This window comes from Pseudophryne corroboree, chromosome 7 (genome assembly GCF_028390025.1).
Source record: "Pseudophryne corroboree isolate aPseCor3 chromosome 7, aPseCor3.hap2, whole genome shotgun sequence".
NCBI classification, from domain to species: Eukaryota; Metazoa; Chordata; class Amphibia; order Anura; family Myobatrachidae; genus Pseudophryne; species Pseudophryne corroboree.
In genome coordinates this window covers 440,950,245-441,094,423 of record NC_086450.1, presented here as the reverse complement: position 1 = coordinate 441,094,423, position 144,179 = coordinate 440,950,245, and the positions used below count along the sequence as shown (strand labels likewise).

Sequence of the window (144,179 nt, the reverse complement as noted above, 5' to 3'; positions counted from 1 at the left end):
TTTGGATACAATGGATAGAGGGGATGTTGAATTGTTTTTGCGTAACATTCATGATTCAGCAGGTTTTATGGTAGAATCCATGAAAGTCCTGGGTTCCATTGCTGTGGGGATCTCTTCCATGTCTTTCAGCTCATCTGGGACTGTGGCTGCGCCAGTGGTCTGCCGACACGGAATCCAGGAAAAGTATTGAGTCCATACCCTACACAGGTCAGGCTTTCTTTGGGGAAGCTTTGGATGCATGGATATCCACAGCTACAGCAAGTAAGTCTGTTTCTTCCCTCAGCTGTTCCTGCTCCGAAGAAATACTTCTCTTCATCAGCATCTCAGTCCTTTCAGCCAGACAAGCCTAGAAAGGCCAAACCGTCCAATACCTTCTTTAGGGGAGGTCGAGTTAAATCCAAGAAACCTGCTGCTGCAGGTTCCCAGGAACAAAAACCTGCTTCAGGTACGCCAAAGTCCTCCGCATGGCGGTGGACTGCATGGCCTGGAGGTGGGGCCGGTGGAGGCGAGACTCAGACAGTTCAGTCACGTCTCGGTATCGTCCGGCCTGGATCCCTGGGTAATAGATATTGTGTCCCAGGGATACAGGCTGGAATTTCACAATTTCCCTCCTCACCGATTTTTCAAATCAGGCTTGCCAGTTCTACTGGCAGATAGAACTGTACTACAGGAAGTAGTCCAGAAGTTGGTGGAGGCACAGGTCATTGTACCAGTTCCTCCTCATTTACAAACCACAGGTTACTATTCAAACCTTTCGTGGTACCGAAACCAGATGATTTGGTCAGGCCTATTCTGAACCTAAAAATCACTGCACCCCTTTCTAAAAGAGTTCAAGTTCAAGATGGAGTCTCTCAGGGCAGTGATATCAGGTCTGGAAGAGGGGGAATTCCTGGTATCAGGACGATCTGCTGATAAAGGCTTCATCCAAGGAGAAGCTGTTGCAGTCCATTGTTCTCACAACGCACCTACTCAGAGTCCACGGTTGGATTCTGAATCTCCCAAAGTCACATTTGGAACCGACCCAGAGATTGTCTTTTCTGGGGATGATCCTCGACACAGAAGTGCAGAGGGTGTTTCTTCCGCAGGAAAAGGTGTTGGTGATACAAACAATGGTCCGGGATGTCCTGAAGCCAGCCCGGGTGTCAGTTCATCACTGCATTTGCCTTTTGGGAAAGATGGTGGCCTCTTACGAGGCTCTCCAATACAGGAGGTTCCATGCTCGGGCCTTCCAACTGGATCTCCTGGACAAGTGGTCAGGATCTCATCTCCACATGCACCAGAGGATTCGTCTGTCGCCAAAGGCCAGGATTTCACTCCTGTGGTGACTCCAATTGCCTCACCTTCTGGAGGGCCGCAGGTTCGGGATTCAGGACTGGGTCCTTCTAACCTCGGATGCGAGCCTTCGGGGCTGGGGCACAGTCACTCAGGGGGAAACATTCCAAGGATGGTGGTCAAGTCTGGAAGCCAGCTTGTCCATCAACATCCTGGAACTAAGAGCCATCTACAACGGTCTTCTTCAGGCAGCCCATCTTCTAAGAAATCGGGCCATTCAAGTGCAGTCGGACAATGTAACGACAGTGGTCTACATAAACTGACAGGACGGAACGAAGAGCAGAGATGCAATGTCAGAGGTGACAAGAATCATCCTCTGGGCAGAAAGACATGCGTTGGCGCTCTCAGCAATATTCATTCTAGGAGTAGACAACTGGGAAGCAGACTTCCTCAGCAGACACGATCACCATCCAGGAGAATGAGTTCTCCATCCGGAGGTGTTCAAGGATATTACAGACCTTTGGGGGTTACCCCAGGTAGACATGATGTCCTCTCATCTCAACAAGAAGCTTCAACGCTATTGTTCCAGGTCGAGGGACCCACAAGCAGTGGCAGTGGACGCCCTGGTGTCTCCGTGGGTGTTCCGGTCGGTGTATGTGTTTCCACCTCTTCCGCTCATTCCAAGAGCTCTAAAGCTCGTAAGGAGATCAAGGGTTCAGGCGATCCTCATTGCTCCAGACTGGCCAAGGCAGGCTTGGTACACGGACCTTCTGAATCTCTTGCAGGAAGAGCCAAGGCCTCTTCCTCTTTGGTAGGATCTGCTGTAGCAGGGACCGTTCGCTTATCAAGACTTACCGCGGCTACGCTTGACGGCATGGAGGTTAAACGCCAGATACTAGCTTGGAAGGGCATTCCGAAGAAGGTCATTCCTACCCTGATACAGGCTAGGAAAGGGGTAATGTCTAAACATTACCATCGTATTTGGAAGAAATATGTTTCTTGGTGTGAATCCAAGAAGTTCCCTAACGTGGAGTTTCAACTCGGACGGTTTCTCCTCTTCCTGCAAGCACGTGTGGATATGGGCCTGAGGTTGGGATCTGTGAAGATCCAGATTTTGGCCCTCTCCATCTTCTTCCAGAAACAATTGGCTGCCCTCCCTGAGGTTCAGACTTTTTTGAAGGAAGTTCTGCACATCCAACATCCCTTTGTACCGCCTACGGCGCCTTGGGACCTTAACGTGGTGTTGCAGTTTCTCCAGTCGGATTAGTTTGAACCTCTGCAGGAGGTTGAGGTCAAATTTCTTACTTGGAAGGAGGTCACGTTGTTGGCCTTAGCTTCTGCTAGACGTGTGTCGGAATTAGGGGCTTTGTCCTGTAAAAGTCCTTACTTGATCTTCTACGAAGATAGAGCTGAACTCCGGACACGTCAGCAGTTTCTTCCGAAGGTTGAGTCGGTATTTCAGATCAACCAACCAACCTATTGTGGTGCCAGTAGCTACTGACTCCTCAATTACATCAAAGTCCTTGGATGTTGTAAGGGCTCTGAAGATATATGTGAAGAGAACTTCTCGTCACAGAAAGTTGGACTGTCTGTTTGTCCTATCTGATCCCAAGAAGATTGGGTGTCCTGCTTCTAAGCAGACTATTTCTCGCTGGATTCGGTTCACTATCCAGCAAGCTTATTCTACGGCAGGACTGCCGTGTCCAAAATCTGTTAAGGCCCACTCTACTCGTAAGGTGGGGTCTTCCTGGGCGGCTGCCCGGGGTGTCTCGTCATTACAACTTTGCCGGACTGCAACTTGGTCTGGGTCGAACACGTTTGCAAAGTTTTACAAGTTCCATACTTTGGCCTCTGATGATCTGAAGTTCAGTCAGTCAGTTCTGCAGGAGCCTCCGCGCTCTTCCTCCCGTTCTGGGAGCTTTGGTACATCCCCATGGTACTAATGTGGACCCCAGAATCCTCTAGGACGTAGGAAAAAATAGGATTTTAATTACTTACCGGTATATCCTTTTCTCGTAGTCCGTAGAGGATGCTGGGCGCCTGCCCAGCGCTTCGTTTTCCTGCAATTGTTATCTGGTTCAGTACAACTTTATTTAGTTATGTACTGTATTGTTACTTGGTAAGTAATGTTTCAGCAGTTGCTGAGTTTTCAAGCTTAGCTAGCTTGATGTGCCTTGTATGTGTGAGCTGGTGTGAATCTCGCCACTATCCGTGTTAAATCCTTCTCTCGAAGATGTCCGGCTCCTTGGGCACAGTTTCTAGACTGAGTCTGGTAGGAGGGGCATAGAGGGAGGAGCCAGCCCACACTCTCGAACGCTTAAAGTGCCAATGGCTCCTAGTGGACCCGTCTATATCCCATGGTACTAATGTGGACTCCAGCATCATCTACAGACTACGAGAAAAGGATTTACCGGTAGGTAATTAAAATCCTATTATCGGCCATTCAATTGATTGGCAAGTGTGTACCCAGCATAAGTGAAACCTTATATAAGGAATACGCCACAATCTCCACCTGTATTAAAATAAATTGCTATAAGCTACTGTACCATTGTATTAGATTTTGGTGCTTCTGAACAAATGCTTTCCAATTGTACCTAGTGCCTGTTGGAGAGGTTGTCATACGGACAGTGGGGTCTATTCATGAAGCAGGGAAAAGTGTGGAGAAGTGAGTCGGTGGAGAAGTTGCCCATGGCAACTAATTAGCTGCTGCGTATAATTTTATAGAATGCATTTTATAAATGTTACCTCAACACTGATTGGTTGCCATGGGCAACTTCTCCACTGGCTCACTTCTCCACTCTTTCTACTGCTTCATGAATAGATCCCCATATATTTCTTCACATATGGTGGCAATATCCTAAACTCTCCTCTCTATGGCAGGATATCAGGAGCTTGCAGATTTAAACATCATATCCCTCTTTCTTCCAAACACTTCATCCTCTCGTTAAATATTCCCCCTGCTACTAGTCACCAAAACCAAATCCGCACATTCTCTCTACTGTCCCCTAAATGTGGCTTCTTGGAAACAACTCCAACTCCCCCTCGCAAAATGCAGTTAAATCTGAACTATGGCATAACCAGTTCATGACCAGCATAATCAACAATTCTAAATCCTTCAGGAAAATCTGGGACCTGTGCGCCATACAGAATAGCATTCAGATTACTCTTTTGTTTTTAAAACTGTGCCTCAGTTCACCCCTTGCATCAGATGTAATTTCTTTATCCGCTTTACCTGTGATAAGACCTCCTAGATTATTTTCTTCCCCGCAGTATGCCTCCCTGCTTCTTGCCCCCTTGTACTCCCCTCCTTCTCTCATTTTATTGAGAAATTCCATTATTTTTCTTCTGTTTGAACTTGTTTTTGTGTATTTTGTGACGGATCGCATACACTGCATGTAATACTTGCAGTGCTGAATCTTGAATAAATGTAAACAAGTGTCGTCGTCCCCCCTCCAAAAAATGACAAGTTAATCTTGGCCTTTTTAACAGCGATAAATCTATCTACACACACATGAAAACAATTGTTGGGAGGGGGGGCGTGGCATAGCACTGACTAAGAGCCGTCGCAGCTTTCCCTGGCTCCTGCTTCTGCCCCATAAAGTGCACCTTTCTAGCCCTTCTAATCCCTATCCTGCACTCCGAGGCTCTTGCCTGCTCCCTCCCTTACACCCTGCTGTCGCAGATCCGACTGAGAGGGGCTGTGTCTGCTCCCACGGCGTGCGGCCTGTTCTACAGCCTGAAGCCGGGACCTCGATTTTCGGGAAGGCCCGAGGGACCTCCGGACACATCGTACGGCGACGGATGGACCTACCCGGCCCCCTCCCCGGAGATCTGGCTCTGTCATCACCCGCGGGGGACCCCGGATGTCCCGCGGTCAGCTTTCTGGAGCATCTCCGTCCGGCAGCCCGTACTTGAAACACCACTCACAGCAGCCACCTCGGCCTGGCGGTCATCTTGATTCTACTGATGCGGCCCCCTGCTCGGAGAAGTGACCCGCACTAACTCCCCGCCAGTCTGGTAAGAAGCTCTCCCCTGCCTCTCTACGGCCTGATCGTTGCCTCCTCCTGCCGGCGGGCGCACGGGATCCCCCACGACGTGACCGCTGCTTGGGGCCCACTATCACCTCTGAAGCCGCGGCATTGCTTGCATTTCTCTAAGTGAAGGGGATTCCCACAGCAGACTGAGAACAGTCTTTGATTGTATCAGTGGCAGGGCAAGCAGAGTCTTCAGTCACTTCTTATACTTACTTACTGCAGTGGACGTGCAGACGGGAGCAGGGAGAAATGTAATAAAATCATACATTTACTGAAGAGAAACCCTCCCTAGTAGCATATAATCTTCGTTTACAACAGATGGCCGGAAGGGTTCCCGACTACTAGCCGTTAACTGCTCTGGATATCACTCCATCTTAGATTGCTAGTCACTAGAATGTGGGGTCGCTGCTGGTCAGGACCGTACGATTTCTTAGAGACTCTCGCAACAACAGATATTATTGGAGCTGTAGTCTTCTTCTGGTTCATGTGAAGATTGGTCCATGTTATTCTTCTGAATTAAAGGCGCCTGGGTTCCCTCTCTACCGCTTTACCTCTTTAAAAGCCACTCTTCATGATCATATCTCTCAACGGCCTAGTTTAATATGGCTAACCGAAATCGTCGACCCCCCCCCCCCCAGGGAACTCTACAGCATTTTTCGGGCCTAAATGGGGCAAAAACACGACACAACAGCCTGTCTCACCGGGGGTAGCGTCTGATATCATGCTATCTTCCCCTAGATCAGACGCTCCAGTCTCAACAGACTCAGATTAATATGATTCTTTGGTCCAACGCATTGCCACTACATTTAGAGTCGAATTGAGGGCTGCAATTCAAGATCTGAAATCCGAGATTTCTTCGCTGGGCACCCGCACTGATACATTAGAACATAAAACAGACGATCTCTGTAACTATCAAGATGTAGTTATACAAGAGATTTCGGAACTACGTTCAGAGGTGGACTTCTTGCGGGACCACGTAGACGACTTGGAAAAATCGATCTTTGCGGAACAGTTTGAGGATCATGAATGTTCCAGAATCGATTGACAACTCAGCCTCACAAGATTACCTAGCTGGCCTATTCTGTCAACTTCTCCCGGATCTCACAGATGACCAATTTTTGCTGCTTAGGGCCCACAGAGCCTTACGTGCAAAGTCTCCCTCGGATCAACCTCCAAGACATATTATTTTAAGAATGGCTCCAATTTATTGGTGTTTCAAGATCTTGCTCCATCCACTCTGAGAAAGAGAAATGTTGCCAGTCACGAAAACTCTACGGAATCGGAAAATTCTATACAGATGGGGGTTTCCGTTCTAGCTGCAATTCTCATTCAATGGTCGGAATCATATGGTTAAAAACCCTGATGAGGGCATGGACTCCCTCAAGAGAGTGGGCCTCTTCTCGACCTCTTCGGACTCCCCATCTCACGGGCAGGCCAACAGTCCGATTCCAAAATCCCCTCCGCAGACTGATTGGTCGACTTCATAAACTGTTGTAGACTAACCTTTTCAGATGTTCATGTTGATTGGTTTTATTCTTCCCGTCAGTTTTTTTCCTTCCTTAGACATTAGAGGTTTTTGTTATATATGTCACCTATCCTCTCCCTGATGTTTACTATATCTTGCTTGAAGCCATAGAGCTGCAGTCTTTCGCCAGTTCGGAGGCAAGGGAAATCGACTTATTGTAAGTATTTGATATTCCGCTTTAGTGTTATTCATCAAAGTGATTTATTAAGCTCACGCGGGCAGTTATGTTATTATATTTTTGAGCAGCCAGTGGCCTGTGTTCCTCGTGCCTCCGATCGGGTAGGGTTTAATTTTATTTTATCTACTGCAGTCATTCATTGTGAGATCTTGATGAGTTAAGTAGCGCTGCTATGTTCTATGCTATAACATAAATTTCTAGTTTTTTCTAGGGGACAGTACTGAATAACTATATTACTACTGGTATGATGTGTCCCTCTAATGTAGGAATATCTAGTTTAACATAGACTGAAGAATTTTTGGTTTAATATTTGTTTATGTTCAAGGGTACTACCCAGCCCCGCCTTTTCGTTTTCACTTTTGATATGATTGGACCTTTCCTTATTGTATTAGGAGGTTCGATTCTTTTTTGGCTAGTTTTTTCCACCACGCTAGCCCACCCCCACACCACAATGGGACCTATCTCTGTAGATGGGTTTTGACAGTTGTGTTTGTCGTGTCCCCGGGACTGCGACCATACTCGGTTCTACTGTTGGTCCTCGGACCACTTTCCCCTTTTTCCACCTCATAAATCTTCCTTTTTTTTTTTATTAGTTCAGTCCCACTTAGCAATATAGTTTCTTAGATTTGTAGCTAGCCACTCCTTTTTTTGGTTTCCACCATGAGTCTAAACATTGTAACGTTAAATGTGAACGGCCTAAACTCTCCACATAAGAGGACTATGGCTATACAATTTTTAAAAAAAGCAGATATTATTCTTTTGCAGGAGACTCATTTCAAAACCTCGCATCCATCTCTAACTTCTCGCTCCTACCCTCTATAGATAGAAAACAAAAGGACACGGCTATATTACTCCGTAACACTCTAACTTGTACAATAGAACATTCTTATTCAGATTCTAAGGGTCGATTCAATATCCTCGTCCTGTTTTTGAGACAGTCATATCTGACGGTTGCCTCAGTGTATGTACCTAACATGGAGCAGGGTGCCTTTCATAAAGATTTTTTCCCCCGGTTGGAGGAGTTGGCCAAGGGACGTGTCATTATAGGAGGTGACTTTAATGCTGTTCTGGATCTTCACTGGGACCGCTCCTAATCTGGAAAACCGAGTTCCTCCATGATCAGAGAATCCAAACGATTAGCTGATACTATAACCTCCCAGGGCTTATTTGATGCTTGGCGAGTGCTTCACCCCGCTGAACGTACGTACACTCATTATTCAATTCCCCATGTTTTGCACTCTAGAATTCATCTCTTTTTGGTCGATATTACCTCTGTTCATGGACTGGCTAAGGCCTGGGTTTCCCCAGTAGTCTGGTCAGATCATTTGGCAGTCTCTCTATCACTTTCACACAACCCCCACCTTCCAGTGGAGACTGAATTCCTCTCTCCTCCTGAAACAGGAACATATAGTTCAAACGGAAAAAGCTTTGGTTGAATTTTTCGCTTTTAACACAACTGAGGAAATAGCTCCAGCCATTGTTTGGGAAGCCCACAAAGCCTCTATTCGGGGCAATTTTATCTCCCTAGCGAAAGCCCAAAAATTAAAAGACAAGCTATTAAAGAGCTAGAAACACAGATTGAGGCCCTGACAATTAAACATCAACGGAATAACAGACGCACAATTTATAGTAAACTTTTAGCTCTTAAAGGTCAGTTATATCAAATCCTCTCAGCTAAAGCAGCCAAAACCATGAGATGGCTACAATATAAATTTTACGCGAAGGGCGATAAAGCTGATTCCCTTCTGGCAGCCCGTCTACGCTCCCGTAAACAAAGAAATAGAATTCTTTATCTGAAGGACTCTCAAAATAAACCGATTTATGACCCACAAAAAATAGCTCAATGTTTCATGGAGTTCTATCAGACATTATATAATATTCCTAACTCAGCTGATATCAGTACCTTGCAAAATGGTATTGACTCATTTCTCTCTGGTTGCTCGCTTCCAAGATTATCTGACATACAACTTCAGTCTCTCAACAAGGCAATCTCTTCTGAGGAAAAAAATTTAAAGGGATTCTGGTACCCTTTTTAAAAAACTTTTTTAATGATATTCTGTCAGGTTCGCCTTTTGATACAGCTACTACCACTGCTGAGATAGTCGTTATCCCAAAACCTGATCGAGACCCTACTTTGTGTAGTAATTACCGGCCTATTTCGCTCTTAAACGCTGACTTAAAATTATTCACAAAATTTTTAGCTGGTCGTCTTACCGGGGTGATTTCTCACTTGGTCCATCCGGATCAGGTGGGATTCATCCCGGGCAGACAGACTTACGATAATATTAGAAGGGCTGTAGATACTATTCAATTTGCGGATTGCTCCAAAATTCCCTCATTGATCATGGGTTTGGACGCGGAAAAGGCTTTCGACAGAGTCTCATGGCTCTATATGAATAGGACACTTCATCACTTCGGTTTCAAAGATGACTTCCTGACAAGGGTTAACCCTTTGTATAATTCCCCCTCCGCTTGTATTTTGGTCAACGGTCTCATTTCACAGCCTTTTATAATAAAAAAAATGGTACCAGACAGGGCTGCCCCCTTTCCCCTCTTATTTTTGCCTTTAGCTTCCAAAATTCAAGGTAGTCTAGATGTATCGGGTATTACCAATGGATCAGCGGAATATAAAATATCTCTTTAGGCTGATGATATCCTCACGCTATCTAATCCACTCATATCTTTACCCAACCTATTTCAGATACTACAGGACTTTGGTGATATCTAAAATTTCAAAATTAATGCTTCAAAGACGGAGGTTTTAGAGTTACACCTTTCTAGCTCCCTAAAACAGTCTTTAGCCTCTAGTTTCTCTTTTGATTGGAAACAATCTCATATGAAATACATAGGCATCCATCTCACTAAAAAGTATTCCCAGTTATTTGCCTCTAACTACCCTAGGCTGATTAATTCTATAGCGTCTGATCTCACAAAGTGGACAGGGCAATTTATTTCATGGACAGGCAGAGCGAACGCCTTGAAAATGAATATTTGACCCTGTCTTTTATATCTCTTCCAAGCTCTCCCAATCACGATACCCTCACACATTTTCACGACTTAGCAGAAAAAACTGTCTTTGTTCTTGTGGTCTGGCAAACGACCCCGCGGTCGCCTTAAAACTCGTTATAGTAGATCTAAGAAGGGGGGACTGGGGGGTTCCAAATCTGAAATTATATTTTTATGCGGCACACCTTTCTCAAGCTATCCAACGGCATGCCGACGCATCCACACGTAGATGGGTACAAATAGAATCTACATTGGCACAGATGGGCTCAGTCTCCTCTTTGCTATGGATTCCCCGCTCTCAATGACCCGCTATACTCTCACGATTCCCAAGTATAACATTTACTCTTAATCTTTGGGATAGACTATGCAAAGTCTACTTGCTGCTCTCTTTCCCCCCCCCCCCCCCCCCCCTTCATTGTATCCAATTTGGGATAACCTGGCCTTCCCAGAAGGTATAAATAATTATGCTTTCAAATGCTGGCATAGGCATAATCTACTCTTCATAAACGATATATAGCTCCCTCACGTTCATTCCCATTGTTTGCCATGTTACAAGACAAGTACAATTTGCCCCACCACTGCTTTTATCAATATTTACAACTGTGGAGCTTCCACGCTTCCAAGATGCATTCCTGTAGGACAGTAGTCAAGTCTACCCTTGAATCGCTGTTTCCTTCGCTCTCCCTCAAAAGGTCTTATTTCTACTATGTATCAGCAGCTGCTTAAACATAACCTACCCCCCCTCGCTGTACACGAGAAGGCCTGGGAGACAGACTTACATGAACAGTTAGGCCCTGACACATGGAAATAAGGCAAACTTTAGTGGCCTCCTCTACTGCAATCAGACATAGGGAAAACTAATTTAAAATTTATGTGCGGTGGTACTTAGTCCCGACACGACTGAATCGCATTTTTCCGTCGACTTCAGGTCTATGTTGGAGGGGATGTGGATCGGAAGGCATCTTGCTCCATATTTTCTGGGATTGTCCCAAAATCTCCCCTTTGTGGTTGACTATACGTAAGCTGATTCTTAGTATCACAGAAGTGGAAATCCCTTTCTCTCCATCCTTTTTCCTATTCCCTCGCTCAAATTGTGATGTCGCTAAATCAGACCAGAAGCTCATTTGGCATATAACTAGCGCGGTGAAATCCCATACTATCCCTTCTATAGCAGCTATATTAATGGCTATTTGGGATACATACCATATGGAATTCCTGGCCAGCATTGTAGAAAATAAGAATTTACTTACCGATAATTCTATTTCTCGGAGTCCGTAGTGGATGCTGGGGTTCCTGAAAGGACCATGGGGAATAGCGGCTCCGCAGGAGAAAGGGCACAAAAAGTAAAGCTTTAGGATCAGGTGGTGTGCACTGGCTCCTCCCCCTATGACCCTCCTCCAAGCCTCAGTTAGGATACTGTGCCCGGACGAGCGTACACAATAAGGAAGGATTTTGAATCCCGGGTAAGACTCATACCAGCCACACCAATCACACTGTACAACCTGTGATCTGAACCCAGTTAACAGTATGATAACAGCGGAGCCTCTGAAAAGATGGCTCACAACAATAATAACCCGATTTTTGTAACTATGTACAAGTATTGCAGATAATCCGCACTTGGGATGGGCGCCCAGCATCCACTACGGACTCCGAGAAATAGAATTATCGGTAAGTAAATTCTTATTTTCTCTATCGTCCTAGTGGATGCTGGGGTTCCTGAAAGGACCATGGGGATTATACCAAAGCTCCCAAACGGGCGGGAGAGTGCGGATGACTCTGCAGCACCGAATGAGAGAACTCCAGGTTCTCCTTAGCCAGGGTATCAAATTTGTAGGATTTTACAAACGTGTTTGCCCCTGACTAAGTAGCCGCTCGGCAAAGTTGTAAAGCCGAGACCCCTCGGGCAGCCGCCCAAGATGAGCCCACCTTCCTTGTGGAATGGGCATTTACATATTTTGGCTGTGGCAGGCCTGCCACAGAATGTGCAAGCTGAATTGTATTACACATCCAACTAGCAATAGTCTGCTTAGAAGCAAGAGCACCCAGTTTGTTGGGTGCATACAGGATAACAGCAAGTCAGTTTTCCTGACTCCAGCCGTCCTGGAACCTATATTTTCAGGGCCCTGACAACATCTAGCAACTTGGAGTCCTCCAAGTCCCTAGTAGGCGCAAGGCACCACAATAAGCTGGTTCAGGTGAAACACTGACACCACCTTAGGGAGAGAACTGGGGACGAGTCCGCAGCTCTGCCCTGTCCGAATGGACAAACAGATATGGGCTTTTTTGAGAAAAAAAAAAAAAAAAAACACCAATTTGACACTCGCCTGGCCCAGGCCAGGGCCAAGAGCATGGTCACTTTTCATGTGAGATGCTTCAAATCCACAGATTTGACTGGTTTTAAACCAATGTGATTTGAGGAATCCCAGAACTACGTTGAGATCCCACAGTGCCACTGGAGGCACAAAAGGGGGTTGTATATGCAATACTCCCTTGACAAACTTCTGGACTTCAGGAACTGAAGCCAATTCTTTCTGGAAGAAAATCGACAGGGCCGAAATTTGAACCTTAATGGACCCCAATTTGAGGCCCATAGACACTCCTGTTTGCAGGAAATGCAGGAATCGACCGAGTTGAAATTTCTTCGTGGGGCCTTCCTGGCCTCACACCACGCAACATATTTTCGCCCCATGTGGTGATAATGTTGTGCGGTCACCTCCTTCCTGGCTTTGACCAGGGTAGGAATGACCTCTTCCGGAATGCCTTTTTCCCTTAGGATCCGGCGTTCCACCGCCATGCCGTCAAACGCAGCTGCGGTAAGTCTTGGAACAGACATGGTACTTGCTGAAGCAAGTCCCTTCTTAGCGGCAGAGGCCATAAGTCCTCTGTGAGCATCTCTTGAAGTTCCGGGTACCAAGTCCTTCTTGGCCAATCCGGAGCCATGAGTATAGTTCTTACTCCTCTACGTCTTATAATTCTCAGTACCTTAGGTATGAGAAGCAGAGGAGGGAACACATACACCGACTGGTACACCCACGGTGTTACCAGAACGTCCACAGCTATTGCCTGAGGGTCTCTTGACCTGGCGCAATACCTGTCCCGTTTTTTGTTCAGACGGGACGCCATCATGTCCACCTTTGGTATTTCCCAACGGTTCACAATCATGTGGAAAAACTTCCCGATGAAGTTTCCACTCTCCTGGGTGGAGGTCGTGCCTGCTGAGGAAGTCTGCTTCCCAGTTTCCATTCCCGGAATGAAACACTGCTGACAGTGCTATCACATGATTTTCCGCCCAGCGAAAAGTCCTTGCAGTTTTTGCCATTGCCCTCCTGCTTCTTGTGCCGCCCTGTCTGTTTACGTGGGCGACTGCCGTGATGTTTTTCCCACTGGATCAATACCGGCTGACCTTGAAGCAGAGGTCTTGCTAAGCTTAGAGCATTATAAAATTACCCTTAGCTCCAGTATATTTATGTGGAGAAAAGTCTCCAGACTTGATCACACTCCCTGGAATTTTTTTCCTTGTGTGACTGCTCCCCAGCCTCTCGGGCTGGCCTCCGTGGTCACCAGCATCCAATCCTGAATGCCGAATCTGCGGCCCTCTAGAAGATGAGCACTCTGTAACCACCACAGGAGAGACACCCTTGTCCTTGGATATAGGGTTATCCGCTGATGCATCTGAAGATGCGATCCGGACCATTTGTCCAGCAGATCCCACTGAAAAGTTCTTGCGTGAAATCTGCCGAATGGAATTGCTTCGTAGGAAGCCTCTTTCCCTGGTTTTAGGAGGTTCCTGACTAGCTCGGATAACTCCCTGGCTTTCTCTTCCGGGAGAAACACCTTTTTCTGGACTGTGTCCAGAATCATCCCTAGGCACAGCAGACGTGTCGTCGGGAACAGCTGCGATTTTGGAATATTTAGAATCCACCCGTGCTGTTGTAGCAGTATCCGAGATAGTGCTACTCCGACCTCCAACTGTTCCCTGGACTTTGCCCTTATCAGGAGATCGTCCAAGTAAGGGATAATTAAGACGCCTTTTCTTTGAAGAAGAATCATCATTTCGGCCATTACCTTGGTAAAGACCCGGGGTGCCGTGGACAATCCAAACGGCAGCGTCTGAAACTGATAGTGACAGTTCTGTACCACGAACCTGAAGTACCCTTAGTGAGAAGGGCAAATTTGGGACATGGAGGTAAGCATCCCTGATGTCCCGGGACACTATATAGTCCCCTTCTTCCTGGTTCGTTATCACTGCTCTGAGTGACTCCATCTTGATTTGAACCTTTGTAAGTGTTCAAATTTTTTTAGATTTAGAATAGGTCTCACCTAGCCTTCTGGCTTCAGTACCACAATATAGTGTGGAATAATACCCCTTTCCTTGTTGTAGGAGGGGTAATTTGATTATCACCTGCTGGGAATACAGCTTGTGAATTGTTTCCCATACTGCCTCCTTGTCGGAGGGAGACCTTGGTAAAGCAGACTTCAGGAGCCTGCGAGGGGGAAACGTCTCGACATTCCAATCTGTACCCCTGGGATACTACTTGTAGGATCCAGGGGTCCTGTACGGTCCCAGCGTCATGCTGAGAGCTTGGCAGAAGCGGTGGAAGGCTTCTGTTCCTGGGAATGGGCTGCCTGCTGCAGTCTTCTTCCCTTTCCTCTATCCCTGGGCAGATATGACTCTTATAGGGACGAAAGGACTGAGGCTGAAAAGACGGTGTCTTTTTCTGCAGAGATGTGACTTAGGGTAAAAACGGTGGATTTTCCAGCAGTTGCCGTGGCCACCAGGTCCGATGGACCGACCCCAAATAACTCCTCTTCCTTTATACGGCAATACACCTTTGTGCCGTTTGGAATCTGCATCACCTGACCACTGTCGTGTCCATAAACATCTTGTGGCAGATATGGACATCGCACTTACTCTTGATGCCAGAGTGCAAATATCCCTCTGTGCATCTCGTATATATAGAAATGCATCCTTTAAATGCTCTATAGTCCATAAAATACTGTCCCTGTCAAGGGTATCAATATTTTTAGTCAGGGAATCCGACCAAGCCACCCCAGCTCTGCACATCCAGGCTGAGGCGATCGCTGGTCGCAGTATAACACCAGTATGTGTGTATATACTTTTTATGATATTTTCCAGCCTCCTGTCAGCTGGCTCCTTGAGGACGGCCCTATCTATAGACGGTACCGCCACTTGTTTTGATAAGCGTGTGAGCGCCTTATCCACCCTAAGGGGTGTTTCCCAACGCGCCCTAACTTCTGGCGGGAAAGAGTATACCGCCAATAATTTTCTATCGGGGGGAACCCACGCATCATCACACACTTCCTTTAATTTATCTGATTCAGGAAAAACTACAGGTAGTTTTTTCACATCCCACATAATACCCTCTTTTGTGGTACTTGTAGTATCAGAAATATGTAACACCTCCTTCATTGCCCTTAACATGTAACGTGTGGCCCTAAAGGGAAATACGTTTGTTTCTTCACCGTCGACACTGAAATCAGTGTCCGTGTCTGTGTCTGTCGACCGACTGAGGTAAAAGGACGTTTTAACGCCCCTGACGGTGTTTGAGACGCCTGGACAGGTACTAATTTGTTTGCCAGCCGTCTCATGTCGCCAACCGACCTTGCAGCGTGTTGACATTATCACGTAATTCCATAAATAAGCCATCCATTCCGGTGTCGACTCCCTAGAGAGTGACATCACCATTACAGGCAATTTGCTCCGCCTCCTCACCAACATCGTCCTCATACATGTCGACACACACGTACCGACATATAGCACACACACACAGGGAATGCTCTGATAGAGGACAGGACCCCACTAGCCCCTTGGGGAGACAGAGGGAGAGTTTGCCAGCACACACCAAAGCGCTATATTTTACAGGGATAGCCTTATAATAAGTGCTCCCTTATAGCTGCTTTTATAAAATCACAATTTCGCCAAATTTTGCCCCCCCTCTCTTGATTTAACCCTGTTTCTGTAGTGCAGTGCAGGGGAGAGCCTGGGAGCCTTCCTGACCAGCGGAACTGTGTGAGGAAATGGCGCTGTGTGCTGAGGAGATAGGCCCCGCCCCCTTTTCGGCGGGCTCGTCTCCCGCTTAAAAATGGATTCTGGCAGGGGTTAAATATCTCCATATAGCCCCGGAGGCTATATGTGAGGTATTTTTTGCCAAAAAAAAGATTTTCATTGCTGCCCAGGGCACCCCCCCCCAGCGCCCTGCACCCTCAGTGACTGCCGTGTGAAGTGTGCTGAGAGCAATGGCGCACAGCTGCATTGCTGTGCGCTACCTTAAGAAGACTGAGGAGTCTTCTGCCGCCGATTCTGGACCTTCTTCTCTTTTCAGCATCTGCAAGGGGGCCGGCGGCGAGGCTCCGGTGACCATCCAGGCTGTACCTGTGATCGTCCCTCTGGAGCTAATGTCCAGTAGCCAAAGAAGCCAATCCATCCTGCACGCAGGTGAGTTCACTTCTTCTCCCCTAAGTCCCTCGATGCAGTGATCCTGTTGCCAGCAGGACTCACTGTAAAATAAAAAACCTAAGCTAAACTTTTCTAAGCAGCTCTTTAGGAGAGCCACCTAGATTGCACCCTTCTCGGCCGGGCACAAAAACCTAACTGAGGCTTGGAGGAGGGTCATAGGGGGAGGAGCCAGTGCACACCACCTGATCCTAAAGCTTTACTTTTTGTGCCCTGTCTCCTGCGGAGCCGCTATTCCCCATGGTCCTTTCAGGAACCCCAGCATCCACTAGGACGATAGAGAAAGCAGTTCGATATCTTTCTCGAAAACGTGGGCCCCCTGGTTGGCGTATCATAAAGCACCTCCCCCTCTTACCTATGGACTTTGAAGTAATATGTCTCCGGGTTACTGAGTCCTTTTGTTATCTGTTTATCTCTGTATGTACAGTATGTCAGAATACCTTATACTGAAACTGTACTGTGAACCAATGATTAGGGTAAAGTGTCGATTTATATCTACAAATTCTTTGACTGTGTCTGGAGTGATATTGCACTTTTTTTCCCCTTCTTCCCCCCCCCCCCCTTTTTTTTCCTCCATCTTTATTGTTTTTATTGTTTTCCCTGGTTCCTTTAAATTTCTTTATATGTTTTCAATGTATATTGACAAAACTTTTCAATAAACAGTGCTTTAAAAAAACAAACAAACAAACCAACCAACCAACCAACCATTGTTGGTACCCTTTTCACTGAAATAACTTGAAAGTGGCAAGTGTTCTTGGCATCCAGCATGGTTTAGTCCATATGTAATAGAAATCAGACTGTGGGGGAAATTTACTAAGGTGGGAGATTTTTAGAACTAGTGATGTTGCCCATAGCAACCAATCAGATTATATCTATTATCTGCTAGAAGCAGCTAGATAAATGGTAAGTAGAATCTGATTGGTTGCCATGGGCAACATCACCAGTTCTAAAAATCTCCCACCTTAGTAAATTTACCCCTATGTATTACATTTTTGATGCAACAGAGTATTTAAAATAATGAAACAAATGAATATGGCACAGACCTAAATGATGGGACCCGTAACTAACATTGTTCGCGCAACCTATAGAGGCAATTGCTGCAATTTCTGTAGCTGTCAAGACCTCTGAATCTGGTACCAGGTAGTTTGGCCTGTCTCAGGTGTGATGGGTGCCTTCTGCGGACTGCATGTGTCAGCTCTTTCCATAGATCTATGGCAGGATTCAGATCAGGACTCCATAGAGGCCACTTCAGAACAGTCCATTGCTCTGTTCTTATCCATGCTGGGTGCTTTTAGTCATTATCCTATTGGAGGACCCATGACCTGCGACTGAGACAGATTTCCTACACCGAGCAGCATGTTTCACTCCAAAATGCCTGGATAGTCTTGATATTTCATTGTGACCTGCACAGATTCAAGGCACTCCACGGCAGACACAGCAAAGCAGACCACAACATACTGTAAGAGGCTCCTCTATGTTTCACTGTAGGTGTGGTGTTCTTTCTTTTACAGCTTCATTTTTTCATCTGTGAACTTAGAGCTAATGTGACCAGGGCCGTAGAGAGTGGCGCCGGGCCTGTGGACTATAGGGGGCGTGGTCATGTCTACTATAAAAAAACCCTGCACATTTATATAAATTAATTGTACGCTCCACAGGGGGGTGCCACGCAGATACCTTGCTTGCTCCATGAAACTGCTCCCTCCTCAGCCAGCGCCATCTTCCTAGTGATATGGAGCCATGTGCTCTATAAAGCATAGACTCTGGCACAATGCCAGTCATTGCTTTCACTGTGTGGATCTCCTCAGACAACGCTCTCAGTTCTCTGGTCCATGTTCAGTGTGGTGCCCAGGATGACACCAAACAGCAGGACTACTTTGAACCATTGAAATCGGCGAAATGACCGATTAGAAGAATGAAAATGTGTGGTGCTAATTCAAGAAAGAAATGTAATTGAAAAATTCTATAATCCAATTATCTTTTCTAAGGGGTACCAACAAATCTGAACAGGCCATTTTCAATTACCTTTGGAGAATACACAATTTTTCTCTTACGTCCTAGAGGATACTGGGGTCCATTTAGTACCATGGGGTACAGACAGGTCCACTAGGAGCCATGTGCACTTTAAGAATTTGATAGTGTGGGCTGGCTCCTCTCTCTATGCCCCTCCTACCAGACTCAGTTTAGAAAATGTGCCCGTAGGAGCCGGTCACGCTGAAGGAAGCTCCTGGAGAGTTTTCTGCATTTATTTTATATGTTTGTTATTTTCAGGCAGGGCTGGTTGGCACCAACTTGCCTGCTTCGTGGGACTTAGGGGGAGGAAGGGGGAGTGGAACGGCCCAACCTCTTGAAGGGTTAATGGTCCCGTTCCCCGCTGACAGGACACTGAGCTCCTGAGGGAACTATTTGCAAGCCCCACCACGGCGAGCATACATTCCCGCAGCACGCCGCCACCCCTAACAGAACCAGAAGAATAAACAGTGGTGAGTACTGAGCCGGCATCCCGGTTAGCAGGGCACCGGGCATTATGGTGGCACGAAGTGTACGGAGACGCACGGCTTCTAAACGGGGCGGAATGTGTCTCCAAACACAGTACACAGCTGCGTCTCAGTACACTGTACACAGTACCCATACTGGCAACACAGCCTTAAAACAGTTTCTGTCCATTTTAAGCACCAAATTCCTCTGCCAGTATAAAAAAAAAAAGCGTGAAGACCGCGCGCCATTGAAGGGGAGGGCTTCACTATGAGAGGATCCAGCAGCTCACCAGCGCCATTTTCCCTCTGCAGTGGACGCAGACGCTGACTGACAGGGACGCGCAGCTCCTCCAGTGTGACTCCAAATTACCTCAGTGGTACCAGGGGGTCATAGCAGGGGGGAAAGGGGGGATTACTAGTTTACCAAGTCCCCTATCTGGGTACTTAGTTTGCGACCCGGCTAAGTTTGGCATTAGTGATAAGGGCGCGGTGGGGGCTGTCTCCAAACAACACTGTGTCTCCCTGAAGGGCTCTTTGTGGGTTGTGCTTAACCTTTTCCTGTGTTTGTGTGCTGTCACATTTACATTATGGGGGTCATTCCGAGTTGATCGCTCGCTAGCAGTTTTTAGCAGCCGTGCAAATGCGTAGTCGCCGCCCACGGGGGAGTGTATTTTCGCTTTGCAGAAGTGCAAACGCTTGTGCAGCAGAGCGCCTGCAATTTTTTTTTGTGCAAAACAAGACCAGCCCTGTAGTTACTCTTCGTGTGCTTTGATTCTAATGACGGAGGGACGGCTTTTGACGTCACCCACCCAGCGTTCGCCCAGCCACGCCTGCATTTTTCCTGGCACGCCTGCGTTTTTCCAAACACTCCCAGAAAACGGTCAGTTGCCACCCAGAAACGCCCTCTTCCTGTCAATCTCCTTGTGATCGGCTGTGCGACTGCAAGCTTCGCTAGAACCTGTGCAAAACCACAATGCTCTTTGTACCCGTACATCGCGCGTGCACATTGCAGTGCATGCGCAGATTAGCCGTTTTTTCCACTGACCGCTATGCATCGAACAACGGCAGCTAGCAATCAACTCGGAAGGACCCCCTATGTCAGGCAAAGAGTGTGTTTCTTGTACAGCAAAGTGTTCCTCTTCACCGGGGGGCTCACTACTGGGTACTCAGGGTTCACCGAGTAGTGGGGCTGAACCAGAGTGGGTTAATTCTCTGAAAGGAATGATCTCCACTTTTTCTACAAAATTGTCCCGCAATGAGAAAGAGACGCAATACTTAAAACAGACTCTGGATGAGTTTATGAGCAGAAACTCAGTTCCTAAAACAGCGTCTCAATTACCTCCCATTTGTTCGCAAAAGCAATCTCTAGCCCATATCCTGCGGTCTGACTCTGACGTTGAAGGGTCAGACTTGGAGGAGGGTGCGGTAGACTTGGAGGGGGGGGGGGGGGGGTGCGGCTCTATGACAGGGAATAGCGGCTCTTATAGAAGCTATGAGAGATGTTCTGCATATTCCTGATAAGGTGTCAGAGGAAAGTGAAGAATCTTATTTTAATGTAAAAAAGAAGTCCTCAGTCACTTTTCCTGTGTCAAAGGAATTGAATACCCTGTTTGAAGAACCATGGGTTAATCCTGATAAGATATTTCAGATCCCTAAAAGGTTTCTCTCCTCTTTTCCCTTTCCTCTGGAGGATAGAAAAAAAGGGGAAAATCCACCGATAGTGAACGCATCAGCCTCTAGGCTGTCACAAAAAATTGTATTGCCTGTCCCTGGTGCAACCTCCCTTAAAGACATGGCTGATCGTAAAATTGAGACTACACTCAAATCATTGTACACAGCAGCTGGGGTGGCCTAAAGACCCACTATTGCATGTGCGTGGATCACAAAAGCCATTGCAAAATAGTCAGGTAACCTAATTGAGGGGTTAGATTCTTTGCCTAGGGGGGAAGTTGTTTTACTCCTGCAGCATATACAGGACTCTGCGAACTTTATGGTGGAAACCACAAAAGAGATAGGCTTGCTTCATGCACGCACCACCGCTATGGCAGTGTCGGCATGCAGGGGCTTGTGGCTACGCCAGTGAACTACTCCAGGAAAGGCGTGGAAGGCCTACCATTCACAGGAGAGACCTTGTTTGGCAATGAACTAGACAAACGGATCTCTACAGCTACTGCGGGTAAGTCTACGTATCTTCCTTCCGCAGCCCCCCCAACCAAGAAGACTTGTTCAGCTTCTAAGTTACAGTCCTTTTGGACCACCAAGGTCAAGGGCAAATCCAGAGGTGCGTCTACATCCTCCAGCGGCACAGGAGGTAAACCACGCAAGCCAGCAACTGTAGGTGCTCAGGACCAGAGCCCAGGCTCTGATTCCTCAAAGACTTCAGCATGACGGTGGACTGCAATGCCTGGAAGGCTGTCAGGTGGGAGCCCGACTACAATTCTTTAATCAGATCTGGTCAAGTTCTTGACAGACTGGAGTTTCAAAAGCTCCCACCTCACAGATTCTTCAAATCAGGCTTGCCAGTTTCACAAAAGGCAAGTATACCTTTACAGTATGCCATCTAAAAACTGGTACAGACTCATGTCATTGTTCCAGTTCCACCTCATCTGCTCATCAAGGGGTACTATTCCAACTTGTTCATAGTACTGAAACCAGACGGTTCGGTAAGACCGATTGAACCCATACTTATGAGTGTTCAAATTCAAGATGGAGTCTCTGAGAGCGGTAATCTCAGGTCTGGAGGAGGGGTAATTCCTAGTATCTTTGGACATCAAGGATGCGTACCTTCACGTTCCGATCTGGTCACCCCATCAGACCTATCTACGGTTTGCACTGCAGGACTGTCACTACCAGTTCCAGGCACTGCCCTCTGGTCTCTCCCCGGCACCGAGGGTGTTCACCAAGGTGATGGCAGAGATGATGTTTATACTCTGCAAGCAGGGAGTGAACATAATTCCGTACCTGGACGATCTTCTGATAAAGGCGCTGTCCAGGGAGAGGTTGCTAGAAAACTGGGAAGCAGACTTCCTCAGCAGACACGACCTGCACCCAGGGGAACGGGGCCTTCACCCGGAGGTGTTTGACAAGTGGATGGAGATATCCACAGATCGACATAATGGCCTCTCGGCTTAACAAGAAGCTCAATCCCGACTATAATCCAAGCCGGGAAAGGGGTAACGTCTAAGCATTACCATCATATTTGGAAGAAATACATCTCTTGGTGTGAGAGCAGAAATTGTACTGCGGTGGAATTTCATCTGGGATGTTTCCTGCAGGCAGGTGTAGATGTGGGCCTATGTCTGGGCTCCATAAAAGTCCAGATATCGTCTTTTTCCATTTTCTTTAAAAAACAATTGGCTTCTCTCCCTGAGGTCCAGACGTTCTTGAAAGGTGTTCTGCACATCTAACCTCCCTTTGTGCCTCCCACGGCACCTTGGGATCTCAACGTGGTGCTGCAGTTCCTCCAATCGGACTGGTTTGAACCGTTACAGGAGGTGGATGTAAAATATCTTACGTGGAAGACCGTCACACTGTTGGTTTTGGCTTCAGCAAGACGTGTGTCGGAATTGGGGGCTTTGACTATTAACAGTCCCTATTTAATTTTCCATGAGGACAGAGCTGAACTCGGAACTCGTCAGCAATTTCTTCCTTAAGTGGTGTCTGCGTTTCACATCAACCAACCTATTGTGGTTCCGGTTGTCACCGACACCTCTGCTACTTCAAAGTCTTGTTGTGAGGGCTTTGAAGGTGTATGTGAAGAGAACAGCTCGTCACAGAAACTATTTGTTCTTTATGATCCCAATAAGATAGGGTGCCCTGCTTCAAAGCAGTCTATTGCACGCTGGATCGGCCTTACTATCCAGCATGTTTATTCCACGGCAGGTTTGCCATGTTCAAAATCTGTACAGGCCCACTCTACTAGGTCGGTGGGTTCTTCCTGGGATGCTGCCCGGGGTGTCTTGGCTTTACAGCTCTGCCAAGCAGCTACTTGGTAAGGTCCGAACACGTTTGCCAAGTTCTACAAGTTCGATACTTTGGCTTCTGAGGACCTTCAGTTTGGTCAATCAGTTCTGCAGGAACCTCAGCTCTCTCCCACCCGGTTTGGGAGCTTTGGTACATCCCCATGGTAGTAAATGGGCCCCAGTATCCTCTAGGACGTTAGAGAAAAGAGGATTTTAATTACCTACCGGTAAATCCTTTTCTCGTAGTCCGTAGAGGATACTGGGTGCCCGCCCAGTGCTTTGTTCTTCCTGCAATGTTACTTAGTTACAGAGTCAGATACCTCACTTCCGTTCGCGTCACATGTAGCTAGGCAACGTGGGTGATAACAATAGCGTTCTGCTCCCGTAGCCCGGAGTTATATTTCAAGCAAGGAAATTTTGTTTTCCTCATGCAGCGACCTCAAACAAAAGCAATAATTGTCAGCTTCATAGTTATCACAGGCTTCTCAATAAAAAAGTGATCATAATATTAAGGTGCAGTAATGATGATAAAACATTGAAAAGTGCCAAAGTGCATATATTACAAAAAAACATTTTCTCTCAAAATCTGAGTTGAGGGCCAAAGGGGCTCTGAACCCTCCAAAGAAGTAGTCGCCTGGACTACCTCCTCCTGTGTACATGCAGAACAAACGGTTGAACCATCAGAGGCCAGCGGCAACTTCTTGCATTTGATGCATACAAAGACCTTCTGAGAAGCCTTTGGCACTGTATTCCTCCCTAACATTGTGGTCCAGGCACAAGGATACAATATGCAGGCTCACAATCTCTTAGTAGCTAAACGCTGTATGTTCCTGTAGTGGGTAACTCCCTAATCTGTCCCTTGCACCTTCAGCCTCCAGTGAGATGAAGGATTGTCAGGGGTGTCCGGAATCTGCAGGTTGTCTCACTGCAAAACAAACAGAGGGATTTCACAGCGTACTTGCTGAGCTTGGCAAAGAAGCTCCACCCCCTTCCCATCGCCGTGTACCCGCTCAGCGCCATTATGAGCATGGCTGGGTACACTGCTGAAACTAATCCAGGCTGTTTTCCAGCCACAGCAGTCGATCAGCGCTAGGCACTGTTAGTCTTACCCCTCCCCTGTCAAGTGCTCTCACAGCGTGCTCCCGGGAACCTGCTGCCCGCTGCACTACTGTGGCGTCTGTTTGCCGCCTCCTTCAGAGCGCCTCACAGATCAGGATCACTGCTCTGCAGTCCGCCCGGCGGTCAGGCCGGTTAAGCAGCGCAGGTAGCGGGAGACTCCAGGCGTGCAGATAGGATGCTAGCAGGCACTTTCTGGAAGTGCTGACAGACCTCTCCTGACGTGTCAGGCTGCTCGAGGACCCGGACCCCACCTTTGCAGAGGTGGCTAAGGGCCTCCCTTGAGTCTTTTTTTTTTTAGTGTAGTGCTGGAGCACTAGAAGGGTGACTGGCTCCTTCAGCACATTAAAATAACTGGGGCTGCTGGGGGATAGAGGGGGAGGAGTCTGCATAAACTTTCAATAAATTTAAAGTGCCAGCTCGTCTACCCCCAGTGTTTTTAGCCTTCAGTGTCCCCTAGTGGATGCTTAGAGAAAAAATAAGAATTTACTTACCGATAATTCTATTTCTCGTAGTCCGTAGTAGATGCTGGGAACTCCGTAAGGACCATGGGGAATAGCGGCTCCGCAGGAGACTGGGCACAAAAGTAAAAGCTTTAGGACTACCTGGTGTGCACTGGCTCCTCCCCCTATGACCCTCCTCCAAGCCTCAGTTAAGATACTGTGCCCGGACGAGCGTACAATAAGGAAGGATTTTGAATCCCGGGTAAGACTCATACCAGCCACACCAATCACACCATATAACTTGTGATCTAAACCCAGTTAACAGTATGATAACATGAGGAGCCTCCAGAACAGATGGCTCACTACAACAAAAACCCGAATTTTTGGCAACAATAACTATGTACAAGTATTGCAGACAATCCGCACTTGGGATGGGCGCCCAGCATCCACTACGGACTACGAGAAATAGAATTATCGGTAAGTAAATTCTTATTTTCTCTGACGTCCTAGTGGATGCTGGGAACTCCGTAAGGACCATGGGGATTATACCAAAGCTCCCAAACGGGCGGGAGAGTGCGGATGACTCTGCAGCACCGAATGAGAGAACTCCAGGTCCTCCTCAGCCAGGGTATCAAATTTGTAGAATTTAGCAAACGTGTTTGCCCCTGACCAAGTAGCTGCTCGGCAAAGTTGTAAAGCCGAGACCCCTCGGGCAGCCGCCCAAGATGAGCCCACCTTCCTAGTGGAATGGGCTTTTACAGATTTTGGCTGTGGCAGGCCTGCCACAGAATGTGCAAGCTGAATTGTACTACAAATCCAACGAGCAATAGTCTGCTTAGAAGCAGGAGCACCCAGCTTGTTGGGTGCATACAATATAAACAGCGAGTCAGATTTCCTGACTCCAGCCGTCCTGGAAACATATATTTTCAGGGCCCCGACTACATCCAGTAACTTGGAATCCTCCAAGTCCCCAGTAGCCGCAGGCACCACAATAGGTTGGTTTAGGTGAAACGCTGAAACCACCTTAGGGAGAAATTGAGGGCGAGTCCTCAATTCCGCCCTATCCGAATGAAATATCAGGTAAGGGCTTTTATAGGATAAAGCCGCCAATTCTGATACGCGCCTGGCTGAAGCCAGGGCCAACAGCATTACCACTTTCCATGTGAGATATTTTAAATCCACTGTGGCAAGTGGTTCGAACCAATGAGATTTTAGGAATCCCAAAACCACATTGAGATCCCAGGGTGCCACTGGAGGCACAAAGGGCGGCTGTATATGCAGTACCCCCTTTACAAAAGTCTGGACTTCAGGAACTGAAGCCAATTCTTTCTGGAAGAAAATCGACAAGGCCGAAATTTGAACCTTAATGGATCCTAATTTTAGGCCCATGGACAGTCCTGTTTGCAGGAAATGCAGGAAACGACCTAGTTGAAATTCCTCTGTCGGGGCCTTCCTGGCCTCGCACCACGCAACATATTTCCTCCAAATACGGTGATAATGTTGTGCAGTTACATCCTTCCTGGCTTTGATCAGGGTAGGAATGACTTCATCTGGAATGCCTTTTTCCTTCAGGATCCGGCGTTCAACCGCCATGCCGTCAAACGCAGCCGCGGTAAGTCTTGGAACAGACAGGGTCCTTGCTGAAGCAGGTCCCTTCTTAGAGGTGGAGGCCACGGATCCTCCGTGAGCATCTCTTGAAGTTCCGGGTACCAAGTCCTTCTTGGCCAATCCGGAGCCACGAGTATAGTTCTTACTCCTCTCCGTCTTATAATCCTCAGTACCTTGGGTATGAGAGGCAGAGGAGGGAACACATACACTGACTGGTACACCCACGGTGTTACCAGAGCGTCCACCGCTATTGCCTGAGGGTCCCTTGACCTGGCGCAATACCTGTCTAGTTTTTTGTTGAGGCGGGACGCCATCATGTCCACCTTTGGTTTTTCCCAACGGTTTACAATCACTTGGAAGACTTCTGGATGAAGTCCCCACTCTCCCGGGTGGAGATCGTGTCTGCTGAGAAAATCTGCTTCCCAGTTGTCCACTCCGGGAATGAACACTGCTGACAGTGCTATCACATGATTTTCCGCCCAGCGAAGAATCCTTGCAGCTTCTGCCATCGCTCTCCTGCTTCTTGTGCCGCCCTGTCTGTTTACGTGGGCGACTGCCGTGATGTTGTCCGACTGGATCAACACCGGCTGACCCTGAAGCAGAGACCTTGCTTGACTTAGGGCATTGTAAATGGCCCTTAGTTCCAGGATATTTATGTGAAATGACGTTTCCATGCTTGACCACAAGCCCTGGAAATTTCTTCCCTGTGTGACTGCTCCCCAGCCTCTCAGGCTGGCATCCGTGGTCACCAGGACCCAGTCCTGAATGCCGAATCTGCGACCCTCTAGAAGATGAGTACTCTGCAACCACCACAGGAGAGACACCCTTGTCCTCGGAGACAGGGTTATCCGCTGATGCATCTGAAGATGCGATCCGGACCATTTGTCCAGCAGATCCCACTGGAAAGTTCTTGCGTGGAATCTGCCGAATGGAATCGCTTCGTACGAAGCCACCATTTTTCCCAGGACCCTTGTGCATTGATGCACTGACACTTGGCCTGGTTTTAGGAGGTTCCTGACTAGCTCGGATAACTCCCTGGCTTTCTCCTCCGGGAGAAACACCTTTTTCTGGACTGTGTCCAGAATCATCCCTAGGAACAGCAGACGTGTCGTCAGAATCAGCTGCGATTTTGGAATATTTAGAATCCACCCGTGCTGTCGTAGCACTACTTGAGATAGTGCTACTCCGACCTCTAACTGTTCCCTGGACCTTGCCCTTATCAGGAGATCGTCCAAGTAAGGGATAATTAAGACGCCTTTTCTTCGAAGAAGAATCATCATTTCGGCCATTACCTTGGTAAAGACCCGGGGTGCCGTGGACAATCCAAACGGCAGCGTCTGAAACTGATAATGACAGTTCTGTACCACAAACCTGAGGTACCCTTGGTGAGAAGGGCAAATTGGGACATGGAGGTAAGCATCCTTGATGTCCAGAGACACCATATAGTCCCCTTCTTCCAGGTTCGCTATCACTGCTCTGAGTGACTCCATCTTGAATTTGAACCTTTGTATGTAAGTGTTCAAGGATTTCAGATTTAGAATAGGTCTCACCGAGCCGTCCGGCTTCGGTACCACAAGCAGCGTGGAATAATACCCCTTTCCCTGTTGTAGGAGGGGTACCTTGATTATCACCTGCTGGGAATACAGCTTGTGAATGGCTTCCAATACCGCCTCCCTGTCGGAGGGAGACATTGGTAAAGCAGACTTCAGGAACCGGCGAGGGGGAGACGTCTCGAATTCCAATTTGTACCCCTGAGATACTACCTGCAGGATCCAGGGGTCCACTTGCGAGTGAGCCCACTGCACGCTGAAATTCTTGAGACGGCCCCCCACCGTACCTGAGTCCGCTTGTAAGGCCCCAGCGTCATGCTGAGGACTTGGCAGAAGCGGTGGAGGGCTTCTGTTCCTGGGAAGAGGCTGCCTGCTGCAGTCTTTTTCCTCTGCCCCGGGGCAGAAATGAGTGGCCTTTTGCCCGCTTGCCCTTATGGGGACGAAAGGACTGAGCCTGAAAAGACGGTGTCTTTTTCTGCTGAGAGGTGACCTGGGGTAAAAAGGTGGATTTCCCAGCCGTTGCCGTGGCCACCAGGTCCGATAGACCGACCCCAAATAACTCCTCCCCTTTATACGGCAATACTTCCATATGCCGTTTGGAATCCGCATCACCTGACCACTGTCGCGTCCATAACCCTCTTCTGGCAGAAATGGACAGCGCACTTACTCTTGATGCCAGAGTGCAAATATCCCTCTGTGCATCTCGCATATATAGAAATGCATCCTTTAAATGCTCTATAGTCAATAATATACTGTCCTTGTCCAGGGTATCAATATTTTCAGTCAGGGAATCCGACCAAGCCACCCCAGCACTGCACATCCAGGCTGAGGCGATTGCTGGTCGCAGTATAACACCAGTATGTGTGTATATACTTTTAAGGATATTTTCCAGCTTCCTATCAGCTGGCTCCTTGAGGGCGGCCGTATCAGGAGACGGTAACGCCACTTGTTTTGATAAGCGTGTGAGCGCCTTATCTACCCTAGGGGGTGTTTCCCAACGCGCCCTAACCTCTGGCGGGAAAGGGTATAATGCCAATAATTTTTTAGAAATTAGCAGTTTTTTATCGGGGGAAACCCACGCTTCATCACACACCTCATTTAATTCATCTGATTCAGGAAAAACTACGGGTAGTTTTTTCACACCCCACATAATACCCTTTTTTGTGGTACTTGTAGTATCAGAAATGTTCAAAACCTCCTTCATTGCCGTGATCATGTAACGTGTGGCCCTACTGGAAATCACGTTTGTTTCCTCACCGTCGACACTGGAGTCAGTGTCCGTGTCTACCATCTGAGGTAACGGGCGCTTTAGAGCCCCTGACGGTGTTTGAGACGCCTGGACAGGTACTAACTGATTTTCCGGCTGTCTCATGTCGTCAACAGTCTTTTGTAAAGTGCTGACGCTATCACGTAATTCCTTCCATAAGACCATCCAGTCAGGTGTCGACTCCCTAGGGGGTGACATCACTATTACAGGCAATTGCTCCGCCTCCATACCATTTTCCTCCTCATACATGTCGACACAAACGTACCGACACACAGCACACACACAGGGAATGCTCTGATAGAGGACAGGACCCCACTAGCCCTTTGGGGAGACAGAGGGAGAGTTTGCCAGCACACACCAGAGCGCTATATATATACAGGGATAACCTTATATAAGTGTATTTCCCTTATATAGCTGCTGTATTGATTAATTTGCCAAATTAGTGCCCCCCCTCTCTTGTTTTACCCTGTTTCTGTAGTGCAGGACTGCAGGGGAGAGTCAGGAAAACGTCCTTCCAGCGGAGCTGTGAGGGAAAATGGCGCTTGTGTGCTGAGGAGATAGGCTCCGCCCCCTTCTCGGCGGCCTTTCTCACGCTTTTTTTTAAGGAAAACTGGCAGGGGTTAAATGCATCCATATAGCCCAGGAGCTATATGTGATGTATTTTTCGCCATCTAAGGTGTTTTTATTGCGTCTCAGGGCGCCCCCCCCCAGCGCCCTGCACCCTCAGTGACCGGAGTGTAAAGGGTGCTGAGAGCAATGGCGCACAGCTGCGGTGCTGTGCGCTACCTTATTGAAGACAGGACGTCTTCTGAGGCCGATTTCCCGGACTCTTCTGTCTTCTGGCTCTGTAAGGGGGCCGGCGGCGCGGCTCTGGGACCCATCCATGGCTGGGCCTGTGATCGGTCCCTCTGGAGCTAATGTCCAGTAGCCTAAGAAGCCCAATCCACTCTGCACGCAGGTGAGTTCGCTTCTTCTCCTTAGTCCCTCGGTGCAGTGAGCCTGTTGCCAGCAGGACTCACTGAAAATAAAAAACCTAACTTAAACTTTTACTCTAAGCAGCTCAGGAGAGCCCCTAGTGTGCACCCTTCTCGTTCGGGCACAAAAATCTAACTGAGGCTTGGAGGAGGGTCATAGGGGGAGGAGCCAGTGCACACCAGGTAGTCCTAAAGCTTTTACTTTTGTGCCCAGTCTCCTGCGGAGCCGCTATTCCCCATGGTCCTTACGGAGTTCCCAGCATCCACTAGGACGTCAGAGAAACAATGAAAACAACCCCGTTTCTTCAGCCAGTGTGGATCACAGCGGGCGCTGCAGCTCGTGGCCCATGACCGCCACACCCTTATGCTGCCATTGTCACCGGGGACCCGCTAACTGGGATCCCGGTGTAACACCACACAATGTCTGTCTTCGGCATCTTTTAGGGGTGGCGGCATGCTGCTGGTGTGGGCTCATACTCTGGGAGTGTGAGAAACAGCACCTCAGGAGCTTAGTGTCCTGTTAGCGGGGATACGAACCATTAACCCTATATTAAGTTGGTTCGGTCCCCCCCCCCCCAAGTCCCACGAAGCAGGCAGACTGGTTGTCAACCAGTGCTGCCTGAAAAAAATAAACTAAATCAAATTCTGAAGAAAACTCTCTGGAGCTCCAGAGATATGCACCCGGCTCCTTGGGCACACTTTCTAAACTGAGTCTGCTAGGAGGGGCATAGAGTGGAGGAGCCAGCACACACTAATTAATTCTTAAAGTGCCAGGCTCCAATGGACCAATCTATACCCCATGGTACTAAAGAACATTTCCCAGTATCCACTAGGACGTTAGAGAAAACACTATTTTTAAACATGTTCTATACTAATAAAATTTGGCCTGCAATGGAGTTCATCATGCATTCTATGGCTGGAAAGCTCATAAGCTTCATACACACTCTGCAGAGAAGATAAAGACAACGATCCTTGGAGCAATTTGCCATTCAGTCTGCAACCTGTACACCCAGCATTATTATATATGTTCTTCTAGGGGATCAGACCATTGGAGGCTCATTTGAAGCCATTTATCGGTTAACGCTCCTGTATACACACACCTATGCAAATTATCAGGCCAATCAGCCGATATCAGGTCTGATAACTGCACAGTTGTGTTACAAGCTTTAAGCCAGTCAATTCTCACACCACTCTTTGTGAAGCCCCACAACGCTCAACAGATCAAACACTGCAGGAAGACGGGCATACACTGTTAAAAAAAAAGAAAAAAAGGATTTTGGTCCTTACCAGATAAATCCTTTTCTTTGAATCCACAGAGGGCACTGGAGTATTCTTGGGATATGGACGGGGCATCAGCAAGGACAGGCACATTTAAATAAGTAACCCTCCACCCCCTCCATACTCCCAAGGTACCTCAGTGTTTTTTATTGAGCCGAACAGGAGAAACCGAGAGGATGAACAATGGAGAATTACATATTACATAATGGACAACTAGAAAGTTGCCACAACAATAGATAACAATCACCTTAACATTTGAACAAGTCGGTGAGAATGTGTTACCATTAGATCTACTGAACTTACCACAAGCCAGGTGAAACTGCTCTGGGTGGGCGTCAAGTGCCCCCTGTGGATTCAAAGAAAATAAGATTTTAAACCTACCGGTAAATCTTTTTCTCCTAGTCCGTAGAGGATGCTGGGGACTCCGTAAGGACCATGGGGAATAGACGGGCGCCGCAGGAGACATGGGCACTAAAAAGAACTTTAGATATGGGTGTGCACTGGCTCCTCCCTCTATGCCCCTCCTCCAGACCTGTTAGAAAAACTGTGCTCAGAAGAGACGGACAGTACGAGGAAAGGATTTTTGTTAATCTAAGGGCAAGATTCATACCAGCCCACACCATCCACACCGTATAACATGGGTATACGAACCAGTCAACAGTATGAAACAAAACAGCATCAGCCCGAGACTGATCAAAACTGTAACATAACCCTTATGTAAGCAGAAACTATATACAAGTCTTGCAGAATGTAGTCCGCACTGGGACGGGCGCCCAGCATCCTCTACGGACTAGGAGAAAAAGATTTACCGGTAGGTTTAAAATCTTTTTTTCTCTTACGTCCTAGAGGATGCTGGGGACTCCGTAAGGACCATGGGGATTATACCAAAGCTTCAAAACGGGCGGGAGAGTGCGGATGACTCTGCAGCACCGATTGAGCAAACATGAGGTCCTCATCAGCCAGGGTATCAAACTTGTAGAACTTTGCAAAGGTGTTTGAACCCGACCAAGTCGCTGCTCAGCAAAGCTGTAATGCTGAGACACCTCGGGCAGCCGCCCAAGAAGAGCTCACCTTCCTAGTGGAATGGGCCTTTACAGAATTTGGTACCGGCAATCCAGCCGTAGAATGAGCCTGCTGAATCGTGTTACAGATCCAGCGAGCAATAGTCTGCTTAGAAGCAGGAGCACCATCATTTCCGCCATCACCTTAGTGAAAATCCTCGGGGCCGTGGAAAGCCCAAACGGCAACGTCTGAAATTGGTAATGACAATCCTGTACAGCAAATCTCAGGAACGTCTGATGAGGCGGATATATGGGGACATGAAGGTATGCATCCTTTATGTCCAGGGACACCATATAATCCCCCCTTTCCAGGCTGGCTATGACCGCCCTGAGCGATTCCATCTTGAACTTGAACCTTTTTAAGTATAGGTTTAAGGATTTTAAATTTAAAATGGGTCTGACCGAACCGTCCGGTTTCGGGACCACAAACAGGGTTGAGTAATACCCCATCCCCTGCTGAAGCAGGGGAACCTTGACCACCACTTGTTGAAGACACAATTTTTGAATTGCATTTAAAATTATCTCCCTCTCTGGGGGATAAGCCGGTAGGGCCGATTTGAAAAACCGGCGAGGAGGCACCTCTTCGAATTCCAGCTTGTAACCCTGGGAAACAATTTCTATTGCCCAGGGATCCACCTGTGAGTGAACCCAGACGTGGCTGAAAAGTCGAAGACGTGCCCCCCACTGGGGCGGACTCCCTCAGCGGAGCCCCAGCGTCATGCGGTGGATTTTGTAGAGGCCGGGGAGGACTTCTGCTCCTGGGAACTAGCTGTGGTTGGCAGCTTTTTCCCCCTGCCCTTACCTCTGGCAAGAAAGCAAGATCCCCGCACTCTCTTGCGACCAAAAGGACTGCATCTGATAATGTTGCGTTTTCTTAGGCTGTGAGGAAACATAAGGCAAAAAAGCTGATTTACCTGCCGTAGCTGTGGAAACTAGGTCCGTGAGACCTTCCCCAAACAATTCCTCACCCTTGTAAGGTAAAACCTCCATATGCCTCTTCGAGTCGGCATCACCCGTCCATTGTCGGGTCCATAGGGCTCGTCTAGCAGAAATCGCTATAGCGTTGGCTCTGGAACCCAGTAGGCCAACGTCTCTCTGAGCATCTCTCATATATAGGACAGTATCTTTAATATGACCCAGGGTCAATAAAATGGTTTCCTTATCCAGCGTATCTATATCAGCAGATAAGGTATCTGTCCACGCTGCTACAGCGATCCAAACCCAAGCCGACGCTATCGCCTGTCTGAGTAAGGTACCAGTATGTGTGTAAATTGACTTCAAGGTAGTCTCCTGTCTGCGATCAGCAGGATCCTTGAGGGTTGCCGTATCTTGAGATGGCAGCGCTACCTTTTTGGATAAGCGTGTCAACGCTTTGTCCACCCTTGGGGAGGATTTCCACCGTATCCTGTCCTTAGCCGGGAAATGATACGCCATAAGAATCCTTTTGGGAATCTGCAGTTTTTTGTCTGGAGATTCCCAAGCCTTTTCAAATAACTCGTTCAGCTCATGAGATGGGGGAAAGGTTACCTCAGGTTTCTTTTCCTTATACATGCGCACCCTCGTGTCAGGGACAGAGGGGTCATCTGTGATATGCAACACATTTTATTGCAATAATCATATAATGAATACTTTTAGACAATTTTGGCTGTAACTTTGCATCATCGTAGTCGACACTGGAGTCAGAATCCGTGTCGGTAACAGTGTCTACTACTTGGGATAGTGGGCGCTTTTGAGACCCAGAAGGTCCCTGCGACATAGTGAAAGGCAGGACTTGACTCCCTGTACATTCCCTGGACTCTGCTTTGTCCAACCTTGTGTGTAATAAATTCACATTTGCATTTAAAACATTCCACATATCCAACCAGTCAGGTGTCGGCGTTGCCGACGGAGACACCACACATTTGCTCCACCTCCTCCCTAGAAGAGCCTTCCGCTTCAGACATGCCGACACACGCGTACCGACACTCCACACACACAGGGAATTCTCTATCTGTAGACAGTTCCCCCACAAGGCCCTTAGGAGAGACAGAGAGAGAGTATGCCAGCACACACCCAGCGCCAATGACCCTGGAAAAAATACCCAGATAGCGCTTTTAATATATATATATATATATATATATATATATATATATATATATATATACACACACACACACACATATATATACACACCTTGACAAAGGGGCGGGTAAGCCCCGAAACGTCGGCTTATTTATTCATGTTTTGAATACATTTTTTGCACCTTTACAAAACCCTGAGTGCCGCTGTCTTCTTCATTGGGAAATTGCACATTTATTACCAGAAGGCACCGGGGACACAAGTGTTCATTAGGAGGAGTGCCGGTCCGCAACCAAGAACTATATATATATATATATATATATATATATATATATATATATATACACATATACACACTGCGCCAAATTATGTGCCCCCCCTTCTTTAAATCCCACTGTCATCGTGTTCAGCAGGGGAGAGTCCGGGGAGCCAGCTTCTCAGCGGTGTGCTGTGGAGAAAATGGCGCTGGTGAGTGCTAAGGGATCAAGCTCCATCCCCTCAGCGGCGGGCTTCGGTCCCGCTTGAGTTTTAAAAACTGGCGGTGGATCTCCAATATATAGTGCAGAGCCTATATATATATATATATATATATATATATATATATATATACTTGTTTTGCCAATCCCAGAGGTTTAAATTGCTGCCCAGGGCGCCCCCCCTGCGCCCTGCACCCTTACAGTGTCTGCCGTGTGTTTTTTTGTGTGGGAGCAATGCATTCAGTGAAGATCTGAAGTCTTCTGCCGCCTCTGAAGTCTTCTTATCTACTCATACTCACCCAGCTTCTATCTTCCGGCTCTGTGAGGAGGACGGCGGCGCGGCTCTGGGACGAACAGCTAGGAGAGACCTGCGTTCCGACTCCCTCTGGAGCTAATGGTGTCCAGTAGCCTAAGAAGCAGAGCCTAGCATTTAAGTAGGTCTGCTTCTCTCCCCTCAGTCCCTCGATGCAGGGAGCCTGTTGCCAGCAGGCTCCCTGAAAATAAAAAACCTAACAAAAATTCTCTTTCTTTCAGGAAACTCAGGAGAGCTCCCTGTAATGCATCCAGTCTCCTTTGGGCACAGTATCAAACTGAGGTCTGGAGGAGGGGCATAGAGGGAGGAGCCAGTGCACACCCATATCTAAAGTTCTTTTTAGTGCCCATGTCTCCTGCGGAGCCCGTCTATTCCCCATGGTCCTTACGGAGTCCCCAGCATCCTCTAGGACGTAAGAGAAAAGGATTTATCTGGTAAGTACCAAAATACTATTTTCTTTTTCATTCACTAGGAGTCACTGGAGTACTCTTGGGACGTACCAAAGTTTCCCCCTTGGGCGGGAGAGCCGTTTGGCACCTGTAATACTAGACGGCCAAAGCTAGATGCTGATGCCGCAAACGTATCAAACTTGTAAAAGCGCACAAACGTGTGCACTGATGACCATGTAGCTGCACGGCAAAGTTGCGTCGTAGAGGCTCCACGACCTGCTGCCCATGACGTTCCCACAGAACGTGTGGAATGTACTGAAACGGATGCAGTCGGTTGTAGACTAGCATGAAAGTACGCTTGACGAATGGTCAGCTTAATCCATCTAACCAAGGTCTATATGGAAGCTGGCCACCCTATCTTGACTGCATCATAGAGAACAAACAATGTATCCGTTTTACGTACTGTTGATGTTCGGGCTATATAAACGCAGAGTGCGTGTACCACACCTAAAGTAGCTGGAGTTCCTGAACCTTCTGAAAAACAGGAACTACGATTGGTTGATTGATGTGAAAGGAAGATACTACAGTTGGTTGAAAAGCGGGATTCATCCGAAGTTCCGCTCTGTCATCATGAAATACCAGATACAGTGGCTTGCATGACAAGGCACCCAATTCTGAAACACGCCTTGCTGAAGCTAAGGCTAGGAGAAACACAGTTTTCCAAGTTAGAAACTTAACATCCACTTGTTGTAATGGTTCAAAAAGTGAAGACTGCAAAAAAATCTAAAACTAGATTCAAGTCCCATGGCGCTATAGGTGGTATAAAACGAGTTTTATGGTAAGGACTTACCTTTGTTCAAACTCTTTCTGCAAGGTACACTGGGCTCCACAAGGATAGACATAGGGGTGTAGAGTAGGATCTTGACCCAAGGCACCAACAGGCTCAAAAGCTTTGACTGTTCCATAGCATTTGATGCATAGCACCGCCTCCTCTATAACCCCGCCTCCCTGCACAGGAGCTCAGTTTTTAGTTAACCAGCCCAATGCAGTAGCAGGAAAAGAGACGACAACAGTTAGTAGCCACATACACCACACTCTCACGACAGGAGAAGTGTCAGCGGCTAATGCCATACCAACCCAAAGAAGCTAAGTGCGTCATGTAATGTGAGCAGGAGCTGACAGACCAGCCCTCACATAAGCAATCACCATCCTAATCCATCTGGCCAAAGTCTGCTTGTGAGCAGGCCAGCCCCGTTTGTGAAACCCAAACTGAATAAAGAGAGAATCAGATTTCCTAATAGAAGCAGTTCTCTTCACATAGATACGGAGAGCCCGTACCACATTCAAAGACCGCTCTTTGGGAGACAGATCAGGAGAGACAAAGGCCGGGACCACAATCTCCTGATTAAGGTGGAACGAAGAAACCACCTTAGGCAAATAACCGGGACGAGTCCTAAGAACCTCCCGGTCACGGTGAAATATCAGATATGGGGAACTACAAGACAAGGCACCCAAATCCGACACTCTTCTAGCTGAGGCAATAGCCAGCAGAAATACCACCTTAAGGGAAAGCCACTTAAGATCAGCTGAACCAAGAGGTTCAAACGGAGACTCTTGTAACGCCTCCAAAACCACCGACAAGTCCCAAGGAGCCACAGGCGGGACATAGGGAGGTTGGATACGCAACACACCCAGAGTAAAGGTATGCACATCAGGTAAGGTCGCAATCTTTCTCTGAAACCACACAGACAAGGCAGATATTTGAACCTTGAGGGAGGCCAGACGCAGGCCTAAGTCCAGGCCCTGCTGAAGAAAAGCCAACAACTCGGCTGTACTAAACTTGGAAGCGTCATAATTGTTAGATGCGCACCAAACAAAGTAAGAATGCCAGACCCTATGGTAAATCCGAGCAGAAGCCGGTTTCCGCGCCCGCAACATAGTTTGAATGACCGCCTCAGAAAACCCTTTAGCCCCCAAGACGGAAGCTTCAAGAGCCACGCCCATCAAAGACAGCCGGGCTTGGTCCTGGTAGACACAGGGGCCCTGAACGAGGAGGTCTGGGCGTTGTGGAAGTAGGATTGGACACTCTGACAATAGGCCCTGCAGGTCTGAGAACCAGTGCCGTCTGGGCCACGCTGGAGCTATGAGAAGCAGGATTCCACTTTCTTGCTTGAACTTCCGAATTACCCTGGGCAGGAGTGACACCGGAGGGAACACGTACGGCAGCCGAAACCTCCACGGCACCGCCAGCGCATCCACGAATGCTGCTTGAGGATCCCTTGTCCTTGCTCCGAAGACCGGAACCTTGTGATTGTGTCGAGACGCCATCAGATCTACGTCTGGAAGGCCCCACTTTTCCACTAGGAGTTGAAACACTTCTGGATGGAGGCCCCACTCTCCGGCGTGTACGTCCTGACGACTGAGAAAGTCCGCTTCCCAATTCAGGACTCCCGGAATTAATATTGCCGATATGGCCGGTAAATGGCGTTCCGCCCATTGTAGAATCCTTGAGACTTCCTTCATTGCCAAACGGCTTTGAGTGGCGCCTTGATGATTTATGTAAGCCACTGTGGTGGCGTTGTCCGACTGTACTTGAACAGGACGGTTCTGAATTAAATGCTGGGCCAGATTCAACGAATTGAAGACCGCCCGCAATTCCAGAATGTTGATCGAGAGGAGAGACTCCTCCTTGGTCCACCGACCCTGAAGGGAGTGTTGCTCCAGCACCGTGCCCCAACCCCTTAGACTGGATTTGTCGTCAACAGGACCCAGTCGGATATCCAGAAGGGACGACCCCTGCACAATCGTTGGTCCTGGAGCCACCAGTGCAGCGACAGACGGACCTCCGGAGTCAATGAGATCATGTGAGACCTGAATCGGTGAGGCAGGCCGTCCCACTTGGCCAGAATCAGCCTCTGGAGGGGGCGAGAATGGAATTGAGCATACTCCACCTTGTCGAATGCTGACACCATGAGGCCCAGCACCTGCATTGCCGAATGTATCGACACTTGTGGACGAGAAAGGAAGCAACGAATCCTGTCCTGAAGCTTCAGGACTTTCTCCTGAGACAAGAACAACCGCTGGTTGTGAGTGTCCAATAGTGCTCCCAGATGCACCATGCTCTGAGCAGGGATCAGGGATGACTTCTTCCAGTTGATGAGCCACCCGTGGGCTTGCAGAAACTGGACCGTCACATCTAGATGACGCAGCAGAAGTTCTGGGGAATTTGCCAAGATCAACAAGTCGTCCAGATACGGCAGGATCCTGACCCCTTGACGGCGGAGTACCACCGTCATCACCGCCATAACTTTTGTAAAGACTCGCGGAGCCGTTGTTAAACCAAAAGGTAACGCCCGAAACTGGTAATGGCAGTTGCCAATCGCAAATCTCAGGTATTGCTGATGAGTCACTGCTATAGGAATATGCAGGTAAGTATCCTGTATATCCAGGGAGATCATGAAGTCCCCAGGTTCCAAGGCCAGAACTATAGAGCGAACGGTTTCCATCCGGAACTTGGAAACCTTCACAAACCTTGAGGTTGAGAATGGGCCGGGAGGACCCATTCGGTTTCGGGACTAGAAACAGCGGAGAATAGTACCCCCGGTCCCTCTGCGCAAGAGGCACCTGTACTACAACTCCTGTATCCAGGAGGGTCTGTACCACCGAATGTAGAGTGTTTGCTTTTGTCTTGTCCAACGGGACATCTGTCTGGCAAAATCGATGAGGGGGTCGGTTTTTGAAGGCTATGGCGTAACCTCGAGCAGGGCCGGTGCAAGGGTTCTCGGCACCCTAGGCAAAACTTCTGCCTACTGCCCCTGCCCCCTACCCACCCTTCAGATGAAAGGCATGCTGCTCTCACCCCATCCCCCCTACTCTGTTAAATGTCTGCTGTTCTATTCCCCCCCACCATCTGTGTGCATGGTGCTGCTCATCCCCCAGACTGTGTGCATGCCTGCTCCTCATCTCCCCCCCCCCCCCCCCCCCCCTCACCACACTGCTGCTCTCACCCTCTTTCCTTATCAATGCAGAGAATGCACTGTGCAGCCACCTTACCTGCGGGCTGCAGTGCAGAGTTGGGACAGAGTAGTCTGTGAAAGAGCCTGGAATGAAGAGCGGTGCTGCACATCACCTCCAGCCAGGACTCCGGGAGCTGTCAAAGTTACTGCTTGTGCTGAGTGCAGGTGGAGCTGGAGGCTGCAATACGGGAGCTTAGCAGTTGCAGCTACTGTAACATACGAGTTCTGGGGGATTGCAGCGGCTGGGAAAGGTAGGACCATGCAACCTTTTTCAGGCAGCTGTAGCAGGCCGCCCCCTCAGGTCCTGGCGCCCCTAGGCAGCTGCCTAAAGCTGCCTAGTGGAAGCTCCGGCCCTGACCTCGAGTGACGACTTCCCGTACCCAGGCATCTGAAGTGGTCTTCAACCATTCCTGGGTATACCCTAGAAGCCGGCCCCCCACCCTGGGATCCCCCAGAGGGAGGCCCGCCCCGTCATGCGGCAGGCTTATCTGTCTTGGAAGCTGGCTGACGGGCCGCCCAGGCTCTTTTGGGCTTAGGCTTACCAGGTTTGGAAGTGCGGGCCTGCTTGTTGTACACCTGACCTTTTGCTTTACCTGAAGGACAAAAGGGGCGAAAGGAAGTACCTTTAGCCTTCGACACAGAAGGAGCAGTACTTGGCAGACAGGCAGTTTTGGCAGTAGCCAAGTCAGCCACAATCTTATTTAAATGCTCCCCAAACAGAAAATCTCCCTTAAAAGGGAGTACCTCCAGGGTTTTTCTAGAGTCCAGATCCACAGACCAGGATCTCAGCCACAATATCCGGTGAGCCAGGACTGACGTAGTAGAGGCCTTGGCTGCCAGGATACCGGCATCAGAAGCCGCCTCTTTAATACAACGAGAAGCTGTGACAATATAAGACAAGCATTGTCTAGCATGGTCAGAAGAGATTTCAGCATCTAACTCCAAGGCCTATGCTCCAATGGCCTCTGCAGCCCAAGTAGCTGCAATAGTGGGCCTTTGTGCAGCACCCGTGAGGGTGTAAATCGCTTTCAGACAACCCTCCACACGTTTATCCGTAAGCTCTTTTAGAGACGTGACGGTGGTGACCGGTAGAGCTGAGGAAACCACCATCCTAGCCACATGCGAGTCCACTGGAGGAGGCGTTTCCCAATTCTTAGACAGCTCCGGCGCAAGGAGATAGCGAGCCAGCATCTTCTTTTGAGGTACAAACTTCGTACCCGGGTTTTCCCAGGGTTCCTGACGTATATCAATTAGGTGGCCAGAGTGAGGTAAAACATGTTTAATCACCTTCTGACGCTTGAACCTATCTGGTTTCTTAGGAGGAACGGATGGCTCGGGATCATCCGTAATCTGTAAAATTAATTTATAGCCTCCAAAAGATCAGGAACATCCACATGTGAACCACCCTCCCCATCAGCCGTATCTGAGTCAGAACCTGTGGAGTCAGTGTAAGTGCCGTCTTCATCCGACGAGGTGTCAGTGACAGCAGTGGATTGTGAGGAGACAAGCGCTTGCTTAGAGGACCACTTGGACGTAGGCGAGCGACGGTCAAACTTTTTAGTAGTCAGGGACTGGTTCAACTTCTTTATTTGAGCAGATAAATCGTCCGCCCACGGCGGGTTAGCTGCAGGGACCACAAAAGGTTACACCGGCATTGGGGATCATAGGGGGTGTTAGTTTATGAACTAGCGTATGCAGAAGCGTGGAAAAAGCGGCCCACGGCGGGTCATTATTTGCCCCCTGTTCCACTGTGGGGCAAGGAGCCTCCAGAACCAGAGCCCAAAGCTGCTATATTCTCCTCATAGGTATCTGCGGCTTCAGCAACACCGGCAGTGTGTTCAGCCCCAGAACCGTTACCCTCAGAAGCAGACATGATAGAACTTGCAGTATCAGGTAACACAGTACAATTTGTCAGCAGCACAATACCTCTAGCCCAAACCCCTGCACAGTGTAGTCTGCACCAGCAGAGATAAAGAAGAGATATGGTGACTAAATCACAGAGAAAAGTACGTAATACAGTATATCTTTGTGAAAATCCTATATTAGATAAAACCTGACGCACCAAGCCCCTCAGGTTATAGAATATAGGGATAGCAGGTTGAGTGAAAGACACGAAGTGGACACCACTCAGCTATCAAATGCACACACAAATAGTCACAGTCTGTACAATGCAGAGGTTATTACTAACAATAATACTGCACTGGACTAGCTTACACAGCTATATAACAATAGATATAACAGTACACAGTAAGAACTGGATGTATATCACAGGGTAATTGTACTAGGAAACCCTGAGTAAGTGCACTCTCTCAACTAACACTGACTAAAAAAGGCATGTAGAATACTTAAGTGTCTTGCAAAGTCACAGCACTGACAACCAGGCGGCTTTACATAGGAGGATTTGCCCAAGCATTACCAGGAACAGTGAGCTGAGGGATAATGGCGCCGCAGACACTGCCAGGGAGTGAGGGAGAGACAGATATGCAGCTCCAGGGCGGGAACATTTGGGGGAAATGGCGCCCTGTGGCTGGGGGAGGGGCTCCAGGTCTAAGCCTTATGCCCTCTGCTGGCAAAACCACCGGGTACTGCGGGCTACTTGTAAAAAAGGTTTAGAGAGAAAACCTGACCTGCACCCATGCCCTGGTGATCTAGTGGGATCGCCTGTACTGCCACAGTGTCCACCGGCCGCGCCGGATCGCGAAAAAGTGCGGTTCCCGCGAGCTGGACCCACTTACCTCCTCTCGAAGTACGGCCACGCGATCCCGGAGAGCCTCAGCCGTGTGTGACTAACTTGGAAGAAAACCGGAGCCTCCTGCTGTAGGTACCCAGCAACCAGGGCACGGGAGTGTACAGCACCGCTGGGGGAGAGATGGAGCTGCAGCAGGCAATATCTACTGACATCCAGCACAATCTGTGCCTCTGCTGCAGCCCTTGTAGTCTTTTTTTCCTCAGAAAAAGCTTTTTCTAGAGCTGCTGTGAGCAGCTCTTCCTGTTACATGCTTGCTACTGCAAGCACTAACTACAAACTGAGCTCCTGTGCACGGAGGCGGGGTGATATAGGAGGCGGCGCTATGCATCTTGGGAAGAAGGTCAAAGCTTTTGAGCCTGTTGGTGCTTCGGATCAAGATCCTACTCTACAACCCCTATGTCTATCCTTGTGGACCCCAGTGTACCCCGCAGCAGAAATACAAATTAAGAGTATCTCTTGTGAATATCCTATATTATTATAAAACCTGACGCACCAAGCCCCCTCAGGTTATAGAATATAGGGACAGCAAGTTGAGAGACACAAAATGGAAATCAACCAACAAGCTAATGCACACACATATAGTCACAGTTATACCATGCAGAGGTTATTACCAACAAGAATACTGCACTGGACCAGCTTATATATATATATATATATATAGCTCTGTAATCAATAGATATAACACTGCACAGTAAGAACTGGATATATATCACAGGGTACTTGTACCAGAGAACCCTGACTAAATGCACTCTCTTAACTATCACTGTCTAAATGACATGTAGAATACTTAAGTGTCTTGTAAAGTCACAACGCTGACAACCAGGCGGCTTTACAAAGGAGGATTTGCGCAGCCCCAGGAACAGTGTAACTGAGAGAAATGGCGCCAAAACACTGACGGGGAGTGAGGGAAAGACAGATATGCAGCTCCAGGGCGGGAACATTTACTGGAAATGGCGCCCTGGGGCTCCAGGTCTAAGCCTTATCCCCTCTGCTGGCAAAACCACCTGGTACTGCGGGCTACACATAAAAAGGTTTAAAGAGAAAACCTGACCTGCACCCACGCCCTGGTGATCTAGTGGGATCGCCTGTACTGCCAGTGTCCACCGGCCACGCCGGATCGCAATACAGCACGGGTCCCGCGAGCGGGACCCACTCACCACCTCCCGAAGCGCTGCCACGCGATCCCGGAGAGCCCCAGTCGTGTGTGCCTGACCAGAAGAAAACCGGAGCCTCCCGCTGTAGTTACCCGGCAACCAGGGCGCGGAAGTGTACAGCGCCGCTGGGGAGAGATGGAGCTGCAGCAGGGAATGTCTCCAGACATCTACACACTGCTGCAGCCCTTGAAGTCTTCACTTTTCTTCTAAAAAAAAAGCTCTTCTTAGGGCTGCCTGGCGCAGCCCCTCTGTTATGTGCCTGCTATCTGCGGCACCAACTACAAAACTGTGCTCCTGTGCAGGGAGGCGGGGTTACAGAGTAGGCGGCGCTATGCATCTTGGGAACAGTTAAAGCTTTTGAGCCTGTTGGTGCCTCGGATCAAGATCCTACTCTACACCTTGTGGAGCCCAGTGTACCCCGCAGCAGAAATGGAGGTTGTACCCCTGGAGGACACCTTGCAGGTAAGTGTAAACTGTTGGCAAAATGGCCAAACACCTTTGAAAGAAAATTGACAAGGCAAAGACCTGCACCTTTAGTGTAGCTAAACAGTCTTCCATCTAACCCAGTCTGTAAAAATAGCAAAAGACGGGATAACTTGAAAGAAGACGTCGGAACCTTCCGAGCTTCACACCAACCTATATAAGCTCGTCAAATCCTGTGATAATGAGCTGCTGTAACTGGCTTCCTAGCACGTAACATAGTTGGTATAACCGACTCTGGAATGCCCTCTCGTCTTAAGAGATCGGTCTCAACAGCCACCCCGTCAAACGCAGCGCGCTAAATCGGGGTAAAGGAACGGACCCTGTTGTAGTAGGTCTGGATGTAACGGAAGCGGCCATGGAACGTCTGCGAATAGACCTCTGAGATCCGAGAACCAGGCTCTCCGAGGTCACTGAGGCGCCACTAGTATGACGGTTGTGGATTCTCTTTTGATCCGCTTGAGGAACAGAGGAAGCAGCGGAAATGGTGGAAAAAGATACACAAGATTGTACGGCCACGCTATTGTGAGAGCATTTACTGCCACTGCCTTTGGATCTCTTGTTCTGTACACATAATGGGGTGTTTGATGATTGTGGCAAGATGCCATCAGATCCACCTGTGGGTAATGCCACTGCTGGACCAACATCTGGAACACCTCTGGATGTAAAGCCCATTCTCCTGGATGAAAATCCTGACAGCTGAGATAATCTGCTTCCCAGTTGTCTACACCAGGAATGAACACTGCCGACAATATCACTTGGTGATGCTCGGCCCTATTCAGTATTCGAGCAACTTCTCGCATGGCCATGCGACTTCGAGTCCCTCCTTGTTTGCTGATGTATGCGAGTGCCGTCGCGTTGCCTGACTGAACCTGAGACTGGAGTATTTGAACTGCCTGACGCAGATCGTTGTAGATTGCCCTTAGTTCCAGGATATTTATTGACAGTAATCTTTCTTGGTCTGACCATAGACCCTGAAATTGCCGATGTAGGACCACTGCTCCCCAACCTCTGAAACTTGTGTCGATCATCAGAATTATCCAATTCCAGCTACAGTGAAATGCTGTACTTGGAGCCACCAGAGTAGTGATACTCTGGCCCTTGAAGACAACCGCACCATTTGATGAATTTGTAGATGAGATCCTGACCACTGTGCGAGAAGATCCAGTTGAAATGGATGTGAGTGAAATCTTCCGAACTGGAGTGCTTCGAAAGACGCCACCATCTTTCCTAACAGTCAAATGCACAAGTGCACTAAGACGGTCCATGGCTTGAGCACTAACTGTACCAGATGATGAAAACTTTGTGCTTTTTGTTCTGGCAGGTAAATGCGTTTATCCACCGTATACAGAATCATTCCTAGGAATTGAATTCTTTGACACGGAACTAGGCGCGATTTCTTGAAGCTGACAATCCAACCGTGCTGAACTACATTGTACATTAGTAAGGCATATTGAGTATTTGTTGAGACTGAGCCTTGATAAGAAGGTCATATAAGTACAGAACTATTATCACTCCCAGGGATCCGAGATGTGCCATCATCACAGACATCACCTTTGTGAATACCCGAGGCGCTGATGAGAGGACAAACGGTAATACCTGAAATGGCTAATAAGAATTTACTCACCGGTAATTCTATTTCTCGTAGTCCGTAGTGGATGCTGGGGACTCCGTAAGGACCATGGGGAATAGACGGGCTCCGCAGGAGACTGGGCACACTATAAGAAAGATTTGGTACTACCTAGTGTGCACTGGCTCCTCCCTCTATGCCCCTCCTCCAGACCTCAGTTAGGATACTGTGCCCGGAAGAGCTGACACAATAAGGAAGGATTTTGAATCCCGGGTAAGACTCATACCAGCCACACCAATCACACCGTATAACTCGTGATATTAAACCCAGTTAACAGTATGAAATATAACTGAGCCTCTCAACAGATGGCTCAACAATAACCCTTTAGTTAGGCAATAACTATATACAAGTATTGCAGACAATCCGCACTTGGGATGGGCGCCCAGCATCCACTACGGACTACGAGAAATAGAATTACCGGTGAGTAAATTCTTATTTTCTCTGACGTCCTAGTGGATGCTGGGGACTCCGTAAGGACCATGGGGATTATACCAAAGCTCCCAAACGGGCGGGAGAGTGCGGATGACTCTGCAGCACCGAATGAGAGAACTCAAGGTCCTCCTCAGCCAGGGTATCAAATTTGTAGAATTTAGCAAACGTGTTTGCCCCTGACCAAGTTGCAGCTCGGCAAAGTTGTAAAGCCGAGACCCCTCGGGCAGCCGCCCAAGATGAGCCCACCTTCCTCGTGGAATGGGCTTTCACTGATTTAGGATGCGGCAATCCAGCCGCAGAATGCGCCAGCTGAATTGTGCTACAAATCCAGCGAGCAATAGTCTGCTTAGAAGCAGGAGCACCTATTTTGTTGGGTGCATACAGGATAAAAAGCGAGTCAGTTTTCCTGACTCCAGCCGTCCTGGAAACATAAATTTTCAAGGCCCTGACTACGTCCAGTAACTTGGAATCCTCCAAGTCCCTAGTAGCCGCAGGCACCACAATAGGTTGGTTCAAGTGAAAAGCTGATACCACCTTAGGGAGAAACTGGGGACGAGTCCTCAATTCTGCCCTATCCATATGGAAAATCAGATAAGGGCTTTTACATGACAAAGCCGCCAATTCTGACACACGCCTGGCCGAAGCCAAGGCCAATAACATGACCACTTTCCACGTGAGATATTTCAGATCCACGGTTTTAAGTGGTTCAAACCAATGTGATTTTAGGAAACAACACCACATTGAGATCCCAAGGTGCCACAGGAGGCACAAAAGGGGGCTGAAGATGAAGCACTCCCTTTACAAAAGTCTGAACTTCAGGCAGTGAAGCCAGTTCTTTCTGGAAGAAAAATCGACAGAGCCGAAATCTGGACCTTAATGGAACCCAATTTTAGGCCCATAGTCACTCCTGACTGTAGGAAGTGCAGAAAACGACCCAGCTGAAATTCCTCTGTAGGGGCCTTCCTGGCCTCACACCACGCAACATATTTTCGCCAAATGCGGTGATAATGATTTGCGGTTACTTCTTTCCTGGCTTTTATCAGCGTAGGAATGACTTCCTCCGGAATGCCCTTTTCCTTTAGGATCCGGAATTCAACCGCCATGCCGTCAAACGCAGCCGCGGTAAGTCTTGGAACAGACAGGGCCCCTGCTGTAGCAGATCCTGTCTGAGCGGTAGAGGCCATGGGTCCTCTGATATTATTTCTTGAAGTTCTGGGTACCAAGCTCTTCTTGGCCCATCCGGCACCACGAGTATCGTTCTTACTCCTCGTTTTCTTATTATTCTCAGTACCTTTGGTATGAGAGGCAGAGGAGGGAATACATAAACCGACTGGTACACCCACGGTGTCACTAGAGCGTCCACAGCTATTGCCTGAGGGTCCCTTGACCTGGCGCAATATCTAGTTTTTTGTTTAGGCGGGACGCCATCATGTCCACCTGTGGCCTTTCCCAACGGTTTACCAACAGTTGGAAGACTTCTGGATGAAGTCCCCACTCTCCCGGGTGTCGGTCGTGTCTGCTGAGGAAGTCTGCTTCCCAGTTGTCCACTCCCGGAATGAACACTGCTGACAGTGCTAAGACGTGATTTTCCGCCCATCGGAGAATCCTTGTGGCTTCTGCCATCGCCATCCTGCTTCTTGTGCCGCCCTGTCGGTTTACATGGGCGACTGCCGTGATGTTGTCTGATTGGATCAGTACCGGCTGGTTTTGAAGCAGAGGCCTTGCCAGACTTAGGGCATTGTAAATGGCCCTCAGTTCCAGAATATTTATGTGTAGGGACGACTCCTGACTTGACCAAAGTCCTTGGAAATTTCTTCCCTGTGTGACTGCCCCCCAGCCTCGAAGGCTGGCATCCGTGGTTACCAGGACCCAGTCCTGTATGCCGAATCTGCGGCCCTCTTGAAGATGAGCACTCTGCAGCCACCACAGTAGAGATACCCTGGTCCTTAGAGACAGGGTTATCAGCCGATGCATCCGAAGATGCGATTCCGACCACTTGTCCAAGAGGTCCCACTGAAAGGTTCTTGCATGGAACCTGCCGAATGGAATTTTGCTTCGTAAGAAGCTACCATTTTTCCCAGGACTCGTGTGCAGTGATGCACCGATACCTGTTTTGGTTTCAGGAGGTCTCCGACTAGAGATGACAGCTCCTTGGCTTTCTCCTGCGGGAGAACCACTTTTTTCTGTTCTGTGTCCAGAACCATCCCCAGGAACAGCAGGCGTGTGGTAGGAACCAGCTGTGACTTTGGAATGTATAGAATCCATCCGTGCTGTTGTAGCACTTCCCGAGATAGTGCTACTCCGACCAACAACTGCTCCATGGACCTCGCCTTTATAAGGAGATCGTCCAAGTACGGGATAATTAAAAACTCCCTTTTTTCGAAGGAGTATCATCATTTCTGCCATTACCTTGGTAAAGACCCTCGGTGCCGTGGACAGTCCAAACGGCAGTGTTTGGAATTGGTAATAGCAATCTTGTACCACAAATCTGAGGTACTCCTGGTGAGGATGGTGAATGTAATCCCCCTCCTCCAGGCTTGCAATAACCGCCCTGAGCGATTCCATCTTGAACTTTAATTTTTTATGTATGTGTTCAAGGACTTCAAATTTAAAATGGGTCTCACCGAACCGTCCGGTTTCGGTACCACAAACAGTGTGGAATAGTAACCCCGTCCTTGTTGAAGTAGGGGCACCTTGACTATCACCTGCTGAGAATACAGCTTGTGAATTGCCTCTAGCACAGCCTCCCTGCCTGAGGGAGTTGTCGGCAAGGCAGATTTGAGGAAACGGCGGGGGGGAGACGCCTCGAATTCCAGCCTGTACCCCTGAGATAATACTTGAAGGATCCAGGGATCCACCTGTGAGCGAGCCCACTGATCGCTGACATTTTTGAGGCGGCCCCCCACCGTACCTGGCTACGCCTGTGGAGCCCCCGCGTCATGCGGTGGACTCAGAGGAAGCGGGGGAAGAATTTTGATTCTGGGAACTGGCTGACTGGTGCAGCTTTTTCCCTCTTCCCTCGTCTCTGTGCAGAAAGGAAGCGCCTTTGACCCGCTTGCTTTTCTGAAACCGAAAGGACTGTACCTGATAATACAGTGCTTTCTTAGGCTGTGAGGAAACCTGAGGTAAAAATTTTTCTTCCCAGCTGTTGCTGTGGATACGAGGTCCCAGAGACCATCCCCAAACAATTCCTCACCCTTATAAGGCTCTATGTGCCTTTTAAAGTCAGCATCACCTGTCCAGTGTCGGGTCTCTAATACCCTCCTGACAGAATGGACATTGTATTAATTCTGGATGCCAGCCGGCAAAATATCCCTCTGTGCATCCCTCATATACAAGACGACGTCTTATGTTCGCAAAATAGTATCCCTGTTTGACAGGGTTACAGACCACGCTGCAGCAGCACTATCTGCAGGTCTCAGTCTAGTACCTGAGTGTGTAAATACAGACTTCAGGATAGCCTCCTGCTTTTTATCAGCAGGTACCTTCAAAGTGGCCGTATCCTAAGACGGCAGTGCCACCTTTTTTGACAAACGTGTGAGCGCCTTATCCACCCTAGGGGATATCTCCCAGCGTAACTTATCCTCTGGCGGGAAAAGGTACGCCATCAGTAACTTTTTAGAAATTATCAGTTTCTTATCGGGGGAACCCACGCTTTTTCACACTTCATTCACTCATTGGATGGGGGAACAAAACACTGCCTGCTTTTTCTCCCCAAACATAAAACCCTTTTTTTTTTTTTTTTTTTTTTTTTTAGTGGTACTTGGGTTAATGTCAGAAATGTGTAACACATTTTTTATTGCCGGGATCATGTAACGGATGTTCCTAGTGGATTGTGTATATGTCTCAACCTCGTCGACACTGGAGTCAGAATCCGTGTCGACATCTGTGTCTGCCATCTGAGGGAGCGGGCGTTTTTGAGCCCCTGATGGCCTTTGAGACGCCTGGGCAGGCGCGGGCTGAGAAGCCGGCTGTCCCATAGCTGTTACGTCATCCAGCCTTTTATGTAAGGAGTTGACACTGTCGGTTAATACCTTCCACCTATCCATCCACTCTGGTGTCGGCCCACAGGGGGCGACATCCCATTTATCGGCATCTGCTCCGCCTCCACATAAGCCTCCTCATCAAACATGTCGACACAGCCGTACCGACACACCGCACACACACAGGGAATGCTCTGACTGAGGACAGGACCCCACACAGCCCTTTGGGGAGACAGAGAGAGAGTATGCCAGCACACACCAGAGCGCTATATAATGTAGGGATAAACACTATCACTGAGTGAATTTTCCCCAATAGCTGCTTGTATAAACAATATTGCGCCTAAATTTAGTGCCCCCCCTCTCTTTTTAACCCTTTGAGCCTGAAAACTACAGGGGAGAGCCTGGGGAGCCGTCTTCCAGCTACACTGTGAAGAGAAAATGGCGCCAGTGTGCTGAGGGAGATGGCTCCGCCCCTTTTTCGGCTGACTTTTCTCCCGCTTTTTTCTGTATTCTGGCAGGGGTAATTACCACATATATAGCCTCTGGGGCTATATATTGTGGTTATTTTGCCAGCCAAGGTGATTTTATTGCTGCTCAGGGCGCCCCCCCCAGCGCCCTGCACCCTCAGTGACCGGAGTGTGAAGTGTGTATGAGGAGCAATGGCGCACAGCTGCAGTGCTGTGCGCTACCTTGGTGAAGACTGAAGTCTTCTGCCGCCGATTTTCCGGACCATCTTCTTGCTTCTGGCTCTGTAAGGGGGACGGCGGCGCGGCTCCGGGAACGAACACCAAGGACGGGTCCTGCGGTCGATCCCTCTGGAGCTAATGGTGTCCAGTAGCCTAAGAAGCCCAAGCTAGCTGCAAGCAGGTAGGTTCGCTTCTTCTCCCCTTAGTCCCTCGTTGCAGTGAGCCTGTTGCCAGCAGGTCTCACTGTAAAATAAAAACCTAACATATACTTTCTTTCTAGGAGCTCAGGAGAGCCCCTAGTGTGCATCCAGCTCGGCCGGGCACAGAAATCTAACTGAGGTCTGGAGGAGGGGCATAGAGGGAGGAGCCAGTGCACACCAGGTAGTACCAAATCTTTCTTATAGTGTGCCCAGTCTCCTGCGGAGCCCGTCTATTCCCCATGGTCCTTACGGAGTCCCCAGCATCCACTAGGACGTCAGAGAAAATGGCTTTGTTGCACTGTAAACCTTAAGTACGCCTGAAGCGGAGGCCAAATTGGAATGTGTAAGTACGCATCCTTGAGATCTAGAGAAATCATGAATTCCTTTGGTTCTAAACTTGCAATCACTGACCGCAGAGATTCCATTTTTAATCTGTAGTAAGTGACGTACTGACTGAGCCCCTTTAGGTTCAGTATCGGTCTGACCGAGCAGTCTGGCTTTGGTGCTACAAAAAGATTGGATTAATCACCTTGACCCTGTTGGTGAACTAGAACCTGAATCAAAACTGCTGAATCTACGAGAGATTGAATCGCGGTCTGCAGAACCGCCTTTTTGTCTTGACACAGGAAGGCCTGTCTTGAAAAACTACATTGGTGGTAGACAAACTCTATTTTGTAACCTTTGAACACTAAATTGCGGATCCATACACTTGTGGATTTCTGAAACTACGCCAAGTGAAACGCCTGAAGGCGTGCTCCCACAACTGAAGATCCGAGATGAGTTGGAAGCCCGTCATGCCAAAGGCTTGTCAGCAGACTTTGTGACCCGACGACGGGTGGTGTTTTGTTGGAAACCACGTCCTCTACCCCGTCTACCAGGGATGGTTGTTCCTCTAGCACGGCCTCAAAAGGACTGAGGTCTAAAAGATTTGAACGCTGGTCCAGAATATTTGCGTTTAGGAACCGGTGCGGGCAGTGGCAGGAAAACAGATTTTCCACCAGTAGCCTGAGAAATCCATTTGACCAATTCAGGACCAAATAACATCTCGCCAGCGTAAGGCAACGCTTCTATTCCTCGTTTTGACTGCCTGCCAAGAACGTAGCCAAAGCGCCCATCTTGCCGCAACTAGTGAAGCTGAAAAGCGAGCACAAACCTGGCCGATATCCATAGAAGCCGTACATAAATACTCAGCAGAGTCACAGACATGATCAGCGAGAAGTATAAGCTGGTCTGAGGAGAGATCCTGTTGTAGGCCCAACTTAAGCTGTGTCGCCCATGCAACGACAGCCTTGTTAACTCAAACAAGGCTGTATACATTGACTTTAGCATAGCTTCTAACTTACGCTCTGACGGGTCTTTAAGAGCCGTTGCAGCTAGGACTGGAATGGTTAACTTTTTGGAAAGTTTTGACACAGAGGAATCCACTGTTGGGGGATTTTCCCGTTTCGTTGTCATAGACTCTGGGAACGGATCTGGATGCTTGCATGCTTCTGTTAATTGATTATTAAGAGAATCTGAATAAGGAAAACACAGGTGTTCTGTTTTTTTAGCAAATAACACTTAATCATTTAAAAGAGGTTCATCAGTTTCAGCAAAATTTAGAACCTGGCGTACCGCTCCGATGAGATTCTCAATGGCCGGGCTCACTATCTGACTCCTGGCCCAATTTACCTTCCTCTTGTTCCTCCTATAAACTAAAGGTCTGGCATTGAATCGTCAAAATGCACGAAACCGGTAAATTATGAGCCAAACTCTGACTACTTTTAGGAATTGAGCTAGACCTGGACTTTTGTAAACTGTGCAAAGTCCTTGACATATCCTGAGCCCACTCTGGCAGCTCAGACGGCATCAACCTAGAATCAGACTTAGCCACCTCACAATCTTTACGCACAGTGGCCAGCTGATTTTAATTCAGACATCACACCTGCCATCATAGCCCAAGGAGGATCAGGGTTCGTATTTGGAACCGTATTTGCAAGACACACTGTGCAAGTGGAAGTTCCATCAAGTAACACAGTCACAGACATTGCAGACAAGCTGCTTTTTTGATTTTGCAGTCGCTTTACTCACGATGTACACCAACAGACAGTAAGACAGACAGTACCACAGTGAAACACAAGTCCTCACGACTCAGTAAAAAAATTTTATTATCAAAAGTGTGCGAGACCAAATGCACTGCACTTGGTACACACTGAGTTCTTTTAGACTGTGCTTCACTAATGTCCCGCTAACACCCCTGCCCCCTCTGGTGGCCATGTGTTGTAGGATCGACCCAAAGTCCTGAAAGAACAGGAAGTCATGAGAAAATGGCATCCGCATCATGTGCTTCAGTCTTTCCTATACAGTAGTAACATATATAAAGCAGCACTCCACTGTCCTGGGGTATTTGCTTGTATGAACCCCCCTGGCCACCTCCCTTGTTGTGGGCACTTGTGTTTTTATGTAGGCTTAATAGCCTGTACTGTACTCCACTGTCCCCCCACCACTTGTTACTGCGGCTGAGGAGCTGTGCGGGAGGCAGTGCTATGTCCCCCTGAGCCAGGAACACTGGAGATAGGAGGGAAGCAGTTACAGTGGCCCACGGCAGCTGCAGGAGCTGTCCGCGGCCAAAATCACTTCTTACTATCGCTATGTGCGACCAGCAGCTGTAGCTGTCTGCGGATGTCTCTCACATGCCTGTGTGTGAGCCGCGGCAGCATCCGGCGCTGTCCGCGGCGGTCAGCATGTCCGCGGCGGTCAGCATGTCTTTCCTGCACGTGCGGACCGTGGCAGCAGTGAGAGCTGTCCGCGGCCGATGGGAAGCGCTGGGAGGCGGGGGTCGGCGGGCGCCCAGTGGTGGCAGTGACTGACCTCGGCTGGGCAGAGGAGACCACAGTACGGGCACACATGGCGGGCGCGGCCGCATGAGCTGCCCGCCTCGCTCTACAGTAAAACTGATCACCCAAGGGGTGGCGACTGTGTGCTGCCCCCCCCCCCCCCCCCCTTCACAGGGATAAGTGCTTTTATCCCTATGAAGGCACAAAAAACACTGAGGTACCTTGGGAGTATGGAGGGGGTGGAGGGTTACTAATTTAAATGTGCCTGTCCCTGCTGACACCCCGTCCATATCCCAAGAGTACTCCAGTGACCCCTAGCGGATGAAAAGAAACATGGATATGTGAAAACAAAGGGTGGGCAGGGAAAGAGCTAACATCCTAATGGGAAGGACTCAGCTGAGAGAAGAAGCAAGTGTGACTCAGGGCGGAGCCCTCAACAGGAGCGAGAATGTAGCAGTGTTTGTATAAGAGGTGGATTTTCAGAAATTTGAAGGCTTTGATCACACATGGGGAAGTATCCTATTAACCCTGATGCTCTTTCAGATGGTAAAAACAGATGGGATGGATATCACAATGTTTGGCCGATGGTCATTATCACGGTATCCAATTAGAGGCCATTTGTATCGGCAGAAATTAGACCTGCGATCATGCGATAACACATGGGTATAAACCCCAATCCCATGTGTTTTCGCAGCTCCAGTCTGTTATCGCGGATTTTGCTTCCAGTGCCCGAGGCATCGGGGCAAATAGGATGGCCCCCGGCGATCCTATTAGCAGCAGTAAAGTACCGCTGCTAATAGGATACCGCCTATGGTATGAAATTCCTTAAGTAGGTTCTGCATGGGAAAAGTCTTGTACAGATGGGTCCACGTTTATCTTGGCCTTTAATAGGATTAATTGAGCCAGGTCAGTCAGACTTAATCCCCTGCTGTAATGACTTAATCCCCTGGTGTATTGTTCTCTGTATTGTATTGTAGCTGAGAACAATAGATGAAGGGTTTATGTTAATAAACCATGGAGTGCCTAGGCGCAGCAAAGAAGTCAAGATAAAGGTGGACCCATCTGTAGGTAGGAGGGATGTGGTTACTAGAGATACGTCAGAGGAAGACCTAACAGGACCAGAAGGAGTATTACGAGAGAAGATTTGTAGGGAAAGGTAATTTGAATTTGATTCTGGAGGATTTATGGATACTGGTAGATGAATTTGTCTTTTGCTGTTCCTCATCTGCATTTTGCAAAGTCCACAGTACGCAGTCCTCCTCTTCTAGGAGCATTTAAAGTAATTCGTAAGCCTTGTTGAATGATACGAAAGGTGGACCACAGCGCCACCTTGTGACTGCAGCCTTACGCAACTTCAAATTAAAAAGAACAAAAACAAATAAATCAAAGATCTTTTTTCTTTCTTTCTTTTTTTATTATGTGCCCAATGCAAATCCTGCCATGCACCAACAATAAGTTTTGTTCTCATCAAGAAAGAAATTCAAGAAACCTCTTAGAACGAGGACAGGAGAGAACATTGGAACAGCTTTAATCCCTTTCTTACCACAGGAACCTGCTTCTTTCTCCAAGCATGTCACACGATACCACGTGCCAAACCAGTCATTATAGCCACACGCTGCTCATAACACTGAACAGCCCATCAACAGAATTAGAAAATGGTACAATGTCATGCAATACTGTAAGAGAATAAAATGGTCATATCCAGCATGTACATCAGATTATTTAAATACACACCAAGAGGCCAGATCATGATTAAAGTGCACTGCTCACCTACACAAACTGTCCCGTGCCTCCGTGAGGTCACTAGTGCCCAATGAACAGATCGTCTGCATCTGTATAGAGGCTCACGGCTGTATTTCCTAGTACACAAACAGGCTGCTTTCGCACAAAACCAGTCTCGACAAAATATAATTACCCTGGGTAGGTGACCGTTATTAATTCCAGACACGTTGGGTGGAATTCAAATGTTTGAAAAGTCGGCTGTGTGTCTGTTTTTTCCTGTCTATTATATAGACCGGAAAAAAAAGATATTTGAATCTCCCCCACTGTAAGCAGAACACCCTAATACTATATTCAGAATACATAAGTGTGCCCAGTTCAGCCCACTGTCTATAAGACATCACTGTACTTGTTATGAGGCCATAAATGTACACGAGTACGGGGGCTGGAGTGAGAAACACCTTAATATTGTGTATATTGTACGTGTACAGACTAGGCATGTTAGATTGCAGACAGCCATGTGCTAGAGCAGTGATGGGGGACCTTTGGCACCCCAGCTGTTGAACTACACATCCCAGCATGCCCTGCTACAGTTTTGCTATTTGGCCATGCTAAAACTATAGCAGGGCATGCTGGGATGTGTAGTTCAACAGATGGATTGCCAAAGGTCCCCCATCACTGTGCTAGAGCAACTGGACTTCTGTACCAAACCTGGATTGGTTCTGCTTTCTTGGAGGGCTGATGAGAAGTTAGGCTGATAAATAGGATTCTACCCATACAGCATTATGCTCAGGTGATGCAATAAATAGCAGATTGTAGATTTATAACCGACCAAGAGGCTGGAAGGGTGCCCATATATTTTCTCTATGACGTTACAGGTGTGATGTTATACAGATTTTGTGACCGCAAAATTCAGCAACAGGTCTTGGACACAAGTTACAAGCGAATGTTTTCTGACAAGGTATCATCTTCTCTTCCTCCTGGTGTGGTTGGAAGTATTGCCAAAACAGCAGAGCCTCTCTCTGCTAGGGATATCCGGATGATGGGTCAAACAGATTGACAAGCAATAGGTCGACAACAAATGGTTGACATGACTGTAGTCGACACATGAAAAGGACTACATGAATTTTTTGGAATTTGAATTTCAGGACTTTTTCATACTTTACCGTCCCCGTGAACTACAATTGGGAACAGTAAACTTGCCCGAAGTATGGCGGGCAAAGCGAGCCATGCGAGGGGTGCGGTGCACTAATTGGGGGTCCACTTGCTGGAAGGAACATGTCGACACCCCCAAAAACTATTAAAAAACTATGGCGACCTCTCCACGTGTCGGCCATTTCCAAGTCAACCCTTTGACCATGTTAACCATTTGGTGTCAACCTACATTGTCGACACACTGATCCAGAACCTCCGCTACAATACTGAGAAATAATTGACGTACAAACACAGTTTGGAGGGTAAGTACCAACAGTGTACATGCACAGGAATCTACCAATCAAAATCAGCACATTGGATTGGTTTAATGGCCCAAACAACGCTGATTACTGAGTGGTTATTATGGGATACTGCATATTTGCTAGTACACATTAGCTGGTAAGGAACTTATGAATTAGGGGGATAAAAGAAAAAGACCACACAATGTAGAAATCCCCAAAAGCATGGTATATCAAGGTGGATACGGTCTATTCAAGGGTATCCTCTCTCCTATTCAGGAACATCTGCCATCTGCACGGTGGGATTTGCACTAACTTTCCTTACGATTTTGACTATGTAGTAAAAAATCATAAGGTTGCATCGCACCGTGTGTATGCGCCTTAACACAGACCACCTACTAGTTGCAGGGGGAGGTGCAGAGATAGTGGAGGACAGCAGGTAAGCATTACTACACACAGTTACTGGTTCTTGTGAGGATGAGGTGCGCTAGATGTTAAATACATGGGTAATGTTACCATGAAGTGGCGACTGCAGCAATTACACAAACTAGGAAAATTAACAGATCTGACCAAAAAAACAATTAATTCGGGAAAGAAGTGATTGTGTGTTTCGCATTCTTATTATAATCTAACATAGGTCCGACATTGATGGAACCTTCCTGAGGACAGAAGGAAGACAAAAGGGGTTTTTATTAGATTCTTACTCCGATATTACTTTGGCTCTAAAGGATGATATCGTATTACTGACTAATGTCAGGTCATTCAGGGAGGATATGGATTACTGCTCAGAGCCTTCCACCACCATCACTGATGGGCTTAATTAAATGAACAATTCATGAAAGGGCTACATGATCTTTCTATACTGCGTTACTGGAGGTCTTCAGCTGCACGGCCAAACTGGGACAGGGAAAAGGCCTGTAGACTGTGGTTAGACACGCTCAGTAGATGGCTTGTGCATTTTAGGAGACGTATGCTGGATTTGGGGGAAGGCCGGTAACCATCCAGCTTGCTTTGGAAGCACAATGAATATAGCAGCCACTCTATAGTAACATAAAATAACTGTCTAGTTTTCCCACATCTAGGAGGTCCCGTCACACGCTCTTTAACATACGGACAATAGGACTGTAAAACCATTTAAAAACAGGTGTATTCAGAAGAAATAGAAACCCAGGACTATGGCTCGTTATTAACTAGAGTAGGCCAAATTATTCCTCACCGACACAGTAAAGTAAATCAGATGCTGTGTGACAACACTTGGCGGACCCCACAGCGCTCTGTGAGGGGAACATCGGCACGTTAACACAGGAAATGCCTTCTTTGTGCTGTTTGGAGAGGACGTGGCCTCTTTTTGCAGGAGATTCTTTGGCAGTGTCACCGTTCAGAAATTCTCTTGGGACGCTTGAGAAGTGATTCTACGACATACAGACAGCACCGGCGCCTTCTACACACACAGCACCTATCTCATGTAGGTATTTTGTTTTTTTTATTTGGCCTCTCAAGAGTTCTGTAATAATTTACTTCAACAGCACCAGGCAGCAAAATGCAGCCCTGGATTTTCTTACTTTACTGTTACTGCTATTTTCTTGTGGTTTTCTTTTTCCGTCGAAGTGCAAACCCAAAAACTGGGCAATGTCCGGCAGAGCCTAGCTGATGAGCCTGCTGATAGCCTGGAGCGAAGGGAAATCATTGTCTTCTAGGTGCAACGTCTTGTGATGGGCAACGTCCTGCGGGGCCAGCACTTGCCTGCAGGTGGGGCAGGTAGAATAGTCCAATTCCGGAGAGCTTGAGTCCGTTTTCCAGGCCGCCTTCTTACTCTTTTTGGACTTGTTTGAGCTTGCTTTCTCTTCAGGAGGGAGTTTTTGGTGGGCAGCCAGCAATTCCTGCTGCTTGACATTGTCGGGAAGAAGCACCAGAAGCTCCTTGAAGATGAGACTGAAGTTCTCCCCAAGAAGTTGCCTGCAGCTTTTATAATACTCTGATGCCGATATCAAACCCTTTAATGACACCATGAGAGAACACACATAGCTTTAGAATATAATATAATAAAAAAACAAAAAAAACAACATCAGTGTTAGTCACTAAGACAGCACCAACTATTGCTGGGGCAGTAATTACCCCACTTGTTCCTATAGATCTAAATCTGTAAAATCCTGAAAACAAGTGCCCAGCAGGCCATAAGGACTGGAGATGAAAAGCCCTAATCTAAAATCTTGCAGTTTCTCTACACAGATAAAAGGAACAGATCCAGAGAGACTCAAGTCCAGAGGTCAAAATCCCCAGGGTAATGTAATATGCAGCTATTATACCAAAAAGTGTGTTGTTGGAGCATGACAACAGCTACAGGCTAGGTATACTTGAAGCACACTGGAGGAACAGCAGGTGGCGCTATGCCTTAAGTTGTCACAGTGTAGGCTTTCCTTACGATAATGCATACTCTTCAATTATCTGGTTTGCAATACTCCATGTTATGTTATGAAAAGTCATGTTCTGGACACGGTAAAGCTTATCTAACAGACTTCCCTACATGTTAATGCAAGAACAGAGAAACGTATTCCGCAGCAAGACTCTCTTAGACCAGCAGTGCCCAAACCTGTGATATGACACATACTTTTGATGCAGTAGCTCTATGTTCATCTACAAGTACAATTTTTCACTTCTTTAAAGTATTTTTCGTAACAGGAAGTTAGGATAACATGATTATAAGTGAGCATGTAACTCCATGGACCGCTGCATCATATTTACCTGACGGAATTTTCCGGAGTGGGATTTAAATTCATTGAACTTGGACTCGTCGCTGTGTAGATAATCTTTGATGGAATTAATCAGGTGAATGTTCCTCTGTTGAAAATTTTCAGGTACAAGGTAGGTCCTGTTGCAAAAATTCACCCTGCGAAATAGGCAGTGATAGGCCTTACTATGTTATATGTCGATGTGTGTGCATAAAACAATCCGCAGAGAATAACGTCATGAAGAAATAGATCAGCACACAATTAATGACTGAGGCAACCAATCACTTCCCTAGGAACTGGTGACATCACTCACAGCTGGTTCCGAGGAGCATTAACGGTCCAGGTTTTAAAGTATTATCCTTGCTTGGCCACAGGTGACTTAGTGCGTCAGTCAATATGATTTAACCATCTGTGCTGGGCCATGGATACATCTTTAAAACCTGGACGGTTAGTGCGTCTTGAGAACCACTGGCCTATAAAGCCTATTAAAGGAACACCTTATGAAACTAAGGGGCTGGTTCCATCTCATTCATGTACTATTAATTTCAGCAGACCTCACTGTGTGCAGGCAAGCAGTATGTCCTTGTGGCACATACTCAGCAGGCTGATGGGGAGATACCGGCCAGGTTTTACATCCGGCACTGTACTGCCCCCCTTGAGAATCGGAAATAGCCACAGAAAACAGCTCTCACACTATTGTGGGCCACTTACTCTTTCACTGGTGCGGGCTGCGGTTCTGCAGGAGACACTGCGGAGATATTGGTGAATCCTGGTGGGGGCTTTCCGATGGATGAGGATAATCCTGGGGGAGGTGCCAGCGGGGCAGCTGTAACTACCGGAGTAAACCCTACGGAAAGCACAACAGAAAAGGATTACAGGTCTGAGTTTTCCTCTTCACGTTCTAGTTTCAAATATAAGCCAATAATAACTAGTAATCTCCATGTTGAGAGGCCTCAGTATTGTTTGGCCTAAAAATAAGAGTATGGTCACTTTTGGGGCAAGTGCTATTGAAAAAACTACAGGCTACTGTAAGCCAAAATGAGATACCATTCATGTTCCCGGCATGTACAGGACAATTATGGTAGCGAGGAGGACCAATATTAATATTGAAGGGAGAGATGCATCATACCTGCTAAAGAGGAATGGTAGAGAGGTTGCCCATAGCAACCAATCAGTTTGAGCTAACATTTTATAGATTCTACTTTATAAATGATATGTTCAAGCTGATAATTTGTTACTGGCAAACTTCTCCACTTGTCCTCTTTAGAAGGTTAGATACATCTCCCCCTAAGTGGTCACAGGACTGTCCAATCCTCACGCCCCACCAGCGGTGCGGACACAGTAAGTAGGGGAGTGACATCAGCAATTGTTATCTTAGTGATAGTTTCACCTGGTGGTGGCATCCTCATCAGGTTGTTGTTCACCAAAGCAGGGAACTCCTCGTCTGGCAGAGGGTACTTTGGTACAGGAACAGCAGTATTCTTGAAGCCAGGAGGGTCCCTAGAGCTGCCTAGTGTCTCCGGTACCTTCCTCTCGCTGACTCCATTAACGACTGTGTTAGACTTGTCACTGAGGATAGAACTGACGGGTGGCGTTGGGGTGCGCTCGGTTTCCCTTGTGTTTTCCTTGTAGGAGGAGTTTGCAGATCTGTCTCCGGCATATTGCACAGTGGATGGCGTGCTTTGTTTCTCAGAGCCCACGCGCTTCTTCTTGTTCACCTTCCCGCTCGTTTGAGAATTAGGTGCAGTCAGCATCTTGGAGATATCAATCATGGTGGGAGCACTACGAAATTCTTGTGCGGTCATCCCGATATGGTCATCATCATCGTCAGAGAAAGAGGGAGGTTTGTGGACTTTCTTGGAGAAACCTTTTATATTGCTTGGCAGTGGGGCTTTATTCGAGACTTTGCTTGAAGTAGTAACTGCTGGAGCAGCGGGTTTTGATGTACTCTTAGAAGAGGAAGTTGTCCAGGCAGAAGTGACAGCAGACAGTGGTTTACCAGGCTTCATGTTAGACACCAATGCTGGGAAGTCCTCCTCCTGGAAGGCCTTGGAGGACCTAGCTGATGCAGTGTACGATGCCCCTGCAGAGTAGGGTGGCACAGAGGGGGTGAGGCTTGGAAAATCCTCCTCTTTCAGTTTCACAGGGGCAAGCTTTGGGGCACTGCAAATGCACAGAAACTCATGAATACAAGAACTTCCATCACACTGACATTTCCAGTCTGCTCCCAAAGTTAACTCACAAGATATGTGTTAGCACTATGCACATATAGAGTGAAAAATAACACAAATTATCATAAAATAATAAACTTTATTAATCTGTCGATAATCACGTTTAACTCCCGGAAGTGGGGAACAATAAAAAAGCAATAATCAAATAACAGTTTTAACTGTAATTAATAAACACTCCAAAGATAAAAGTGTAAGATTCAGCTGTTCCAATAACTTTTGTTGCACTGATTATTAGATTGGGCTCCAAATGGTTACAAGAATAGCAATCATACTGTATATGTTCTAGTGTTAAGAGGAGTGGCAATCCTCTCATATTGGTTTGGCTACTGGCACTTTAATTAAAAGGTTATTTAAAAAAAAAAAACTGAGGAGAACCAGCATTATAGGGCATAATGCAGAATTGTACGCTACACTGATGAGTTAGCGTACAAGTCCGATGGTGGGGACCCGTTTTGTCCACATGCAGAACGAGTCCCGCGTCCTCACACGCAGTGCCCCCTAAGCCCCAGCCTGACTGACAGGCTTCAGACAGGGAAGGGGCAACGACTGGCTCCATCCCACAAAACAGAGGCATGTCGCCTCAGTTTTGTGAGAGTGCAGATGCAGATTTACCGACAGCCATCTTTAGTAACCTGAAGGTTACTCAGATGATCGATGGCCAAGCAGAGGGATCCGATGGTACGTTTTCAGACACACCAGCGGATCATGGAAGCAGTCAGGTGGTGTCTATTTACACCAGACGGCTCCTGGTGCATTAGCATATCAGCCGTACGGTATCACACAGCCACTTCCTCGCAGCTGCGTAATATCATACAACTCTGAATTAGGCCCAGATTTATCGAGCCTTGAAAAGTGATAAATTGCACAGAGATAAAGGGGCAGATTTATTAAGCTCGGTGAAGTGATAAATTGGAAAGTGATAAAGGACCAGCCAATCAGATCCTAACTGTCATTTTTCAAACCAAGCCTGTGACATGGCAGTTAGGATCTGATTGGCTGGTTCTTTATCACCTTCCACTTTATCACTTCACTGAGCTTAATAAATCTGCCCCAAAGTACCAGCCAAACTGCTTCTAACTGTTATTTTTCATACACAGCCTGTAACATGGCAGTTAGGAGCTGGTTGGTTGGTACTTTATCACCGTGCAATTTATCACTCTCCAAGGCTTGATAAATCTGGGCCAGTTTCTTATTTACTCCCAAACTAAACTAGTAAAACACAAAGGCAAAGCAATGAGAACACGACAACGAGTTTTATGGTAAGAACTTACCTTTGTTAAAACTCTTTCTGCTAGGTACACTGGGCTCCACAAGGAAAGACATAGGGGTGTAGAGTAGGATCTTGATCCGAGGCACCAACAGGCTCAAAGCTTTGACTGTTCCCAGAATGCACAGCGCCGCCTCTTCTATAACCCCGCCTCTCTGCACAGGAGCCCAGTTTTTAGTTAACCAGCCGAATGCAGAAGCAGGAAAAGAGAAGACAACGGTTAGTAGCCACATACACCACACTTCCACGACAGGAGAAGTGTCAGCGGCTAATGCCATACCAACCCAAACAAGCTAAGTGCTTCAGGGTGGGCGCCTTGTGGAGCCCAGTGTACCTCGCAGAAAGAGTTTTAACAAAGTTAAGTTCTTACCATAAAACTCGTTTTCTGCTGCAGGGTACACTGGGCTCCACAAGGAAAGACATAGGGGATGTCCTAAAGCAGTTCCTTATGGGAGGGGACGCACTGTAGCGGACACAAGAACCCGGCGTCCAAAGGAAGCATCCTGGCAAGCGGCAGTATCGAAGGCATAGAACCTTATGAAAGTGTTCACTGAGGACCACGTAGCCGCCTTGCACAATTGTTCAAGGGTCGCACCACGGCGGACCGCCCAAGAAGGTCCAACAGACCGGGTAGAATGGGCCGTAATGTGAACAGGAGCTGATAGACCAGCCCTCACATAAGCATGTGCAATCACCATTCTAATCCATCTGGCCAAAGTTAGCTTGTGAGCAGGCCAGCCCCATTTGTGAAATCCAAAACACAAAGAGAGAATCAGATTTCCTAACAGAAGCAGTTCTCTTCACATAGATACGGAGAGCCCGTACCACATCCAAAGACCGCTCTTTGGGAGACAGATCAGGAGAGACAAGGGCCGGAACCACAATCTCCTCATTAAGGTGGAACGAAGAAACCACCTTATGCAAATAACCGGGACCTAAGAACTAAGAACTGCCCGGTCACGGTGAAATATCAGATATGGTGAACTACAAGACAAGGCACCCAAATCCGACACTCTTCTAGCTGAAGCAATAGCCAGCAGAAACACCACCTTAAGGGAAAGCCACTTAAGATCAGCTGAACCAAGAGGTTCAAACGGAGACTCTAGCAAAGCCTCCAAAACCACCGACAAGTCCCAAGGAGCCACAGGTGGGACATAGGGAGGTTGGATACACAACACACCCTGAGTGAAGGTATGCACATCAGGTAAGGTCGCAATCTTTCTCTGAAACCACACCGACAAGGCAGATATTTGAACCTTGAGGGAGGCCAGACACAGGCCTAAGCCCAGGCCCTGCTGAAGAAAGGCCAACAACTTGGCTATACTAACTTGGAAGCGTCATAATCGTTAGATGCGCACCAAACAAAGTAAGAATGCCAGACCCTATAGTAAATCCGAGCAGAAGCCGGTTTCTGGGCCCGCAACATAGTTTGAATGACCGCCTCAGAAAACCCTTTAGCCCTCAAGATGGAAGCTTCAAGAGCCACGCCGTCAAAGACAGCCGGGCTAGGTCCTGATAGACACGGGCCCTGAACGAGGAGGTCTGGGCGTTGTGGAAGCAGAATTGGACGCTCTGACGATAGGCCCTGCAGGTCTGAGAACCAGTGCTGTCTGGGCAACGCTGGAGCTATGAGAAGCAGAATTCCTCTTTCTTGGTTGAACTTCCGAATTACCCTGGGCAGGAGTGACACCGGAGGGAACATGTACGGCAGCCGAAACCTCCACGGCACCGCCAACGCATCCACGACTGCTGCTTGAGGATCCCTTGTCCTTGCTCCGAAGACTGGAACCTTGTGATTGTGTCGAGACACCATCAGATCTACGTCTGGAAGGTCCCACTTTTCCACTAGGAGTTGAAACACTTCTGGATGGAGGCCCCACTCGCCGGCATGTACGTCCTGACGACTGAGAAAGTCCGTCTCCCAATTCAGGACTCCCGGAATGAATATTGCCGATATGGCCGGTAGATGGCGTTCTGCCCAATGTAGAATCCGTGAGACTTCCTTCATTGCCAAACGGCTTAGAGTGCCGCCTTGATGATTTATGTAAGCCACTGTGGTGGCGTTGTCCGATTGTACTTGAACAGGACGGTTCTGAATTAAATGCTGGGCCAGGTTCAATGCATTGAAGACCGCCCGCAATTCCAGAATGTTGATCGAGAGGAGAGATTCCTCCTTGGTCCACCGACCCTGAAGGGAGTGTTGCTCCAGCACCACTCCCCAACCTCTGAGACTGGCATCTGTTGTCAACAGGACCCAGTCGGATATCCAGAAGGGACGACCCCTGCACAATCGTTGGTCCTGGAGCCACCAGTGCAGCGACAGACGGACCTTCGGAGTCAATGAGATCATGCGAGACCTGATCCGGTGAGGCAGGCCGTCCCACTTGGCTAGAATCAGCCTCTGGAGGGGGCGAGAATGAAATTGAGCATACTCCATGTCGAATGCTGATACCATGAGGCCCAGCACCTGCATCACCGAATGTATCGACACTTGCGGACGAGAAAGGAAGCAACGAATCCTGTCCTGAAGCTTCAGGACTTTCTCCTGAGACAAGAACAACCGCTGGTTGTGAGTGTCCAATAATGCTCCCAGGTGCACCATGCTCTGAGCAGGGATCAGGGAGGATTTCTTCCAGTTGATGAGCCACCCGTAGGCTTGCAGAAACCGGACAGTCATATCCTGATGACGCAGGAGAATTTCTGGGGAATTTGCCAGGATTAACAAGTCGTCCAGATACGGCAGTATCCTGACCCCTTGACGGCGGAGTACCACCGTCATCACCGCAATCACTTTGGTGAAGACTCGCGGAGCCGTAGTTAAACCAAAAGGTAACGCCCGAAACTGGTAATGGAGGTTGCCAATTGCAAACCTCAGGTATTGCTTATGTGACACTGCTATAGGAATATGCAGGTAAGCATCCTGTATGTCCAGGGAGACCATGTAGTCCCCAGGTTCCAAGGCCAGAACTTTAGAGCGAAGGGTTTCCATAAGGAACTTGGAAACTTTCACAAACCTGTTCAATGCCTTGGAGGTTGAGAATAGGCCGGGATAACCCATTCGGTTTTGGGACCAGAAACAGCGGAGAATAGTACCCCCGGCCCCTCTGAGCAAGAGGCACCTGTACTATGACTCCTGCATCCAGGAGGGTCTGTACCACCGAATGTAAAGTGTTTGCCTTTGCCTGGTCTGCCCAGCAAAATCGATGAGGGGGTCGGTTTTTGAAGGCAATGGCGTAACCACGAGTGACGACTTCCCGTACCCAGGCATCTGAAGTGGTCTTCAACATTCCTGGGTATACCCTAGAAGCCGGCCCCCCACCCTGGGATCCCTGCCCCGTCATGCGGCAGGCTTATCGGTCTTGGAAGCTGGCCGACGGGCAGCCCAGGCTCTTTTGGGCTTCGTCTTACCAGGTTTGGAAGTGCGGGCCTGCTTGTTGTACGCCTGACCTTTTGCTTTACCTGAAGGACGAAAGGAAGTACCTTTAGCCTTCGACACAGAAGGAGAGGTACTTGGCAGACAGGCAGTTTTGGCAGCAGCCAAGTCAGCCACTATCTTATTTAAGTCCTCCCCAAACAGAATATCTCCCTTTAAAGGGAGTACCTCCAGGGTTTTTCTAGAGTCCAGATCCACAGACCAGGATCTCAGCCACAATATCCGGCGAGCCAGGACTGATGTAGTAGAGGCCTTGGCTGCCAGTATACCGGCATCAAAAGCCGCCTCTTTAATATAGTGAGAAGCTGTGACAATATGTCAAAGTGACAAGCATTGTCTAGCATGGTCAGAAGAGATTTCAGCTTCTAACTCTAGGGCCCATGCTTCAATAGCGTCTGCAGCCCATGTCGCTGCAATAGTGGGCCTTTGTGCAGCACCCGTGAGGGTGTAAATCGCTTTCAGACAACCCTCCACACGTTTAGCCGTAGGCTCTTTCAGTGACTGTAGTGACAGGTAGAGCTGAGGAAACCACCATCCTAGCCACATGTGAATCCACTGGAGGTATTTCCCAATTTTTAGACAGCTCTGGCGCGAGGGGATAGCGAGCTAGCATCTTCTTTTGAGGCACAAACTTCTTACCGTATATCCACTAGGTGATCAGAGTGAGGTAAAACATGTTTAACCACCTTCTGACGCTTGAACCTATCTGGTTTCTTAGGAGGGTCGGGATCATCCGTAATCTGTAAAAATAAGAATTTACTTACCGATAATTCTATTTCTCGTAGTCCGTAGTGGATGCTGGGGACTCCGTAAGGACCATGGGGAATAGCGGCTCCGCAGGAGACTGGGCACATCTAAAGAAAGCTTTAGGACTATCTGGTGTGCACTGGCTCCTCCCCCTATGACCCTCCTCCAAGCCTCAGTTAGGATACTGTGCCCGGACGAGCGTACACAATAAGGAAGGATTTTGAATCCCGGGTAAGACTCATACCAGCCACACCAATCACACTGTACAACTTGTGATCTGAACCCAGTTAACAGCATGATAACAGAGGAGCCTCTAGAAAAGATGGCTCACTACAGCAATAACCCGATTTTTTGGTAACAATAACTATGTACCAGTATTGCAGACAATCCGCACTTGGGATGGGCGCCCAGCATCCACTACGGACTACGAGAAATAGAATTATCGGTAAGTAAATTCTTATTTTCTCTAACGTCCTAAGTGGATGCTGGGGACTCCGTAAGGACCATGGGGATTATACCAAAGCTCCCAAACGGGCGGGAGTGCGCGGATGACTCTGCAGCACCAATTGAGAGAACTCCAGGTCCTCCTCAGCCAGGGTATCAATTTTGTAGAATTTTACAAACGTATTTGCTCCTGACCAAGTAGCTGCTCGGCAAAGGTGTAAAGCCGAGACCCCTCGGGCAGCCGCCCAAGATGAGCCCACCTTCCTTGTGGAGTGGGCATTTACAGATTTTTGGCTGTGGCAGGCCTGCCACAGAATGTGCAAGCTGAATTGTACTACAAATCCAACGAGCAATAGTCTGCTTAGAAGCAGGAGCACCCAGCTTGTTGGGTGCATACAGGATAAACAGAGAGTCAGATTTTCTGACTCCAGCCGTCCTGGAAACATATATTTTCAGGGCCCTGACAACGTCTAGCAACTTAAAGTCCTCCAAGTCCCTAGTAGCCGCAGGCACCACAATAGGTTGGTTCAGGTGAAACGCTGAAACCACCTTAGGGAGAAACTGAGGACGAGTCCTCAATTCCGCCCTGTCCGAATGGAAAATAAGATAAGGGCTTTTACAGGATAAAGCCGCCAATTCTGACACGCGCCTGGCCCAGGCCAGGGCCAACAGCATGACCACTTTCCATGTGAGATATTTTAACTCCACAGATTTAAGTGGTTCAAACCAATGTGACTTTTGGAACCCAAAAAACTACATTGAGATCCCAAAGTGCCACTGGAGGCACAAAAGGAGGCTGTATATGCAGTACCCCTTTTACAAACGTCTGAACTTCAGGGACTGAAGCTAGTTCTTTTTGGAAGAAAATTGACAGGGCCGAAATTTGAACCTTAATGGACCCCAATTTCAGGCCCATAGACACTCCTGTTTGCAGGAAATGTAGGAATCGACCCAGTTGAATTTCCTCCGTCGGGCCTTACTGGCCTCGCACCACGCAACATATTTTCGCCAAATGCGGTGATAATGTTTTGCGGTTACATCCTTCCTGGCTTTGATCAGGATAGGGATGACTTCATCCGGAATGCCTTTTTTCCTTCAGGATCCGGCGTTCAACCGCCATGCCGTCAAACGCAGCCGCGGTAAGTCTTGGAACAGACAGGGTCCTTGTTGGAGCAGGTCCCTTCTTAGAGGTAGAGGCCACGGATCCTCCGTGTGCAACTCTTGAAGTTCCGGTTACCAAGTCCTTCTTGGCCAATCCGGAGCCACGAATATAGTGCTTACTCCTCTCCATCTTATCAATCTCAGTACCTTGGGTATGAGAGGCAGAGGAGGGAACAACTGACTGGTACACCCACGGTGTTACCAGAGCGTCTACAGCTATTGCCTGAGGGTCCCTTGACCTGGCGCAATACCTGTCGAGTTTTTCCCAACGGTTTATAATCATGTGGAAGACTTCTGGGTGAAGTCCCCACTCTCCCGGGTGGAGGTCGTGCTGAGGAAGTCTGCTTCCCAGTTGTCCACTCCCGGAATGAATACTGCTGACAGTGCTATCACATGATTTTCCGCCCAGCGAAGAATCCTTGCAGCTTCTGCCATTGCCCTCCTGCTTCTTGTGCCACCCTGTCTGTTTACGTGGGTGACTGCCGTGATGTTGTCCGACTGGATCAACACCGGCTGACCTTGAAGCAGAGGTCTTGCTAAGCTTAGAGCATTGTAAATGGCCCTTAGCTTCAGGATATTTATGTGAAGTGATGTCTCCAGGCTTGACCATAAGCCCTGGATATTCCTTCCCTGTGTGACTGCTCCCCAGCCTCGCAGGCTGGCATCCGTGGTCACCAGGACCCAGTCCTGAATGCCGAATCTGCGGCCCTCTAGAAGATGAGCACTCTGCAACCACCACAGGAGGGACACCCTTGTCCTTGGTGACAGGGTTATCCGCTGATGCATCTGAAGATGCGACCCGGACCATTTGTCCAGCAGGTCCCACTGGAAAGTTCTTGCGTGGAATCTGCCGAATGGGATTGCTTCGTAGGAAGCCACCATTTTACCCAGAACCCTTGTGCATTGATGCACTGAGACTTGGCTCGGTTTTAGGAGGTTCCTGACTAGCTCGGATAACTCCCTGTCTTTCCCCTCCGGGAGAAACACCTTTTTCTGGACTGTGTCCAGGATCATCCCTAGGAACCGAAGACAAGTCGTCGGAACCAGCTGCGATTTTGGAATATTGAGAATCCAATCGTGCTGCCGCAACACTACCTGAGATAGTGCTACACCGACCTCCAACTGTTCCCTGGATCTTACCCTTATCAGGGAATCGTCCAAGTAAGGGATAACTAAAATTCCCTTCCTTTGAAGGAATATCATCATTTCGGCCATTACCTTGGTAAAGACCCGGGGTGCCGTGGACCATCCATACGGCAGCGTCTGAACGGATAGTGACAGTTCTGTACCATAAACCTGAGGTACCCTTGGTGAGAAGGGTAAATTTTGACATGAAGGTAAGCATCCTTGATGTCCCGAGACATCATGTAGTCCCCTTCTTCCAGGTTCGCAATCACTGCTCTGAGTGACTCAATCTTGAATTTGAACCTCTGTATGTAAGTGTTCAAAGATTTTAGATTTAGAATCGGTCTCACCGAGCCGTCCGGCCTCGGTACCACAACAGTGTGAATAATACCCCGTTCCCTGTTGCAGGAGGGGTACCTTGATTATCACCTGCTGGGAATACAGCTTGTGAATGGCTTCCAAAACTGTCTCCCTGTCAGAAGGAGACATCGGTAAAGCCGACTTTAGGAAAACGGCGAGGAGGAGACGTCTCGAATTCTAATTTGTACCCCTGAGATATCACCTGAAGGATCCAGGGGTCTACTTGCGAGTGAGCCCACTGCGCGCTGAAATTCATTGAGACGGGCCCCCCACCGTGCCTGATTCTGCTTGTAAAGCCCCAGCGTCATACTGAGGGCTTGGCAGAGGCGGGAGAGGGTTTCTGTTCCTGGGAACTGGCTGATTTCTGCAGCCTTTTTCCTCTTCCTCTGTCACGGGGCAGAAATGAGGAACATTTTGCCCGCTTGTCCACGAAAAGACTGCGCCTGATAATACGGCGTCTTCTCATGTTGAGAGGCGACCTGGGGTACAAACGTGGATTTCCCAGCTGTTGCCGTGGCCACCAGGTATGAAAGACCGACCCCAAATAACTCCTCCCCTTATTAAGGCAATACTTCCAAATGCCGTTTGGAATACGCATCACCTGACCACTGACGTGTCCATAACCCTCTACTGGTAGAAATGGACAACGCACTTAGACTTGATGCCAGTCGGCAAATATTCCGCTGTGCATCACGCATATATAGAAATGCATCTTTTAAATGCTCTATAGGCAAAAATATACTGTCCCTATCTAGGGTATCAATATTTTCAGTCAGGGAATCCGACCACGCCAACCCAGCACTGCACATCCAGGCTGAGGCGATTGCTGGTCGCAATGTGTGTAAATACATTTTAGGATACCCTCCTGCTTTCTACCAGCAGGATCCTTAAGGGCGGCCATCTCAGGAGAGGGTAGAGCCCTTACAAGCGTGTGAGCGCTTTATCCACCCTAGGGGGTGTTTCCCAACGCACCCTAACCTCTGGCGGGAAAGGATATAATGCCAATAACATTTTAGAAATTATCAGTTGTTATCGGGGGAAAACCACGCATCATCTCACACCTCATTTAATTTCTCAGATTCAGGAAAACTACAGGTAGTTTTTCCTCACCGAACATAATACCCCTTTTTGGTGGTACTCGTATTATCAGAAATGTGTAAAACATTTTTCATTGCCTCAATCATGTAACGTGTGGCCCTACTGGAAGTCACATTTGTCTCTTCACCGTCGACACTGGAGTTAGTATCCGTGTCGGCGTCTATATCTGCCATCTGAGGTAACGGGCGCTTTAGAGCCCCTGATGGCCTATGAGACGTCTGGACAGGCACAAGCTGAGTAGCCGGCTGTCTCATGTCAACCACTGTCTTTTATACAGAGCTGACACTGTCACGTAATTCCTTCCAACAGTTCATCCACTCAGGTGTCGACCCCCTAGGGGGTGACATCACTATTACAGGCAATCTGCTCCGTCTCCACATCATTTTTCTCCTCATACATGTCGACACAAACGTACCGACATACAGCACACACACAGGGAATGCTCTGATAGAGGACAGGACCCCACTAGCCCTTTGGGGAGACAGAGGGAGAGTTTGCCAGCACACACAAAAGCGCTATATATATACAGGGATAACCTTATATAAGTGTTTTTCCCCTTATAGCTGCTGTATTGTTAATACTGCGCCTAATTAGTCCCCCCCTCTCTTTTTTAACCCTTTCTGTAGTGTAGTGACTGCAGGGGAGAGCCAGGGGAGCTTCCCTCCAACTGAGCTGTGAGGGAAAATGGCGCCAGTGTGCTGAGGAGATAGGCTCCGCCCCTTTTTCGCAGACTTTTCTCCTGCTTTTTATGGATTCTGGCAGGGGTTAAAATTCATCCATATAGCCCTGGGGGCTATATGTGATGTATTTTCGCCAGCCAAGGTGTTTTTATTGCTGCTCAGGGCGCCCCCCCCTAGCGCCCTGCACCCTCAGTGACCGAAGTGTGCTGAGGAGCAATGGCGCACAGCTGCAGTGCTGTGCGCTACCTTGGTGAAGACAGGATGTCTTCTGCCGCCGATTTTCCGGACCTCTTCTGTCTTTTGGCTCTGTAAGGGGGCCGGCGGCGCGGCTCTGGGACCCATCCATGGCTGGGCCTGTGATCGTCCCTCTGGAGCTAATGTCCAGTAGCCTAAGAAGCCCAATCCACTCTGCACGCAGGTGAGTTCGCTTCTTCTCCCCTTAGTCCCTCGATGCAGTGAGCCTGTTGCCAGCAGGTCTCACTGAAAATAAAAAACCTAAACTAAAACTTTCACTAAGAAGCTCAGGAGAGCCCCTAGTGTGCACCCTTCTCGTTCGGGCACAGAGATCTAACTGAGGCTTGGAGGAGGGTCATAGGTGGAGGAGCCAGTGCACACCAGATAGTCCTAAAGCTTTCTTTAGATGTGCCCAGTCTCCTGCGGAGCAGCTATTCCCCATGGTCCTTATGGAGTCCCCAGCATCCACTTAGGACGTTAGAGAAATTAATTTAATAGCCTCCAAAGGATCAGGAACATACACATGTGAACTACCCTCCCCATCAGCAGTATCTGTGTCAGAATCTGTGGGGTCAGTGTAAGCGCCATCTTCATCAGACGAGGTGTCAGTCACAGCAGTGGATTGTGAGGAGATAAGAGTTCGCTTAGAGGACCCCTTGGTCTTAGGCGAGTGAGAGTCAGACTTTTTATTAGTCAGGGACTGGTTCAACTTCTTCAATTGAGCAGACAAATTATCCGCCCACGGTGGGTTAGCTGCGGGGACCATATACGGTTGCACCGGCATAGGAGGTCCCATAGGGGGTGTTAGTTTAGTAACTAGCGTATGTAGAAGCGTGGAGAAAGTAGCCCATGGTGGGTCATTGTGTACCCCCATTGCCACAGTCCCACTGGGGGGCAAGGAGCCCCCAGAACCAGAGCCCACAGCTGCTGTAATCTCCTCATAGTGATCTGTGGCGTCAGCAACACCGACAGTATGTTCAGCCCCAGAACCGTTACCCTCAGAAGCAGACATGATATAACTTGCAGTATCAGGTAACACAGTACAATTGGCAGCAGCACAATACCTCTTACCCAAACCCCTGCGCAGTGTAGTCAGCACAAGCAGAGATACAGGAGAGATATGGTGACTAAAATCACAGAGAATAATACGTATTAGAGTATATCTTGTGAAAATCCTTTATAATTATAAAACCTGACGCACCAAGCCCCCTCCGGTTATAGACTATAGGGATAGCAAGTTGAGTGAGACACACGAAATGGAAACCACTCAGCAAGCTAATGCACACACGTATAGTCACAGTTAAACAATGCAGAGGTTATTACTAACAATAACACTGCACTGGACCAGCTTATATAGCTATGTAGTCAATAGATATAACACTGCACAGTAAGAACTGGATGTATAATCACAGGGTAATTGTACCAGAAAACCCTGACTAAATGCACTCTTTCTTAACTAACACGGTCTTCTAAAAAAGCTCTTCTTAGGGCTGCCCAGAGCAGCCCCTGTTACGTGCCTGCTATCTGCGGCACCAACTACAAAACTGAGCTCCTGTGCAGGGAGGCGGGGTTATAGAGGAGGCAGCACTGTGCATTCTGGGAACAGTCAAAGCTTTGAGCCTGTTGGTGCCTCGGATCAAGATCCTACTCTACACCCCTATGTCTTTCCTTGTGGAGCCCAGTGTACCCCGCAGCAGAAAGAAAGCACATGGACTCTAAGTCCAATATACATCATTTCTGGCTACAGGATCTCATATTTGGAACATCAGCTTGTTCCGTAAATTAGAGAACTGTCCTTGCAACACACAGAAATCTATTTCCCATCTGCCCCTGGTCCTTATATTGTTCAGCAGTGCCCCTCGTAGTGACTAACCAGTCCTGTGCCCGCAATATCACAGCGCAGCAACAATTTTTATTTTATTCATTTCTAGGTTATTGGATTTCTCTAGATGAGAGATCCCCGTACTTGTAGAAATCTACGCACTTCTCACCGTGAAGAAGTTTAAATGGAAGAAAGTCACAGGGTGGTCATTACTGTAAATAAGTATTTCAAGCAATACAGTAGCGAGTATTCCTATGGTCAGATGCACTTATATATTACAACAAACTTCTAGGCTGTTACCTTAAGACAGGTGCCGCCATAGCAGAGCCAAAAGCAGGGAAATCCTCTAGGTTCAACACATCATCAGACGAGGTGCTTGAAGTCATCCCGGAATCTTTTGGGCCTAGCGACAGATTTAAGCACATTTATTTGGCATAGTACACGACAGCTACTCACACTCTGTTAACATTAGAAAACACATTATGAATGTGTAGGTGTTCCTGTAAACCAAGTGTTCCAAAGGGTCTACCATAGTGGTAAATGACAAGTGGAACTTGAATGGTTGCAGTTGTCGCAAGGCAGCGATGCCTGCTATGAGGTTTAGGAGACCTGTGTCTTACGCCAATGCAGACAGAGCCCTTGCTATCTAATCACGAGGGTTCTCCACGTCACATGTAGAGCAAAGTGACACGTACAGGTGATGAGAAGGAAGAGAATATCTGGCCCGTAAAGACAACTAAAACTTTCACTTTCCTACAGCTGACAGAGGCAGAGGAATATTGCAACATATCACTGACCATGTACACTAATGCGATAACACACAACACTGTGCTTACCTGTGGCATCTACGCATGACTTTGGGGGCGCTTTAGGTTTGCGCCCCTCCTCAGGCTCCCGGGCCTCCTCCATCCTAGACCTTGAGCTTTCAGCATTTTGCGGTGTCTGTTTTCTCCCGACTTCTTCCTGCCTCCTGGCTGCCACTGAGGCTCTGACAGCAGCAGCAACTTCACGGTCTTCCTCCTCCCTGGAGGGGCACCAATCAGTAACAAACACCAGATAGTAAAAAAGACTGAACCCCAGACAGGAACCTATTCTACCCCTGGATTATTTATAGTTGGCCCGGTTAAATTATGTATCACTAGTGCATTCTCACCTTTTATACCGCCAGCTTCCCCTCCGGTTCTGCTGACCTCCGCGAGCTGCCCCCCGCATCGGTCTCATCTGCCTGTTATATCTGTCTACCTCCTCAAAGTCCTCTCCTCCAACCATGCCTGGGATACAAAACGTAGGGAAGGGAAGAGTAGTTGTCACGCTGGAAGAACCTTATATTAGGTCTTATTATCCCCGCAAAAGGACAAAGCATATATCCCAACGTGTTACACTGACATCCAGGGACACCAAGATTAGTATAAACACAGGATACACATTTAGTTTAAATAGAATTCATTAAGTAAACTCAAATGCAAAATATCAATGAGTTTTTTTTTTTTTTTTTAAGTTTAGAACATCTTAAATTCATGAGCAAGTACTAAGGGCCTAATTCAAGGTGGATTACAAAACAACATTTTCCTCTAATGGGCAAAACCATGTGCATTGAAGGGGGGGGCAGATATAACATGTGCAGAGAGTGTTAGATTTGGGTGGGGTGTGTTCAAACTGAAATCTAAATTGCAGTGTAAAAATAAAGCAGACAGTATTTACCCTGCACAGAAACAATATAACCCACCCAAATCTAACTCTCTCTGCACATGTTACATCTGCCCCACCTGCAGTGCACATGGTTTTGCCCATTAGAGGAAAATGTTGTTTTGCAATCAACCTTGAATTGGGCCCTAAATACAGAGGGTCAATACGGATGGAGTGAAAAGCCTGGGTTCTGTATCCTAAAGAGACGTAAGGTGACCCTTCCACCTATAAACAGGGGCACACAGCCAATGCATGGAATAATATTAAATTGCTAATATCAGCAGGACTCGTCGATGCCCTTTGAAGAGGTCTGTGAAATTAACAGGCACACATCTCTCTATATGGTGGCGAAATGCAATACACAGCAATTACCCTCTGCCCTGCGATTGTGCCGTGGTGCATAGCTGAACTGAAGATCAATCTGGCGGTTCTGCCGGGCCTCTGCGCGGTTCTTGCTGTGGCATGAGGTCTTGTGTGCTTTGTAATCTATTTCACTGCGAAACGCGTGCGTAAACTGCTCCGTGCTGCACCTGCCCTCCTCACACAGGTAGTGGCTCTTAGCGAAGTGCTCCCGCAGGAAGGGGTAGTCACTGCAAGAGACAGATGGTACTACTATGGTAAGAGTCATAAATATGTGCAATCACAGCACACAAAAAGAGGATTTTGGTACTTACTGATAAATCCATTTCTCTGAATCCTCTAGGGGACACTGGAACAGTCTTATACAATAGGGGTGTGAACCTTGCAACCGGAGGTGTGGCACAATCTAAAATTAGAATTGTCTGCACAGCCGGCTCCTCCCCCTTCACAGCCCTCCTCCCTCAGTTTGAAAAATTTGACTGAGAGAATAGGACATGATACTATAGCACCTGGCGAGGAACCGACCCGTACAACAGATCGAACAGCATCCAAGAACTCTTCACCGAAAACTAACGCTGTTTGCATGAACTGTTCTAACCAGAACTTTGAACACAGCAGGTTGACACAGCACCGAGGCGGGCGTCCAGTGTCCCCTAGAGGATTCAGAGAAATGGATTTATCGGTAAGTACCAAAATCCTCTTTTCTCTTTCATCCACTAGGGGACACTGGAACAGTCTTATACAATAGGGGACGTCCCAAAGTTATCCCCCAGGGAGGGAGTGCTGTCGGTGGCCTGCAAAACCAAACGTCCGAACTAGAGTCTCCAGACGCAAAAGGTATTAAACTTGTAAAGTTACGCGAACATGTGGGCTGAAGACCACGTCGCCGCCCTGCAAAGTTGAGTAGTGTAAGCACCTCTGGCAGCCGCCCATGAGGCACCCACTGATCGGGTGGTATGAGCACTTGTCTGAACCAGAACCTGTTTACCACAGGAAAGATAAGCTTGCCGAATGGCAAGGCTAATCCACCTAGACAAAGACTGCTTAGATGTTGGCCAACCCTTCTCTTGCAAACAAATGGTCCGACTTTCTGAAGGACGACGTAACTTGTACGCATACTCGTAAAGCTCGGACACCATCCAAGGACACGTCCCCATCAGTGAAACCCTGGAAAGATGGGACCACAACTGGCTAGTTAACGTGAGACCCCAAAACCGCCAGACCTTGTTTAGCTGCTGGCCAACCCTTCTTTGGACTATCACAATGAACAAATGGTCCTACTCTCTGTAGAACGACGTAACCTGCACGTATATCCGTAAACTGCTGACAACGTCCAAAGACACCATCTCTATATCCTTGAAAAGACTTAACTATAATTGGCTGGTTTACGTGAAACCCAGAAAATACACTTGGGAGAATCTCTGCCTCCGTACGGAGGACTGCCCTACTTTCCTGGAAAATTAGAAAAAAAGGACTCACACAATAAGACTCCCCAATCAGAGACCCATCAGGTCGAAACTAAGGTAAGGACCAGCGTGACTTTCCTGGAGATATATTTCAATCCTGCTCTCTCTAAAGGCTCAAAGGTAGTTGAATTTAAATATTTCAACATCAACTTTAGGTCCCACGACTCTGTGGGAGGACGGAAAAGGAGGTTGTATCCTCAGAACTTCCCGTAAGAAATTCTGAACTGCCTGTAAGGATGCTAAGCGCTGCTGACAGGATGGAGAGAGACGAAATCTGTACCCTCAAGGAGACTACACTTAGGCTTCTATGTAAAACGGCCTGGAGAAAACGTAAAAACCTAGACAGGTGGAAGCTCCTGAAATCCAACCTCCGTTCCAGACACTAGTCCATGTTTTCTTCCATATTCTTTAGTAGTGCATGGCCGTGACCGGCTTTCTAGCCGCTTTCATTGTATGAATAGCCGCCTATGGTATCCCTCTCCTTCTCACGATCCTGGTCTGAGTAGCCAAGCAGTCAAACAAAACCTGTTCAGGTCTGGGAGGCGGAACTGCCCCTGTGATCACAGGCAGTCTCTCTGAAAGGTGGCCACTAGGGATCTTTCGCAACGAGCCCACTCAAGTCCGAGTGCCTATTTCTGTGGGACCAGGCTGGTGCAATGAGAATTGCCCACACACTGTTCCGTTTTGCCTTCTTTAGTACCCAGGGTATGAGAGGAAACGGCGGTAAAATGAAACACTTCTGTAAGACCAAGGAAGTGTCAATGCGTCCACTCCGTTCGCTGCTGTATCTCTCGTGCTTGCCACTACCTGGACAGCTGAATCTCTCTTTTTTTTTTTTTAAAAGCCATCAGGTCTACTTGAGGTCGGTGACTGAGATAATTTGCTTCCCAGTTTTCCAGTCTTGGAATGAACTACACCGAAAAGGACGAACTTTTAATGTTATCTTGCCCCTACTTGACGGTCTATGCATAATGTCCTAGCGATATTCTCTAACTGAATCATCACGTGTTGGCCCATTACTAGGTCTTCGGCTAAGAGAAGTTGTATTGTAACTGCACTCCGCTCGAGAATGTTTACGGGTATACTGTTCTATCGTGACGTCCGTCTTTCCTCGAGGACGGCACTCCAACCTCTGAGACTGGCATCCGTTGTGAGGATCCTCCAATCCCAAATGCCGAATAGATGTACACCGAGGTGTAGAGAAACCGTCTGTGCCTGTAGTACCTGAGTCACCAGCCTCTGTATGTCTCTAGTAGGACTATCCTCAAGTGTACAGTGTCGAAGAGGAGACCTGGAAATGGAATCCCTTGAATTGGCATCCGGTTGGATTTCTGGAATCACAATTCATCCATGTTGAGTGTGACCGTCTGTGGGCATGACAAAAAAGGATTCGAAAAGAACCCCATTTCTCCTGAAGAGTAGGGCTATGCGTATCAATTTCCGAATTGTCGTCAGTAATGTCTACGCCTTAGAACGGAATGACAGCTTAGGCATTGTCAACATCTATATTCAATATAGGGAGAGAAACCCTGTTGATATAAAATTCTCAAGTCTCGGACCCGGTCTCTCTAGACCTTTCCAACCCTTACCCCACATAGGAGGTCCACGGTAAGTCTGTGTAGAGACCCGATTAGTGGCTATTGGGAATAGTCTGTTACCCGAGACTCCCCCGGTACGAGACTGAGAACCAAACTAGTTGGATAATGGACCAGAGTAACGGCTACTGCCTATTGGTCTAGTTCTATAATACCAGGTAGGCAGAAGATGCGTGAGAATTTGAGGAGTCGTTCTCTTCGATCAGCTGTTCCTGGAAGGTGGCCTAGATCAGCAGATCATTAATATAAGGCATGATCGTGACCCTTAACAGTCTCAAACTGGTGACCCTTATCTTTGTATAAAATTCTCGTGGCTGATGATATACGGAATGGTAAGGTCCCAACTGGTACTGATCTTTGACCAGTATGAATTCAAAGTATGCTCCATGAGGAGTCCAAATCGGGTTATGAAGGAATGTATCCCTTATGTCCCAAGACACTATGAACTTCCCCGGGTCTAGGCCTGCAGTGACCGGTCGGATTGATGCCTCTTGAATCTTTAGGCCGGTAGAAACTGGGTCAAACACTTCAAATTGATTACCATCTGTAAATTTATTGGACCAAGGAGGCTGTTCCTCCCAGGGAAATAGCCCTCCAACCCGGTAACGGCTCTTTAATGACACAAGAACCGCCCATGTCCGTTTGAGATGGTCTTGCCACTAGAGGTTTGAACTTCCCTGTCAATTCCAACCTACATGTGACCCCTGTTTTGCAGTGGGACTGTAATAAGTAAGAATGTTCTTTAACAGACTAGGCAGGGGTGAGCCTCTGTGGGATCCGAGAGTCTGTTGTCACAGAAAACATTGAGAGATATAGTTGAGATCTGGAAGCTAACTTCCACAGCAGCCTGATAAAACATGTGGTTAACTCTCGGATATGCCCCGCTAGTCAAAATTTTGATTTGAGAATTTGGAAGTATGTAATGATCACTTCTAGGTAGTTACGCCTCTAACGGTTCGCCACCGTTTCGAGAGTCAGCATCAGGGATCACATTTCCGTTTTAGGTCATTATGTTATACTCTTGTGGATGGAGAATTTTTAACTATGAATTTCTCCCTATTTCGGATGGGTTTGCAGCCCATACTCAATTGTTGAAATATATGTCAGGTTATGCCTTCCGAACCTTGACAGACACTGTCCCCTGGTAGTGTGCCCGTTCTCAACAGTCGCACACTCCAGGGTTGTTGACCTTAGTGCCCATTTATTTGAGCAACCATTTACCTTAGATAAATATGTACATACCACTCAGCCGGACTTTCACCTATTAGCATAGAAGGAAAAAGGCCGTAGACATATTTGGAGCTCTGAAGAGTATTTTCAAATAGCTGGAAATCTTTCTTTCTAGAAGAAAATATATAATTAATATAAATACTCCTTCTACCAACACCACCAGACCACCACCTGTTGACACAGATAGAAGTTAATTGGGTGACCATATCTGATGCTCCCTCCTCCGCAGACCTGTCAGCAGCGTCTGTTGGAGGCATTATGCGTATATAAATAATAAGAGTTTACTTACCGATAATTCTCTTTCTCATAGTCCGTAGTGGATGCTGGGAACTCCGTAAGGACCATGGGGAATAGCGGCTCCGCAGGAGACTGGGCACAAAAGTAAAGCTTTAGGACTACCTGGTGTGCACTGGCTCCTCCCCCTATGACCCTCCTCCAAGCCTCAGTTAGGATACTGTGCCCGGACGAGCGTACACAATAAGGAAGGACTTTGAATCCCGGGTAAGACTCATACCAGCCACACCAATCACACCGTACAACCTGTGATCTGAACCCAGTTAACAGCATGATAACAGAGGAGCCTCTGAAAAGATGGCTCACAACAATAATAACCCGATTTTTGTAACAATAACTATGTACAAGTATTGCAGACAATCCGCACTTGGGATGGGCGCCCAGCATCCACTACGGACTACGAGAAATAGAATTATCGGTAAGTAAATTCTTATTTTCTCTGACGTCCTAGTGGATGCTGGGAACTCCGTAAGGACCATGGGGATTATACCAAAGCTCCCAAACGGGCGGGAGAGTGCGGATGACTCTGCAGCACCGAATGAGAGAACTCCAGGTCCTCCTCAGCCAGGGTATCAAATTTGTAGAATTTGGCAAACGTGTTTGCCCCTGACCAAGTAGCTGCTCGGCAAAGTTGTAAAGCCGACACCCCTCGGGCAGCCGCCCAAGATGAGCCCACTTTCCTTGTGGAATGGGCTTTTACAGATTTTGGCTGTGGCAGGCCTGCCACAGAATGTGCAAGCTGAATTGTACTACAAATCCAACGAGCAATAGTCTGCTTAGAAGCAGGAGCACCCAGCTTGTTGGGTGCATACAGGATAAACAGCGAGTCAGATTTTCTGACTCCAGCCATCCTGGAAACATATTTTCAGGGCCCTGACTACGTCCAGCAACTTGGAGTCCTCCAAGTCCCTAGTAGCCGCAGGCACCACAATAGGCTGGTTCAAGTGAAATGCTGAAACCACCTTAGGGAGAAATTGAGGACCAGTCCTCAATTCTGCCCTGTCCGTATGAAAAATTAGGTAAGGGCTTTTATAGGATAAAGCCGCCAATTCTGAGACACGCCTGGCTGAAGCCAGGGCTAACAGCATTACCACCTTCCATGTGAGATATTTTAAGTCCACAGTGGAAAGTGGTTCAAACCAATGTGATTTTAGGAATCCCAAAACTACATTGAGATCCCAAGGTGCCACTGGAGGCACAAAAGGAGGTTGTATATGCAGTACCCCCTTGACAAACGTCTGTACTTCAGGAACTGAAGCCAGTTCTTTTTGGAAGAAAATCGACAGGGCCGAAATTTGAACCTTAATGGACCCTAATTTTAGGCCCATAGACAGTCCTGTTTGCAGGAAATGCAGGAAACGACCCAGTTGAAATTCCTCTGTAGGGGCCTTCCTGGCCTCGCACCACGCAACATATTTACGCCAAATACGGTGATAATGTTGTACGGTTACATCCTTCCTGGCTTTGATCAGGGTAGGGATGACTTCATCCGGAATGCCTTTTTCCTTCAGGATCCGGCGTTCAACCGCCATGCCGTCAAACGCAGCCGCGGTAAGTCTTGGAACAGACAGGGTCCCTGCTGGAGCAGGTCCTTTCTTAGAGGTAGAGGCCACGGGTCCTCTGTAAGCATCTCTTGAAGTTCCGGGTACCAAGTCCTTCTTGGCCAATCCGGAGCCACGAGTATAGTCTTTACTCCTCTCCTTCTTATGATCCTCAGTACCTTGGGTATGAGAGGCAGAGGAGGGAACACATACACTGACTGGTACACCCATGGTGTTACCAGAGCGTCCACAGCTATTGCCTGAGGGTCCCTCGACCTGGCGCAATACCTGTCTAGTTTTTTGTTGAGGCGGGACGCCATCATGTCCACCTTTGGTTTTTCCCAACGGTTCACAATCATGTGGAAGACTTCTGGGTGAAGTCCCCACTCCCCCGGGTGGAGGTCGTGTCTGCTGAGGAAGTCTGCTTCCCAGTTGTCCACTCCCGGAATGAACACTGCTGACAGTGCTATCACATGATTTTCTGCCCAGCGAAGAATCCTTGCAACTTCTGTCATTGCCCTCCTGCTTCTTGTGCCGCCCTGTCTGTTTACGTGGGCGACTGCCGTGATGTTGTCCGACTGGATCAGCACCGGCTGACCTTGAAGCAGAGGTCTTGCTAGGCTCAGAGCATTGTAGATGGCTCTTAGCTCCAGGATATTTATGTGAAGTGATGTCTCCAGGCTTGACCACAAGCCCTGGAAATTTCTTCCCTGTGTGACTGCTCCCCAGCCTCTCAGGCTGGCATCCGTGGTCACCAGGACCCAGTCCTGAATGCCGAATCTGCGGCCCTCTAGAAGATGAGCACTCTGCAACCACCACAGGAGAGACACTCTTGTCCTTGGAGACAAGATTATCCGCTGATGCATCTGAAGATGCGACCCGGACCATTTGTCTAGCAGATCCCACTGGAAGGTTCTTGCGTGGAATCTGCCGAATGGGATTGCTTCGTAAGAAGCCACCATTTTTCCCAGAACCCTTGTGCATTGATGCACTGAGACTTGGCCTGGTTTTAGGAGCTTTCTGACTAGTTCGGATAACTCCCTGGCTTTCTCCTCCGGGAGAAACACCTTTTTCTGGACTGTGTCCAGGATCATCCCTAGGAATAGAAGTCGTGTCGTCGGGATCAGCTGCGATTTTGGAATATTGAGAATCCAACCGTGCTGGCGCAGCACTATCTGAGATAGTGCTACCCCGACTTCCAACTGTTCCCTGGATCTTGCCCTTATCAGGAGATCGTCCAAGTAAGGGATAACTAAAACTCCCTTCCTTCGAAGGAGTATCATCATTTCGGCCATTACCTTGGTAAAGACCCGGGGTGCCGTGGACAATCCAAACGGCAGCGTCTGAAACGGATAGTGACAGTTCTGTACCACAAACCTGAGGTACCCTTGGTGAGAAGGGTAACTTTTATGTCCAGAGACACCATATAGTCCCCTTCTTCCAGGTTTGCAATCACTGCTCTGAGTGACTCCATCTTGAATTTGAACCTTTGTATGTAAGTGTTCAAGGATTTCAGGTTTAAAATTGGTCTCACCGAGCCGTCCGGCTTCGGTACCACAAATAGTGTGGAATAGTACCCCTTTCCCTGTTGTAGGAGGGGTACCTTGATTATCACCTGCTGGGAATACAGCTTGTGAATGGCTTCCAATACTGCCTCCCTGTCTGAGGGAGACGTCGGTAAAGCAGACTTTAGAAAACGGCGAGGGGGAGACGTCTCGAATTCCAATTTGTACCCCTGAGATACCACCTGAAGGATCCAGGGGTCCACTTGCGAGTGGGCCCACTGCGCACTGAACTTCTTGAGACGGGCCCCCACCGTGCCTGAGTCCGCTTGTAAAGCCCCAGCGTCATGCTGAGGACTTTGCGGAGGCGGGAGAGGGCTTTTGTTCCTGGGAACAGGCTGTTTGTTGCAGCCTTTTTCCTCTCCCTCTGCCACGGGGCAGAAATGAGGCGCCTTTTGCCCGCTTGCCCTTATGGGGCCGAAAGGACTGCGCCTGATAATATGGCGTCTTCTTAGGTTGAGAAGCTACCTGGGGTAAAAATGTGGATTTTCCAGCAGTTGCCGTGGCTACCAGGTCTGATAGACCTACCCCAAATAACTCCTCCCCCTTATAAGGCAATACTTCCATGTGCCTTTTAGAATCCGCATCACCTGACCACTGCCGCGTCCATAAACCTCTTCTTGCAGAAATGGACAGCGCGCTAACTCTTGATGCCAGTCGGCAAATATCCCTCTGTGCATCACGCATATATAGAAATGCATCCTTCAAATGCTCTATAGTCAATAATATACTGTCCCTATCAAGGGTATCAATATTTTCAGTCAGGGAATCCGACCACGCCAGGCCCGCACTGCACATCCAGGCTGAGGCTATTGCTGGTCGCAGTATAACACCCGTGTGAGATTATATACATTTTAGGATATTCTCCAGCTTTCTATCGGCAGGTTCCTTTAGGGCGGCCGTATCAGGAGAGGGTAGTGCTACCTGTTTAGACAAGCGTGTGAGCGCTTTATCCACCCTAGGGGGTGTTTCCCAACGTACCCTATCCTCTGGCGGGAAAGGGTACGATGCCAATAACCTTTTAGGAATTATCAGTTTTTTATCGGGGGAAACCCACGCCTCATCACACACTTCATTTAATTCCTCGGATACAGGAAAAACTACAGGCAGTTTTTTCTCACCAAACATAATACCCTTCTTAGTGGTACTTGTATTATCAGATATATGCAATACATTTTTCATTGCTTCAATCATGTAACGTGTGGCCCTAGTGGAAGTCACGTTTGTCTCCTCATCATCGACACTGGAGTCAGTATCCGTGTCTGTGTCTGCCATTTGAGGTAACGGGCGTTTTAAAGCCCCTGATGGCGTTTGAGACCCCTGGACAGGCACAAGCTGATTAGCCGGCTGTCTCATGTCGTCAACTGTCTGTCGTAAGGAGCTGACACTGTCACGCAGTTCCTTCCACAAGCTCATCCACTCAGGTGTCGACTCCCTAGGGGGTGACAACTGTATAATAGGCAATTGCTCCACTTCCATCTCATTTTCCTCCTCAAACATGTCGACACAATCGTACCGACACACCGCACACACACAGGGAATGCTCTGATAGAGGACAGGACCCCACTAGCCCTTTGGGGAGACAGAGGGAGAGTATGCCAGCACACACCAGAGCGCTATATATATATATATACAGGAATACCACTATCTAGTGTGTTTTTCCTTTATAGCTGCTGTTAATATAAAACTGCGCCAAATAAGTGCCCCCCCTCTCTTTTTTACCCTTTTCTGTAGTGCAGGACTGCAGGGGAGAGTCAGGGAGACGTCCTTCCAGCGGAGCTGTGATGGAAAATGGCGCCCGTGTGCAGAGGAGATAGGCTCCGCCCCCTTCTCGGCGGCCTTTTCTCCCGCTTTTTTGGTAATTCTGGCAGGGGTTAAAATACACCCATATAGCCCTGGGGGTTATATGTGGTGTATTTATGCCAGCCAAGGTGTTTTACATTGCTGCTCAGGGCGCCCCCCCCCAGCGCCCTGCACCCTCAGTGACCGGAGTGTGAAGTGTGCTGAGTAACAATGGCGCACAGCTGCAGTGCTGTGCGCTACCTTGTTGAAGACTGATGTCTTCTGCCGCCGATTTTTCCGGACCTTTTCTTGCTTCTGGCTCTGTAAGGGGGCCGGCGGCGCGGCTCCGGGACCGAGCTCCGAGGCTGGGCCTGTGTTCGGTCCCTCTGGAGATAATGGTGTCCAGTGGCCTAAGAAGCCCAATCCACTCTGCACGCAGGTGAGTTCGCTTCTTCTCCCCTTAGTCCCTCGATGCAGTGAGCCTGTTGCCAGCAGGTCTCACTGAAAATAAAAAACCTAAAACTAAACTTTTCACTAAGAAGCTCAGGAGAGCCCCTAGTGTGCACCCTTCTCGGCCGGGCACAAAAATCTAACTGAGGCTTGGAGGAGGGTCATAGGGGGAGGAGCCAGTGCACACCAGGTAGTCCTAAAGCTTTACTTTTGTGCCCAGTCTCCTGCGGAGCCGCTATTCCCCATGGTCCTTACGGAGTTCCCAGCATCCACTAGGACGTCAGAGAAATATAAGTAGATGTACACTGGAGTTACCGTGCTGGTAATAAGTCCTAGTATTCTTGGCTTGTGCATGTGATGATGAAAATGCACCCCCACAGAATACATTCTTTATAATAAACAACGGAATACCGTAGCGGATGACTGGAACAAATGTACACTGGATTCACCGATAAAAAATACAAAAAAAATAAAAAATTAAAAATAAATATATTCTTCTAAACAACAGCCTCCTGCAACCCTCGCAACGCCTCACTGTGATTCAGTTCTGAGGTCGGGGTTGATATCCAGGCGTTCCCTTTATTTTCACAGGATCTTTGTATTAGATGTCCTTTTGAAAATATAAAGCGTACATCTACTATGTTTTATAACACATGGAAAATCCTCTGCATCAGAGATCTACAAGCAACCAGCAGAGGGAGTATACTCTACACTAAAACACCTCCCCCTGTTCTAACTGGTCAGGACTTATGGCTCCACTCTAGGGGGCGTATAGTTTCCCCTGAACAGCATCTTGGCGCCTCTTGTATCTTAAAGATGGCCGCCACTGAATATTTTTGAAACTTCATTAATGTTCCCCTAGCGCCTCAGTCAGCGCTCCAGCTCCCTTATATTAGGCAGCCCTCCTAACTAGTTTATTTTAAACTTTTACATTTCCCCCGCGCGCCAGGTCCCCCTGCCCCTTCCCTCGCTACGGTCTGGTGCTGTGATAAGAGCCGTGTACTATGTAAGAGCGGCTCAGGTCTCCCACTAGCAAAGGCGCTGTTGCTATTAAGTAACCCAGCGGTTCAGGGACGCTGCGGCTGTTAGCCGCGGAAACACGGAGCCAGCGGCGGGGGGAGCGGGAGATGCTGCGGCTGTCAGCCGCGAATGCAGAATTACAAACCCGGTGTGGGGGAGGGCTTGGAAGGACTCTGCCGCTGTTATAACCTAGTGGCTCAGGGAGTGCAGAGGCGCTGCGGCTGTCAGCCGCGGAGACACGGAGCCAGCAAATGCAGTGCTTACAAAGTAGGTGGAGGGAGGGAGAGCGGGTCTGCCCGGCCACCAGTGTCAAATGGAGAGGTGACACTACAACCAGTACTCACAGTTGCTCTGATGTTTCGGATTCTCCTGGAGAGAGAGATGTAGATCCCTTTAGTTGGGATCCTTGTCTCTCTCTATTCTGAAAACATTTGACATTTGTCCCCCTTTTATTGGGTTGAACTTGTCTTCATGTAGTAACGCCTGCACCCTCCTTTTAGTTAGGAGGGATTGGGCCGGTCATAAATGACAAAACAAAAAAATAAGATTTTACTTACCGATAAATCTATTTCTCATAGTCCGTAGTGGATGCTGGGGACTCCGTCAGGACCATGGGGATTAGCGGCTCCGCAGGAGACAGGGCACAAAAAGTAAGCTTTTAGGATCACATGGTGTGTACTGGCTCCTCCCCCTATGACCCTCCTCCAAGCCTCAGTTAGGTACTGTGCCCGGACGAGCGTACACAATAAGGAAGGATCTTGAATCCCGGGTAAGACTCATACCAGCCACACCAATCACACCGTACAACCTGTGATTTGAACCCAGTTAACAGTATGATAACAACGAAGGAGCCTCTGAAAAGATGGCCCACAACAATAATAACCCGATTTTTGTAACAATAATTATGTACAAGTAATGCAGACAATCCGCACTTGGGATGGGCGCCCAGCATCCACTACGGACTATGAGAAATAGATTTATCGGTAAGTAAAATCTTATTTTCTCTAACGTCCTAGTGGATGCTGGGGACTCCGTCAGGACCATGGGGATTATACCAAAGCTCCCAAACGGGCGGGAGAGTGCGGATGACTCTGCAGCACCGAATGAGAGAACTCCAGGTCCTCCTCAGCCAGGGTATCAAATTTGTAGAATTTTACAAACGTGTTCCCGCCTGACCACGTAGCTGCTCGGCAAAGTTGTAAAGCCGAGACCCCTCGGGCAGCCGCCCAAGATGAGCCCACCTTCCTTGTGGAATGGGCATTTACAGATTTTGGCTGTGGCAGGCCTGCCACAGAATGTGCAAGTTGAATTGTACTACAAATCCAACGAGCAATAGTCTGCTTAGAAGCAGGAGCACCCAGCTTTTTGGGTGCATACAATATAAACAGCAAGTCAGACTTTCTGACTCCAGCCGTCCTGGAATTATATATATATATATATATATATAGATATATTATATATATATAGATATATTATATATATATAGATATATTATATATATATATATATATATATATATATATATATATATATATATATATATATATGTATATCTATCTATATTTATTTTCAGGGCCCTGACAACGTCTAGCAACTTGGAGTCCTCCAAGTCCCTAGTAGCCGCAGGCACCACAATAGGTTGTTTCAGGTGAAACGCTGACACCACCTTAGGAAGAAACTGGGGACGAGTCCCAGTTCTGCCCCGTCCGAATGGAAAATCAAATATAGGCTTTTGTAAGACAAAGCCGCCAATTCTGACAATCGCCTGGCCGAGGCCAGGGCCAACAGCATGGTCACTTTCCATGTGAGATATTTCAAATCCACAGATTTGAGCGGTTCAAACCAATATGATTTGAGGAATCCCAACAATACTTTGAGATCCCACGGTGCCACTGGAGGCACAAAAGGGGCTGTATATGCAATACTCCCTTGACAAATGTCTGGACTTCAGGAACTGAAGCCAATTCTTTCTGGAAGAAAATCTACAGGGCCGAAACTTGAACCTTAATGGACCCCAATTTGAGGCTCATAGACACTCCTGTTTTCAGGAAGTGCAGAAATCGACCTAGTTGAAATTTCTTCGTGGGGCCTTCCTGGCCTCACCCACGCAACATATTTTCACCACATGTGGTGATAACGTTGTGCGGTCACCTCCTTCCTGGCTTTGACCAGGGTAGGTATGACCTCTTCCGGAATGCCTTTTCCCTTAGAATCCGGCGTTCAACCGCCATGCCGTCAAACGCAGCCGCGGTAAGTCTTGGAACAGACATGGTACTTGCTGAAGCAAGTCCCTTCTTAGCTCCTGAGGCCATTAGTCCTCTATGAGCATCTCTTGAAGTTCCGGGTACCAAGTCCCTCTTGGCCAATCCGGAGCCACGAGTATAGTTCTTACTCCTCTACGTCTTATAATTCTCAATACCTTGGTTATGAGAAGCAGAGGAGGGAACACATACACCGACTGTTACACCCACGGTGTTACCAGGACATCCACAGCTATCGCCTGAAGGTCTCGTGACCTGGCGCAATACCTGTCCCGTTTTTTGTTCGGGCGGGACGCCATCATGTCCACCTTTGGTCTTTCCCAACGGTTCACAATCATGCGGAAAACTTCCCTATGAAGTTCCCACTCTCCCGGGTGGAGGTTGTGCCTGCTGAGGAAGTCTGCTTCCCAGTCGTCCACTCCCGGAATGAACACTGCTGACAGTGCTATCACATGATTTTCCGCCTAGCGAAAAATCCTTGCAGTTTTGCCACTGCCCTCCTGCTTCTTGTGCCGCCCTTTCTGTTTACGTGGGCGACTGCCGTGATGTTATCCCACTGGATCAATACCGGCTGACCTTGAAGCAGAGGTCTTGCTAAGTTTAGAGCATTATAAATTTGCTCTTAGCTCCAGTATATTTATGTGGAGAGAATTCTCCAGACTTGATCACACTCCCTGGAAATTTTTTCCCTGTGTGACTGCTCCCCAGCCTCTCAGGCTGGCCTCCGTGGTCACCAGCATCCAATCCTGAATGCCGAATCTACGGCCCTCTAGAAGATGAGCACTCTGTAATCACCACAGGAGAGACACCCTTGTCCTTGGATATAGGGTTATCCGCTGATGCATCTGAAGATGCGATCCGGACCATTTGTCCAGCAGATCCCACTGAAGAGTTCTTGCGTGAAATCTGCCGAATGGAATCGCTTCGTAATAAGCCACCATTTTTACCAGGACTCTTGTGCAATGATGCACTGACACTTTTCCTGGTTTTAGGAGGATCCCGATTAGCTCGGATAACTCCCTGGCTTTCTCCTCTGGGAGAAACACCTTTTTCTGGACTGTGTCCAGAATCATCCCTAGGACCAGCAGACGTGTCGTCGGAACAACTGCGGTTTTGGAATATTTAGAATCCACCCGTGTTGTCGTAGAACTACTTGAGATAGTGCTACTCCGACCTCCAACTGTTCTCTGGACCTTGTTCTTATCAGGAGGTCGTCCATTTTCTTTGAAGACGAATCCTCATTTCGGTCATTACCTTGGTAAGGACCCGGGGTGCCTTGGACAATCCAACGGCATCGTCTGAAACTGATAGTGACAGTTCTGTACCACGAACCTGAGATACCCTTGGTGAGAAAGGCAAATTTTGGGACATGGAGGTAAGCATCCCTGATGTCCCGGGACACCATATAGTCCCCTTCTTCCCGGTTCGCTATCACTGCTCTGAGTGACTCCATCTGGATTTGAACCTTTGTAAGTGTTCAAATATTTCAGATTTAGAATAGGTCTCACCTAGCCTTCTGGCTTCAGTACCACAATATAGTGTGGAATAATACCCCTTTCCCTGTTGTAGGAGGGGTAATTTTATTATCACCTGCTGGGAATACAGCTTGTGAATTGTTTTCAATACTGCCTCCCTGTCGGAGGGAGACATTGGTACAGCAGACTACAGGAACCTGCGAGGGGGAAACGTCTCGACATTCCAATCTGTACCCCTTGGATACTACTTGTAGGATCCAGGGGTCCTGTACGGTCCTAGCGTCATGCTGAGAACTTGGTAGAAGCGGTGGAGGGCTTCTGTTCCTGGGAATGGGCTGCCTGCTGCAGTCTTCTTCCCTTTCCTCTATCCCTGGGCAGATATGACTCTTATAGGGACGAAAGGACTAAGGCTGAAAAGACGGTGTCTTTTTCTGCAGAGATGTGACTTAGGGTAAAAAAATAAGAATTTACTTACCGATAATTCTATTTCTCGGAGTCCGTAGTGGATGCTGGGGTTCCTGAAAGGACCATGGGGGATAGCGGCTCCGCAGGAGACAGGGCATAAAAAGTAAAGCTTTAGGATCAGGTGGTGTGCACTGGCTCCTCCCCCTATGACCCTCCTCCAAGCCAGTTAGGTACTGTGCCCGGACGAGCGTACACAATAAGGGAGGAATTATGAATCCCGGGTAAGACTCATACCAGCCACACCAATCACACCGTACAACTTGTGATCTAAACCCAGTTAACAGTATGATAACAGCGGAGCCTCTGAAAAGATGGCTCACAACAATAATAACCCGATTTTTGTAACTATGTACAAGTATTGCAGATAATCCGCACTTGGGATGGGCGCCCAGCATCCACTACGGACTCCGAGAAATAGAATTATCGGTAAGTAAATTCTTATTTTCTCTATCGTCCTAGTGGATGCTGGGGTTCCTGAAAGGACCATGGGGATTATACCAAAGCTCCCAAACGGGCGGGAGAGTGCGGATGACTCTGCAGCACCGAATGAGAGAACTCCAGGTCCTCTTTTGCCAGGATATCAAATTTGTAGAATTTTACAAACGTGTTCTCCCCTGACCACGTAGCTGCTCGGCAGAGTTGTAATGCCGAGACCTCTCGGGCAGCCGCCCAAGATGAGCCCACCTTCCTTGTGGAATGGGCCTTAACCGATTTAGACTGTGGCAGGCCTGCCTCAGAATGTGCAAGTTGAATTGTGTTACAAATCCAACGAGCAATCGCCTGCTTAGAAGCAGGCGCACCCAACTTGTTGGGTGCATACAGTATAAACAGCGAGTCAGATTTTCTGACTCCAGCTGTCCTGGAACATATTTTCAGGGCCCTGACAACTCCTAGCAACTTGGAGTCCTCCAAGTCCCTAGTAGGTGCAAGGCACCACAATAAGCTGGTTCAGGTGAAACACTGACACCACCTTAGGGAGAGAACTGGGGACGAGTCCGCAGCTCTGCCCTGTCCGAATGGACAAACAGATATGGGCTTTTTTGAGAAAAAACCACCAATTTGACACTCGCCTGGTCCAGGCCAGGGCCAAGAGCATGGTCACTTTTTATGTGAGATGCTTCAAATCCACATATTTGACTGGTTTTAAACCAATGTGATTTGAGGAATCCCAGAACTACGTTGAGATCCCACAGTGCCACTGGAGGCACAAAAAAGGGGTTTGTATATGCAATACTCCCTTGACAAACTTCTGGACTTCAGGAACTGAAGCCAATTCTTTCTGGAAGAAAATTTACAGGGCCGAATTTGAACCTTAATGGACCCCAATTTGAGGCCCATAGACACTCCTGTTTGCAGGAAATGCAGGAAACGACCGAGTTGAAATTTCTTTGTGGGGCCTTCCTGGCCTCACACCACGCAACATATTTTCGCCACACGTGGTGATAATGTTGTGCGGTCACCTCCTTTCTGGCTTTGACCAGGGTAGGAATGACCTCTTCCGGAATGCCTTTTTTCCCTTAGGATCCGGCTTTCCATCGCCATGCCGACAAACGCAGCTGCGGTAAGTCTTGGAACAGACATGGTACTTGCTGAAGCAAGTCCCTTCTTAGCGGCAGAGGCCATAAGACCTCTGTAAGCATCTCTTGAAGTTCCGGGTACCAAGTCCTTCTTGGCCAATCCGGAGCCATGAGTATAGTTCTTACTCCTCTACGTCTTATAATTCTCAGCACCTTAGGTATGAGAAGCAGAGGAGGGAACACATACACCGACTGGTACACCCACGGTGTTACCAGAACGTCCACATCTATTGCCTGAGGGTCTCTTGACCTGGCGCAATACCTGTCCCGTTTTTTGTTCAGACGGGACGCCATCATGTCCACCTTTGGTATTTCCCAACGGTTTACAATCATGTGGAAAAAACTTCTCAATGAAGTTTCCACTCTCCCGGGTGGAGGTCGTGCTGAGGAAGTCTGCTTCCCAGTTTCCATTCCCGGGATGAAAAACTGCTGACAGTGTTATCACATGATTTTCCGCCCAGCGAAAAGTCCTTGCAGTTTCTGCCATTGCCCTCCTGCTTCTTGTGTCGCCCTGTCTGTTTACGTGGGCGACTGCCGTGATGTTTTTCCCACTGGATCAATACCGGCTGACCTTGAAGCAGAGGTCTTGCTAAGCTTAGAGCATTATAAATTTACCCTTAGCTCCAGTATATTTATGTGGAGAAAAGTCTCCATACTTAATCACACTCCCTGGAAATTTTTTCCTTGTGTGACTGCTCCCCAGCCTCTCAGGCTGGGCTCCGTGGTTACCAGCATCCAATCCTGAATGCCGAATCTGCTGCCCTCTAGAAGATGAGCACTCTATAACCACCACAGGAGAGACACCCTTGTCCTTGGATATTGGGTTATCCGCTGATGCATCTGAAGATGCGATCCGGACCATTTGTCCAGCAGATCCCACTGAAAAGTTCTTACGTGAAATCTGCCGAATGGAATTGCTTCGTAGGAAGCCACCATTTTTACCAGGACCCTTGTGCAATGATGCACTGTTTTTAGGAGGTTCCTGACTTGCTCGGATAACTCCCTGGCTTTCTCTTCCGGGAGAAACACCTTTTTCTGGACTGTGTCCAGAATCATCCCTAGGCACAGCAGACGTGTCGTCGGGATCAGCTGCGATTTTGGAATATTTAGAATCCACCCGTGCTGATTGTAGCAGTATCCGAGATAGTGCTACTCCGACCTCCAACTGTTCCCTGGACTATGCCCCTATCAGGAGATCGTCCAAGTAAGGGATAATTAAGACGCCTTTTCTTCGAAGAAGAATCATCAATTCGGCCATTACCTTGGTAAAGACCCCAGGGTGCCGTGGACAATCCAAACGGCAGCGTCTGAAACTGATAGTGACAGTTCTGCACCACGAACCTGAGGTACCCTTAGTGAGAAGGGCAAATTTGGGACATAGAGGTAAGCATCCCTGATGTCCCGGGACACTATATAGTCCCCTTATTCCTGGTTCGTTATCACTGCTCTGAGTGACTTCATCTTAATTTGAACCTTTGTAAGTGTTCAAAAACAAATTTTTAGAATAAGTCTCACCTAGCCTTCTGGCTTCAGTACCACAATATAGTGTGGAATAATACCCCTTTTCTGTAGTAGGAGGGGTAATTTAATTATCACCTGCTGGGAATACAGCTTGTGAATTTTTTCCCATACTACCTCCTTGTCGGAGGGAGACTTGGTAAAGCAGACTTCAGGAGCCTGCGAAGGGGAAACGTCTCGACATTCCCATCTGTACCCCCGGGATACTACTTGTAGGATCCAGGGGTCCTGTACGGTCTCAGCGCCATGCTGAGAACTTGTCAGACGCGGTGGAACGCTTCTGTTCCTGGGAATGGGCTGCCTGCTGCAGTCTTCTTCCCTTTCCTCTATCCCTGGGCAGATATGATCTTATAGGGACGAGAGGACTGAGGCTGAAAAGACGGTGTCTTTTTCTGCAGAGATGTGACTTAGGGTAAAAAACGGTGGATTTTCCAGCAGTTGCCGTGACCACCAGGTCCGATGGACCGACCCCAAACAAGTCCTCTTCCTGTATACGGCCATACTGTGCCGTTTGGAATCTGCATCACCTGACCACTGTCGTGTCCATAACATCTTCTGGCAGTTATGGACATCGCGTTTATTCATGATGCCAGAGTGCAAATATCCCTCTGTGCATCTCGCATATATAGAAATGCTCTATAGTCAATAAAATACTGTCCCTGTCAAGGGTATCAATATTTTTAGTCAGGGAATCCGACCAAGCCACCCTAGCTCTGCACATCCAGGCTGAGGCGATCGCTGGCCGCAGTATAACACCAGTATGTGTGTATATACTTTTTATTATATTTTCCAGCCTTGTCAGCTGGTCCTTGAGGACGGCCCTATCTATAGACGGTACCGCCACTTGTTTTGATAAGCGTGTGAGCGCCTTATCCACCTTAAAGGGTGTTTCCCAACGCGCCCTAACTTCTGGCGGGAAAGGGTATACCGCCCATAATTTTCTATCGGGGGGAACCCACGCATCATCACACACTTTATTTAATTTATCTGATTCAGGAAAAACTATGGTAGTTTTTTCACATCCCACATAATACCCTCTTTTGTGGTACTTGTAGTATCAGAAATACGTAACACCTCCTTCATTGCCTTTAACGTGTGGCCCTAATAAGGAATACGTTTGTTTATTCACCGTCGACACTGGATTCAGTGTCCCTGTCTGTGTCTGTGTCGACCGACTAAAGTAAACGGGCGTTTTAAAACCCTTGACGGTGTTTTTGAGACGTCTGGACCGTACTAATTGTTTGTCGGCCGTCTCATGTCGTCAACCGACCTTGCAGCGTGTTGACATTATCACGTAATTTCCTAAATAAGCCATCCATTCCGGTGTCGACTCCCTAGAGAGTGACATCACCATTACAGGCAATTGCTCCGCCTCCTCACCAACATCGTCCTCCTACCTGTCGACACACACGTACCGACACACAGCACACACACAGGGAATGCTCTGATAGAGGACAGGACCCACTAGCCCTTTGGAGAGACAGAGGGAGAGTTTGCCAGCACACACCAAAAACGCTATAATTATATAGGGACAACCTTATATAAGTGTTTTCCCTTATAGCATCTTAATATATATATAAGCATATCGCCAAATTAGTGCCCCCCCTCTCTGTTTTAACCCTGTTTCTGTAGTGCAGTGCAGGGGAGAGCCTGGGAGCCTTCCCTCCAGCCTTTCTGTGAGGGAAAATGGCGCTGTGTGCTGAGGAGATAGGCCCCGCCCCTTTTTCGGCGGCCTCGTCTCCCGCTCTTAACGGATTCTGGCAGGGGTTAAATATCTCCATATAGCCTCCGGAGGCTATATGTGAGGTATTTTTAGCCAAAATAGGTATTCATTTGCCTCCCAGGGCGCCCCCCTCCCAGCGCCCTGCACCCTCAGTGACTGCCGTGTGAAGTGTGCTGAGAGGAAAATGGCGCACAGCTGCAGTGCTGTGCGCTACCTTTAGAAGACTGAGGAGTCTTCTGCCGCCGATTCTGGACCTCTTCTTACTTCAGCATCTGCAAGGGGGCCGGCGGCAAGGCTCCGGTGACCATCCAGGCTGTACCTGTGATCGTCCCTCTGGAGCTGATGTCCAGTAGCCAAGAAGTCAATCCATCCTGCACGCAGGTGAGTTCACTTCTTCTCCCCTAAGTCCCTCGTTGCAGTGATCCTGTTGCCAGCAGGACTCACTGTAAAATAAAAAACCTAAGCTAAACTTTCCTAAGCAGCTCTTTAGGAGAGCCACCTAGATTGCACCCTTCTCGGCCGGGCACAAAAATCTAACTGGCTTGGAGGAGGGTCATAGGGGGAGGAGCCAGTGCACACCACCTGATCCTAAAGCTTTACTTTTTGTGCCCTGTCTCCTGCGGAGCCGCTATCCCCCATGGTCCTTTCAGGAACCCCAGCATCCACTAGGACGATAGAGAAACGGTGGATTTTCCAGCAGTTGCCGTGGCCACCAGGTCCCATGGACCGACCCCAAATAACTCCTCCCCTTTATACGGCAATACATCTTTGTGCCGTTTGGAATCTGCATCACCTGACCACTGTCGTGTCCATAAACATCTTCTGGCAGATATGGACATCGCATTTACTCTTGATGCCAGAGTGCAAATATCCCTCTGCGCATCTCGCATATATAGAAATGCATCCTTTAAATGCTCTATAGTCAATAAAATACTGTCCCTGTCAAGGGTATCAATATTTTTAGTCAGGGAATCCGACCAAGCCACCTCAGCTCTGCACATCCAGGCTGAGGCGATCGCTGGTCGCAGTATAACACCAGCATGTGTGTGTATACTTTTTAGGATATTTTCCAGCCTCCTATCAGCTGGCTCCTTAAGTACGGCCCTATCTGTAGATGGTACCGCCACTTGTTCTGATAAGCATGTGAGCGCCTTATCCACCCTAAGGGGTGTTTCCCAACGCGCCCTAACTTCTGGCGGGAAAGGGTATACCGCCAATAATTTTCTATCGGGGGAAACCCACGCATCATCACACACTTCATTTAATTTATCTGATTCAGGAAAAACTACAGGTAGTTTTTTCACATCCCACATAATACCCTTTTTTGTGGTACTTGTAGTATCAGAAATATGTAACACCTCCTTCATTGCCCTTAACGTGTGGCCCTAAAGGAAAATACGTTTGTTTCTTCACCGTCGACACTGAAATCAGTGTCCGTGTCTGGGTCTGTGTCGACCGACTGAGGTAAATGGGCGTTTTACAGCCCCTGACGGTGTTTGAGACGCCTGGACAGGTACTAATTTGATCGCCGGCCGTCTCATGTCGTCAACCGGCTTGCAGCGTGTTGACATTATCACGTAATTCCATAAATAAGCCATCCATTCCGGTGTCGACTCCCTAGAGAGTGACATCACCATTACAGGCAATTTGCTCCTCCTCCTCACCAACATTTTCCTCATACATGTCGACACACACGTACCGACATACAGCACACACATAGGGAATGCTCTGATAGAGGACAGGACCCACTAGCCCTTTGGGGAGACAGAGGGAGAGTTTGCCAGCACACACCAAAACGCTATAATTATACAGGGACAACCTTTATATAAGTGTTCCTCCCTTATAGCATTTAATATATATTCATATCGCCAAATCAGTGCCCCCCCTCTCTGTTTTAACCCTGTTTCTGTAGTGCAGTGCAGGGGAGAGCATAGGAGCCTTCCCACCAGCATTTCTGTGAGGGAAAATGGCGCTGTGTGCTGAGGAGAATAGGCCCCGCCCCCTTTTCGGCGGGCTTCTTCTCCGGAGTTTGTGATATCTGGCAGGGGTTAAATACATCCATATAGCCTCAAGGGCTATATGTGATGTATTTTTCGCCATACAGGTATTATACATTGCTGCCCAGGGCGCGCCCCCCCGCGCCCTGCACCCTCCGTGACCGCTGTGTGAAGTGTGCTGACAACAATGGCGCACAGCTGCAGTGCTGTGCGCTACCTGATGAAGACTGAAAGTCTTCTGCCGCCTGGTTCCGGACCTCTTCAATCTTCAGCATCTGCAAGGGGGGTCGGCGGCGCGGCTCCGGGACGAACCCCAGGGCGAGACCTGTGTTCCGACTCCCTCTGGAGCTAATGGTGTCCAGTAGCCTAAGAAGCCAATCCATCCTGCACGCAGGTGAGTTCACTTCTCTCCCCTAAGTCCCTCGTAGCAGTGAGCCTGTTGCCAGCAGGACTCACTGAAAATAAAGAACCTAAAAACTTTTTCTAAGCAACTCTTTAAGAGAGCCACCTAGATTGCACCCTGCTCGGACGGGCACAAAAACCTAACTGAGGCTTGGAGGAGGGTCATAGGGGGAGGAGCCAGTACACACCATGTGATCCTAAAAGCTTACTTTTTGTGCCCTGTCTCCTGCGGGAGACAGGGCACAAATCTCAACAACGCCTGTTTTTATTGAGGAAAATGCGCATGGCAGGGATACGTAAGGAGATTTTAGTAAACTTTTATTCAGCAATTTTAGAGAGTGTCCTCACATACGGAATTATAGTATGGTTTGGAAACTGTACTGCTATAGAACGTAAGTCCCTTCAGAGAGTGGTTAAAACTGCAAGTAGAGTAATTGGAGTCAGCCTGCCCTGTATTCAGGATATATATGAAAAAAGGCTCCTCACTAAGGTGAAAAGTATTCTGGGAGATCTATTTCATCCAAATGGGGGGATGTTTTCTGTGTTGCCATCTAATAGGCGTTACCGTTCTATTCTTTGTCGGACAAACCGGTTAAGGGGTAGTTTTTTCCCAAAAGCAATAAACATGTTAAACCAGATAGGACCGAGATAAATTGACAATTGGGAATGTCTTGGGTTTAGGAGTGCTCTCTTCGTTCTGTTCTTATGGTCTCTGTATATGCTTGCTTTTTAGTTTCGTTGATTGTTCATTGAACTATTGATGACAATAAAGTATTATTATTATTATTATTATTAATCCCCATGGTCCTGACGGAGTCCCCAGCATCCACTAGGACGTTAGAGAAATATAAATAAATTTCTTTATGGAGCAGAGCTCCCATATTGTGCTTCTTTCCTCCTAGCACAATTTTTCAAACCGAGGGAGGAGGGCTGTGAAGGGGGAGGAGCCGGCTGTGCAGACAATTCTAATTTTAGATTGTGCCACACCTCCGGTTGCAAGGTTCACACCCCTATTGTATAAGACTGTTCCAGTGTCCCCTAGTGGATGAAAGAGAAATACCATATACAGTAGCTCACAATACTTTCTACGGTTACTGCTATGAACCGCACATACGTTTCTCTCCTTAACCAGTCAGTCAGGAAAGGCTCCAGCGGTATTGTAATGGCCGATAAAGAAGAGGGGTTGGGTTTTATACTATGAGCATCACATTACCCTGTACTAAATACAGTTAAGCAAAGAGACAAATTTAGATTGCCTTGACATGCAACTTCACAATACATGGACAGTTAGACCTAAGGACTAAAGTGGTCACAAGATGCATAAAGGAAACACACTTCTCTGTATTGAGAGGACTGCTCTTAAAAGAGTAATGGAGTATCCCCCCACCCCATAAGTCACAGGAACGCTGGTCATACATGGTTGCTGTGACTCCACCAGACGTTGGGATGACAATGAGAAGAACAATTCCAGACGCGCTGTCACAGCTGCCAGCAAGGGATTGTCAGTCCCAATACAGAGTTTTTACAACAAAAGGCAAGTAAGCCGGCGCTGGCTGTCTTTCCAATAATTAAAACAACTATGGATGATTGAAAAACACTTGTATTTATTAACTGACACTAATTAGTGAATAAAAACATGAATAAAATATAAAATTCACACAATCATATAAAATTAAGGGCATATATGCCCTTAATTTTATATGATTGTGTGAATTTTATATTTTATTCATGTTTTTATTCACTAATTAGTGTCAGTTAATAAATACAAGTGTTTTTCAATCACTAATTAGTGTCAGTTAATAAATACAAGTGTTTTTCAATCGCTAATTAGTGTCAGTTAATAAATACAAGTGTTTTTCAATCATCCATAGTTGTTTTAATTATTGGAAAGACAGCCAGCGCCGGCTTACTTGCCTTTTGTTGGGATGACAATGCCAAGTTTATTGCCAATTTTTTTTTTTTAGGACATTTTTATAGGTGGAAGTCTCAAAGTGGCTCACATTTCCTCTGACCCCTAGAACCTCTCCTGCCTAACGACCTCCGACAAGGCTGAGCGCCACTTGTTTAGGTGGTGTTTAACATTCGCAGAGCTCACACCGACCTGTAGTATTCCTGGGCCCCATCGGAGTCACAGAAATGACAGAAGTAGTGATCCCTGCGCAGATGCTTCAGCAGCTCGTCATTGTCCAGATAACGCTCATCACAGAACTTGCAGAGAGGATGACCTCGGTGGGAAGTGTCCTCAGGATCCCCATGGATGCGATGGCGGGCAAGGTCCTTGCGTGTGTACCACGTCCTCTCATAAGTAAAATTCTGAAAGCGGCGTACAGGATACAAGATGGTCTCAGAGAAAGAGTAAAATCACAGCTAGGATTGCACTAAAGGCACGCCATACAAGAGATAGAAGTTTGCTTAAATACAATATAAGCAATAAAGAATATTAACATTTGTGTATTCGCTTTTTAGTAGCTTATCAGCACTGAAGAGGCCGGCAATAAAGTGGCGATTGTGGGATTTGTTACACACAGTACACTTCTTGTGCAGGAATCCCTATGAAGGCCAATCGGACTCTCCCCACCCCGACTTGGGCCAATCGGACTCTCCCCACCCCGACTTGGGCCAATCGGACTCTCCCCACCCCGACTTGGGCCAATCGGACTCTCCCCACCCCGACTTGGGCCAATCGGACTCTCCCCACCCCGACTTGGGCCAATCGGACTCTCCCCACCCCGACTTGGGCCAATCGGACTCTCCCCACCCCGACTTGGTTCATGAGTATAACTTGCGCTGAGCTACACAGCAAGTGTTAATAAAGTGTGAAATATCTCTAATGCCATTAATGCAGAGGTTCTCAATAGCTGTCCTCAAGGCATTTCAACGGTCCAGGTTTTAAGTTTATCCATGCTTAATTAGCACCTCTCTATATTTGATTGAACCATCTGTGCTGAACCATGGAAATACCTAAAACCTGGACCATTGGGGTGCCTTGAGAACCTATGTATAAACCACTTAACTGGCACGGTCAAATCACATGCGACTGCGCCGACCCACTGTGTCCCCCAGTTTTTGATCCGTTCTGCAGATTTGAATATTATAAATATTTAAATATTTTTAAAAACAAACAATTTTTAAACTATATTAAATATGTATATATATTTTTAAAAATAATGTTATGAAGGGTTTTGAAGGGAAAAAAAATAGCCAGTTAAGTGATTAATGTATGGAATGGTTAACAGATCTATCAACTTAGGTGACTGGTATTTTCGGCTTTATCGTCCTGGAACAAAATAGGTGCTGCCACCTAGGGGCAATGAAATAAGCAGCATTAACGGTAGGGAGAGATAAGAGCCACACTTACACACAATGCCCGACAGTCTCACCTTCAGGTGCTTTAAACAAAGCTTGCAAGAGAAGAGCTCGTGGTGCTTTCTCATGTGCTGTTCCAGGTCAGCAAAGGCATGAAAGGGTCTCATCTCTGGACACAAGTAACACTCGTGCTGAAGCAAACGCCTGAGTAAGACATATGGGAGATCTGACACCAGCTGGCTAAACACCCAAAAGCTCAATCAGGACATATGAATATCTATTTTATCATGATGACTTAAAGGGAGTCACACATCGCTCGTATAAAACACAAAACTGCACATTGTGCAAGGGTGCTACAATAAAACAGTAAGTGTGATATCAGACATCTGCAGCCTCCTTTTATAGATCTAATGGAGGTTTCCCAGCAGATGGTCTGGGCTATAAAACCATCGTTATTCTTATAAAGGATCTGCCAGGAGCCAACAGTCCTGGCTGGCTGCCTTCTTACGTCACCGGTCCCCTGCCTCACACTTGCTGGGAGGCTGACAGAGGAGTACTGCAGCACGTGGGCCCAGTCACCCCACTGACGCACAGGCCGCGCTGCTTTTCATGCTCATGAGTGGGATACACTAAGCAGACATCCATGAATGAACGTTTCCTGATGTCAGAGAAGCATGGCAGACATGGCGTGACCAGTGCTCTCTTTGTGATACATTTCCTTGTGTCCACCTGATGCTGCCACCTTCACTTTAGTAACACCCTCTTTTCACCCACGGGATATATTTATCAGTGTGTTTATGTATGGAATTGCAAACCGCAATCATATTTAAAGCAAAGTGTGAAGTAAATTTAACCCAAAATATCTGCTATCAAAGTAAAGAGCCAAATTAGAATAGGGGTGTCATTTCTGCATGCTACCTAAAGGGCAACGCGTACTATTCCCACTGCTAGAAGATAAAACCCTACATGAAAAAAAAACATTTTTCTTCTAAATACAAAAAAAAAAAAAAAAAAAAGACAGCTGGTCTTGGACATCCTGTGGACAATAAACCCATCCTCACCTGTAGAGGGCAAACACTTTGCCGTCACTGTAATAAATGTCGTATTTCCGCTCACACTGCATCTGCGGGGTGCTGATACTGGAGAAGGGGGCGAGCTTTTTCACAAACACCACCTGTAAAGACACAGCCAATAGGGTTATGTAGTGCAGAAAGACTGAACACCTGTCCTGCAGGCTTCCGCAGCCAGGAGAATGGACACGGAAATGCCCTTAAGCTTCAGCCTTAACAAGGCACCTGCACTCAGTGGAGGTGGCCATGTTTCATCTAAGCTATCCTTCATGCTTTAATGTTCTACAAAGATGAAGCCTCTATAATGGAGTATATGGAAGGCATTCATGTATAACATACAGGAGGGTACTGGTGGCACTGCAGGTCTATGTCACAGATTACCCCCCTGTAATCAACACGGAGAAGCAGGCGGGAAGACAGAGGCCGAGGATGCAAGGCAGCGCAAGCAGGAGAGAGGGGGGAGCAGGAGAACAGTGAAAAGAGGCGACAGATCAAAAAGAAACATTGTTAAAAGTGTTTAAATTCATTATAATATTAGCTGAGATTTAGATTTACTATTAAATAATGTGATGACTATTTAGTGGAGAATGTAACATTGAGCTCATTCCCTATGAACACACCACACCCAGGCTCTGCGGAATGGCAGCGGAGCAGTCTCTTCGTTACTGAATCATCCTGCCACTCACAGGTGATGTCACTGCAAAGTCTCGCTCTGCAAAGAGATTTCTACTTCCTAGAAGCCCAGCATCCAAATGCAGCCTAAACATGGCGGGGAACAACCCTACTAGAGCATGCGGAGAGCTGCATAATGTCTTATATCTTTATAATATCCGGTTAGTTGGGTACACCTCCTGCAGACCTGACATCAGCCCTGTGAAACATTCAAGCAGCCAGAACACTAGGGGTATGGCGCCTGAATAGATCGGCTGCAGCTACTGTCCATTCAGGAAGAGCCTTTACAATGGCTAAAAGGGCGTTTCAGAGAGGAGCCCAGCAGGAATGACACAAAACTTCAAATGGGCTCTCAAAACCCACTTCATCAAAACCTTCTGTTACATGCTCACTGCGTACCCCATCTGTGTCACACCCGTCTGCCCTTCCCCCTCAGGATGCTGGGTACACACCTAAAGATTTATCTGTCCAGTCAGTCTGGTGGGAACAAAAATCTGGTAATATATGGAGCAATTTACAACTGATCATTTACTCCCAAACACTGGAAAACAGACAATGGTCATTCAGACAAATAAGTTACATCCGTCTGATTTAATACATTTATCTGAACAACCGTTTTCGTCCATTTTCCAGCAGGGTATCGGTCTTTGGGTCGACCCAAGTTAGGTCGACATGTACTATGTCGACAGGTCAAAAGGTCGACATGAGGTGTGTTTTTTTTTTTTTACTGTTTTTTTTTAATGTCGTTTTCTCCGTAAAGTGACGGCGAACCCATATTAGTGCACCGTGTCCCCTCGCATGGCTCGCCAAGCTTCGGGCAAGGTGCCTCGCTCTGCTACCGTTCCAATCATAGTCCACGTGGATCGTTAAGTATGAAAAAAAAAATAAGATTTTACTTACCGATAAATCTATTTCTCGTAGTCCGTAGTGGATGCTGGGGACTCCGTCAGGACCATGGGGATTAGCGGCTCCGCAGGAGACAGGGCACAAAACTAAAGCTTTAGGATCAGGTGGTGTGTACTGGCTCCTCCCCCTATGACCCTCCTCCAAGCCTCAGTTAGGATACTGTGCCCGGACGAGCGTACACAATAAGGAAGGATATTGAATCCCGGGTAAGACTCATACCAGCCACACCAATCACACCGTATAACTTGTGATCTGAACCCAGTTAACAGTATGACAAACGTAGGAGCCTCTGAACAGACGGCTCACAACAATAACAACCCGATTTTTTTTGTAACAACAACTATGTACAAGTATTGCAGACAATCCGCACTTGGGATGGGCGCCCAGCATCCACTACGGACTACGAGAAATAGATTTATCGGTAAGTAAAATCTTATTCTCTCTGACGTCCTAAGTGGATGCTGGGGACTCCGTCAGGACCATGGGGATTATACCAAAGCTCCCAAACGGGCGGGAGAGTGCGGATGACTCTGCAGCACCGAGTGAGAGAACTCCAGGTCCTCCTCAGCCAGGGTGTGCCCCTGACCAAGTAGCAGCTCGGCAAAGTTGTAAAGCCGAGACCCCTCGGGCAGTCGCCCAAGATGAGCCCACCTTCCTTGTGGAATGGGCATTTATATATTTTGGCTGTGGCAGTCCTGCCACAGAATGTGCAAGCTGAATTGTACTACACATTCAACTAGCAATCGTCTGCTTAGAAGCAAGAGCACCCAGTTTTTTGGGTGCATACAGGATAACAGCAAGTCAGTTTTCCTGACTCCAGCCGTCCTGGAAATCTATATTTTCAGGGCCCTGACAACATCTAGCAACTTGGAGTCCTCCAAGTCTCTAGTAGCCGCAGGTACCACAATAAGCTGGTTCAGATGAAACGCTGACACCAACTTAGGGAGAAACTGGGGACGAGTCCGCAGCTCTGCCCTGTCCGAATGGACAATCAGATATGGGCTTTTGTGAGACAAAGCCGCCAATTCTGACACTCGCCTGGCCGAGGCCAGGGCCAACATCATGGTCACTTTCCATGTGAGATATTTCAAATCCACAGATTTGAGCGGTTTAAACCAACGTGATTTGAGGAATCCCAGGACTACGTTGAGATCCCACAGTGCCACTGGAGGCACAAAAGGGGGTTGTATATGCAGTACTCCCTTGTCAAATTTCTGGACTTCAGGAACTGAAGCCAATTCTTTCTGGAAGAAAATCGACAGGGCCGAAATTTTAACCTTAATGGACCCCAATTTGAGGCCCATAGACACTCCTGTTTGCAGGAAATGCAGGAATCGACCGAGTTGAAATTTCTTCGTGGGGCCTTCCTGGCCTCACACCACGCAACATATTTTCGCCACATGTGGTGATAATGTTGTGCGGTCACCTCCTTCCTGGCTTTGACCAGGGTAGGAATGACCTCTTCCGGAATGCCTTTTTCCCTTAGAATCCGGCGTTCAACCGCCATGCCGTCAAACGCAGCCGCGGTAAGTCTTGGAACAGACATGGTACTTGCTGAAACAAGTCCCTTCTTATCGGCAGATGCCCTGAGTCCTCTGTGAGCATCTCTTGAAGTTCCGGGTACCAAGTCCTTCTTGGCCCATCCGGAGCCACGAGTATAGTTCTTACTACTCTACGTCTTATAATTCTCAGTACCTTTGGTATGAGAAGCAGAGGAGGGAACACATACACCGACTGGTACACCCCTGGTGTTACCAGAACGTCCACAGCTATTGCCTGAGGGTCTCTTGACCTGGCGCAATACCTGTCCAGTTTTTTGTTCAGGCGGGACGCCATCATGTCCACCTTTGGTCTTTCCCAACGGTGCACAATCATGTGGAAAAAACTTCTCGATGAAGTCCCCACTCTCCCGGGTGGAGGTCGTGCTGAGGAAGTCTGCTTCCCAGTTGTCCACTCCCGGAATGAAAACTGCTGACAGTGCTATCACATGATTTTCCGCCCAGCGAAGAATCCTTGCAGTTTCTGCCATTGTCCTCCTACTTCTTGTGCCGCCCTGTCTGTTTACGTGGGCGACTGCCGTGATGTTGTCCCACTGGATCAATACCGGCTGACCTTGAAGCAGAGGTCTTGCTAAGCTTATAGCATTGTAAATTGCTCTTAGCTCCAGTATATTTATGCGGAGAGAAGTCCCCAGACTTGATCACACTCCCTGGAAATTTTTTCCCTGTGTGACTGCTCCCCAGCCTTTCAAACTGGAATCCGTGGTCACCAGGACCCAGTCCTGAATGCATAACTGTGGCCCTTTAGTAGATGAGCACTCTGCAGCCACCACAGAAAAGACACCCTTGTCCTTGGAGACAGGGTTATCCGCTGATGCATCTGAAGATGCGATCCGGACCATTTGTCCAGCAGATTCCACTGAAAAGTTCTTGCGTGAAATCTGCCGAATGGAATCGCTTCGTAAGAAGCCACCATTTTTCCCAGGACCCTTGTGCAATGATGCACTGACACTTTTCCTGGTTTTTAGAGGTTCCTGACTAGCTCGGATAACTCCCTGGTTTTCTCCTCCGGGAGAAACACCTTTTTCTGGACTGTGTCCAGAATCATCCCTAGGGACAGCAGACGTGTCGTCGGAGACAGCTGCGATTTTGGAATATTTAGAATCCACCCGTGCTGTCGTAGAACTACTTGAGATAGTGCTACTCAGACCTCCAACTGTTCTCTGGACCTTGCCCTTATCAGGAGATCGTCCAAGTAAGGGATAATTAAGACGCCTTTTCTTTGAAGAAGAATCATCATTTCGGCCATTACCTTGGTAAAGACCCGGGGTGCCGTGGACAATCCAAACGGCAGCGTCTGAAACTGATAGTGACAGTTTTGTACCACGAACCTGAGGTACCCTTTGTGAGAAGGGCAAATTTGGACATGGAGGTAAGCATCCTTGATGTCCAGGGACACCATATAGTCCCCTTCTTCCTGGTTCGTTATCACTGCTCTGAGTGACTCCATTTAGAATAGGTCTCACCGAGCCGTCTGGCTTCAGTACCACAATATAGTGTGGAATAATACCCCTTTACTTGTTGTAGGAGGGGTACTTTGATTATCACCTGCTGGGAATACAGCTTGTGAATTGTTTCCAATACTGCCTCCCTGTCGGAGGTAGACGTTGGTAAAGCAAACTTCAGGAACCTGCGAGGGGGAGACGTCTCGAATTTCCAATCTGTACCCCTGGGATACTACTTGTAGGATCCAGGGGTCCACTTGCGAGTGAGCCCACTGCGTGCTGAAACTCTTGAGACGACCCCCCACCGCACCTGTTTTTACGGCCCCAGCGTCATGCTGAGGACTTGGCAGAAGCGGTGTAAGGCTTCTGTTCCTGGGAATGGGCTGCCTGCTGCAGTCTTCTTCCCTTACCTCTATCCCTGGGCAGATATTATGGGGACGAAAGGACTGAGGCTGAAAAGACTATGTCTTTTTCTGCTGAGATGTGGCTTGGGGTAAAAAAGGTGGATTTTCTAGCTGTTGCCGTGGCCACCAGGTCCGATGGACCGACCCCAAATAACTCCTCCCCTTTATACGGCAATACTTCCATGTGCCGTTTGGAATCTGCATCACCTGACCACTGTCGTGTCCATAAACATCGTCTGGCAGATATGGACATCGCACTTACTCTTGATGCCAGAGTTTCGCATATATAGAAATGCATCTTTTAAATGCTCTATAGTCAATAAAATACTGTCCCTGTCAAGGGTATCAATATTTCCAGTCAGGGAATCCGACCAAGCCACCCCAGCGCTGCCCATCCAGGCTGAGGCGATCGCTGGTCGCAGTATAACACCAGTATGTGTGTATATACTTTTTAGGATATTTTCCAACCTCCTATCAGTTGGCTTTTTGGGGAGACAGAGGGAGAGTTTGCCAGCACACACCAAAAAACGCTATATTATACAGGGACAACCTTTATATAAGTGTTTTTCCCTTATAGCATTTTAATATATATATACATATCGCCAAATAAGTGCCCCCCCTCTCTGTTTTAACCCTGTTTCTGTAGTGCAGTGCAGGGGAGAGCCTGGGAGCCTTCCCACCAGCATTTCTGTGAGGGAAAATGGCGCTGTGTGCTGAGGAGAATAGGCCCCGCCCCCTTTTCGGCGGGCTTCTTCTCCCGTTTTTCTGAGACCTGGCAGGGGTTAAATACATCCATATAGCCTCCAGGGGCTATATGTGATGTATTTTTAGCCAGAATAAGGTATTATACATTGCTGCCCAGGGCGCCCCCAGCAACGCCCTGCACCCTCCGTGACCGTTGGTGTGAAGTGTGTGACAACAATGGCGCACAGCTGCAGTGCTGTGCGCTACCTTCATGAAGACTGAAAAGCCTTCTGCCGCCGGTTTCTGGACCTTCAATCTTCAGCATCTGCAAGGGGGGTCGGCGGCGCGGCTCCGGGACGAACCCCAGGGTGAGACCTGTGTTCCGACTCCCTCTGGAGCTAATGGTGTCCAGTAGCCTAAGAAGCCAATCCATCCTGCACGCAGGTGAGTTGAACTTCTCTCCCCTAAGTCCCTCGATGCAGTGAGCCTGTTGCCAGCAGGACTCACTGAAAATAATAAACCTAAAAACTTTTTCTAAGCAGCTCCTTAAGAGAGCCACCTAGATTGCACCCTGCTCGGACGGGCACAAAAACCTAACTGAGGCTTAGAGGAGGGTCATAGGGGGAGGAGCCAGTACACACCACCTGATCCTAAAGCTTTAGTTTTGTGCCCTGTCTCCTGCGGAGCCGCTAATCCCCATGGTCCTGACGGAGTCCCCAGCATCCACTTAGGACGTCAGAGAAAAAGTGACTCACGTCGACCTTTTGACCTGTCGACCTAACGTTTATGTCAACCTTCAGTGGTCGACCTAAGTTGTGTCGACCAAATGACCGTAACCCTTCCAGCATATGGGAGCAAATGGTTGATTGTCATTGCTCCATATATTAACAGATTTTTGTTCCCACCAGACAGATAAATCTCTAGGTGTGTACCCACCTTAAGCTCTCATGAGCAGGCCCCTCTCTCCTCATGTGCCTTCCCCGCTCAGGCTATTTTCAACTCAATACAATGGCCCCGAACCCTCAGTTTCTGCAACTCTGATGACTATTTCACTGTCCTGTCCCATTTATATACCATGTACTTGTCCTACATTGTCTTACACTGTAAGTCGCTGTTTTCTTGTTTAGCTCACTTGTTTATGTACTTTGTTAGGTGCTGCAGAACCCTTGTGGCGCCATATAAATAAACTCTACTACTGCTGCTACATCATGGTTTCAATGGAAGAGCAAGGGAAGATACTATATATAGCAAGCACCAAAACTGGCCGGGGTCAGAGAGACTCTATGATACTAGTAGCTGTTATTAATAACAGGGCAGGAAGTTGGGAGGGGGCCTGTGCCCATGTGGCTGCGTCGGAGATCTCCACCTCCAAGTCTCTGCTCCACGGATAATCTACATAGAACACACTTACAGAATAAAGTACACTCAAAAGGCACAGACAAGAGCCGCTGCCTCCTTGTGGGTGGAATGAGCATATAAGGTACAGTACTGTATATGCTACTAATGACATAGCAAGGTGTGCAGTGCACTCTCTCCTGGCTACAACAGGTAAATGATAACTGTAGGCGATGAGTAATCTGCATACTACACAAGAAACAAAGTTCACAGCTGTAATTAAGTCCCAGTGTATCCAGTAAACTGCATTTTTGTGGGGTTTTTTCTTGATATATACAGAGAAAAAGTACAGACAAAAATAAGGCAAGTAGCAGAGAAGTACTAGATAACGTATACATTTGAAATATAAAAAATAAAAATAAAAAATAATAATAATAATAATAATAATACACAACGTCTATAGGAAACAGCTCCATAAAAGATAACATTGGGGGAATTCAATTATCTTTGTGGTGATGGAGCTCCCGGTTTAAGTACCTGGAGCTATTCAATTTCCACGCTCTTTAAACCCATGATTAGCATGCGCTAACGGCATCGTGCCCGGCACTTATGCCGCAAAATGCAGTTTTACTGCTAAGCCCTGGGCAGCAGCCGCAGAAAACGACATCTCGTGATTTAAGTGCTGGGCGCGGTGAAGGCCATCGAACAGCTCTGAGCACTTAACCTGAAAGCTACATGCCCGCGAACAGTATTGAATCCCCCCCCCCCCAAGGAAAGTGGGGCTAAGAAGGGTAATCACGTCTCGACAACGTATTAGAAGTGGGTGTGTCTTCCAATGTCTCATACCACATGGTGCCCTTACAACAATTAAGGACCTGCCTGCGAGTGCAAGAAGCAAACAACCTATGTTACTCTCCCAAACTGCAAAAACAATTATGTGTAGTGATGACTCTCATGCCATGGGAAACACTAAATAAAGTTTGGAAAGTAAACGGTCCATAGTCGGGTCTATAAGACTGTAGAAAGTATTTTCGGGTCACCGTTGAGCAACGTCTTTCACCTCCAGAGGAATGGAGAGAGGCGACCACTACACCAGGGACAGCCCATTTTAGATAGCGTTTTTTGTACACTGTGACCACTTGGCCACATTTTTCCAGACTTACCGTATCCAGTTCCTCCCTGCAGACGGCACAGTACTTCTGCTCACACAGCACTCTCATTTTGGTGGAACAGCGGTAGCAGATGGGGTGGTCACATTTTCCCAAAGCATACACATCTAGCTCCTGGCAGCACAGGACACAGTTCTTCTCATGGTCCAAGGTCTTTCCTGACTTTGATGCCATGGCCAGAGGGCGAGACACAAGTGCTGAATGTGGAAGGTCTGCAAGAGGACACACGGTGTCAGTATAGAGGTATATAGAGGCATACATTGCATGGCATACAGTATACACTGGAAGAGCAGAAAGACGCAACCAGTTTTAGTAATAATATGAGGACGAGAAGTGGGAAGTCGAGAAACCCCTAAAAATAGTGTTGTCAACAAGTGGTGATGGCACGTTACTTGTCAGACAAAGGGTGAGTTATAGCAAGCCTTGGAGAGATAAAGTGGAGAGGTCGCTCAAAGCAGCCAAAAGGCTTTTGACATTCATCAAGCAGTCTGAGATGACAGAAGTGGATTGAATGCTTTGGCCAACTTCACATTATCTCTCTCAATGCTTGATAGATCACCCCCAGAAATACAGTGGATAACAACTCCCAATCAGGTACACTGTGGGGGAGACTATGAAAAGGAAGTTAGTGAAATTAGAAAAAAATTAAGTCGTGGGGGAGCGGAGATAGACCTTCAAGATGTAAGGGGAAGGGAGATAGAACAGTGAGGTTGGGGAGGAGGTGACAAGAGCGGTGAGGAGAGAGGTTGCGGAGAGGTGATAAGAGCGGTGAGGAGCGAGGTTGGGGAGGAGGTGACACAAGAGCGGTGAGGAGCGAGGTTGGGGAGGTGGTGACACAGGAGCGGTGAGGAGCGAGGTTGGGGAGGAGGTGACAAGAGCGGTGTGGAGCGAGGTTAGGGGGAGGTGACAAGAGCGGTGAGGAGCGAGGTTGGGGGGAGGTGACAGAGCAGTGAGATTTGGGGGGAGGTGACAGAGCAGTGAGATTTGGGGGGAGGTGACAGAGCAGACAAGTGAGGTGTGAGGTTGGGGAGGAGGTGACAAACCAATAAGGTGCAAGTAGTGGGATGAGGTGACAGAGCAGTGAAGTGCTGATGTTAGGAAGGAGGTGACAGGCCAGTGAGGTGGAAGGAGACAGGCCAGTTGGGGAGGAGGTGACTGGTGGATGTGGGGAGACTGACCAGATAGGAGACGTGCGAGGTTGGGGAGGAGGTGACACAGCAGTGAGGTTGCGGAGGAGAGACAGGCCAGTGAGGTGTGAGGGGAGATAGGCTGGTGAGGTTGTTTGGGGGTAGGAGGATAGGGGTGGGGGTAGGAGACAGGCCGGTGAGGTGTGAGATTGGGGAGGAGGTGACAGAGCAGACAAGCGAGGTATGAGGTTGGGGAGGAGGTGACTGGAGGGATGTGGGGAGACTGACCAGATAGGTGAGGTGCGAGGTTGTGGAGGAGGTGACACAGCAGTGAGGTTGGGGAGGAGAGACAGGCCTGTGAGATTGGGAGGGGAGACAGGCCGGTGAGAGGTGAGGAGGGGGTGACAGAGCGGTGAGGTGTGAGGCTGAGGAGGAGGAGGAGAAAAAAAAAACCGGTGAGGTTTAGAATGAGGAAACAGACTGGTGAGGTGCGAGGAGGTGACCGCAGTGAGGTGTGAGGTTAGGGAGGAGGTGAGAGAGTAGTGAGGAGGAGGTGACAGCAGTGAAGATGGGGTGGAGATGAGAGAACAGTAGGGTTGGGGAGGAGGTGACAGAGCAGTGAGGTGTGAGGTTGGGGAGGAGGTAACAGAGCAGTGAGGTTGGGGAGGAGGTGACAGAGCAGTGAGGGGAGACAGGCCGGTAAGGGCTGAGTCTGATACCTGATCACTGGCTGGGCAGGACACTGGGATAGCTTGGCTGGGAGCTCGGATGATTAGAGATGCCCGGAGTGACGGGCGGAGACCCCAGCTGGAGTCGGTGAGAACCGGCGTTGGCCCAGAGACAGTCCCCGCGCTCCAGCAGGTGACGCAGGCAGCGAGCACACGTTACCGGCTAAGGAGACGTCACTGTCTGACGCACGCCGCCGGAAATGTACCATAGAGAGCACCAGGGCAGCCAGAGCGTCACAGTCCTCTCTGTCTGCCGGCTGTCTCCTGTGGTAATGTCTCCTGTATTGTTCCGCTCCTGCCGGCTGTTACTCCACACTGCTGCTGCACTGTCTGACAGCCGGGGACCACACACCTTGAGGCCCCCGCTGTAGTGCTAGTTTGCTCCCGCTTACTGTTACCTCCCAGGAGGACTTCTCAGTAGGGATGGCCATCGACCATCCATCGATGTTCGGCACCTGGTGCCCTTTGGTTGTACCATCGATGGCGGAGGTGCAGAAGGGTTCCGCCATCGATGGTGGGCGAGGGGCCGATGGCAATGGTTTTATTTATTTTTTTCCTTTTACTATTGGCAGGCACTGCGCTGCAGCATTGGCCACGACTATAGTGCAGTGCCCGATACACATATGCCCCCAATTGTGCAGTGCCAGATACACATAATGTGCCCCTAGTAGTGCCAGATGCACATGTGCCCCCCCCCCCCCCCCCCCCCCCCCCGCAGCCTAACCCTCACTTCGCAGCCTAACCCTCCCTGGAGGCACCTAAACCAACCCACATCCCTGAAGCCTAAACCTAATCACCCTTGCGCCAGCCTTCCAAGCAACGTCGGGGTTCCTGCGTCAACATTTTGACTGCTGGGATCCCGACCGACAGGGTCCTGACTGGTTCCCGCGAGCAAACAGAGATGGTACATCTGTTTCAGACAGATATGTTGCACCCAGCATACGGCTGGAGTTATGGAGTTCTGTTGGACTCTAGATACTTCCTTTGTGGATAGTCACTCCCCTGGAACAAGCCACCTTAGGGGTAAATTTACTAAAACATCTAAAAAAGAGAATTGGTAATGTTGCCCATAGCAGCCAATCAGATGCTGTCTATCATTTTCTAAAAAGCAATAGAGAAATGATAGACAGCATTTGATTGGTTGCTATAGGCAACATCACCAATTCTCTGTTTTAGAAGTTTTAGTAAATTTAACCCTTAGTGTGTATGGGCCTAATTCATACCTGATCACACCTCTGTGAATTTACAGAGGTTTGCGATCGGATAGTCGCCGCCCAGCCAAAGTGAAAATCCGCCCTGTGCAAGTCTGCGTACGCCGTGCGAAAAGCTTTGCAAACACCGGTCAGCTGCAAAACGGCTCGCCACTCACCATTTAATGATTTTCGAGTCTGTGCAGCCTGTGCGTAGTCCAGGACTTATTCCTACAATGTGAAAGAAACAGGCTGATCGGGGCCGGAGCTGACGTCACACACCCTCCCTGAAAACGCTTGGGAACACATGCATTTTTCTTAACACTCCCAGAAAACGGTCAGTTACCACTCCCAAATGTTCGCTTCCTGTCAATCAATCTGTGTTCGCCTAGCAATAAAAAAATACGCAGGATTTTTTCATAGTTAGGCCTTGCGCCTGCGCATTACGATCCTTACTCATGCGCAGTCATTCGATAATTGGCCGCTTTGTGATTTCGCACAACAGCGATCAGGCCTGAATTAGGCCTAATAGCCGCTCCTCCACAGTCTGTGCGTGTGACGGCTCTCTCTCCCACTTATCCTGGCAGCATGTCTGCTCTACTGCCACCAGAGGGCTCTCTCTCAGCTATGACACTACCTTACAGGGTTAAATCCTGGATAGCCAATCAGTGGTCCCATATCGATCGTTTTCGATAGATATGGAATCGCCATCTTTATATCTAATATAAAGAAAATTCATGGAAATTATATTAATATTTTTACAGATGTGCGGTTGGGGAGTTAGCAAAAGACCATGCGTGAGCAGCTAAAAAAATAAAAAGGTTGCACATATCAGGAAAGACACCAGCATCAGGATTTTATTAATACATCACGCCTCCAGGATTAAATGAATAGAACAAAAAAATAAAACAACCCTGTGATGTATCAAGCATGGAGATTGATCTGTTCGAAAGTACCCTATGCCCCGCTCTGGTTGCGTGCACAGCTTTTCAGTTTAGGGGCTTCCACAGTCCACAATCCTGCCCTATAGAGGGGCAGGCACCAGAGAAGGCGTGGTGGCCAGGGAGCCAGGAAAATATTCCCCTGCACTGATACAGCTTGCGTGTAGCCTGGCATATCATGATGAGATGATTGTAGCTATTTATTTGATGTGTTAGAGAAATTAATGCAATACCTGTCCTCAGTTTCTGAAGCGTCAAGAAAGAGGCAGCTGCACGGGTACGGGACCTTCCACATATACCCTAAATGCGTGCGATCTCTTGTACAGAGATTTGCATATGTGCAAAAGTACACCGATCCCTTGCAGTTTGGGTGTGTTTAGAGAATTCATGCTGCAGTGCAAATATATTTTTTGGGGTAACTACACCAATATCAATATCATCATCAGTTGGTATTATATACTAGGATGAAAGTTTATTTCAACTTTGTAAATTGTTGTTAGTCTGCTATCTCTGTGATTATTCTAGTGGAGTTTTATTGCATCCTCTGTTACTGGGGGTGGGGTGTTAGGCCTGATTGGAATTACTGGACACATGGATGGTATTCAGTCTTAAGGAGTGATGCTAGGCTGATCAGGGTTGTTTATAAGGGTTATGAAATGTTATGAAAAGACTTATTCAGGACTTAAACAGGACGAAAACAGACAGTAACATCCAATCAACTTTGCAGCAAAGGAACAGACATGAAATATGCATTTCAACCTCATGCAAACTCTTTTGACCATTTAAACGTATGTACATGTCTTTCTCTCTGACATCCTCATGCAGTATAAGAACAGAATGCAACCAATTTTTATGCAAGAATATCAGTTGTTCTATCATGGGGGGTAATTCCAAGTTGATCGCAGCAGGAAATTTTTTAGCAGTTGGGCAAAACCATGTGCACTGCAGGGGAGGCAGATATAACATTTGCAGAGAGAGTTAGATTTGGGTGGGTTATTTTGTTTCTGTGCCGGGTAAATACTGGCTGCTTTATTTTTACTCTGCAAATTAGATTGCAGATTGAACACACCACACCTAAATCTCTCTCTCTGCACATGTTAAATCTGCCTCCCCTGCAGTGCACATGGTTTTGCCCAACTGCTATCAAAATTCCTGCTGCGATCAACTCAGAATTAGGCCCATGATTTGCTTTCAACTGTAAATACCTGGGTTTGCAGATTTGTTCAGTTATACATAGTTAATGAAGGCTTGCTGGCCTGGTGTTTGCATTCTCTTATACAGTGTCATTTTTCACCTATCACCAACTAAACATTTGGCTCACTGGTAGCCTTTATTAATTTGCCAAGTATGCCTTAGATGCAATCTAGGGTCAGATGTTCTGATCAATTTGCAATGGCATACGCAAATTGTTCTTAATGTTAAGTGTTTGTAAATGAACAGCTGAACAACACCAGTAAACAGGTATTTGAATTACATTTTAATATTGCAACGTCTTTACACTCCAAGCCTAAGAACTGTACTTTTATCTCTAACAAACCATTTACCACAAATTGATTTACTTCATTGCACTCCATAGTTTTGTCTCTAAAACAATAACATCCTTCATTCTCCCTGCAACTCACCCCTCTGTACACATTGCCACCTCAATTATTCACTCCCCTCTGATTAACACTCATGAGATTTTTACTTATCTTTCTACTTTGACAAGAACATCCACAACCGGTCACCATAAAAAACATTTACAAACCTTCAACTGTATTTATATCTCCTGCTTCTATTAGTTGGTGGCATTTCACCGAATCCGGGACCCAACTACTTGCCCCACTTATATCCACATGATTTACATCAATATAGAAATCCAGGCAACCTCATAAACATCACATGTCTGCCTGCACCCTCCAAATCACTAAAATGTGCCTTAAGGAGTGCACGCTCTGTTTGTAACAAATTAACATCCACACATGACCTCTTCATATCTAACAACTTCAATCTCCTGGCTATAACAGAAACATGGCTTACACAATCAGACAAGGCCTCCCTTGCAGCACTGTCACATGGTGGTCTCCACTTCACACACACCTCCATGCCTTGTAACAGTAAAGGAGGTGAGTAGGATTATTACTAATCTTTTGCATACACAGTCCTACCAACTGTCACGCCGCCGCCCCGTCCACCTTACTTACCTCTCCGGGCGCGCTGGTCCTCTCTGCGGCTGTCCTCGCTGGCGGCTCCCATCGCTCGGCCCGGCGTCTGGGCAGGTGACGTCATCAGGCACTTCCCACCAACCAGATGGTGGTGGGAAGTATAAATTCAGGCGCCAGGCACTGCATCAGTGCCTGAGTATCATCAGTTCCCCAGGAGTGGTGATCGCCAGTCCTCCGTGCCTTCAGCACCTCGGTGCCTCCAAGCACCTCCATGCCTCCAAGCACCTCCATGCCTCCAGCACCTCCGTGCCTCCGAGCATCTCCGTGCCTCCGAGCATCTCCGTGCCTCCGAGCACCTCCGTGCCTCCGAGCATCTCCGTGTCTCCGAGCATCTCTGTGCCTCCAAGCACCTCCGTGCCTCAAGCACCTCCGTGCCTCCAAGGACCTCCGTGCGTCCAAGCACCTCAGTGCCACCAAGCACTTCTGTATCTCCTTGCACAGTCAGTGCCTTCCGCGTCCTGTACCTCTAATTCACTGTGCGTCCAGCAAACACAGGCTTCCGCACCGTGCATTCCAGTCACGGTTACTACTCTCAATCTTCCTGTTCTCCAGCCACGTTCATTATCATCTGTCTGCAGAGGATTCATCAGCCCTTTCAAGTTTTTGTTTTTCAGGAGATCTTCCATATCCAACACGTGCTTCCTGCCTGCTGTCCGAATCCTGTATGAGGAAAACCTACATTCGTCCATCCCTGTTGCGGCCCAGTTGCGGTTCCTCTTTCCGATCTTCGGAAGATACCCCGAGTCCACAACAATCCCAAACCAGGTCAGTGATAGTATACTCAGGCCTCATGGACCCGGGGGATCGGAACACGGAATCAAGTGCTATCCAGAATCTGGCTTCCTGAGTACAAAGTCAGGAAGCGGCACAAGATCAGGTGATGCAGTATCTCCAGGAGTTGTCCGGGCGTCTGGATCAGATTCAAGCGTCCCTAGCCTTGGTAATTCCAGCACCAGTTCCAGTAGCCACACCAGTTGCCGCTTCCAGCAATGTTCAGTCATCGGCCGATGCCACTCCGCGCCTTCAGCTGCCTACTCCGTCCCGTTATAATGGGAATCCTAAAAATTTAGAGCTACTTGCACATAACTTTCCTACAGACCGGTCCAAGGTGGCATATATTATTTCTCTGCTGGAAGGATCTGCCTTGGATTGGGTGTCTCCATTATGGGAACGTTCTGATTCACTGGTTTCCAATTACTCCGAATTCATCACGTCTTTTCGAATAATTTTTGACGAGCCCGGCAGGATGACCTCGGCCTCTTCTGACTTGCTCCGCATCCTTCAAGGCTCCCGATCCGTGGGTCGGTATGAACTTCGCAGGAATAATGAGGCTCTGAGAGATGCTTTCTGGAACGGTCTCTCTGATCGCCTGAAGGATGAGTTGGTCACTCGGGAGCTTCCGGATTCTATAGAGGAATTGATCTCTCTCTGCATCAAGGTAGATCTCCGGATGCAGGAACGTGGAGGTGAACGTAGTCGATCGGATCGTTCTAGGTTCCGGCTTCCCCCTGCAAGGCAAGCGGTGGTCCCAAGTCCGGATGAACCCATGCAGATTAACCAATCCCGATTGTCTCCGGAAGAGCGACAGCGTCGTCATGAGGGTAAACTCTGTCTGTACTGCGGAGCTGCGGGTCACTTCATCAGGTCCTGCAAATCCCGTCCGGGAAACGGGCAGGCCAAGCTTGTTCCGGAGGAGTCAAGTTGGGGGTTACGACCAAATCTTCTCTGACTTCGGACTGTTTGCTCCCTGTATCATTAACCACCAAGGTTACTTCCAAGTCTTTTGAAGCCCTGTTGGACTCCGGGGCTGCGGGGAATTTCGTCTCTTCTCTCTGTGTCCAAAGCCTGAATTTGGAAGTACGGCCTATCGAACAGCCTATTTCCTTGACAGCTATCAATGGTACTAGGATATCCAAGGGTAACATAACAGAGCGCACGGTTCCAGTTAAATTACAGGTCGGGGCTCTACATCAAGAATATTTTGAGTTCCTGGTGATTCCGGAAATGCATCACGATCTGGTTCTCGGAATGCCTTGGCTCAAAATTCACAATCCCCATATCGATTGGAAGACCGCACAGATTCGGTCTTGGAGTTCTTTTTGTCACGCTAACTGTCTCACCCCTGTCTGTCCGCTTCGTGTTTCTACTAAGGTGGAGGAAGAACTTATCCTGGAGGCGTATCAAGAGTTCATGGATGTGTTCTCGGAACAGGCGGCTGACCAGTTACCACCCCATAGGTCTTGGGACTGCCCCACTGACCTCATCCCAGGGAAAATGCCGACCCGGGGTCGCATTTATCCTCTGTCCCTTCCAGAGACACAAGCTATGTCAGACTATATCAAGTCCAATCTTCACAAGGGATTCATTCGCCCCTCTATCTCCCCGGCTGGAGCGGGCTTCTTCTTCGTGAAAAAAGGACGGGGGGTTAAGACCATGTATTGACTACCGCGGCCTAAATTATATTACCATCAAAAATAAATACCCCTTGCCCCTAATCACAGAGCTATTTGATAGAGTTCATGGTGCCCACGTTTTTTCCAAGCTCGATTTGAGGGGGGCCTATAACCTTATACGCATCAGAGAAGGAGATGAATGGAAGACCGCCTTCAATACTTCGGGATGGGCATTATGAGTATATGGTGATGCCGTTCGGTCTTAGCAATGCTCCTGCTGTCTTCCTGGGATTCGTCAACGAAATCTTCCGAGACATGTTATACCTAAGTGTCGTGGTATATTTGGATGACATACTGATTTTTTCCAAAGAGCTTGCTGAACACAGGATACAGGTCAAAGAGGTACTCCGCCATTTACGTGAGAATCATCTCTATGCCAAGATATCCAAGTGTACCTTCGAAGTAACATCAATACCGTTCCTCGGTTATATCATCTCGGGGATGGAGCTTCGCATGGACCCGGAGAAACTTTCTGCCATTCGGGACTGGGCACAGCCACTCTCCTTGAAAGCAATACAAAGAGTCCTGGGTTTTGCGAACTATTATAGAAAGTTCATTAGAAGTTTCTCCACCATTGTTGCGCCCATTACCGCCTTGACGAGAAAGGGTTCCAACCCGGGTTAGTAGATAAAGTCAACCTTTCTGTCAAACTTGACAGTTGTTAACGCCCCCTTGCCCTAGGACCCGCCCCCTTTTAATATTAAATGATAGTGTTTTATATCGCTTAATATAAAATTAATATAAAATTTATAGTGTTCGATATTAAACCGTATTAAAAATTGTCGCGTAACACCAGTCGCAGAGTGTCGCGCAACACCCCGTCGCAGTATGTCACGCAACGCGGCGCGTCAAATCAGGCGGATGAAAGATGCATATTACACAGTGTTAAAACCAGGTAGTTTTAGCGGTATTGATAAATATTATGGGTCGGTTAAAAATAAATTTAAAAGATCCGACGTAAGAAAGTGGTTACAAGAACAAGACGCATACACGCTGCACAAGCCAGCAAGAAAAAACTATAAAAGGAACATGATTTGTGTATCGGGTATAAACCAACAGTGGCAATGCGATTTGGTCTCGCTGATAGATTTGTCAAAATACAACGATGGCGTTAAATACATATTAACAATCATCGATATATTCAGTAAGAGGGTGTGGGGTGAAAGTCTGGCCGCTAAGAATGCAGCAACAGTCGCTAATGCTTTTGAAAAAATATTCCAGCGCGGTGATGTGCCGATGAAGCTACAAACCGATAATGGTAAAGAGTTTCTAAACAGAAGCCTAAAAAAGGTGTTAGAAAAATACGGTATAAAACATTTCACGACCAATAACGATGTGAAAGCGGCTGTTATAGAGCGCTTCAATAGGACTTTAAAAACACGCATGTGGCGCTATTTCACGGCAAAGAATACCTACAGATATATAGACGTTTTACAAGACTTCATACGCAGCTATAATAACACATACCATAGAACGATTAAGTGCGCTCCAAACGATGTGAATGACTCTAACGCGTTGAGTGTCTTCAAAACGACCTACGGTGATTACTTTAGAAGTAAGAAAGCACCAGTTTGTTTAGGAATCGGTGACCACGTCCGTATTTCTAAATATAAGGACATATTTCAGAAAGGTTACGAACAGAGCTTTTCTGAGGAGATTTTTGTTGTACATAGTGTGAACACTAAAGGGATTAAACCGCTTTATAAGTTGGCAGATCTGTACGGTGAAGTTATAACAGGTAGTTTTTACCCCGAAGAGCTTCAAAGCATACCAAAAAACTATAACAGAGTTTACAAAGTGGAAAAGATTTTAAAAAATAAGACGGTCAGAGGCCGTAAATACGCTTTAGTCAAGTGGCGCGGTTACCCCGCAAAATTTAACAGTTGGGTCGCAGCATCGGTGATAAAAGACATATAAAGATCATCAGTATCTAACAAGACGAGCGATGGATGACAAGTCGTTCTACATAACCTTACCCAGCAACGCATCGGCTGTTACCTTCCCGCAAAATAAGATTTCTAACTATACGACAAAGTTGGCTAAACCGATAGACTTAAATGGCGAATGGGAAGTGGCACTTACTGAGATACAATACCCGCATACGTGGAATACATTGGATTTACAAGATTGTAGACTGCAATTATCATGGGATGGAACGGCGGAACAGCCGGTGGCGAGAGTCGCGAGTTTGTGCATTAAACCCGGTTTTTATGAGACAATCGAAGCGTTACTGAACGTAATCAACGCTGAAATTGTACAACTGAAACTGGACGTTGGATTAAGACTAACGTATGATCCATTTGCACGCGTTGTAACATGTGACAGTAAACTGTTGTATCAAATCCACGCCGGTTCTAAGCTGACATGGATACTGGGTTTACAACCTAAAACTAATATTTCTAAACCATGCGCCGACATCAAAGGCGGCCAATATACGATGTACGTGTACACAGACATTATCGAACACCAACGGGTCGGGGATAGTTATGTACCGCTACTTCGCACTGTTGAAATGAAGGGTTATAACAATGAGGTTGTCACAATACGATACGAGAAACCCGATTACGTACCATTGTGCAAAACACATTTTGACACGATAGCCATAGAGATAAAGAACGACCAAAACGAGAACATGGCATTTAAGTTTGGGAAAGCGATCGTGAAGCTACACTTCAGGCGCCGCAAAACTGAATTTTATTAACTAAGCAGAATGGTCGCTGTAAAAAATTATGGCGATCCGGGACTCTATGCGCAATATTATAAAACTCAAGCCGGTAATGGATTACCAGGTTTTCACGGCAGCGCATACATGTACGGCTGCGGTTTAGGCGGTATTTTTCGAAGTCTTTTCAGAAAAGCTGTTCCTCTTTTCCGGAGAGGTTTAGAGTTGGCTAAACCGCATATGAAGACAGCGGTTCGTAATATAGCGAAAGATGTTATCGGGCAAGCCACAACGGCCGTTGTGAATAAGATACACGAGGCGAACCAGGCAAAGCAAGACGGTTCAGGACTAATATATACAAGAAAAGGCGTGTCTAAAAGAAAACGGAAGCGTATGATAACGCTTCCGCCTTGGGACATACCCTTTTTAAATAAAAAACAGAGACGACGCAACTCAAAGAAGAAGAGAAAGCCGAAGAGTGCCGTTGGTGATATTTTTTAAACATGTCTTTCATACACCACGAATCCGTTGAATGTGCAAAAACAGAGCTGGATCTTTTTGACGTGCCCCCGACACAAACTAGCATAGAAAAAAGTCTATACGTCGAAGTTCAACCTTTAGCGGCGTTATCCGACACAGCACCGCTTGAATTTTATATAGCAGCCAGCGGTGAACACTACTACGATCTGAACAATACGCTGTTGTACGTGACATGCAAGATCGTACGAACCGATAACACGCCGATACCGCAAGGTGCGCGGGTCGCGCTTATTAATTACCCAATAGCGACCTTATTCAACCAAGTGGATGTAACTCTGGGCGACAGGCTCATATCACAATCCAACAATCTTTACGCATACCGCGCGTACATTGAGACTATATTAAATTACAGCTCGGACGCGTTGTCAACAAAACACACAACAGGACTATTTTACAAAGATGTGGATGGTGAATTTAACAACACGGCGCTGGACGGCCCGAATACGGGATTCAAAAAACGAGCAGGCGCAACAACGCAGAGTCGCACTGTTGAACTGCTAGGACCGCTTCACTGCGACCTTTTCCATCAACATAAACTAATTTTAAACGCCGTTGATCTGAAGATTAAACTAACCAGAAACAAAGACGCATTCTGCTTAATGTCATCTGAGGCGGATGCCTTTAAAATACAGATCACAGCTGCATCCCTGTTCGTGAAAAGAGTTCAGGTCTCACCGGCCGTGCGGATTGGGCACGCGCAGGCTCTGTTAAACGGTAACGCGAAATACGCGATTGACCGCGTTGGGATGAAAATCTACAGCGTACCAGCAGGCAGTAGAGTATTTAATCTAGAAAATTTATTTTTAGGACAAGTGCCGAAAACAGTTATAGCCGGTTTCGTGGATAACGAATCATTTTCAGGAATACATAACAGGAACCCCCTGTGCTTTGAACACAAAAATGTAAGTTTTGCGTCCCTTTATCTGGATGGAACGCCGCACCCCGCCAAGCCATTTCAACCCGACTTTGAAAGCGGTAATGCTGTAAGAGAGTATATGTCACTCATACAGATCACAAATAAGCAGAAATCTGACAATGGTATACTGATTGACCGCGAAGAGTACATCAGGGGCTACACGCTATTTGCTTTTGACCTTTCACCAGAACAGGAGTGTGGAGAACACCTTTCCCTGATAAGAACAGGCAATCTACGTGCCGAATTCCGCTTTGCAGAAGCGTTGGACCGGACAGTCAATGTGATAATATATGCTCTATTTGATAACATCATCGAGATTAATCAAAGGCGCGATGTGCTGTACGATTATCTATAAATGAAATAAACTAACACTATGCTGCTGAAAAAATGAACACATTACAGATAAACTGTATTCTGTACGCCGTGCAAAGCACAAGGCATATTTTTAAAGGAACGTATCCGTGCGATATGTTGCCGGTCAGTAAACTGTCGCAATACCCCTGCGCGTTTGTAATCAATACGCATAGCAGCGGGCAGCCGGGTGAGCACTGGCTGGCCGCTTATTTTAACGAACAGCGTGAATGTTACTTTTTTGATTCTTACGGGTTAGCCCCTGACAGCCCCCTATTCCCAAAAGCGATAATAAATTTTTTAAACTTGAATTCAAAAAGTGTTTATCACCAAAATAAGCAGTTGCAAAATTTTAACAGCACCGTTTGCGGTCAATATTGCATATACTTTATATTTTACATGTGTAAAAAATACAAATATGTGGATGTACTGGCCCGTTTTAGTGATGACACAAAACGTAATGATTGTTTTGTTTCAAATTTTGTAAGACGACTCCCAAGAAGCCATTGTCTGAGTCATTATGAATATAGATATATACAGAATTGTGTAACTTGTAACCAACGCTGTGCGTGAAGCGTTTTATGTACAACGTGTCATAACTATGACACGTTGTACATAAAACGCTTCACGCACAACGCTGTGTGTGAAGCGTGTTACGCACAACGTTGTATTGTTTGTGTAACTTGTAATCAACATTCTGTTTGATACGTTTTATGTACAACGCATCATATCTATGATGTTTTTCTAATAAACAACGTTGTTTATTAAACTTTATATCGTGTGCTTGAAATTTCTTCCGTTTACAGCAATAGAAACAAAGAACAAAACGTTGTTTTATAAAGCATAAGCATATTTTATTGATATATGTATATATATATATATAACACGGTAAAGATGCATTTAAAACATTACATAAAATATTATTGACATAAGTTAAACATTGTGGCGCAAAATACCAACACAAAATACAGTGTATAAAAATAATATAAATTAGTTATATGTTATAGTTTCAGCCACTGTGAATCCTGAAATAGATTTACGGATCTTTTCCTAGGCAGTAAGTAACCGTGCGGTGTTGTTAAACCTGGGGGACTTAAAACATTTATTCGCCCTTTGTTAAGGGTTTGTAACGACATGGGCGATGTCACAGCGCCATCAGAGTCATCCTGCATCTCAGCTTTTAATCGTTCTAAACACATTCTATTCCCCGCATTGGCTATGACGGTTGAGGGAATATTCAATTCAGACATAGCCCGCATAAATTCAGGCCAACCATTCGGTATATTACGGATCGACACACCGTTACTTTGCGTGATGCTTCTTATTAAATCTAACATGTTGGAACCAGGCACAGTGACACCTTTGTACAGAAACTCCCCTTTACTGTTCCAGTCTGTGATGTGTTTAGAGCGTGTCATTTTACTCAATAGTATTTCACAGTTTTTCTTATACCGGTCATTAACACCGCTCAAAAGCTCATGATAAACAGCATCGGGGGCAATAGGCTGTGTCGTATTATTTGATTCATCAACAGATTTTGCAACGGGTGATAAAAGAGCTAAAGTTGACATTTCACTATCAGCCTGCTTACTCAACACCAGGTATCTCTGCAACAACATTGTATATCGCTTTGCTTTTTCATATTCTGATAAATCATTATTCTGTAGTATTTTCACGATCTCTACATCTAGACCGTGCGTTGCTGTTTTACGTATGTCGTCGCTGTTCGTTTTATTATGTAAACGTTCTATCTGATTCTGAGGCACCAGATACATTTTCTCAGCGTACTCCATCAGCGATTAGACAATAGTCCTGTAATTAGCGGTATAGCAAAACCAAGCAGCGAGCCGATAAAACCACCCGACTGTTTAACCAGAATCTTCTTTTTTCCAATGGCACATTTCTTATTACAAAGTGATTTTATAAGCGCACGCTTCTTTTTAAGGTAGTTCAGCTGCCGCTGAGACAGCGGTATTTTGCCTTTAAGCGTGTTGAGCGCTATCTCACAAATGGCCGTGACTAAATCGTTTGAAGCGTTGGATAAAATAGCATTTCTTTGGATTGGTGTTGCTTTAATTAACGTTTTTAAAAGCACCCAATTACGTCTTATCCGCCCCGACATGTTCACCGTTGTTAGAATGGCAACAAGTGACTAAAGGTTGTACTGTTATAGCTTTATAGAACCACGCTTCTTAATGACAAAAGCGACAGGCTTGTCTGGTGGGAATAAGCCGCTTCGTAAACGATAATCGTCAAGAGCGTTGTTTCTTAAATCAACCAGCAAATACCCATAAGGGGCAGCCGTCGCGGATTCATAGGATTCGAGAAAAAAACGATGTTTCGATGGGTACATTTGTCTAGCCAGAATGCCCACCTGCATTTTATCCCTGGGGTTTTTGAACAGGACCATATATTTTGTGTTTAAATGTATAGTTCTGCTCTTTTTACCTTGACAAAATATGTTTTGGACAAGGTACAGGATACTGAGATTACGATGATGTACATACTTTGTGAAAGCCTTCTCAACCTCAGAATTATTACTTGCCGCGTCCATCAAATCATCAATCACTGTTAAATTAACCTTATCAGGGGGAAAAAGTTGATCATCGCTAAAAGACTCTGGTAACCCCTCTATAAAGCGCGTACCGGGGTAATCACGCAGAAGTTGGTCGTATATAGGTTGCCAACAGGTGTAAAACCAAACAACATTATCAGGTACATGAGTCATATGTGTTGCAGCGTGTTGCAACAGCGTTTTGACAAAATAACTTTTACCCGAATTGGACGGCCCCGCTAAAATACATGAGAAAGGGTGTTGAAATCTGGTGTCCATCTTAATAGCCGAACGGCAGTGTTGTGAAGTTGTCCGTAAGAGACCGTTTAGTATAAACACACCTTTGCGTCTTCTGCAAAGTACGCGTCTCTATCTGCCAGCACTTTTTCACACGTACTATACCGGGTTGACGGATCACAACCTTTTTCTGGTCATCGCCTTCGGGGTTTAAAGGATAATCTAAGACCAGTTCTTTCAGGCTGTCAAAGTTAACGTGCTGCGCATTATCAACATTGAGCGTTATACCTTTAACTTTTAAACAGGTCTTTCCGTTGTTTAGTCGATAGCCGTATGACTTGGGACCGGCTGAGACAAATTCTGTTATATGTGTGCCTGTGGGCAGTTCGCTGGTCAACTCACCTAAATAATCACCCAATGGCGGGCTCCAGTCACCGGGTCTACTGACAAAAATTACAGAATCGGTGTCGTGATAAAGACATCTATCTTGTAATCTATACAGTAGTTTGTACAGTTCAACACGTGCATAAGCCGTTGTAAAGATGGCTATAGTTACATTTGAAATTGCACCCCTGGTGTAATGATCTTTGGAATACTTCCAATTTACCATAACTGTATCATCGTCAATAAAATCCAAAGCGGACACGTCATAGTACGGTAAGAACGCGTATTCAAAAAGTTTGTCGGGGTCAGTCACTAGACACGTATTGGGCATGTTGCTACGTTGACCAAATTTACCCCATAAGGAATTTAAAAACAATTTTGAAATTTGTCTTTTAGCGGGGTTGATTTCTATGTGTTCGGGTCGTAAAGACACGCCTTCATTTTTTTGATAGGCGTCTATATACTCTTGGCGTTTCTCGGCGTCTGTACACCATTCGGGATAACCAGAGGCCTCTTGTTTATCCCTGAGGTGCGTTTTAATGTAGCCTGAAAACAATTTGTCAGATCTCTCATCAAAATGCCACACCTCATAGATTTTACATACCTTGTAACCCATTTCTACAGCCAAGTTTAGTTCCACGGTACACCATGTACCGATGAGCGCACGTTTTTCTGAATCATGAACGCACGGCTCAGTCTGTCCAGACTCAGCGCATGTGCGACATAATGGAAACATTAACTTGCCGCCCATTTTAACCGGCAGAACCGGAAAGAATAGGCCACGAGGTGGGTAAACTTTAACCCTGGCAAAACCGAAATACTTTGTGACATCACCAAAGTCCTTATAAATAATGCGTGGGTGCTGTATAGGATACGTTTTGGTTTTATTAACATACGGATAGAGGCTGGTGAAATCAAAATAGTGTATTTTTTCATCACAGCCTGTTTTGTGATACAGCTTTATGGCGTTTGTGCGCCCGCCATAAAGAGCATCACGTGGCTCCAAGGGTTCGGGTAAATCTTTACCCTTCAGAAAAGCCTGTAGATCCGCATCAGAATCTAGCATAGACTTCCATTCACAACCCCAGATTTCACGTATCTGAAATCCACAACGTTTAAGGTAGTGCAACTTTACCTGCGTCTTGTGGTGTAATTGACCGTAGGTCGTTTTAGTCAGTTTGTTTTTATCATCGGCGTTGTAACAAGCACCACAGCCGTGGTAAAAACAACCTTGGAATTCAAATGCAGTGGGTGTTCCGTTAATCACGGCATAACCATCCAGGCTGTATTTACCAACTTTCTTCTCACCCCCTTGTAAAGCGTGTCTTATACTCACCCCTTCTTTGTGTTCTATGTACATTAACCACTGTATGGCGGGCGTTGAGTAACGCTTCTGCGTCTTGTGATAGTTATCACCCGGTACAAGCGCCAGTGTCTTTTCCTGTAAAAATTTACACCGGTACATGGCCATGCATACGCTCGCCAACGTGACTAATTGAAAAGCCTCGATGTGACGTTTAACCACAACCTTTTTTTTTTTCTTTGTTATTAGAAACTCCTGTTCTGTCATGGCTATAACAGCAGATCTGAAAGCATCACAAGCTTTTTGTAATATTTTCACATCGTCTTTACAATATCGCACGAGCTCTTTTTGAAAGTTAAACGGTTTGTGTACGCACTGTTTATACCAAGCTGTAAACTCAGATAATTCATCAGGCATCATGTATTGTGGACCAAAATACTCTATTGACGGCATAGTTCCTATGTAATTTTGGTTATCAGCTGTGTTAAAAAAATGTGGGAAATAACCTTTGGTACCGTCAAACCCCATCGCCTTTGGTAACTTGCTAAGCCGCATGGGTAAAAAATTTAAAGAGTCGATAAATCTTATCTTCAAATCTTTTACCGTGATGCACATTATGTTGCCGCCTCTAGATAATAATTCAATCTTTAATTTCTCCTTAATCAGCTGGCGCAGCACAAAATATGCATCATAGCGACCTGCATTATGGGCTATGAATGTGTAATGCTCAAATTTTGGTTTCATGAACGTCTTTACAAAGTCTTCGATACACGCAACACCCTTAAACTCCCAGTCTTTCTCACCCGTTAATGTTAAAGCGTAACAGTAGTTTGGTATGTGCACACCCGTCTCCTGCATACACTCAAAATCATAAAAGATGTATTTCTTTGTGGGCTCTTCCGGCTTGATGGTTTGTATATAGCACAAATGGTTCGAAAACCCATCAACGAACACCTTACAAATGGGGCACTTTAGGCCTCTGCAGTTATGATCTGTTCGCCTGTAGAGACAACACTTGTCACAATATACATGTTCAAGACAGGATATTTTGTGATCAAGAGCTAAAGCTTTGTGTAGCTCTAAACACTCGTTTGATCGACAAAATACCCTACACACCGAACACCTTAAAGCCGTCACACCGTCGTCAATACAAGCCGGCCTGTGACAAGCCTTACAAAAGAAAAGACAATCGTGATTATTTCTATGATGGTAAGCGCTATGACAACGGACGCAGTAATATCGGGCACCAAGAAACGCTTTGATATCGAGTATCCCATAAAAGTGACAATCGTGATATAGCACAAAGATCGTGTCTTTGTAACGACTGTCTGCACTGTAGTATTTCCAAGACCCTTGACTGTAATAGAGGAGATTGATGGATACTTTTAAATAATTTTCAAAAATTGCAACATCGCTAAAGCTGACCGCTTTATCAAGCGGCAGATTCAAAGCTTTATGTAGTTGGATCGCTCTCTCCTGTATTACATGATCATTGGCATTGTTACCTTTATCCAGAAGTTTACAGACGCTAGCGGCCAAACACAGGTTATTACCTACGCGTCTGAAGTCATAGAGATATCTCTTTCTTTTATCTATTATTAAACTTTGGGGCAGGCGCTGTAAACTACGCCCAGTCAAACCAGACCCTGCCCTGTTTTTAAAAATACTGATCACAAATCTTAAGCCTGTGGATAATAAGAATTCAGCGTTACTTTGAAGCGTGTTTGTAATCTGATTCAAAAAACTGGCAGCGTCTAATGTTTCTTGCGGCTTACGATGCGAATAGATGGCATTGTGTAACCCACCCCCCTCCAATCTAAGCTGAACGCGGTCGGCCGGATCCACGCCCGCAAGGACACCATCGAGCATGGCCTGTATAGCCGTATGAATGGCTCGAACCCCCTCTACAAATGATGTAACCCTGTCCAAATTAACAAACCGATAGTGATTGTGGTACTCAACGGCTCTGAAATTCGGTCGTTGTCGTTCATAACTGTTAATTGCCTCTAAGTATACATGTTGCCGACCTTCGTCATTACCGGGTGACTCAACACGGCCTGCATCATCATATATGGGGCTTGCATCGCGCTCAATATTGTCAGCCTGTGATTCGTCATTCGGTAATGCATGGGGTGGGGATTGATCTAAATCTACACGCCTCGCACTGTGCTGACCGCCTACCACATGTTCCCTGTGCCGCTTGCGTTTTCTCAATTGGCCACCTACCGCATGTTCCCTGTGCCGCTTGCGCTTTCTCGATCTGATTAATGTTGTTACAGCCTGTTTCACCTTTGCGCGTCGGAATAACTGTGAGATCTTGTATGTTAAACAAGGTTTAATTCGTGGTTTTTTTTTACAGTCATTTAAATTTAAAACACGTTTCAAACCATTGCCTAGCATGCCTAGTCACGGATCAGTTTCATTTATTTCTGCAAAATGATGTATGTTGGCTTTAATAAATTCAGTGGTCTTAACCGACCGATCTATGTATTTTGACATGACATTCATATACGTCTCAACAACTTCTTTAACAATGTCTTGTTTACATTTACTACCGTGGCACACACCTTTAATGTGTTTTAACAAGTATCCGGCTTTTACGCCCATGTTCTCAACATCTTCCCGTATCTTACCCAACAGCGCGTAAAATTGTATTTCAGCGTCTTGGCCTAATTGTTCTGAATTTTGACATTCATCAACTATGTCGGGCGCTAGCCCTCGCGCCGGTACACAAGCATCAGCCGATGCGTGTACCAGGGCTGTCGTTGTAAAAATATTGGGCATTGATGTTACACAATCAACCGTTGTAGTATCACCAGGTATTCCTGCAACGGCTGATAATACTTCATCAGAACTATTCTGCGGATCTTGTGTCGTTGACTCTACACAGTTTGTAATAAGCTCTTGCCCATTTATGTCATCAATATCTGATATCACAGGATTACCGGCTATGTGTCTTGTTTCTGTTTCAGAGCAATCCTGTGTATCGGTAATAGTGATGACATCGGATTGCGACAATTGCTTAACATTACTTCTTGAGTCAATATTTGATAACAAACCAATGCCTGCTATGTGTCTTGTTTCTGTTTCAGAACAAACCTGTGTATCTGGAATTGTGATTACAGCGGATTGCGACAATTGCTTAACATTACTTCTTGAGAGACGCGATGCCCTCTTAACCTTTACAGTCTTTGTATTACCAGCGACATCCCGGTCTGCAGTGTTAAACGCTGTGTGTTTTGATGTTACAGCAACATCATTACTTACGCATGATACAGTTTGTAACGCGATCCTTCTCCGTTGCGGCTTATCATTTTCGGAATATGACAATTTTCTTTTCAGATCTGTAAATGTTGAATTATGACTTCTCTCATTCGTTCTTGGTCGAGCTGGCTTTCGTTTGTTCGGGACGATACAGCCGTTATGCACAGCCATAACTGATGACCTAGCAACGTCCTTATGTACAATTGCCGGCGTTACGAATTGATGGTTCTCCGCTTCAGCGGCGGTTGTGCGTTTTGATATTTTCCCGCTTGTACTAGGTCTGTGTATCTGCGCGCATGTATCACTGACTGTTGGTATCAAAGGAGCATAGCGTCTTGCTACAGCATCATCTGTAATACATATATTATAAAATAAATATAAACGACTCTGCATGTAAATCAGTATTTAAATCACCGCATAACAATATACCATATAACAGTGTTTGATTACACACCTGCTGCTGCGAATTGATGGCTTTCCGTTTCAGCGGCGGTTGTGCGTTTTGATATTTTCCCGCTTGTACTAAGACGGGGTATTTGCGCTACTGTATCACATCCTGATGGTATCGTCGGCGCATAACGCATTGCTACAGCGTCATCTGTAATACATATATTATAAAATAAATATAAACAACGCTGCCTGAAAATCAGCATTTAAATCAACGCATAACAATATACCATATAACAGTGCTTGATTACACACCTGCTTTATATTCGAATGTTTTAGCACGACCCCCTGTCGCGTGTGGGAAAAACGGTTGCTCATCAACAACATTGCTGTTCTGTATAGATGTGTTGTGACAATAATCAGGTTTGTTCAATATATCCCGTAGAATAACATCAGCCGTCGCATCATCCATTTTTGTGGCATCTTTAGCCGGTGAAAAATGAAAAATAAAAATAAAAAAAATAAAAAATATTACATACGGTATAAAATTAGAATAACATGAAAAAGCGATTCATTACTGAGAATATAAAGTGTGTACAGTTTACAACAAATCAGCACAACTGTACAAGGTTTATTTTTAATTCTTTAGCCGTGGAAAAATAAAAAATAAAATGAAAAATAAATAAAGATATCATGTTACTCACAATCTGGCGCCAATTCCAAAATATTATTAAAATCCGGTATAGCGCTGAAGTCTAAGCCAAAGGGACTATCAACAGACAAATCGAGATTCTCTGTATTTGTGATTACTGTCAAATCGTGGGAAATAAAAATGAGAAAATAATAATTATTTAATAATTACTATTTAATAATTACTTATCAATGTATCCAGACTGTTGTACGTTCATACTATTTAAACTTTTAAAAATGAACAAATTGTAGACCTTGACTATAATTTCATACTATTTAAACTTGAAATATAAATAAAAACGCGTCAATGTCCTTTATAGACATAGCTTACTTTGAGAGGTTTGATAACTTGGCAAAGCATCATCATCATCAGAAGAAGAAGATCTGTTTCTAACCATGAAAGTGTTTTTGTTGTTGATGTTCTGCATTGTCTGTCTCTGAAAATGAGAGACGGTTAATTTTAGTTGAAATATTGTGTTGGCGCATTCCCAAAATGAACCACTAGATGTCGCTATTACCACATATTTAAATAACATTCAGACAGCCACATTATTAAAACTATATGTTCTATGTGTTACAATGCATCGCTAAACAACTACATCAATGTGGTATACCCACATTGATGTTGCTGTTTAGCGATGCATTTCACATATGAGTGCATAATGCGCTTTGTACAATAGGTTTGAAATATTAACATATTATACATGTATGCCTAAAAACAAAGGATGCAATGGCAGGACAGAATCGTGTAACAGTGTGTATATCGTGGCATAGAAACAACATATTTAAACAGCATTCAGAGCCATATTTGTAAAATAAATAAAAAAAAAAAAATAAAAAAAAAAAAAAAAAATGCAATATGTATAAATATAATAATAATAATAATAATTATGATAATAATAATAATAATAATAATAACAACAACACTTACCATTATAACTTCAAGTGTGTATAGCTGTGCGGCTTCAGTTGAAATTTCTTCTCAGTGCACTTCAGTGATGTGGTCTGTTCTTATAACACTGGCTGTGAGCCATATGGCCCCCACCAACCTGTGGTACGCCGTCCCACATTTCCAAGATGCTTGGGCGGGACTTTTAAATATATAAATTCTAGTCTATAATTTAGTAAATGTGATAAATATTTTCAGTTACAATAAAGATATAATCTTTTAGCTGTTTCTTAAATGTCATACACAGTGCATCAAACGCATACCAAATACATTTATATTATATATACAGAAGAAAAAAAATAAATAAATAAATAAAAAAAATAAAAATCCTGAGTGGTCTAAACTACTTGTATAGATTGAATGGAAGTCATTCCAAATGGGTATATCTTATACTGTAGAATATGAGGCTCATAAAAAGCGCATAAATTATTTAATAATAAAATGAATTTATAAAAAGCATTATACAGAAGTTCTTATGAACTAATGTGCATGAATACAAAATTATTTTATGATTCCATAAATATACACTGGCTTACTGATTTGTAGCTAAAATTACAAAAAATATTGTCTTTGTACATGAATACAAAATTATTTTATGATTCCATAAATATACACGGGCTTACTGATTTGATTAGGACCCATCACCATGATATCTCATTATGGTATGTAATGAATCCAAAAGTTGGAAAAATCCGATTTGAGTTAACACATAAACCTGTAGGTGGTGCTAATGTTCCTCTACAGAGATAACAATCGAAAATGGTCATGGTCAAATTATAAGCAATGGTCATGGTCAAATTTGCACATCGTGCTTCTGAGGGGTTTCTGTGACATTTAAAATGACCTTTGTGACATTTTAAAATGATCTTTTAATTAGTGCCATGTGTGATGAACCCTTGCTTCTAAGAATGGTCATGGTTAAATTGTACATCGTGGCTTCTGAGGGGTTTCTGTGACATTTAAAATGACCTTTGTGACATTTTAAAATGATCTTTTAAATTAGTGCCATGTGTGATGAACCCTTGCTTCTAAGAATGTTCATGGTTAAATTGTACATCGTGGCTTCTGAGGGGTTTCTGAGCATTTAAAATGACCTTTGTGACACGGTCATTAGTGATTATCCTTTTTAAAACTGTAACATGTGTGACTCATGAAGTTTCAGCTGCTGGAATGTAAGAACATTTTGTGTTACAAAAAAAAAAAAAAAAAAAAAAGATGTATTTTAAAGTGTGTGTCATATGTGACATTCTGCGACGGGGTGTTGCGCGACACTCTGCGACTGGTGTTACGCGACAATTTTTAATACGGTTTAATATCGAACACTATAAATTTTATATTAATTTTATATTAAGCGATATAAAACACTATCATTTAATATTAAAAGGGGGCGGGTCCTAGGGCAAGGGGGCGTTAACAACTGTCAAGTTTGACAGAAAGGTTGACTTTATCTACTCGGGTTTGTGGCCTCCCGAAGCCATAGAGGCTTTTTCCCACTTGAAATAGGCTTTTATGTCCGCTCCAGTACTCCAACAACCAAATTTCGAGGAACCTTTCTTCCGAGAAGTTGACGCATCCTCGGTCGGAGTTGGGGCCGTTCTCTCTCAGTACTCCTCAGATAAGAAATTACATCCGTGTGGCTTCCACTCTCGTAAATTCTCTCCGGCTGAACGAAATTACACTATTGGAGACCAGGAACTCTTAGCAATTAAATCTGCCTTGGAAGAGTGGAGATATCTCTTAGAAGGGGCCAAACATGTGATTACCATTTACACTGATCACAAAAATTTGTTGTATATCAAAACCGCACAGTGCTTGAATCCTCGCCAAGCTAGATGGGCACTCTTCTTCACTCGATTTTCTTTTGTTATCAAGTACTGAGCCGAGACTTTCAATACTAAAGCGGATGCACTGTCCCGTTCACAAGCTCCCACAGATGAAGAGGATTCTTTTGAGCGGAGTTTAATTCTGAATCCAATTTCTGTCTCCGCTGCCTCAACTACTCCAGGTCCTCCCCCTGGAAGAATGTCCGTACCAGCTAAATTCCGGTCGAGGATACTACAGTGGGCCCATATCTCCAAGTTTTCCGGTCATCCCGGCGCCCAGAAGATGTACAAGTTTCTGCAAAGATCTTACTGGTGGGACTCCATGAGGAAGGATGTACAGGATTACGTTAATTCTTGTCCGCAGTGTACAAGTTCAGCTCAGTGGACATATGTTACTTCGCAGATTGGCTCCCTATTATCTCGGTTTCTGCACTCCGTCCTTTGTCCACACTGCAGCCCATTGATCTCCATGAATCATACCTCCGCTATGAGGTAAAAGCACTCCAGCCATTTGCGGCACCTTTACATCTGGATACCGCCGCGGCCAGCCGGACACGAACGGATCCCCACCGTGCGGCCAATACAGCAATGGCCATTATCGGCTTTGCCGTTCCTTACCGCCACCGCCAGCTAAACAGATTACGTCCTCTGCTGGGAGGTTCTTAATGGATTGTCATCCTACGGTCAATTGACGGCTGCTTTGACGGAGATTTTGGCATATCAGCGGGTCTGCTTTTCAACTACGATTGAGGCATCAACCAAAATTTCTATATCCACCTTGTGCAAATGCACACAGGACCCTGTAGTAAATTCCAGGAACCAGCACGGGGGAAATTATTATTGCTTGTTTGCCTCTAAGAATATTATATTAGTTATTGTGGAGCCATCTGTGGACATTTCATATGATATCACACTGGAACGCCAGTGTTAGAATCAATTGACATTCCATCTGTAGAGAGCTTCTCTCTCACGGTTAATAATTCTGTATTTTAGATACATTGTACGTTGTTTTAAACAGCACGTTCACAAACATAGATACAGTTTCTGTCTACATATGCAGGAGGTAGAAACCTCTTTTTAAATTGTTACATACATTTACTGCTTGTCTTATGTGTCTTTGTTAAATATTGACTGTCTGATAAAATATTTTCTTTTCAAAAGTCGAGCTTCATTGAGTCAATTATTCTCCCTGCTAGACTGCATTTAATTGATTAATTAATTAATCTTAAGTGATTTCTGGAGCGCAGAGCATTTTCTCTGTTTGTTTCTCACAGTGTACACAGCATAAATCTCCTCGCCTACCTCCTGCTGGATTACTTCGTCCTCTGTCCATTCCTATGAAACCCTGGACTCACATTTCCATGGACTTCGTGACCGACTTACCCTGTTCCAAAGGTTTCAACACTGTCTGGGTGATCGTCGACCGTTTTTCGAAGATGGCGCACTTCGTTCCATTGACTGGTCTGCCGACAGCTCCTAAATTAGCTCTAATATTTGTCCGAGAACATTTTCGGTTGCATGGGTTGCCTCAAGAAATAGTCTCTGATCGAGGGGTACAGTTCACCGCAAGGTTTTGGAAAGCTCTCTGCTCGGCCTTACAAATTAAACTTAAGTTTTCATCCGCTTATTACCCCCAAACTAATGGGCAAACGGAACGAGTCAATCAAGACTTGGAGACTTTCCTCAGCCTGTATCTCTCCCCTTCACAGGACAACTGGGTAGAGTTATTGCCTTGGGCAGAGTTTGCACATAACCATTCATTTCATTCCTCCACTGGCAAATCTCCGTTCTTCATCATCAACTATGGCTTCCACCCACAAGTTCCGGAATTACCAATTCTTCCAACAGGAGAGGTTCCAGCTGTGACTTCCACTCTACTACACTTCAGACAAATTTGGCGTAAGGTTCATGCTAGTCATAAAAAGGTTTCTGTCCGATACAAGTTCTTTGCGGACAAGAAGCGGTGAGCCGCTCCTCAATACAAGGTTGGTGACAGGGTATGGCTTTCCACACGTAACCTCCGGCTAAAGGTACCCACCATGAAGTTCACCCCAAGGTTCATCGGTCCATACCCTGTGCTACAAATCCTGAATCCTGTGGTCTGCAAGTTAGGATTACCTTCTCATCTACGCATACCGAATGCCTTTCATGTTTCTCTCCTTCGTCCTCTCATCCTTAATCGTTTTCATTCTAAGCCCTCAAGCCCCACTTCGGTAGAAACTGAAACTGGGACAGACTTCGAGATCAAAACTATTCTGGACTTTCGTTATCTTCATAAGGACCTGCAATATCTGGTAGAATGGAAAGGTTATGGTCCTGAGGAGAGAAGTTGGATAGGAGCTTCTGAGTTCTCAGCTCCTCGACTAATCCGTATCTTCCATGCCAAGCACCCTACGAAACCTGGGAAGTGTGCAGGGGCCACCCCTAGAGGAGGGGGTACTGTCACGCCGCCGCCCTGTCCGCCTTACTTACCTCTCCGGGCACGCTGGTCCTCTCTGCGGCCGTCCTCGTTGGCGGCTCCCGTCGCTCGGCCTGGCGTCTGGGCGAGTGACGTCATCAGGCACTTCCCACCAACCAGATGGTGGTGGGAAGTATAAATTCAGGCGCCAGGCACTGCATCAGTGCCTGAGTATCATCAGTTCCCCAGGAGTGGTGATCGCCAGTTCTCCGTGCCTCCGAGCATCTCCGTGCCTCCGAGCATCTCCATGCCTCCGAGCATCTCCGTGCCTGCAAGCACCTCCGTGCCTCAAGCACCTCCGTGCCTCCAAGCACCTCCGTGCCTCCAGCACCTCCGTGCCTCCGAGCATCTCCGTGGCTCCAGCACCTCCGTGCTTCCGAGCATCTCCGTGCCTCCAAGCACCTCCGTGCCTCCAAACCCCTTCGTGCCTCCAAGCACCTCCGTGTCTCCAGCACCTCCGTGCCACCAAGCACTCCTGTATCTCCTTGCACAGTCAGTGCCTTCCGCATCCTGTACCTCTAATTTACTGTGCATCCAGCAAACACAGGCTTCTGCACCGTGCATTCCAGTCACGGTTACTACTCTCAATCTTCCTGTTCTCCAGCCACGTTCATTATCATCTGTCTGCAAAGGATTCATCAGCCCTTTCAAGTTTTTGTTTTTCAGGAGATCTTCCATATCCAACACGTGCTTCCTACCTGCTGTCCGAATCCTGTTTGAGGAAAACCTACATTCGGCCATCCCTGTTGCGGCCCAGTTGCGGTTCCTCTTTCCGAACTTCGGAAGATACCCCGAGTCCACAACAATCCCAAACCAGGTCAGTGATACCATAACTCACATTCACATCATTTGAAGTCCATTCCATCAGGACTTACACTCCTTTCTCTCTGCATGTTGTAGCTATCTATCACCCATCTGGGCAACCCAAACAATTTCTGGAAGATTTTTCTGCCTGGCTCCATCACTTCCTATGCTCTGATCATGGGTGATTTCAATATTGCTATTGATAGTCCAAAATCTGCTGCACATTCCTCCAAACGACTTTCTCTAACCTCTTCTCTCAGCCTCTCCCAATGGACTGACTCATCAGGAGGGCCATTGCCTTGATCTAGTTTTCACCAGACTATGCTCAGTTTCTGAATTCACTAACACTCCTTTCCCTCTCTCAGATCACAACCTTATTACCTGCATGCTCTCCACCATTACCTCAAACTCGGAGTCATTGAAGTCCTCCAAACCTACTCAAACCCACAGAAATATTAACACAATTAATTTTCAAGAACTGTCCACCTCTCTTCACCAACAACTGCTCTCACGTATTTCTGCATTTACGTCTCCTGAGGCTGCTGTATCACACCTGAGGCTATAGAAATAGCACTTGACCATGTGGCTCCAGCTACCCATCACACTCCACGTAGGCCTAGATGTCAACTGTGGCACTCTAATTTAATAAGACACTTTCAAAAACTGTCACGGAAAGTTGAGCGTCAATGGCGTAAATCTCATATTCCAAGTGACTTCCTCAGATATAAGACTTTCTACCACTCTTATCGTATTGCCCTGGAGACTGCCAAACAAACATATTTCCAAACTCTCATATCTACTCAAGCCTCTAACCCTAAATTACTTTTTAAGACATTTAAATCACTTCTGAACCCCACCCGTCACCCAATCCACCAGCCACTATCAACGTGCAAGATCTTGCTTCCTTCTTCAAGAACAAGATTGATAAGATCAGAGATGAAATGGTATGCTCTTCGTCAGCCACTGACCTGCTCAATTCTCTACCTGAACCCTCTGGTACTCTCTCTTCATTTGATCCCACAAATGAAGATGAAGTGTCAACACTCTTCTCATCCTGCTACTCTACTACCTCTCCTCTGGAGCATATACCCTCACAAGTAAGTAAATCTCTGTCTCCTGTGCTCATCCCAACTTTAACTAACATCTGTAATTTCTCTCTACTGGTATCTTTCCCTCACTATTAAAGCATGCAGTGATTACTCCCATTCTGAAAAAACAAAATTCTGACCCTAACTCTCTCTCAAACTACCATCCCATCTCAGCTACCATGCCTCTCCAAGCTACTTGAGAGATTTGCCTACACTCGACTCACACACTTTCTTAATTCACACAACTTCTTGGACCCACTTCAGTCAGGCTTTTGTTCCCAACACTCCACAGAGACAGCACTGACTAAAGTAGTGAATGATCTAGTCACTGCGAAGTCCAAAGGCCATTACTCACTTCTAATTTTTCTAGATCTCTGTGCTGGTTCTGACACTTGACTATTGTCTTCTCATACAAACACTACAATCCCTAGGTCTTCAAGACACAGCCCTCTCTTGGTTCCTATCCTATCTATCTAATTGCTCCTTCAGTGTTCGCGTCTCTGAATCCATCTCTTCTTTGCTACCTCTTTCAGTTGGAGTACCACAAGGCTCGGTCTTAGGTCCTCTGCTTTTCTCAATCTATACCTCATCTCTTGGCAAACTAATCAGCTCTTTTGGAATTCAGTATCATCTGTATGCAGATGATACACAAATCTATCCTCCCCAGATTTGTCACCACCTGTATTGGTCCGTGTCACTGAATGCCTTTCTGCCATTTCATCTTGGCTTTCATCTCGCCACCTCAAACTTAATATTTCCAGAACATAATTAATTATATTTACACCGGCCAATAGTTACCAACCTGATATTGCTATCACTGTTGAGAACTCAACAATCAATCCTACCCCACAAGCTCGCTGACTAGGTGTCATACTTGACTCAGAACTGTCCTCTGCTCCCTACATTCAAGCGGTCTCAAAATCGTGTTACATGCATCTAAGAAACATATCCAAAATATCTTACACAAGACACTGCAAAACTCTAATCCATGCTCTCATTATCTCCAGCATTGATTATTCCAATAGTCTTCTTACTGGTCTTACCAAAAATAGACTTTCACCACTACAATCCATTTAGAATGCAGCCGCGAGGCTAATCTTCCTCGCTAGACGTTCATCTGCTGGAGATCCGCTCTGTCAGTCCCTCCACTGGTTACCTGTATTCTACCGTATTCAATATAAAATACTTTTACTCACACACAAGGCCATTAACCAAACTACACCAATGTACATCTCTTCGCTTATCTCAAAATATCTCCCAACCTGACCTCTCTGCTCTTCACAAGATTTACGTCTCTTATCCACACTCATACTCACTCCCATGCACGATTGCAGGACTTTCATTGGGCTGCACCCACTCTGTGGAATGCCCTCTCATGCACGATAAAACTCTTCCCTAGTCTCAAACTCACCTCTTCAGGCAATCTTATCACATTCCAGAACCGCTCACTCAACCTTCATAAGCTTTCCTATCCAATTATATCCCCACTGTACAGTCTACACATATCCTCCACATTTCACCTGCAGCCCATAGGGGACACTGAAGTCTTCTTACGATGGGGAAATAGGTGGTGACAGATCGGAGCTGGCACTTTAATTTTTTTTTGCTATGACAGGCTCCTCCCCCCTCCATTTCCTCCCCAGACACCAGTCTTAGAATGTTCCCTGAGGGAGTCGGTACCCTGGGCTTAGTCTCTCTTAAGGGACTTTCATTTTTATTTTTTACTTTTTATTTTTCTTTGAAGCAGACAGCCGTCTGCCTGCGGACTCCGGGAGGAGACTTGGCGGCTGTGCATGCAGCGCACCCCAAGTCTCCGGTCAGCAGGACTCTGCCCCGGGGACCTGCCGCAGCTGCTTGCGGCTAGCGTTACGGGTCCATGGCCGCACCGCCGCATCTGGAGGAGGAATGGAGAAGGGCTCCCGCCCACCGCAGCGGCACCTATAAACTTAGCGCGGCTGGCGGGAGGGGATCCACAGCCGCACTCAGACTGAACACATTTCAAACAGCCCGCCGCGGACCGCTCGTTGAGACTGGAAGGGGGCGGAGCTACCCACACACAAGAACTCTGGTGTTCTCACACTACAGGCGCAATCTTCCAAGGCTGTGGATCAGGCTCCATTGCCCAGTGTCCACGCTGTGACAAGTGACCACCAGCCCTCCCTCCTCATTAGCCCTGCTACACTAAAGGACAGTGAGTCTTTCTTTGCGGGGAAAGAGGGGACTATTTACTAAGGGAGGGCAATTTAGGCATTTTGGGGTCTAATTGACAGTGCTCATTCCCCTCTATTGCCCCCCTGCAGACAGTATAAAGAGAAATTTACACAGGCTCACAGGGAGGGTGCTTTAATCTGTGAAGCATGTGAGCTTCAGGCAGAGGCGCAGACTCCTGAGCAAATACAGAAGCCTTCTCCACTTGTTCCTGGGCCTGATCCTCCGTAGAAGGTGTATCTACCTCAGGACAAGATACAATCCATTCAACAACTGGTTACACCTCGCAAGGTGTCAGTTCACCTGTGTATCCGCCACCAGGGGAAGATGGTGGCCTCCGTCGAGGCCCTACCATTTGGCCGGTTCCACGCCAGAACATTCCAATTGGACCTGTTGTCCCAGTGGACAGGCTCTCACCTGCAGCAGGGCCGTCGATTTGGGATCATGGATTGGACGCTGCTGACAACGGGTGTCGGTCTCAGTTTCAAGGGCAATGGACACTCCAGGAAGCGCAGCTCTCAGTCAATGTCCTGAAACTTTGAGCGGTTGCGAATTCCTTATGGCAAGTGGATTTCCTTCTCCGCGGGTGGGCAATCCGTGTTCATTCGGACAACGCCACGGCTGTGGCATACATAAATCGGCAAGGAGGAACAAGAAGCCGAAATGCCATGGGCGAGGTCCGTCACATTCAGCTTTGGGCGGAGAAATATGCGATAGGACTATCGGCGGTCTTCATCCCTGGCGTCGACAACTGGGAAGCAGATTACCTCAGTCGTCAAGACCTCCATCCGGGGGAGTGGGCACTTCACTCATCTGTTTTCCACCGGCTCACACAGAAGTGGGGCCTGCCCGAGATCGACTTAATGGCGTCGAGGCTCAACAAGAAATTTCCAACATATTGCTCCAGGTCAAGAGATCCGGAGGTGACAGCGGTGGACGCATTGTCGATTCCCTGGGATTTCCGGAAGTTGTATCTATTTCCACCTCTGCCACTTATGCCGAGGGTCCTCAAACGCATCAAGAGAGAGGACAGCTCAGTGACTCTCATTGCTCCGGACTGGCCTCGCAGAGCATAGTACTCAGATCTGCAAATGCTTCTGGCGGACGAACCATGGCGACTCCCGTTTCGACTGCCGTTTGCATAAAACGGGGAATTGATGCTAGGGACGAGAGTATTATACTCCCGTTATATAAATCACTTGTGAGGCCATACCTTGAATACTGTGTACAATTCTGGGCACCTTACTACAAAAAGGATATCCTGGAGCTAGAAAAGGTTCAAAGGCGGGCGACCAAACTAATTAAGGGTATGGAGACGCTGGAATACGAGGAAAGGCTTGCAAGACTAGGTATGTTTACACTGGAAAAGAGGAGATTAAGAGGGGACATGATCAACATTTACAAATCTATAAGGGGACATTATACAGATCTTGCGCAGGACCTGTTTTTGGTTAGATCAACACAGAGAACTCGTGGACACTCGCTCAGGTTAGAGGAGAGGAGATTCCGCACAATACGGCATAAAGGGAGTTGTAATGGCAGGCTCAGTCAACACCTTTAAGAATAGGTTAGATAAATTCCTAATGGATAAGGATATCCAGGGTTACGGGGCATAGTCACGCACTATGGTTATTATAAAAAAGAGGGGTAAAACGTAACGGCAGTCATCAACTTCAGTCAAAATTTTCTACAAAATAATCCTGCATAGGAGACCACAAATAGGTTGAACTCGATGGACAATTGTCTTTTTTCAACCTTAGATACTATGTTACTATGTTAGATACTATGGGGTATATGCAATTGCGGTCAAATTCCCGAAATTGTCGAATTTCTGGACTTTTTCGCCCCAAAAAAAAAAATCGACAATGCAATACAG

At 47.1% G+C, this 144,179-nt stretch overlaps 2 protein-coding genes across 2 annotated transcripts; both read right to left on the bottom strand.

Annotated features, from left to right (window-relative positions):
* Positions 1–56,701: 56,701 nt before the first annotated feature.
* On the bottom strand, positions 56,702–113,152 carry ZNF598 (zinc finger protein 598, E3 ubiquitin ligase). The gene is made up of 13 exons (XM_063934917.1): positions 112,889–113,152; positions 111,037–111,254; positions 102,860–102,972; positions 101,873–102,002; positions 100,594–100,805; positions 76,147–76,364; positions 75,242–75,359; positions 74,925–75,112; positions 74,389–74,491; positions 60,877–61,649; positions 60,198–60,333; positions 59,500–59,644; positions 56,702–58,751 (listed from the first exon to the last, which is right to left on the bottom strand). The coding sequence occupies exons 2-13, from the start codon at positions 111,214–111,216 to the stop codon at positions 58,401–58,403; spliced, it is 2,667 nt and encodes an 888-aa protein (XP_063790987.1). The 5' UTR covers positions 111,217–111,254; positions 112,889–113,152; the 3' UTR covers positions 56,702–58,400.
* A 17,355-nt stretch (positions 113,153–130,507) lies between these two features.
* LOC134945552 (uncharacterized) lies at positions 130,508–132,870 on the bottom strand. Its single transcript, XM_063934916.1, has 3 exons — positions 132,599–132,870; positions 132,351–132,494; positions 130,508–132,246 (listed from the first exon to the last, which is right to left on the bottom strand). Exons 1-3 carry the CDS (start codon positions 132,753–132,755, stop codon positions 131,039–131,041), a joined length of 1,509 nt encoding a protein of 502 aa, XP_063790986.1. The 5' UTR covers positions 132,756–132,870; the 3' UTR covers positions 130,508–131,038.
* Between the last annotated feature and the right edge of the window lie 11,309 nt (positions 132,871–144,179).

Coding starts and splice junctions, on each gene's coding strand:
- ZNF598 (XM_063934917.1), bottom strand. CDS start 111,216: ATGGCATCAAAGTCAGGAAAGACCTTGGACCATGAGAAGAACTGTGTC. Junction 61,650..74,388: donor ATGGCGGCACCTGTCTTAAG/GTAACAGCCTAG, acceptor GTGCATTTGCAG/TGCCCCAAAGCTTGCCCCTG. Junction 58,752..59,499: donor ACTCCGGAAAATTCCGTCAG/GTAAATATGATG, acceptor GTGTCATTAAAG/GGTTTGATATCGGCATCAGA.
- LOC134945552 (XM_063934916.1), bottom strand. CDS start 132,755: ATGGATGATGCGACGGCTGATGTTATTCTACGGGATATATTGAACAAA. Junction 132,495..132,598: donor AACATTCGAATATAAAGCAG/GTGTGTAATCAA, acceptor TATGTATTACAG/ATGACGCTGTAGCAATGCGT. Junction 132,247..132,350: donor CCATCAATTCGCAGCAGCAG/GTGTGTAATCAA, acceptor TATGTATTACAG/ATGATGCTGTAGCAAGACGC.